Raw genomic sequence first — 121,896 nt, forward strand, 5'->3', positions numbered from 1 at the left:
CCACTAGTAGGACTGCAAGACGTTTTGTAGGGATGATTATGCGAAATATTATGAAGAGAATTATTAGTTAAGGACAATTAAAAGTAATAAGGAAATTAAGAAATGTAGATTAAGTGATAAGACTGAAAAATCTTCAGACGTGGTTGATGGAAGTCCAAAACATTGTATAAGATAAGAAAATATGTTATATGTGTTGAGAATTTTATCTATCTATCATCTATCTATCTATCTATCTATCTATCTATCTATCTATCTATCTATCATCTATCTATCATCATCATCTATCTATCTATCTATCTATCATCTATCTATCTATCTATCTATCTATCTATCTATCTATCTATCTATCTATCATCTAATCTATCTATCATCTATCATCTATCATCATCTATCATCTATCTATCTCTGATGGGGAGCAATATCTGTTGGAGTCAATGCAATGAATTCCCCTCTTGTGCTCAGCCTGTATTTGTAGAGATGAAACCTTATTTCAGGGGAGCACCATAAATCTCTGATGACCTCATTCAAAGGAAACTGACCTGGGGCATGCACTGGACTGCCTTTGGTGGCAGACTTTGGACTCTAAAATTCAGTGCCACCTGCCTCTTGTTCCCCGTTCTACAGCGTTCTTTTGGTTCCCCATGCAGAATGGCGCCCAGGACGATCACAGCGGCCGTGGTACCCTAAAGCCACCTCTGCTGCCCTGAAACTTCTCATGGTATGAAAATTAGGATGTGCGCATAGCAAAAGCGACGGTAAATTCAGCCAGTGAGGGCTGGCGGGATTGTAACCAGGACAGAGCTGCTAAGAAACAAGAGGGGGTCATTAGCATTGTTGGTCTGCAGAAATTCAACAAATATTTTTTGGGGTGGGGAAACAAACTCGCAAACCACCCAATGATAACTGAGCATAGTGAGTGGCCACATAATTCTGAACATCTGGGGGTGAGAGGGAATGGCGTCTCCTAAAAGAAGAAATAGTTGGCTTGAACATAGTTGCTCCACATAGTAATATAATGTTGCATGTCCCACTTGTATTAATACGAAGTGCATTCTGGGGAAGTAATTATAAAATACCAATCTCTCTATATTTTCATAAGCATAAATAAGGGGGTGCATGTACATTCTTTTTTTCTGTACCAGATTCTAATTTTCTTTCCTTGGAATCATCTGAAGATAAGACAGCAAAACTGTTGAGTCCTACTTCATCTATGTATGCTGCAAGTGAACCAGAATTACCAATCACAGGATATGAGGCATCACCTGGTTAATTGATTTAATAATATGAAATCATTGTTTACTATACATATATATATTTCTGGGACTGCAAGGTCACAATCCTGAGCATACCTGCTTGAAAGCAAGAATCAGTGAAATCCATGGAACTTGCTTGTGAATAAATGTGGTTATGATTAGTTCTCCAGGTAGCATCTCTATAGTAAACAGTGTGAGGGTTGTTGGAAGGGGAGGGAGCACAGAAACTAATATGCACTAGAGGACATGGTGTGCAGGTATGAACATTTGCAGAGTGACGTCTACAAAAACACTCTTAGAAGAACCCCAAACTGCAGCACCTCCAAGGCTGAACCATTGTCTTGTGGAAATGGTCCTGTAAAGAAATTTCAGCAAAAGAAGAATCTTATCAATCACAGAATCAACAGGCAGTTCAATTCCTACATTGTTAACACACCTCATACAATTTGTAGGTGTGCTGCAGCTGTTATTTTAATGTGTTGCTGGTTCTGATCAATCTGCATTTGTTGGCTTGCAATCAGTCTAAGGCAGGCATCCCCAACCTGTGGCCCTCCAGTTGTTTTGGCCTACAACTCCCATGATCCCTAGCTAACAGGACCAGTGGAAACTAATGTCCCCACTATGGAAGGATGTGTGGATCCAGAATTGGCCTCCACAGTCATTTATGGACTCATAGTTAAAACCGTGTTTATGGAAGATAATCTTACTCAGCTATGAGTGATCACCAAAGAAGAAGATATATGCATTGAAACAGGAATCCTATTTTTTCAGTGCAGATTCTGATAAAGAGCTCTCAACAATATGCACTTGCAGTACTAATATGAACTGCTGTGCCTCTGTCTCTGCAAAATGTTGAGTCTTATACTGAGTCGCCCATGCCATTGGTTCATCCAGCTGAGCAGTCCTCCAAGATTTTAGGCAGGAGACATTCCTAGCCCTTCTCAGAGACACCAGGGACTGAACCCAGACCTTCTGCACGCAAAGCAGATGTTCTACCACTGATCTATGGCACTCCCCTTAATGCCTTATTGCTTTCATGCTCCTCTAAGACAAGAATATCTAAACGCACTTGGAGGACTCTGACTGTTTCATTACATTGTGTGTGGGTAGCTGAATCTCTCTCATAAAGCCTCACCCTAAAGCAGTTTATAGAAGTTGTTACGGTACTTTGGGGATGCTAAGTATTTTAGATCTAGTCTTATGGCTTGCTTTTCTATAAAATGCAAAATATGGATTCCTTTTTTAAAAACCAACAAGCAAACCCAATTCCTTGAGACTTCTTAGGACTTTGATCCTGTGCACACATTCCTGGAACTTCCCCATGGAACTCAATGGGGCTTCTGAGCAGACGTTCACCAGCCAGACCATAAGAGAGTATAAACCTATTTCTTGTTAAGTCATTTTAATGTGTTATGGAAAACAGTTTTGTCACATTTTCAATTTTACATTTGACAGGGTGGTGTTGTTTTTTTAAAACAAACAAACAAACAAACAAACAAACAAACAAACAAACCCAAAACCTTTAAAGTGTGTACAGCCATACCTCAGGTTACAGACACTTCAGGTTGTGTTTTTTTCGGGTTACAGGCCCGCCGAAACCCGGAAGTACCGGAATAGGTTACTTCCGGGTTTTGGGGGTCACACATGTGCAGAAGCGCCAAATCACAACCCGTGCATGCGCAGTCGCACTGCTGTGGATTGCGAACGTGCATCCTGCATGGATCACGCTCGCAACCCGAGCGTCCACTGTATATTTATATACAATGAGACATTTTGTCTACCATATTTTTCACCCCATAGGACACACTTTTTCCCCTCCAAAAATGAAGGGGAAATGTGTGTGCGTCCTATGGGGTGAATGCAGGCTTTCGCTGAAGCCTGGAGAGTGAGAGGGGTCGGTGCGCACCGATGCATCTAGCTCTCCAGGCTTCAGGAAGCTATCCGCAAGCTTTGCAAGCCTGGTGGGAGGTCCCGTGGGCTCACAAGGGTTGCGGGTAGCAGCCTGCAGCCTGAAGCACGGGGCGCCCTCCAAAGGGCGCCCCCTGCTTCGGGCGGGTGTCCGCAAGCCTTGCGTGCCCAGCGGGAGGTTCCGCCTCCGGAGGGCGTCCCCTGCTTCGGGCAGGTGTCCGCAAGCCTTGCGCGCCCGGTGGGAGGTCCCGCCTCCAGAGGGCTCCCCGTGCTTCGGCCGGGTGTCCGCAAGCCTTGCGCGCCAGGCTTGGGGCGGCAGCAAGCAGCCTGAAGCAGGGGGTGCCCTCCGGAGGGCACCCCTTGCTTCGGGGGGTGTCCGCATGGCTTGGGCCTGCAGCCGCAGCTGGGGGGGAAATATAGGGCCGGTGCGCCCTATAGGACGAAAAATACGGTAATTTGTAATGGAGGCTAGTAATTTGTTTGTATATTATTTCTATCGTCTTGTGTCTTTATAAAAAAGCAACACAATAGGCTTCTTCAATAAACATCAAGTTTATAAATATAACACTTTAAACATAAGTTACATTCGGCAGGTTGATTTTGTTTTTCTTTCTAGAAAGAGAAATCTGTGTTATGTTCAATCAAAATAGAAATTTCCAGCTGCTATTTTCAGCTACTTTTGTGCCATTTCAGTTACAAATCCTGCACATTTCATTACTCACAAGAGAACTGATCCAACGCCCACTGAAGCAAATGGAAAGACTCCAATTTCATTTCAACTGGTGTTTGGTGGCCATAAGGGGAGGGGAAAACACTAGCAAATGAACATTTGAAAATGCATGCATATCCAAATAGTCCCAGGGGATGTGAGTACAGCCAATAAATAGTTGGTTGGGTGAAGATGTAAACATCCTGCTTTGTTTCTTCAAATTTACTGGCTCACAATTCTAAAGATTGTAACTCCTGCAGCATTGGAATAGACGTGGCCAGGAATGTCCCAGATCTTGAACAGTCAAGAATGGGAATCGGGCAGCAAAGCACACATCACCCCATGCAAACCTTACACCCAAATCCTGAACATGTTCAGTTGATTCAGGCTGCAATTCCATGCCCACTGACTTGATAGTAAGTGCCCCTGAACCCAGTGCTGGAGGAACTTACTTCTGAGTAAACAGGCATATGATTTTGTTGTAAGTAACCATGCTTAGTTGCATAACGTCTTGCTGATGATGCATGATAGAAGAAGAAGAGGAGGAGGATTTTGATATCCTGCCTTTCACTCCCTTTAAGGAGTCTCAAAGCGGCTAACAATCTCCTTTCCCTTCCTCCCCCACAACATACACTTGGAAACTGTAATTAATCCAGAATGTGGCAGCTAGACTGGTGACTGGGAGTGGCCACCGGGACCACATAACACTGGTCCTGAGAGATCTGCATTGGCTCCCAGTATGTTTCCAAGCACAATTCAAAGTGTTGGTGCTGACCTTTAAAGCCCTAAACAGCCTCGGCCCAGTATACCTGAAGGAGCGGCTCTTCAGAAAAACTGTGGCTCTTCAGTAGTTGTTTGATCCACAGCCAGAATGATCAATGACCAGGGATGATGAGAAATGTAGTTCAACATCTAGAGTGCTATAGATTCACCCATCGCTGCACAAGACATTTCAATGTGTTATTTAACCCAAATCCTAAATTCTGCCCCCCCCCAAAGTCCCCCAATTAAGCTCTCAGGCTGGACAATATCTGGATGGACCATGGAGATGGCAGAAAGGGAGATTCACACATGGGGAAAAACAGAAACAGTGAGAAGGTTGAGCAACCCTAAATCAGGCCAATTTGCTCCTCTGCAGTTATTCATCTCGCCTCTCCACCATGACCTCCTTGAGCCTCCCTCTTTATCTTGAGTCTCTTCCAAGGCAGGAGCCACAGGAACACCACTGACAAAGACTGTGCCAAGGGGCTCACTTAGCAAAGAGCCCTTCCTTCTTTCTGATACTACCTGTTTGCCTTTGCTGCTTGCTCACTCGCAGCCTCCTCTCTGCTTCTCATGGAAATTGGCCTCAGCGGAAAAGAACAAATGAATGGGTGGTAACAGTGGTGATAAAGAAGTGGGCCTACTGAGGGCATCCTGACCAAGAGGTCCATATAAAAAGCATCACAGTGTGGTACGCTGGTTTGACATCAACTGACAGGAAGTGCCTACAGAGGGTGTGAATACAGCACAAGATATTATGGGCTGTCCCGTGAATCTGCTGGATGAAATAGCGGAAGAACGTTGCCTCAGAACAGTGAGGAAAATTATCAGGGATGATTCTACACCCTGGCTGGCACTTTCTTGATCTCCTGCCCTCAGGCAGAAGATATAGAAGCATGATTAGTTGCACCAACAGGGTAAAGAACAGCTTCTATTTGTGGGCTGTTAGGCTGCTGAATGAAAAGATAACAACAGGGCAACTGACTTTTGGGTATCGTGGGTGTGCGTCAGTAAACGAGGGAATTAAGACTAAGAGAGCTGAGTGGGGGGTGCTCATGTAATCTCACTGTATACAAGTTGTATAAGTGACAATAAAGTATTTCAATTTCAATTAGAGTCAACGTTGCTCAGGGCTGCAAATCTGTGCCTTGTGCATCTGGTCATCAGATGACAACATTGGATCCTGTCTTTAGGTGAGATGAAAGTCTTTGTTTCTGAAATCATGGGGCAAAAAGTTCCTCTTTGGGTTGTGCTATTTCAGTGCCATCCCAAAACACATCATTCTACGGTTATAGAGTTTTTTTCAGCTGCATAATATATATAGAGAGAGAGAGAGAAAAAAAAGAAACAAGAAATTGTAAGGCAGAATGTTTATATCTGCAGCCAGCCCAAGTTTGTTTGCTTTTGTGTGTGTACAGAGGGGGCGTGTAGCAATTTCTTTATTCAATGAACACATATCTGGAGGGTGTATTTTACTTGGTCAGATTTCATCATATGCACGACAGAAGGCGAATACTTATTGGATTAAATGTGGTATAAATCCTATCCACTCCTTATCCCTGAATCACTCCTAGAAGTTAATGTTAAGCATTAAAAAACCACCTCTGCAGGGGGGAGGTAGAATACCCCTGCAGTGGTTGACATAATGCAGAAAAGATGAAGAGAGCTATGATGACCGTCTTCAGCCGGCATACATGCTGCTTAATCACCATATAGTTTTATTTAGGATTCCCATATGATGTCTTTGGCTCCTCAGCGAGGTGTGCATTTTCCACAGATAATCCAAGTATGTAAATACTATATGCCCAGATGCTAAGGGAGTGTGCACATATACTCATGATGGGAGCTGAGAAATGTGTGTAATAATAATAATAATACATTTTCTTGCGGTTTTGCAAGAGGCTTTGGGGATCCAAGCCGAATCTTTCACAGGCTGCCAACACAAACGTGTCCAGGTTGATATTCCTATTTGATTGTTAGAAATGTGTCTTGCAACTTTCTCATTAACAGATGTCTGGCTTTATATGCAAGCCAAAAGCTTTTAAAGCTGTGAATCAAAAGGTTTTTTTGTTTTGTTTTTAAGATCTAGCAAGTGCCTAAATAAGCGATCTTCAAGCATCTTCAGTTCTTATAGCTCTGATGAGATCTATGTTCTTCGTAGGGTACTAGCCTTTTTAATTCATTTTTCTTCTTTTCATTAAAATAGATCTGGCTTCTGTGCCTTTAGCAGCAGCCTGAAACACAAAATTAAGCAGGTGAAACCTTTTGCACCATTCTGTAGCTCCATAGCAGGAAAACTAGACTTGCCTTCTTTCTGTGCTAGGTTGCAAGTTACTGGATCATGACCTGTAGAAAACGGCTGACATTCTGTCTGACTGTCAGCACCAAGGCAATCCGTTCCAATGTTTGCTTTCTCAAGTAAAGCACAATGGCACTTACTCACAGGCAAGCATTCTTGGGATTGGTGCCTTGATATTAAAATATATAAAGTCTAGTTTTCACTACGCAGTATGGAAAAATAAGCTATTTTCATACTGAATGTCAGACAAGGTCATGTTTGATGCATCGGTAATGCATTTACCAGCATACCAAAGATGACAACTCCCGTTGTTCATTCTTTATCTGAAAATCTAACGATCCAAATCTGTAGGATGTCTCTTCCTTAAGCAACGCTTCTCTTCCTCTGAAGTCACAGTTGTTGTGAAGTATCAATGCCCCCAAAGAATTTCTGAATAAACGAGGCTGCCCTTGCTTGCAAAATGTGATATTACTTTGGACTCTACTGTGAGGATTCTCAATTTCCCTGTGTATACATTGTTATGCTATAACTCAGGGGCGGCCCAAGATGTTATGGTACCTGAAGCAAAATGTCTGGGTGCCACCCCCACAATGGGGTGTGAGGCTCTGAAAGGGCAAAAGCCTTTGCTAAGCTTCACTACCAGGCCGGGGTGGGGGCAAACTCCATAAGGCAGTAGCGTGAAGTTAGTGGACTAGGGGGATTAGGCTAGCTAGTCCTCTAAATGTTCCTGAGTATTAAAGTATCCTTCCCAAAGCCCTAGGAAGCTTCTGCCCAGCTTAGGGAGGGAGGTGTGATGCCTGTGCATTCAACGTCGCCTCCCAATCCCCCTTGCAAGCTGGCACTTCTGGCCTAACTGTTGTTAGAATTCCTGCTCCATGACTGCAGTTATGGGATTGTTGTCTATCACATGATGGCGTATGTTTTGACTCCACAGAGTGGGAAGTGACGGAGACAGGATGTTTGTGTTACTGTGTTCCTGAAAGTGGGACTGTTGTCCTTTGTCCTTTTTCTCTTTGCTGTCTGATGCTAGAGAGAGAGGGAGCCATGCTCCGTATGTGTTTCTATGTAAATAAAGTAGATTAGCCAAAATGCTGAGTTGCTGAGGTCTGTCACGCAAGTTGCGCAAACTCTGCGGATCCCTAAGTGTGCCAGTGTCGGTTGGCATCGGTCGCTGTGATGTTTGGGCTGAAGAAAGCTTTTGAAGCTCCCGAACGATCAACCAGGAGGGAGGGAACATGCCAGTTGGGTATGTGTCTCTACCAGGGTCCTACTTGAGTATAGGCTGAACTCCTGGCAACTGTTCCCCTATGAAAAATTCCCCCGCATGCCACTGCCACAAGGGCATCATGATGCCCCCCTCTTGTCAAAACCTGGTGAGAGGGAACTGTTTTGGAGACCTTTGCGTCTGGTCTTCCCTCACTCCTAGGGCAACACTGAGTAGCGGGCGGGCGCTTGGGTGATGTACAGCTGCCAAAGCCTCCCTTGCCTGGGTTGCTTCTCTGGTGGCAGCGGAAGTGGTGGGGTGGGAGGGCCCCCCAAGGGGGTGCCACCTCTTGCACTTCCGCCACCTGAGGCGGCTGCTTCACCCTGCCTCATTTGTCAGTCTATCACTACCTCTCTGTGCATCATACTGTGCATTGGTGTGGGGGTGATCTTTATAGGATTGGGATAAGGTGGGGGTGGGGGGAATGAATCTAGAAAAAATACTTAGTGGCAGGCACTACAGTGGTAACAGGTTACAGACGCTTCAGGTTACAGACTCAGCTAACCCAGATATAGTACCTAGGTTTAAGAACTTTGCTTCAGGATGAGAACAGAAATCGTGCGGCGGCAGCGTGAGGCCCCATTAGCTAAAGTGGTGCTTCAGGTTAAAAACAGTTTCAGGACGAATTAAGTTCTTAACCCGAGGTACCACTGTACTGAACAAGAGCTATAGGTTTCTGCTGTTGTGCTTTTAATAGCTATCTGATGCAGAGTCTTCTATTAGGTTATTCTTTCCTGTCACATAGGGTTGCCATATTTCAAAAAGTATAAACCAGGACACCCCGAAAGTTGTTGAGCTTTTCTAAAGGAAACCACTGAAACTGACTTGCCTAAGATCCAGGGAAAAGCGTCACCTTGTGGAAATTGCCCCCTGCCCAGGACATCAATTCCGCTTTTGAAATCCTGGTAATGTCAGGGGAAATCTGGACATATGGCAGCCCTACTGTCATATCTATCTATGACTCAGCTACACAAGTCAATTTATAACATTATAAACCTCTTCTATAAAATGTGACCCCAGATGGTGCTATACGGCAGAATCCAAAGTCAATGGCAGATTGCCTTGGAAGCTTTTTTCTTCTTCTTTTCCTATAGCGTTTTTAATAGCGTTTTTTGTAGCTGTATAGATCCAGCCTAAGTGGTAGCATTGTGGGACTTCTGAGTAGCATTGAATAAAATATGGGGGGGGCAGGTAAGCCCTTCCTGCATTATCAATCACATGACACGGTGCATGCACACTATTTGAATGGCAATGCACATCAACTTTGGGAGACCCTGGCCCCCTCAATTTTTTAATGGGGCGGGGAGAGAAGGTATCTCAGCCCCTAGGAGTTGACTCCAGTTGATTGCTTTGAAGTCACTTCATCACTAGATGGGGGAAAAAATCACCTTCCAATGCCCCTCCCTGTCTTGTATTTTGCCAGAACTAGGCTTGCCATGTGTCCTCTTTTCCCAGGACACATCCTCCTTTTTCCAGGGATAGAGTTGTCACAGCGATGCATAGTCAAAGGTAGAAGTCGACTAGCGCGTCCTGCTTTTTTGGTTCTTCAAAATATGGCAACCCTGTGTAGCATTTAGCATTTCAAAATCACGGGGCTGACTGTAAGCTAAGCTGGCATGCATTCGGGTTGCGCTTGGGTGAAGTAGCCCCCAATACCCATGCCGTGCACGTGCGGTCTGATCCTGCACCATCCGGGAAAACCCAGCGCAGTGCGTGGCTCTTCTGCTCGGATAGTCGACGCGCGCAGGATCGCCGCGTGAGCCTGCGCTTTTGCGCGCGCGTCGAGGCGCCCGCCGGCTGCGCTCCGGTTCCGACTTCGCCAAGTGGGCGCGCGCTTGTGCGGACGCCCCCGGCGGGTCCGGCGCGCCGAGGAATGCCCTCAGGGGAAAGCCGCGGTGTCTCTTTAAGGCGGGGAAGGTAGGGCGAGGCCCTTCTCCCCACACCGACGCCAGCCCGCCCGCCCGCCCGCTCGGCGAAAACGCCTCACAAATTGAGGAGCCAAGTGCCTCGAGGGAGCCCGGCGCCTGAAACCCTGAGGCGGAGAAGCCGGCGTCGAAAGCAGCCCCGCTCCCCTCAGCCGTCCACCGAGGAAGTGAGGAGGGAGGAGCAGCAGCAGCCGCGGCCCCGCCACCCGCTCCTGCCCCGCCGAGCTCCTCCGTTTCGCTCGCCCCCTTCGCCCATGTCCCGCTCAAGCAAGCAAGCGCCCCGGCGCGGAGCTCCCCGGGGACGCCTGGCTGCGAAGCGAGGAGCCGCCGACGGGGCGAGCCTCTTCAGGAGGCATTAAGCGGGAGGTGGAGCGGACGAGAGGGGGGCGACCGAGCCGGGCGCGGAGCTTGCGCGCCTCCTCCTCCTCCTCCTCCTCCTCGCGCTCTTTGTTTTTCCCGCCCTCGCAGCTGAGGAGGACGAGGGCCATGGCAGCGCCGGCGGGGCAGCAGCGCGCCTGGAGTTTAGTCGCCGCGCCCGTGTTCTTCTCCGTCAGCTTGTGGCTCCTGGGCTCGGCTCCCCAGGTAAGAGAAGCCGCGTCCCGTCTCCCTCTCCTCCTCTCCCTTCTTCCCTCTGTTTCTCCCCTCGGCTAGGTTGTTAGCGCGGGGAGCCCCCTGTCGGGCGAACGACAGGTGGACACGCACGTGTGGATGCGCGCGGGCGCGGAGCAGGGGTTGCCTGAGGCCAGCAGAGGCTCCTGCGCGCACGGGCGAGCTTTCCTCTTCAGGAAAGACGTCTCTGTGTGAGTAAGAGGGGCCAGGATGCGTTTCTTGCCTGTAACTGCCCTTGCTTGCTTGCTACTGATCAGTGCCTGATTTACGTATAAGCTAAACAGGCTATAGCTTAGGACCCCATTCTCTTGGGGCCCCAAAAAAATTTAAAGGAAAATAAACTTGGATGTACATTTCCAACATATAAGATAAAAAACAAATAGAATAAAACCTACATACGGTAACAGTGTTTTGTGCTGTGAAAGCTCCTATTTGTTATGTGCAAATGGCTTTAGATACCTGTTAGGTACATAAATTACCATATAGCATATATTCAACACAAAAAACAGTGACAAATTGTTGTTGACAAAGGACAGCTGGACATAGAAAGGGCCCTATTACCTTAGCTTATGTAAAGGTAAAGGGACATCTGACCATTAGGTCCAGTCGTGACCGACTCTGGAGTTGCGACGCTCATCTCGCTTTATTGGCCGAGGGAGCCGGCGTACATCTTCCAGGTCATGTGGCCAGCATGACTAAGCCGCTTCTGGTGAACCAGAGCAGCACATGGAAACGCCGTTTACCTTCCCGCCGGAGCGGTACCTATTTATCTACTTGCACTTTGACGTGCTTTCAAACTGCTAGGTTGGCAGGAGCAGGGACCAAGCAACGGGAGCTCACCCCGTCGCGGGAATTCAAACCACCAACCTTCTAATCGGCAAGTCCTAGGCTCTGTGGTTTAACCCACAGCACCACCCACGTCCCTAGCACTACCTGCGTTCCTGTGCCTGATTTACCTATAAGCTAAACAAGCTATAGCTTAGGACCCCTCTCTCTTGGGGGCTCCAAAATATTTAAAGGAAAAAAAAACTGGGTGTATATTTCCAACATCTAAGATAAAAAACAAATAAAATAAAACGTACATACAGCAACAGTGTTTTTTGTTGTGTCAGCTCCTATTTGTTATGTGCATATGGCTTTAGATACCTATGAGGTCCATAAATTCCATATAGCATATATTCAACACAAAGAACAGTGACAAATTGTTGTGGACAAAGGACAGCTGGACATATGAAGGGCCCCATTACCTTCCGTAGCTTAGGGCCTCATCAAACTGAAATCCGGCCCTGGGGTCCCTCTTAAAGTGAGGGATCTCTTTGGCCCCATACTGCTGTGCACTGTCAGGCATGAGTGTAGCCATGGAGGGAAGGTTTTATGGGGGGACGGACACAAAACTGAGTTACTTGCTACACAATTGGTCAGTTAGTTAAGTATTTTTATTTATTTACTTGATTTGGGGGGCAGCTGCCTCCCCAGCTATGCCCATGGTATCAGGAATTGTAATAATAGGCAGGGGTGCCAGCTTGAATAAAATGTTGGAGGGCCACGCAAGCTCCGCACTGCATAATCGATCACATAATGCAGTGCACACACACAGTTTCAATGGAAATACCCATCAACTTTTTTGGGAGGGTGAGCTCCTCAAATATATGTTTTTTTGGGGGGGGTGAAGGTCCATTGGCCCCTAGGAGTTGGCTCCTATGATACAGAGTGTCTTGGGAACCTGAAGTTTGGGACAGGACAAGATTTGCTGCATCTCTGGTGGCTTCAAAAACTGTGTGCTTTTGCTTCTCAGGATGACTCCAAGCTGAGACTGACAGGTGTCATTTGCTTTTAGGAGATGGTTCTTAAAGTTGTTTTAAAATAGCTGACCTTTTTGTTCCAGGACATGGCATTTCCAGGGAGCTTTGAACTATCAGAACATGACATGTGAACTTCAAGGAAGTGTCCTCTTCTTTGGACTTGCGGATCACCCCTTTGGTTTCTTGCAGAGATGCTAATAAGGGGTTAATTTCTGCTGTGTACAGTGTCTTCTTCTCAGGTGTTTACAGAGGAGTTTTAGAGACTCTGTCCAGTTCCTGCATCTTGGTTTCTGGGTGCAAATAAGTGATAGCAAAGTTGTTGGTTTTTAATTTTGAAAACTGGCTTTCTGTCTGCATGTGTTTAATGCCTGAATTCAGGATATGGTTATCCTCTTCAGTTAGAAGCAGAAGTTTCAAAAACTGCAGAATCTGGTGTAGCATTTCAGGGAAACTTGCCACTTTTTTTGCTGCAAATGAGTGTTGAGGATAGAGCTGTGTGTCTATCTCACTTGAGCGAATTTAGCAAAGCAGGTAAATTACCTTCTCTTTAGACCCAGCAAGGGCTGAAGTGGCTGGAAAGTGGAAGGGAAGAAACAGGACTCGTTTTGTGTCCAGCAGCTAACAGCAGAACTTGAAACTGATGTCAAAAACAGGAGGTGTTGCCAGATTAGCTGGTTTTCTTTGGAAACAATGAAACCTGAAAATTTCAAAAATAAACATTTTAAAAATATAAACACATTTCAATGCCACTTCACTTTTCCCAGTGTCATTGAAAATGTTTTATTATTCAATATGCCAAAAGTACCTATATCTTGGTGGGTTGCGCCAGGCTGGATTATGCCAGCATCCTCTGAATTTCAAATACAGTCTTTGCAAATGCCACTGTGTAAATGGAGATGGGCTGCTTTCTCTGCCTGTACCACAAGAATCATAAATTTGGCGTATCCCAGTCCCCAGAGTTCCAAAATAAAACCCCTAGTGTGAATTCTGCCAGATTCTATTTTTGTCCTTTGTTTTAAATATAGGTCACATTCTCTTCCTAGAAGTACACCAATAGATTGCTGACTCTGCCATCTTAAATACAGTAGGCCTGCAACTTATGTGGGGGCTATGTTCTGGGGATCATGTGTATAGCCAAAATTGAGTAAAGTCAAAACCCATTGGTTTCAATGGTGGGTGGGATTGTCAAAATCATTTTCTCCATAACCCCTTTCCCCTTTCTGCCCCCTTTTAATTCTTAAAAATATTTTTTGCCACTTGTGTAAAGCTGAAAGCACACACAGTTCTCAAAACTTTCTTGGATAGTTTGCCAGTTTGGCTGCAATAATAACAGCTAAAACCTAAAAATTCAGTATACTGAACAATTACATTTATCAGCAAGCCATGATTGCATTTTGGTGCACAGGTTATAAATGGAAATTGAATGTTGGAGGGGAGGTTAGTAGAGTTGTTAAGAATGCAGTGTTGCATGGCTAGTGACACGATTGATTTTCTAGCTTTGAGTCTGAATTGCTCCATATTACATGGAAGTAGGTTTCCAAGCTCTTTTACAAGGAATTCTGTCTTAATTTTGGACCCAAGATATGAGCCCCCTGGTACTGCATTGACTCTAGGTCTAAAGTCAATTTAGAGTCAGTTTATCCCACTGATGATAAACGTCAGCCAAGCTTACATTGTATCTGCTTCAGTGTTTTCCTGTTTTTTCTTAACAACAAATACAGTGTCAACAAAACTGGGGGGAAAACTAGCGAAAAGGCACAAACATTTGTAAAAACTATGAAACACTGACTTTGAATAACGAACAGTAAAAGAATGCACAGTAAAGCTATGCTGTTGATGCCTTAAATGAACCACCCCAGTTCTGCCACCAGAAAACCTTCCCTGTGCAGTAATTTACCAAGGAAGACTAGGTAAAAATATATACATTTCTAAGCTTTGATATATAAGGACACAAACAGATGTCCTGTCCCTCTGGGGGACACCCAAAGGGGCATGGGATACAGCAGATCTCCTTCTTTGCTGGTGAAGAGGTTCACCCTCACCTGCCTTTCTGTACCACCTGTGGAAAGGTATATCACTCTCAGTGCTCCAAGAGCAGAGAGAGAGAGAGAAGGGGGCACATTGGGGGAAGGCTTTGCATTTGCTGAATCCAAATCCCCCACTTCCTTGGACACAACCATGGAATACTGGGAAAGGCCTAGAGCTGGCATACTGGTTTTTCTTTCATGGGGAACCAGTGAGAGGAAAAAATATTAAAGAAAGGGATGGAGTGGCACGGGATGGTCAAAAGAAGGCAAAGAGCTGTCCCTTTCCCCTTCTATCTTTCTAGCACAAGCTCAGCAGGAGTCAATTAAAATAAACGTATAATTATTATTTTTTTAAAAAATAAAATATAGGTGTGGGACCAAACCCCCGCTCAACATGGATAAAGTGCTCTATTCCTGTTGTCTCTAGTTCAGGCAACCCCAAACTCAGCCCTCCAGATGTTTTGGGACTACAATTCCCATCATCCCTGACCACTGCTGTTAGCTAGGGATGATGGGAGTTGTAGTCCTAAAACATCTGGAGGGCCGAGTTTGGGGATGCCTGCCCTAGTTCCTCTGGGGTCATGATGCTTCTGCCATGGAATGTCCCATACCTACCCCACATTGGGTTGTTCTGTCCAGCTATAAAGTACTGGAGAGCAAGTTCAACAGTTACAAAGCAGGGCCTTCTCTGTATTGGCATCCCATATTGTTGTCATGTATCTTAAAGGTAAAGGACCCCTGACACTTAAGTCCAGTCGCGAACAACTCAGGGGTTGAGGTGCTCATCTGGCTTTACTGGCCAAGGGAGCTGGCATTTGTCTGCAGACAGTTTTTCTGAGTCATGTGGCCAGCATGACTAAGCCGCTTCTGGAGAAACCAGAGCAGCGCACGGAAACGCCGTTTACCTTCCTGGCGGAGCGGTACCTATTTATCTACTTGCACTTTGACGTGCTTTCGAACTGCTAGGTTGGCAGGAGCAGGGACCGAACAATGGGAGCTCACACTGTCACGGGGATTCGAACCGCCAACCTTCCAGTCCACAAGCCCAAGACTCAGTGGTTTAGACCACAGTGCCACCTGCGCCCCCCCTCATGTATCTTAGGGGGTACCAAATCATTATACACAGCAGTAGGGTCTCCTGAGAACTCACTCTCTCTTTTTCAATGATCAGCCAAGTAGAGGAAAAGCTCAACTACAGGTTTACTGAGGCAAACAGAAAAATCACTGTTCCGCAAGTAGGTACCGGTACTGTTGTTGAAAACATCTATATACAAATATATATATATGCGCAAGGCTGTTATCACTCTGTAGTCTGTGTAGCTTCCAAATGATGGCATAGGGGCAGGCAGGTAAGTGGAACAGCAATGTGGATGGGCAGGCAGCCCATGCAAACTGTTTAATAGAAGTAGGGGGCACTTCAGAGCGTGGTTTTACCAAACTGTTCTCTGAAGCAGCTCTCTCTCCTTTAAAAGGGGTTGGGGCAAGGTGTGAGGGGGGCGGGTGAGGTGTAAATGGCTACATTGGCTCCCAGTATGTTTCCGAGCACAATTCAAAGTGTTGGTGCTGACCTTTAAAGCCCTAAACGGCCTCGGTCCAGTATACCTGAAGGAGTGTCTCCACCCCCATCATTCTGCCCGGACGCTGAGGTCCAGCGCCGAGGACCTTCTGGCGGTTCCCTCATTGCGAGAAGCAAAGCTACAGGGAACCAGGCAGAGCGCCTTCTCGGTAGTGACGCCCGCCCTGTGGAATGCCCTTCCAGCAGATGTCAAAGCGATAAACAACTACCTGACATTCAGAAGACATCTTAAGGCAGCCCTGTTCAGGGAAGTTTTTAACATGTGACATCTTATTGTATTTTTTGTTTTTGTGGAAGCCGCCCAGAGTGGTTGGGGAGGCCCAGCCAGATGGGCGGGGTATAAATAATAAATTATTATTATTATTATTATTATAAATGAACAGGTATAAAGGGAGGAGGGGTTGGCCTGGGGTGGGGGAAGGCGGTGTCAGCAAAGGGGAAGGTGAGCAGGTGTGGCAGTCCCTAGTATTTAATATTGTATTAGTTGCATTTGAGGGAAATTTGTAATTGTTGCTGCCACTCCCCAATTACAATGCATACAGCCTGGTAAAAATGAAGTACAGTGGTACCTCGGGTTACAGGCGCTTCAGGTTACAGTCTCCGCTAACCCAGAAATAGTACCTCGGGTTAAGAACTTTGCTTCAGGATGAGAACAGAAATCGTGCTCCGACGGCGCAGCGGCAGCCGGAGGCCCCATTAGCTAAAGTGGTACCTCAGGTTAAGAACAGTTTCAGGTTAAGAACGGATTTCCAGAATGAATTAAGTTCTTAAGCCGAGGTACTACGGTTTACAAACTAAATCCATTCCGGAAGTCTGTTCTTAAACCAAAGCGTTCTTAAACCAAGGCGTGCTTTCCTATAGCAGCGGGGGACTCAATTTACACTCAACAGGAAGCGAAACATGTTCAGACAGCGTTATTAATCCAAAGTTGTTCATAAACTAAGCTGTTCTTAAACCAAGGTAACACTGTAGTGATCAGCGTGACAACTGTGTTTGTCCTGAGAGACAGCAAAGGGTTATGGAAATCTGAGATCGTGCTCATGTTGTAACAGCAGTTCACCCAGCCCCTGAGATCAACAAAGGCAAACTTCTTGTTGCTGTACCGCTAGCAGGTGCAGATGTGAGTCTTCTCTGTAGAGGTGCCCCAGCTGTGGAATTTACTCCGCCTGGAGGTACAATTGGTCCCTACACTATTGGGCTTCTGGCATTAGGTTAAGATGGTATCTGTTAACCCAGGCCTTTGATAAAGCTTAACTTTCAGCCGTGCCTTCCTCACAAGGTTGTTGTGTGATAAAACAGAAGGTGGCGGGGGGACATGTATGCTGCATTGAATTTCTTGGAAGAAAGACAAGATACAAGTGTTAGCCATATATATAGAAATCACTCAAGGTACCTCTCAAGTAATTAAGGAACAAAAGAAGAAAAGGCACACTAACCTGGGAACTTCCTCTCTGCCCAGAACATTGGAGGCTAGACACCACACCCCCTCTACAGTATTTATAGGAACTCAAACATTGAGATCCCGCTCTGTTCCAGTAACAAGAAGCCGAAAGCACCAGCCTGAAGATGACGAGTGAGACCTCGTCGAAACGTCGCCTAGACACCCCAACTTTTACACGGGAAGACACCCGAGGACACCAAAACCTGCATTCCTGTACCCGTGAAAATCTACGAAAGCATATATATATATATATATATATATATATATATATATATGCTTTCGTAGATTTTCACGGGTACAGGAATGCAGGTTTTGGTCAATCAACCACACCAGACCCAAACCCAGACCCTCTCCACAGATGAATTACTGACACCATCCAGTAGCCAATCCATGGTGGCACCTCCGGATGCTGCACCCCCCTGCAATCCCTACACAGATCTGGCTGACACAAGCCACAAAACCACAGCTCGCCCCTATACACGAAGCCAAGCCAAAGCACAACTAAGTGCAATACAGCCATCTTCTCAGGAAAACTCTTCACAAAGTTCAAGAGGTCAAGACACAAAGACTTTAGCAACTAATCCACACCTAATGACCCACCTAAGTGGTACTCAGGATATCACTCAAGAAATCACTCAAGGTATCTCTCAAGTAATTAAGGAACAAAAGAAGAAAAGGCACACTAGCCTGGGAACTTCCTCTCTGCCCAGAACATTGGAGGCTAGACACCACACCCCCTCTACAGTATTTATAGGAACTCAAACATTGAGATCCCGCTCTGTTCCAGTAACAAGAAGCCGAAAGCACCAGCCTGAAGATGACGAGTGAGACCTCGTCGAAACGTCGCCTAGACACCCCAACTTTTACACGGGAAGACACCCGAGGACACCAAAACCTGCATATATATATATATATATATATATATATATATATATATATATATATATATAATATATCTAGTGCAGTCATTCTGGGGGCAGGAGTTAGCCATATATATATATATATATATATATATAATATATCTAGTGCAGTCATTCTGGGGGCAGGAGAGCCCCATAATTTTTCTCTTGTTCTGTTTGTGGAGGCTCTGCACAATCTGGTTTTTAAATTGAAAGGGGAATTGTGATTCCTAAATAGGGGCTATTTGGATGTAAGGTTTACTTTTCCTAATAAAACGCACTGGACATCTAAAAGATGAAGTTAGTTTTATAATCCCAGGGAAGTGAAGGTTGCATGGTATTTATTATAAACTGTGCAGGCTGCAGTAAATATTATGGGCCGTGATTCTTAGTTATCCTCTTGTGAGGAGGAATTTCTTCTTCTTCCAGGGTATCAAGTACTCCTGTAGCCTCTCCTGTTTTGTTTTCAAATGAGTTTTTCATTTCTTGAAAGCAGAATGTTGAGCTGGGTTGTGTCATTGTGTTTCCCATGGGTATAATTTACACGTACTTGATGTCATTTTAGTATTCTCTACAAGGTAGTTCCCTCTGCTTAGTCATGGAATCTCCGCTGCCCAGATGTTGCTTCAGGGAAATGGATCATAGCTTAGCTGGGGGGGGGCTGGGGGCTGTAGAATATCCTGCAGATGCAATGGGGCACAAACAAATCTAATTTAATTAACTTTTCTTGTTTTCTCAAAACTGAAAGTGAAGCTAGTGTGAGAATCCGCCCCTCCTGGTTACTCTTATTTGTTTTCGAGTCATCTCCAGATTATCATTTTTTAAAAAAAACATAATTAAATCCGATCGCTTTGATATACTTCTTAATGTAAGGTTACACTTCTTGAGAACAGTGTCGGATTGCATGGGCGAAATGCCACATCTTAAGTAATAAGATGTGAAAAGGTAGTAAAACATGACCACTCTGCCTGGTTGCTAACTGCATCATCAAAATATGTTTAGAATTTTATTTTATTTTTTTAAAAAAATGTATTACTGTGCTGCTAGGACAGTTGGAAGCTTGTGAGCATGGAGAACACCAGGGAGGCTTCAGGATCTGAACCTTAAAATCTCAAATCGATAGTTGGCTGGTGGGTAAGGTAGAGGCAGTTCTCATTTGTATGGCCAAAAGCTTTAATTAGTGCGGCTAAAATGTCACATTTGTTCACTTTTAAAATCTGCTTTTGGTTTTTGCAGTGTGCAATTAAAAACACAAATACTTAACTTTCCTTCTGACAACGGGTGGTAGCCTTCCTTTGGGAAAATAGCAAATGCTTGGTCCAGCATGGAGTTTGAAAACTTCGGTGCATACTTCAGAAGGGAAAGGGTTTGCTCCAAGCTGTCTTAAGTGCTGAAGAAGAAACAGCTGGTGCACAGCTGGGTCATGCTACCTGATCGTCAAGAATACCTCTGTTTCAACCTATGTAAATATGAGACTTTTATTGTTGGAGAAGTTTGTCTGTGTTATGTGTGTGTGAGAGAGAGGGAGAGAGAGAGGGAGAGAGAGAGATGGTGTATTATTTTTTTTGTCTAGATTCTGGTAAAGGGACCCCTGCGCATTAGGTCCATTCGTGACCGACTCTGGGGTTGTGCGCTCATCTCGCTCTATAGGCCGAGGGAGCCGGCGTACAACATCCGGGTCATGTGGCCAGCATGACTAAGCTGCTTCTGGCAAACCAGAGCAGCGCACTGAAACACCGTTTACCTTCCCGCCGGAGTGGTAACTATTTATCTACTTGCACTTTGACATGCTTTCGAACTGCTAGGTTGGCAGGAGCAAGGACCGAGCAACGGGAGCTAACCCCATCGCGGGGATTCAAACCGCCGACCTTCTGATCGGCAAGTCCTAGGCTCTGTTGTTTAACCCACAGCGCCACTCGTGTCCCACACTTTTTGAGTTAGCGCTGTGTTAAAAAGCCATTCCGTCATTCGGTGTGCAGGCTTCTACAAATAACACTCATCGTAACAAGTGTGGCACTGCCACTCTGGTGAGTGTGATGAGTGGAAAGCCTTCCTGCAAACTTTGAAGTGGCAGAGGCAGGTGGAGGTCCTCCATGCAGCTTCAATGTTGGGAGGATAGCTGGTGAAAGTGGTTTCAAGCATGCTCTCCATCTCGATTTTCCACATACTGCTGAGCCCTAACTCCCTGTAAAGCCTGACACAATCGCCTCCTTTTTTTAATCACAAGAAGAGGAGAAAAAGAGATGAAGAAGGGGTCTGTAAGCCTCCCCTATGAACATGGGCTAAATCCTGAATGGCCTGCTCCTCCCTTTTCCACAAGAAATGTTGCCAGAGATTCCTTTGCTGTTGGGTGGAGATTATTGACGTCATACAGCTGGCAGGTGGAATGAGCACAGTTTTTGGCTTGAGTAAATAGGACCAGCCAAAAACTCCGAGTGCATGTAGGTACATACAATTGAGATTACAAGCATAGAAAACTAAGGAGGTTTTTTGTGTGTGTTTTTTTAGAGTGAGTAAGCAGGAACCTCAGGATTGAATAAAGTCAGGTAGACTGAATGGTCACTGAATGCCTTGTTTCCCTGTAGTCTTCTTCGGTGGCTCAAAGCGCATTGAGGATTGGGCTCAATGATAATCACTGGGAATATTGTTGACAGGATCAGCAGGACTGAGTCACAAAATGCTTGTCATCTTCAAGAACCACCCTCCGTCACTACAGAATTTTGAATGCCCGTATTAAAGTTAAAATACCTTTCTGTAACCTTTGATGCCAGGTGCACCTAGTTCACTTCCAAGGAGTAAGACACACATGTTCAGTGGTTTCATAGGTGAGGTGCCGCTACTATCCGTATTTGTTGCAGCAGTTTCTACAAGTAGGTAACTTTGTCTTTTAACATACAGTGGTACCTCTGGTTGCGAACGGGATCCGTTCCGGAGGCCCATTCACAACATGAAAAGAGAGCAACCTGCAGCGGCGTGCCTGTGCACGCGTGGGTTGCGATTCGCCACTTCTGTGCATGCGCGTGACGCCATTTTGTGCTTCTGTGCATGTGCGAGTGGCGAAAGCCAGAAGTAACCCTTCCCAGACAAAGTTGTGTATAGAGCCAGTGTGGTGTAGTGGTTAAGAGTGGTGGACTCGTAATCTGGTGAACCGGGTTTGCGTCTCCGCTCCTCCGCATGCAGCTGCTGGGTGACCTTGGGCTAGTCACACTTCTTTGAAGTCTCTCAGCCCCACTCACTTCACAGAGTGTTTGTTGTGGGGGAAGAAGGGAAAGGAGAATGTTGGCTGCTTTGAGACTCCTTCAGGTAGTGATAAAGTGGGATATCAAATCCAAACTCTTCTTCTTCTTATAGATCATGTGCCCAAACGTTATTTGTACATAAAGGTATGCATGTCATTGTTGCTTTACACAAAATGCTACGTTTGTGTTAGCAGTGATGCAAGCCCAAGCCTTGTCCCCATGTTTCTCTTTTATAAGGTGTACAAACTGGAGTACAAAGAACACATTCCTGGTCATTTGTGAGAGTCTCTTTCGTAACCAGTCTTTTATTCAGCAAGACATTTTTAAAATCTCTTCTATTTTTTCAAAGGTTTTAATTTTGGATTGTGTGTGATTATATGCAGTGTTCATACTTCACCTACTCATTAAGGACAAAGCTATAGTTGTGGGCAATTGCTTCAATAGGAAAATAATACACAGGCTGTGCAGAATATTACGTACTTTCACTAATAATGTACTTAACAGGGAATTTAGGGCATCATATCTTCCATGGGCATAATGGATGCAGTCCTGTTCTGAAGGATATTCCATTTTTGCCATCTTCCCCTCTTTAGCCAACCTTGACTATTGTGGTACTTGGGACAAGCTCCCTCTTCACCATTTCATTCAGGGAATTGTGCTGTTTGGCCAAAAGCAGAGCAAAGAGCCTATTGTGTCAGGATAAATGACAAAGCAAGCAACTATTGAGATAAGCGCAAGGATAGCTATCCAATTATGCACAGTTTATGTATTAAAAGTTTGCACACAAAAAATGGGTCATGTGTTTGGTTCCTAAGAATGAAGTCAACTCTGAGAATGCCTATCACACATGTGGCGCTTGAAAAAGCTCTTATTGATCCTTCAAAGGCTTGAAGCAGAGCTTAGTATGACAGATATGATGAATCACAAAGGAACTATTGGCTCAGAAGGAACATATGGAGCTTGTATTTGGACCTTGGAGGCTGGAGTAATGAAGAGCAAGTCACAGATGGAGACTATCTTGACAGCTCCCCAAGGAAAAACATGCAAAGAAGGTTTGGGGGTGATAGAGTACTGTCAATAGCCCTGTAAATGAATATTGATGTACATTCCTTTCCTGTATTTGTTGAGGGTGGAATGGAACTGAACCATGGTGCTGCCTGACGAGAAAAGCCATCAGCCAATCATGGGATGATGGGTAATTTGCTATTTTAACATTTTAAACTTGGAGCAGATGTTGGATTCTTGACAAAGACAGATGGAGCACCTTCAATTGATGTATCTGCTGTTTTACTCCCACCACTATTCTAATACACGGCAGTCTACAATCCTTACCCCTAACGCGGCATTGCAAAGTTACAGTACAATGAGTTTGCAATGTCAAGTACCAGGTGAGAAGAATCGACCCATTATTTAACTTGTCTGTTTGACAAATGTATCAAGCAAAGACCACACAGATGGAAACGTGTGATCTGGCATTGCCATGGTTAAGGAGATAAAAAAAATAAAGTGTGAACTTGCTTAAGAGTGATGTTGTAGCAAAACAGTTATGGTGTGATGCCCAAAGCTCCCAGTTCAAATCTTACTTTGGGCAAGTAGTGATTCTTTCATGCTCAATTCCCTGGGTGTGATATAGAAAAAAATAAAACTGGTCTTGCTTGCATAGTTGTTGTGAGGAATAGTCAGGTAAAGATAAAACATGCACAGATTACTTGAAGTTTGAAAAAGAAGTAGACCAAACAAGGAAAGGAACTATCAGAATAGTCTAGGCTTGATTTTTCTTAATGTTATCTAGGATTTCTGTAAGTGTTGCTTTGAATCCCCTTCTTTGGAGGAATAGATAACTGAATGGATGCCACTACAGATACTGATAAAAATTTAGTTTGTGCAGGATGTCTTTTTATAATTTTTGATTTAATAAATTTGCATATGAATAAAATAATGGTACCACAGGATAAATCATTTTTATTTATTGGATTATGTCTTGAGAGGCACCATCCTTAGAGAGAAGGGCAATGGAATGCGACCTGCAACCCACCTATTTTTTTTATAAGTCCACATATTAAAATTATTAACAGTTCCATAAAACTGTGCAGCCTGGTTCACCAAGGACATCTTTTCATGAAAAGGCTTTAACTAGGCTAACTAGTGTCACAGCCTTAACTTTCCCCGTTATAACTGAGACTTCCGTGTAACCCTCATGCTTTGATGCTTGCTGTGGGTTTAACCACAGAGCCAAGGACTTGCTGATCAGAAGGTCGGCGGTTCGAATCCCCGCGATGGGGTGAGCTCCCGTTGCCCGGTCCCTGCTCCTGCCAACCTAGCAGTTTGAAAGCACCTCAAAGTGCAAGTAGATAAATAGGTACCACTCCGGCGGTGAAGGTAAATAATAATAATAATAATAATAATAATAATAATAATAATAATAATAATTTATTATTTATACCCCGCCCATCTGGCTGGGCCTCCCCAGCCACTCTGGGCGGCTTCCATAAAAACCAAAAATACAATAAAATATCACACGTTAAAAACTTCCCTGAACAGGGCTGCCTTAAGATGTCTTCTGAATGTCAGGTAGTTGTTTATCGCTTTGACATCTGCTGGAAGGGCGTTCCACAGGGTGGGCGCCACTACCGAGAAGGCCCTCTGCCTGGTTCCCTGTAGCTTTGCTTCTTGCAATGAGGGAACCGCCAGAAGGCCCTCGGCGCTGGACCTCAGCGTCCGGGCAGAGTGATGGGGGTGGAGACGCTCCTTCAGGTATACTGGACCGAGGCCGTTTAGGGCTTTAAAGGTCAGCACCAACACTTTGAATTGTGCTCGGAAACATACTGGGAGCCAATGTAGGTCTTTCAAGACCGTTGTTATATGGTCTCGGCGGCCGTGGGAGATAACCAGAGCATGCACCACTCTGGCGAGACAGTCCGCAGGCAGATAGGGTCTCAGCCTACGTACCAGATGGAGCTGGTAAACAGCTGCCCTGGACACAGATTTGACCTGTGCCTCCATGGACAGCTGTGAGTCCAAAATGACTCCCAGGCTGTGCACCTGGTCCTTCAGGGGCACAGTTACCCCATTCAGGACCAGGGAATCCTCCACACCTGCCCGCCTCCTGTCCCCCAGAAGCAGTACTTCTGTCTTGTCAGGATTCAACCTCAATCTGTTAGCCGCCATCCATCCTCCAACTGCCTCCAGACACTCACACAGGACCTTCACTGCCCTCACAGGTTCTGATTTAAAAGAGAGGTAGAGCTGGGTATCATCTGCATACTGATGAACACCCAGCCCAAACCTCCTGATGATCTCTCTCAGCAGCTGCATGTAAATGTTGAAAAGCATGGGGGAGAGGACAGAACCCTGAGGCACCCCACAAGTGAGAGCCCAGGGGTCTGAACACTCATCCCACACCACCACTTTCTGAACACGGCCCAGGAGGAAGGAGCGGAACCACTGTAGGACAGTGCCCCCAGCTCCCAGCCCCTCAAGACGGTCCAGAAGGATGTTATGGTCGATGGTATCAAACGCCGCTGAGAGATCCAGCAGAACTAGGAAACAGCTCTCACCTTTGTCCCTAGCCCGCCGGAGATCATCAACCAGTGCGACCAAGGCAGTTTCAGTCCCATGATGAGGCCTGAATCCCGACTGGAAGGGATCCAAATGGTCCGCTTCTTCCAGGCGTGCCTGGAGTTGTTCGGCAACCGCTTGCTCAATCACCTTGTCCAAGAATGGAAGATTTGAGACTGGGCGATAGTTGGCCATTGTGGCCGCATCTAAAGATGTTTTTTTAAGAAGCGGTTTAATAACCGCCTCTTTCAGTGGGTCTGGGAAGGCTCCCTCATGGAGGGAAGCATTCACCACCCCACGAAGCCCATCGCCCAGTCCTTCCCGGCTAGCTTTTATAAGCCAGGATGGGCAAGGATCCAGGAGACAGGTGGTTGGTTTCACTCGTCCAAGCAGCCTGTCCACATCCTCGGAGGTAACAGATTGGAATTGATCCTACTCAACTTGACTAGACAGAACTCTAGCACTCTCCCGCCCCGGCCCTGCTCCCACGGTGGAGTCTACTTCTTCCCGAATCTGAGCGATTTTATCTGCAAAAAACTTTGCAAAATCATTGCAGGAGAATATGTGGCCCGTACTGGGCCCCAATGTTACAGGTGGTTCCGCTAAATTGTGAACCACCTGAAAAAGTCTCCTGCTGCTGTTTTCTGCAGATGCAATAGAGGCGGTGAAGAAATTCTTCTTCGCCGTCGCTATCGCCACTTGGTAGGCTCGACGTTGAGCTCTAACCTGTGTCCGGTCAGATTCGGAATGAGTTATCCGCCACCGGCGCTCTAGCCATCTCAACGATTGTTTCATTGCCCTCAGATCCGTGGAAAACCACAGGGCTCTCCGGGCTCCATGCAATCGGAGAGGGCGCTTCGGAGCCAAACAGTCAATAGCCCTGGTTAACTCCGCATTCCAGCGGGCCACCAGGGAATCAGCTGAAAGGCCATCAACATGGGATAAAGCATCCCCTACCACTCTCTGGAAACCATTTGGATCCATTAAGTGGCGGGGGCGGACCATCCGAATTGGTCCCACCTCCCTGCAGAGGGGATGGGTCGCAGAGAAGTCCAGTTTCCTTGCGCTGCTCTGGTTCACCAGAAGCGGCTTAGTCATGCTGGCCACATGACCCAGAAGCTGTACGCCGGCTCCCTCAGCCAATAAAGCGAGATGAGCGTTGCAACCCCAGAGTTGGCCACAATTGGACCTAATGGTTAGGGGTCCCTTTACCTTTACCTAACATCTTGAAAATCAAGAGAGGTGTGAATATATAGTTCTCATGTTCAGCAAGGAATCATTGCTTTGAATTGGAGCGAATTGGAGCCGCACCTTATAGAATCTTAAGTTGAAAAGGGACCTTGTGGGGGCCTTTAGTCCATCCCAAATGAGTGCAGTGCAAGATGAAACTAAAGGTTCCTGACATACAATACCCAGGAAAGAGCCCAATTGCTATGTGCTTCAGTGCTGCTGAATTATCTTAAAACCTGCTATTAATTCAGTTAAAATAGCAACACTTCAAGCTTTGCTTTCAGCTATTAGGAGCTTTAGGACCAGTTTTCTCTTACCCCCTGGGATAACTCCATAAAACCTTGTTGCTGCAGTTTGAGCCTTTTACTGGTGTATTTTATTCACTGGGGCTACAAACCTGTACCCACTAACCTGGGAACATGCTGCATTGAACTCCACAGGATATGCTTTTGAGTAGACATGTATAGGACTGTAGAGGAGGAACTGGAAAAATGCTTTTTTTAAAAAAAAAAAAAATCTAATGATTTAGAAATGTCCCCATGGAGGCCTGGTAGTGTGTTTGCATTTTGCAGCTATACAACAATTTGTTCTCAGCCAATGAAATGTTAATTTCAGTATTGCCTATTGGTCTGTTTGGTTTTTCTTTCTTCGAAAGCTAATATTAATTATTTGGCTCATCTATTTTGCCATTTGTCAGAATCCCTGTGTTGTAAAACATGTGCTGCTACTTCCAAAAGAGCAGTTGATTAAGTCTTTTTTAGCAAAAACAAAAGTGACTTGTCAACCCTTGAAGGCTAGCAAAGAAATTTATTATGGCATACACTTTCATGGAATCATAGAACTGTAGAGTTGGTGGGACCCCAAGAGTCATCTAGACCAACCCCCTGCAATCCAGGAATCTCAGCTAAAGCACCCAAGACAGATGGCTATTCAACCTCTGCAATGAAAGAGAGTCCACAACTTCCCAAGGGAGTCCATTACACTGCCAAACAGCTCTTGTTGTTCTAGCCAGCTGGACAGCTGCTTCAAGAAGCAACAGATCTATATAGCATGGCAGCTGCTGTTCCTTTAAAGAAACCAGCACATTGCTACATCTTCCATCTTCTATGCTAGAACAACAGCTTGGGGGTCTGGTTTAAAAAAATATTTGAAGTGTAAATAAAAAGTTATCCTTAAAATGTTTTTGTTTTTGTTTTGGTGCTCATCAATGCCTGTAGCTGTATATTTTGTATCAGATTATTTTGTTGTTCCATTCAGTTGCATTGTGCTTGGTGATTGGGTAAGAGTCTAAGGGAAGGTAGCATTTGCTGGAGTGAAAAATGGTCATTTATTTAGCAACAGCCTATTTATTATATGTTAAATGGTGGGAAAATGCTATGGTGCCCAGGTCGCTGGCAAATAATGAGAGACAGTTGTCCCCTCTCTTGGCTCCCACCTCCCAAAAACCCATATGCTCAAAGTCAGCTGATATTTCATATATAGTTCACCTTCATTGTGGTTCGAATCCATAGTGCATCTTTTAATAGGTGCATCCCAGTGTTAATTGATGTTATATGCCATGGAGACCAATGGGACAAATTTGTGATGACAGATAACACTTAGGACAACCTTGGGTCTACAGCTGTTTTCAGACTACAGTTTCCACCATCCCTGACCACTGGTCTTGCTAGCTAGGGATGATGGAAGTTGTAGTCCAAAAATAGCTGCAGACCCACGATTGGGAAACAGTGACTTGGGGCATTGCTAGAGCACTAAGACTAGATGCACCTATAACTTTGTTTCTGTGCCATTCTTTGCAACAAAATGAGAGTGGAGATGTCCCTAAAAACGTGTTCCTCCTTACTTTGTATGTAGATAGTCAGCCTTCCTCCTTGAGTAATTCTGTGTTTCTCTGTGATGCTGTCTGCAAATAGTGCAAACCTTCGAAATTCATGCACAGAACCTGACCTTTTATGGACATACTAATGTGTCCCGTGTGTATTTAATCTTTTGAAGAAGAAACTCTCATGTAGGCACTATTGGCAAAGGAATACAAGTGTGAGTCAGAAAGCTTAAAATGGAGAGTTATCTCTTTTTTCAGAAGGGAGGAGTGATAAATGAGCATTTGTTTCCTGACAGCTACAGATCTCCTGTTTCTTGACAAACTGCTTGTGATCCCCCACACTTGACTATTAGTTCAAATTAATTCCCTGCAACATTCCCCACCCAACACACATGTGCACACATCAAATATATAACAATTATATTATATTTGTAAATATTTATATTGTATAAATATGAACTAAGGGAAAGAATAAAACAAAAATTGTGTGCCGAACAGTGGCAAATAATTTCCTATGAAATATTTTCCTGTAATCAGTTCATCCTATGCTTGGACTTGAGAGTATTTCAAAGCCTCCTTTTCACTGAGGATGCAATGCTTTTATACTATTCAGTAAAAGATCTTCCTGTTTGATGGGAAGTTAATTTGTTGCTTTCGTTCATGCACCTGTAAATAATATTTCAATTTGGCCATTAGTATGAATCCTCGCTTTCCCTCAGGATTCTCTTAGTGCTGACGTGTTTTTGTTTCCATTATTATATGACATTTACTCCTTATTCTCTTGTTTTACTGATACTTCCATGTGATTCAGTAAAAAACCAAACAGGTGCTGGCACCATAGGGGATAACTCCAGACATCCTGCACAAACCATGTAATTCTGGGGGCTGGGAACCCACAAAGTCAACAGAAACAGCTAGCAGGCGGCAGCGGTGCTGCCTCTGAGAGAGCAGTTCACCTCCGCCTTCCACGGCCAGCAAGCAAGGCACTCATTTCCGTGGGGGCTCAGACATGGAAGCAGTGTCTGCCTTCGAGCCAAAGCCCCTCCCCATGGAAAAGGGTGTCTCCTTTGCTGTGGATAGGAAGAGGAAAAGGAGTAATCCCTGCTGGCCACCGAAACGTGGATGTCACACAGACACAGGCCTGCATGTAGTGTGTGTGATGTCATGCACACTATGTGCAGGCGTGTGCATGTGACCTCACACGTATGTGTTACAGCAATGGACACCCATAATCCTGAGGGTGAGATCACTGGCACTCTGCATAGATCCCAAGATTTTCCTTGTATCTTTGTGTGTGTGTGTGTGTGTGTTTTAAGAAATAATTCTGAGTTGCTTTGTGCTTTGATCTGTGATCTGGGTTCTGAACCACTCTATATAAAACAGAAGTATAGCTTTTCCCAGTGTAATAAAGGTAAAGGTAAAGGGACCCCTGACCATTAGGTCCAGTCGTGGCCGACTCTGGGGTTGCGGCGCTCATCTCGCTTTATTGGCCGATGGAGCCGGCGTACAGCTTCTGGGTCATGTGGCCAGCATGACTAAGCCACTTCTGGCAAACCAGACCAGCGCACGGAAACGCCGTTTACCTTCCCGCCCGAGCGGTACCTATTTATCTACTTGCATTTTGACGTGCTTTCGAACTGCTAGATTGGCAGGAGCAGGGACCGAGCAATGGGAGCTCACCTCGTCGTGGGGATTCGAACAGCCGACCTCCTGATCAGCAAGTCCTTGGCTCTGTGGTTTAACCCACAGCATCACTTGCATCCCTCCCAGTGTAATAGTAATATAAATTACAGAGCAATCTATCCCCCTGATCTGCCGTGCTGGGTGGCGTTTGGCTGGGGAAGACATGTTCCTTATCTTACCCCTGCCTGGCTCCACCAGGTTCTGCTCTTGATGAGAGCCCCTACTGTGGTTGAGAAGTGCCCCAATAGCAGGTAGAAACCTATCATCACCATCATCTTAAGTGGTGGTAGCCAATGGAACCTACCAAATGGGTCATTGGGGGGCAGGAAGCATGTGAGATGGCGTGTGATCTGCTGGATCCCCGTGGAGGCTGTGTCTTACAGGGAATCTAAAAATGGCTATGGCTCTTTTTTCTGTTTTGGAAGAAGTGGATGAAATTTGTAGGCACAGGAGCAGGCAATGCAAACACCTTTCACCTTTCACCCTGTCTCATCTGGAGAGATTAAGCTCTTTCCTCAAAACAGACTCTTACCCTGAGGAGCTGCCCCTCCCTGAAAGGAGGCCGCCCTAAAGGGGGCCTAATAATAGGCATCTCCCTCAACCTACATTCTAAACTTACCCTAGTTCAGGCCTTGCCTCCTTACACCCTTACCGGGCTGATTGCGGGGGAAAAGATCTCACTTCTAGTTACAAATGTCTACTTGCCACCTGGGGGTTATTCCCCCGAACTTGGCTCTAAATGGGGCTCGCTAGAAGAGCATCTGCTCTCATGCTATGTTAAGTTTCCTAATACTCCGGCCATAATAGGTGGCGATTTTAACGCCTGCACAGCAGCAAACTGGGACTCGCTGACCAAAGCCAAATGGTGGGTTACTCCAAACCTTGATAATTATGATCTGGAACATATCATGAGGAGAACTTCTAAAGACCACAGAGCAAATGAGGCTGGAGTACTCCTCTATCAAATGGCCATCCGTTTAAATCTGGTCCCCTTAAATGGCACATGTCTCCCTGACATTCCTGGGGATTTTACCCACCTGGGCGTTAAATCAAACAGCGTCCTCGATTACCTGTTGGTCTCCAGGGATCTACTTAAGTGCATTTCCACCTTTAAGATCGAGAATGTACAATCTAGTGATCATCTTCCCCTTGTAGCCAAGCTTTCCCTGAACTGGCAGTCGGAGGCTCACAGACATGCGACCCAGATGGTAACCAACGAATCTCTCCAAGTAAGAGGAATCAAATGGTCGGAGACCCAGGCTCAAAGGTATCAGGAATTCTTTCAAAAAGTAATCCTCGGGCCCCATCCCAACATAGGCTCTGCCTCAGACGAGCATAGCATAGTGCTGAAATGCTTCCACCATCATACGACTGATCTTACGTCCTTCTTCAAGTTACCACCCAAAATATTAAATCGAAATGAATATACTTACGGTGCCCCCTGGTATAATTCTCAGTGTAAACAAGCAAGACAGCGCCTCCGTGCTATATATAATGTATATAAGACCTCCGATGCAGCTACTCTGCCAGCTAGTTATGCACAAGCCAAGCTAGTCTACAAACGCACGCAGAAAATTGCCAAACGTGAGTGGCAACACAATCGCTGGCAGGCTTTGATTACTGCTTCAAAATCACACAGATCCAGGGAATTCTGGTCTTTGATCAACAGAAGGGTGAGGAAATACCCAAGGGTAGTCATCCCTGCACCAACATGGGAATTGTTCCTGAAGAAATGCTTCTCACAGGCAGATGCTCCCTCCGACCACCTGACGCATCTGTTTACCCACCTACCTATTTGGCCTCCCACCGATCCTGACGAAATAGCCAAGCTAATAGCTCAGCTGAAACCGGGTAAAGCCCCAGGGCCCGATCTGATCCCTGCTGAAGCCATTAAACTACACCCAAAATGGTGGGCTGGCATCTAGGCCAAAACCTTCGATGCAATCAACGCTTCTGGCCTCATCCCCAAAATATGGAAGGAGGCCATTATAGTACCAATTCATAAAAAAGGTTCTCCAATGGAGCCGGAAAACTACCATAACATAAGCCTCCTTTTGATCATAGGGAAAATTTATGCCAGCTTTTTGCTGACTAAACTATTGCGATGGGTAGATGAGACTAATCAGATTGGCCACGAACAAGCAGGGTTCAGAATTAAACGCTCTACAACCGATCATGCGATAGTTCTTTACCATCTGGCACGAAAGTACTCCTCTCCCCCCCGGGGCTACCTCTGTGCTGCCTTCTTAGACCTAAAGGCAGCCTTTGACAGCGTTCCTAGAAATATTCTATGGGAGAAACTTGCGAAACAGGGCATTGATAGAAGACTCCTATGGCTTATAAGTCAGCTCCACGAAGGTACCCTTGCTAGAGTGAGACTTACTCCTGCGTGCGACCTCACAAATTCGATACCAATAAACAAGGGAGTGCGCCAAGGATGTATATTGGCTCCCTGTCTATTCAACCTATTCATCAGCGACATGCGAGCACCCCTAGTTAACTCATCTCCAAGTACACACGCGCCTAGACTTGCGGACTACCGCTGCCCACTCCTTTTATATGCGGACGACGCGGTAATTCTATCTTATACACGTGTTGGACTAACCAGGGCTTTGAAGATCTTTGCCACGTATTGTCAACTCAACCAATTAACCATCAACCATGCTAAATCCAAGATTCTGATTTTCTCCAGAAGCCGGAGATTATACGAATGGAAGCTTGGTGGAGCAAAAATAGAGCAAGTCCTAAAATTTCAATACCTGGGAGTTATTTTTCAACACAATTTGGGGTGGAAAGCTCAAATTCAACACCTACTTAACAAGGCCAAAACTCTGTCATATGCGCTCCTCCGATTCTTTTTTTCGGATGGAGCTTTGCATGTTCCCTCGGCCCTAAAGGTGTTCAAGGCAAAAGTGGTTGCCGTGCTTGCTTATGCTGCCCCGCTTTGGGCCGTGATGACAGATCTTGCTCCTCTTGAGACACTGCAAAATCAATTCCTGCGTCGGCTCCTAATGCTCCCCCTGTGCGTAAGCAACGCAGCCATGCGACTAGAACTGAAGATCGCATCCTTAGAAACTTGCCTGTGGAAGCAAGTCTTCAATCATTGGTTATCATTGTGGCATAGATTACCAAACCACTACCTTGTCCAATGCTTATGGCGAGATGAATTCTCTAGCCTTTGGACTAGTAGAATTCATGCCAAACTCCTGAGTTATGGAATCTCTCCTTCAGATTCCCTAAAACTAGACCAAATTACTGCTCAAAGACTGATCCGCCAAAGACTGGATGACATCGATCTACAGCGAAATTATATGCTGGGGGGAGGTGTTTGTTCGCCCCAGAACATTGGTATCACTTTAACTTACTGCGTTCCATCATACCTCTCCTTCCTTTCGACTGTTGCCCATAGACTGGCCTTCACCAAAGCGAGGTTCAACGTTTTTCCCTCCAACATCCTGAGACATAGATTCTCAAAGGGCCAAGCCCCCGCCACGTGCGAATGTGATAAGGAGACACTGGAGTCGCTCCAGCACATCATGTTCACTTGCCCCCTGTTCAATGTGCCACGGGCAAATTTGTTGGGATCAATCATACAGAAACTAGAGGGTACCCCACCAAAATTCCACCTTGCTCAAATCTTGCAGGATAAGGATACTCATACGACCCTGAATGTGGCTAGGTTCTTGGTCGCTGTCCTTACCCAAAAGCGACGCCAAGGAGCACTACAAGCTAGCTAAGGCGTAGTATGCCATTCTATTTTATAGTATTTTATTGTTATTGTGGTGTTTTAGCGGCTGTTTTTTTTTCCCACGTGCACAAGCTGTTATTTATGTGTTGTTGTTTTTACCTGTATGGGCCTTTGGCCGTAATAAATATTGTTATTGTTACCCTGAGGAGAATTGAGAACAGGCACCCACACACCTGATGCTCATTGTTTGGGAGCACCCCAAACAATCACATAAAAGCAGAACGAGTCTCATTTAAAGAACAATAATGCCACAAGAAAAATAAATAAATAAAACTAATCTACAGACTGTTTTGGTCTAAGCATTTTGTCCTTAAGACAGCAGTTAGAACAGTTCTTGTGCAGCTATATCTTTTCATGAACCTCCCTGCTATGATGCTGATTGTCTATCATTTATGAAAATTTCACCCATTACTTTCCTAAAGGGTTTTATTAGAGAATCTGCAAATGTTTTTTTAATACATTAACAGCACCAGGCAGAGGGCCTTCTTGGTGGTGGTGCCCGCCCTGCGGAACGCCCTCCCACCAGATGTCAAGGAAATAAACAACTATCTGACTTTTAGAAGACATCTGAAGGCAGCCTTGTACAGGGAAGTTTTTAATGTTTGATGTTTTATAGTGTTTTTAATATTCTGTTGAAAGCCGCCCAAAGTGGCTGGGGAGGCCCGACCAGATGGGTGGGGTATTATTATTATTATTATTATTATTATTATTATTATTATTATGGCAGTCTAATGGCCACTAATATTTTTCCCCTGAAGCAAAAGCATCCAGGGCCTGTTGATTCTCTTAGCCTAGTTTTTAGCTGAAATAAAAAAAAAGAAAATTAAATTATTTACTTTTTATCAGGTTTATTTATAAAGTTTTGGAATAATACATCAGTAATCCACTCAGTGTGTTGGCTAATGCCTCTTTTTAATGGTGGAATCTACTTTTATATATGTTGTTATTTCAATTGATAAGAAAGCAACTTTCCTTCTTTGTTTCCCCAGTCAAATGTTCTTTAGCAAAATGTAATTGATCGTCTGAATTTTATAGGCTTCTAATAACTGACTGCTTTGGGGTTTTCTGCATATACTTAATTTGCTAACAGCACTGTTGTTTCCCCAAATTAAGACTTCATTCTCTATCTTTAATAGAAATTTTGCCCATGTCCTATACTGCTTTAATATAAATTTTGCCCATGTCCTATACTGTCCTATACTGCTCCTGCTGTTTTCTGAAGTGGCGAAGTGTTATTGATAGTGAAAGGATCCATTAATTCAGATTGCATTTCCCTATTACTTCCGGGTTTAATAAGAAAAACTCAACCTCCTTTCTCCCCATTAAATAATTCCACTGAAATCAGGTTATGGTCTGCATATGTCACTGTTTCAATTTTAACTTGATTTGCTTTTTACATTAAAGTAGGTGTTATCCAGAACACTTCTATTTTAGTGTATGTGTTAAAATATGTAGAATAAAATGTATAATCCTCCATTTGTGTTCACGGTGCCTCCAAATACTGTTCAACATTAACACCTCCATATATTTATGAAGTATTTCAGGTAATATTCTAGAGCAGTTATTTTTATCCTTACATTTATCCTTGGCAGGGTTCAATATCCCATTCATACCCCCAGCTAGGTTTTCTCCTTCTGCTATGTCATTCCTTTTTCTTTATAAATTCTCCTAGGACTTAATTTGTCCATCATTTGGAGCATAAATGTTTCCCATTGTTAATTTCCCAATAGGGCTATTTAACTTCAAGAAGACAAATCTTCCTTCTGTATCAACTGCTTGCTTTCCTACTACCTATTCTTGGTCTTGTTTACCAGTGCCTTAACTTTTTAGTTATGCATAAAAGATCTCTGTTCCTAAGAATTTTGTTGCTAATCAGTCCTATTCAATTCCAACTGCTCCTTTTTTAATCATGTTTTCTCCCATCTCTTTCTAACTTCTAAATTATTTTGCTATTTAAAAAAATCTCCAGTTGTTAACTATCATTTCTTCATCTCTAATTTCTTTATTTTGGTGTCATCTTATAAAAAATTTCAAATGTCCCCCGAAGAACCATTTTTTTCTCATTAGCCTATCTGACCCATGACTCGATACTTCCTTTCATAATATTGAACTACACTATAAGCCAATGTAATCCTAAAACATAACCTTCTCTAGCTACACAAAGGTAAAGGTAAAGGACTCCTGGATGGTTGAGTCCAGTTAAAATTGACCATGGGGTGTGGTGCCCATCTTTGCTTTAGGCTGAGGGAACCAGCATTTGTCTGCAGAAAGCTTTTCCGGGTCATGTGGCCAGCATGACTAAACCGCTTCTGGTGCAACGGAACACTGTGACAGAAACCAGAGTGCATGAAAACACTGTTTACCTTCCTGCCGGAGCAGTACCTATTTATCTACCTGCACTGGCATGCTTTCAAACTGCTAGGTTGGCAGGAGCTGGAACATAGCAATGGGAGCTCACCCCATCATGGGGATTCAAACTGTCAACCCTCCGATCGGCAAGCCCAAGAGGCTCAGTGGTTTAGACCACAGCGCAACCGGTATCCTGCTAGCTGCACAAATACTTAACTAGGTAAATGACAAGTAATGTGTAATCCAGTTCCTCCAATTGCATTAATTGAAAAAAAACACACAAACCCAAGCGAATCAAAACCACTCCAACCTCTTCATTAATGAAAGTACAGAATTGTATAGTAAATTCAGTAACAGACTGGAAAAGACTATACTGATAGGAAAAAACCAAACACTTAGGAAAAACTGATCGTTGAAAGGTTAGGTCATATGATAGTTCATCAGAAGGTTAATGCATTGGTAGAAGACCTCCTTAGCAGATTAGTTCTGTAGATAAATGATAATTTTCACATGACTATTAGTTCATTAAAAACTTAGAATATTATTTGTAGGCCTGGTGCCGTGATGCTTTTGTTGTAATTATGGGTATGTTTTAGGCATTCTACATGTCCCCAACATGTGGTTAAAATGTACCTTCTACTTCTTTACGTCTCCAACAAATACTTGACTCAGATTTATACGTTTTTGCTTATTTACTTGGTGTCCAAAAGCTGCAACAAAGTTCCTATTCCATCCTCCCCTATCTCTCAGCTCTGCCTGTTCCTTCATCCCCATAATTTTTTTGTTTTTGTTTTAGCAGCCAGCCAGTATATTCTAACTTGGTAGTGCTGCCTTGCTTTCCGTAACATTATCTGCTATGGCTGAGAAAGCTTTACTTTCTGTGTACAAGTAATCCCATTTATCTAGAGATAAGTGTGCTTAATGAAACTCTAAATTCAAGAAAGAGAAGGGGGCATTATTCATGCAGGAAGTTCACTTAAAATATAGGCTTTTATTATTGAGCTTCCAGGGCACTGCTGCATTCCGGGGTTACCATTAGTCTTTCGTAGCATCCTTGCTTTGGACGTTAGTATGTAGGGCTGGACATGTCCCAATCAGTTTAGAGTTGATGGAGCTGAAACTCATACAGAGGACCAAACAGAGGAACACAGAGTAGGTTTTTTTTTAATATAAGAAACCCAACATGGTAGTCTGCCAAAAAGCCGAATTCTAATTAGTTTCTCTGAGCTGCTTATGTTTTCCTATAGAAGACTGACCTTGCTTGTCATGTCTTACCTGGCTGTTGCTAAATTTTTGACCTGTACTTTCATTTCCAAAGTGGCATGTGAATGAATGTGATTTGAGAATGACTGTACCGGTCTGAGCTATTATCATTGCCTCATAAAACAAATGTTGCTTATATGTTTAAAATATAGAATTGTGTCCCATGCCAAGTTATTCATGCAAAACTGATTCCCACCCCCCACCCCCCAGTGTTTTGGAAGAAGGAAATGTTCAGCACCATGGACCACATTTGGTTATGCAAGTTAGCTACCTCTTATTTTGAATCACATTAAACCGTTTCTATAAACATGTGTAAACTTAGCTGATGCCTGGAACCGACTACAGGCCCCTCAGACAGTTTTTCAGTTTGGAATCAGGCAGAGAAATTTTTAATGATATTTGCGCAGAATGCAGAGTTTAAGATGTTAATTAGAATGATGTGTGTAGATGTATCTTGAAGCATTTGAATCAGAATTCATTGAAATAAAAAACAGTCTCTGCCTATGGACACGATCCAATCATTATTGGATTTTTCACAAAGCAGCAAGCAGTCAAGGCTAAAGTATCACTTGGATTATAATTTAGTCTTTTTTTTTAATAAAAAAACTAGCCATTGACTGTACCACATGAAAGCTTGTTACTGCTATCCTGATTCAAGTCTCCCATAACAGTCTTATATTAAATTTAAAAACAATGGAGTTTGGGAGACAGTACTCCATGACACCAAACTGTAGCTCAGTTTAAAAATAATCAGAACATTTGTGAAAGTACAATCGCCAGAAAAACCACATAAGTGTAATAATAGAAACTAAGAAATGAATTTGTATTGCAACAACAGGTGATTGGAAAATACAACTTCCAATATATCATCCTATGGACATCTTCATAGAACTTTAAAAGGCAGAGATAGAATTGGTGTAATAATTGCTGATATTTAGCCGACTATCCTTACAGTAGGCAAGAGAGCAGCAGAAGCAAGCGAATAGATATGAACATTTGTGGCTAAAGTGGGCTGGCAAGTTATGCATACTTTAATAAATCAGGGATGGCTAACCTGCGGTATTTCAGATGTTGGGACCCAGCATCCCCTGCCAGCATGGCCAATGGTCAACGATGATGGGGACTGTTGTCCAGGAACATATGGAGGACCACAGGTTATCCTATAGATATCCATAAGTACATATTGTACACCCATTTTCTTAGGGTCCACTGGTTTTGTTTTAATGGTGTCTGGAATATAACCTTCTTCAAAAACGGACACTAACCTGTTAATCCTATGAACTCTTATCTGGAAGTAAGCCCACTGAAGCTGAACACAGTGAGATTTACTTCTAAGTAAAAATCAGCCCTGAGTGCTCACTGGAAGGACAGATCCTGAAGCTGAGGCTCCAAGACTTTGGCCACCTCATGAGAAGAGAAGACTTCCTGGAAAAGACCCTGATGTTGGGAAAGATGGACAGCACAAGGAGAAGGGGACAACAGAGGACGAGATGGTTGGACAGTGTTCTCGAAGCTACCAGCATGAGTTTGACCAAACTGTGGGAGGCAGTGGAAGACAGGAGTGCCTGGCGTGCTCTGGTCCATGGGGTCATGAAGAGTCAGACTAAACAACAACAACAACAACAACAACAACAAATATGAACAGGATAGCATTACAGAACTCTCTACAGTGGTACCTCGTACAGTGGTATGTTCAGAAACCCAAGTGTGGCTTCTGATTGGCTGCAGGAAGCTCCTGCAGCCAATCGGAAGCCACGGAAGTAGCGTCAGACGTTCAGGTTCCAAATAACATTCACAAACCGAAACACTTCTGGGTTTGCGGTGTTTGGAAGCCAAAATATCAGAGTACCGAGGTGTTTGGAAGCCAACGTACAGCTGTAATTCCAATAGAAGCTTCATTGGGGAAAATTAAGACAAACAAAGGCTAAATTTGAATGGTCACAGAGGACCAAAAGATGAATTACCTCCTTGATCCTTAAAAGGGGATATTAATATCCATCAGAGACTGTAAGGGGAATATCAAGTACTCAAACGTATGTTGTTCTGAGTGCTGGCAACACTAAACTCCATTAGCCAGTCTGAAACATGCTCTACATCTGTGTGTGTCTGTTCTATTTTTTCTGCAGCCCCGTTCTACCCCATAGCAATTATTGCTGTGCTGTAAAATCAACACTTCAGAGCCATTAAAAAAAATATATCTTTTTTAAAAAAACAGACAGGTCCCCGTACTCAGATAGCAGATCTGATGGGACTCTCAATTTTGAAATATTATATAACACTATGACCTTTCTTTGATGTACACGGTGTGGATGACAGATGTATTTTGGCAATGGCACTCAGAATGCTTCAAGCTAATCTTGCTCTTCATGATAGGATTACAAGGCAGAAAGAGCCTACTGTAAGTTCCAACTTTTACAGAAGAGTGTAGCAGGGCAGCGGCGGGGGGAAGATAAGTCAAGTTTGGCTACAGGGGGCTATCCACTGGAATGCTAAACCTCTTTAACCGTACTGGTGACAGTTGATGCCAGACACTGAAACTGTAGCAGAGAGAGGGAATTTTAAGAGCAAGAATTCAATTTTTGCTGAGGTTTGCATTTGCAAGGGAGAATCCACAGGAAGGGAGTTGGTTTGTTCTCACATTTGCAGATTCTCCCCTGCAAACAATCAAAGCTGCCCCCCTCCCTTCAACTAGACTTAGTTTCCAGTCTAAAAATGGCCTGCAAAGACACTTTGCAAGAGGCATGATAAAGGGTGGAAATTATTATATTGGTCTCTCCTGTTTTAGGAGGTCATTCCATTACATTCAGCTTTTAGGCTTCAGAATATTCGATTGAAATGCATTCGTGGCTTCAAAAAAGAAACAGCATTTTGGCAGGTCAAAATTCTTGATGTTAAATAGGCGTTGAGTTGTGCCTTGAGAAAATGTGTCTTTATGAGTCAGACTCTTCGATATGTTCTGTTTGCTGGTTCACGGATGAAATTCTGCTGCTAATCTTTTACAATTCTGTAACTGCAAGGGGATGCCAGCACAGCCAGAACTTGCTGAGCGTCTTGTAATTTTATCAAGCGGCTACTGAGCCCTGAAGCCTGGGTAGAATGCAAATGAAATGTATACTGCGTGCTGTATGTTGCCGAACTGCACCAACAGAGGCAAATGTCCTACTCCCCCCCCCCCCCCGCAAAACCACCCTGCAGCACAAAAGCTGGTATCATAGTACCCTGAACATAAAATGTAAGTAAAAACAAAAAAAATCCTTCTAGTAGCTCCTTAAAGAAGCATGCAAACTTCTTCAGATACACTGAAACAGAAGTTACCAGACCCTTCTATATAGTGAGAAGGGTCTGGTAACTTCTGTTTCAGTGTATCTGAAGAAGTGTGCATGCACACGAAAGCTCATACCAAGAACTAACTTAGTTGGTCTTTAAGGTGCTACTGGAAGGAATTTTTTTGTTTTGACTATGGCAGACCAACACGGCTACCTATCTGTAACTGATAAAATGGAAGTATTGAGGTTGTGCTAATTTGCTGACCGTTTGTTTCCTCTGCATCGGGTTCAATCACCCCTGCTACCCATAGTCTCAGTGATGAGATGCTTTTGGTTAATTTGAGAGTTCTAGGTGAAATTTCAAAAATATCCATGCGTGCAGCATCTTAGCACCCCAGTTTGGTGCTGACTTTTGTTTCTGGCTGCAGATAGACAGATTTATTTAGTTACTGGAATTACGTCCTGTCGGTCTTCCATCACAGAATGCAAGGTAGTAAGCACAAGGTTTCTAGGTGCATCCCATGCAGATGCTGGCTAGACTTAAAACTCAGTAGGAGCTAAACCATTTGCCCCCAGACAATGCTTTGGTGTGGATATAGTGTTCTATTCCTCCCACCATTTGACTGCTCAATCACCCAGTGCAAAATATTGCTCCTGGTCAGCCCAGTCTCTTGTGCGGCAGGATTATTATTTTTTTTTTTGGAAATGAAAGATATAGTTTGGATACACGTACATATGCATATCTAAATGCAGAAGTGAAATAAGTTGTGTTAGTTTTATTTTATTTGCCTACCACCCATATCACAAGAGTTGTCTGGGTGGCTTACACGTAATTTAAAAATACAAAATAAAATCATTTTTATACAGTCAAACCAACCACAGTCATACTTCGGGTTACAGATGCTTCAGGTTGTGTTTTTTCATGTTACGGACATGCCAAAACCCAGAAGTACCGGAATGGGTTACTTCTGGGTTTCAGCAGTCACGCATGCGCAGAAGTGCCAAATCACAACCTGCGCGTGTGCGCATGCGGTGCTGCAGGTTGCAATCGCTGAGGGTTGCGAATGTGCTTCCTGCATGGATCACGTTCGCAACCCAAGCGTCCACTGTATAAATAAACAAAGACTAGTACAAATAAAGCAGTTAAAAACAAGAAAGAACCAGCAAAAGCAATAACGTATGCAAAGATCTAAAAGTACTAAATAGATATACTCATTACATTAAACAGCCTGGGAGAAAAAAAATGCCTTTAAAAACCATAGAGTAGGCACCAGGCGAGTATGTCTGGGAAGGGCATTTCACAAGCGGGGTGCCACCACCAAGAAGGCTGTCTTCTTAGTAACACTTCATTAGGCAGGGGAACCGCGACAAGGGCCTCTGAAGATCTCAAGGCCCAGGCAGGTATACATGGGAGAAGGTGAGCCTGTTCTTTGTGGTAACTTTGCAAGATAAGCCAGTCGAAAGGGCTGCTCCACGTTGGTAAGATTTCTTGATATGTTCATTCCCTTGTGTGCATGATGTGATGGAATTTAGTTTATGGACTGGCTTTGAATAATACCTTTTAAAACTGATTATTCAGCAATGTTCATTGTATAAGATGAAAGACCTGTCATCAGCTAATTCCTGGTTTGAATAGTAGTTGATTCTAAAAATAGCAGCCGCCCAGGGTACTTGACAGATGAGAAGAATTAAATTGCCATTTGTTTAAGCATTAGCACCCTATTTATTCAAGCCAATCGTGGTAGGATGGTTCCATATTAAGTAGTCAACGATATGGTATGCCTGTTACCAATGTAGCTTCTGCACACTTAAGCCAATAGAAGTTTGGGCTGCTTTCTTCAAATATCAAATGTGCTTTGACCACATTTAAATTGACAAGGCTTAACAAAAACATACCTTACTAATGTTTTAACATCTCACTTATGGAAGTATAGGCAGAGTAAATCTTGATTATTGACAGCTGTCACTGTGGCTTTTAGAATGTGAGATTAGGAGCACCTGTTGCTTGGCAACCTGTCCAAGTTTATTAGAAGCAGATATAGTCGGGCAGTGAATGGTTCCACTGGGTTTCTGCCATTGCTGGGACCCTGCTTTGGTTGCCATCCTTGTGTGAATAACAGATATCAAAGCAATATTTAGGCAGCAGGATTAATATGTAAATCTCATTCTGACTGCATGTAGGAACCCAGCCAGATGGGTGGGATATAAATAAGGATGAGAATAAGAATAAGAATTTATAATAGGAAATTTGCAATTTCCATAGTCTTGTAGGTGTCACTTCCGGGGGTGGCATTTGATGGTATTTTTTTTTCTTTCTTATTTATTTGTTTATTAGATTTATAGACTGCTATTCATAACAAGACCTCAGGGGAGTGCAGAAGATAAATCAATGGTATCCCATCGTTTTCCAGTATGCATATAAATATCACAGCCCTATGGGAAGAACAGGAAATTTTTGATATAGGAAATTTATTTTTGAGAATACTGCACAATACTTTTTATGTTTAAAGCTTCCTGATGTGTGTGCTTTTCTTCTTTTTGTTTATATTTCACTCCTCGACTTAATATGTTGCTTTTGTGTGTGCAAAATGGGCAAGAGCTTTCTTATGCAATGAAATAAAATAGACATCAGTTCCAAAATCCAGACACAGGGAGCTAGTCATATTTCTTCTCTAAAGCTTTTTGAGGAAACAATATAATAGCCCCCATGAGGTTAAGCTGGTTTTTTGTTTTTGTTTTTACCAAAGTGGAGAAAAATATGTATGTTCTAATTACCAATGGATTTTGAGCACACTCTCTGCCAGCCCTGAATGAATACCAACTGCCCAACTTGTTTGTTTGAATTCCCTTGGCATAAAGTTATTTGCTCTCCACTGTAGGGCAGTTCAGATCATTTGTAAAATAATAATGGGGGCGGGGGGGGGTCACTCTGTACAAAAGCAGAACAAGTCAGAGGGGGAGGAAGGAAATAAAGTGTGGTTGAATACCAGCTTGTTTCCTTCGAAGTCTCTTGAACAATCTTTGCTTGGTTTCATCCAGCTTGCCAGCCCATCCATTGTGCTACAATCACCATATGATACCATTTGTCTGGTCCTTGCAAAGGAGTTGCATCTGACAAATGAGTAACTGACAAATGAGATACAAAAGCGAATGTTCTGGGGGGCAGGAGGAGACCAGGCAAGACTTACACCTGTTTCAAACCACCTGGTCCAGCTTGGTCATGTGACCTAGGGCCCAATTTTTCGCTCTATAAGACGCACCAGACCATAAGACGCACCTTGTTTTTGGAGGAGGAAAACAAATTAAAAAAAATTTCTGAATCCCAGAAGCCAGAACAGCAAGAGGGATCGCTGCGCAGCGAAAGCAGCGATCCCTCTTGCTGTTCTGGCTTCTGGGATAGCTGCGCAGCCTGCATTCGCTCCATAAGACGCACACACATTTCCCCTTACTTTTTAGGAGGGGAAAAGTGAGTCTTATAGAGCAAAAAATACGGTACTTTGACTTACACTCACCTGACAGCTCAGCTGGCAAGCAACCCCTGCAACAGGCTTCTGATTAGAGTTGTTATTATTATTATTATTCTTTATTAAATATGTATAGCACCCTACGCCCACAGGTATCGGGGCAGTTCACAGGAATGGGAATGAGGCAACCTATTTTAGCATAAATTGCAGCAACTTGAGTTATAGTTAAGTTTGCATGCTTACAACTATTTGCATTTCACATGAGGCAGCTGATACCTATCAGGTTTGCAGCAGCCGTGGAGTGCAGATTTAACATTTTCTTCAATTATTGGGGTTTTAAGGAAAACCTGGGATTGTTTGTTTTTGCAACAGATTTTCTTGGGGGAGGTAAACCCTCCATGGGTGTCGATCCAGTTCTGACCCTGCTATGCCTTCTTTTTCAAGGCGTAGCAGAGACAACATTGGAATTCAGGCAAATTAAGCTAAACTAAAAGCAAACATGAATTGAAAGAGAGAACAATCTCCTCAGAATGAACAGGCTGCATGTAATCGAGTTGTCATGGAGTAGGCAGGTGGCGTACAAGATAGGGAGAAGATCGTGGGTTCCTTAGCTTGTCTCATTTAGATGTTTTGCTTTAATGGGCAAGATCGGTCACTTCTGAAGTGCAGTCATGTGGTAATCCTAGTAAAACAGTGTTTCTTGAGTAGCACTTAGAAGTCGTTGCCAACTTAAGCATTTTATTCTGCGTACTAAGCACCTTTGTAGTAGAGTACTTCAGTGTTGCTTTTAAATGGGCTAGAAGTGACATGAGATTGCAATATTCGTAAGCAGAGGTACCACTGTAGTCTACTTGTGATTTAAAAGGTGATACAGTGGTGCCTCATGTTAAGTACTTACGGTAATTTGTTCCAGAGGTCCGTACTTAACCTGAAACTGTTCTTAACCTGAAGCACCACTTTAGCTAATGGGGCTTCTTGCTGCCGCTGCGCCGCCGGAGCACGGTTTCTGTTCTCATCCTGAAGCAAAGTTCTTAACCTGAAGCACTATTTCTGGGTTAACGGAGTCTGTAACCTAAAGCGTATGTAACCTGAAGCATATGTAACCCGAGGTACCACTGTACTCAGAGATAGAGAATATTTGCCTCTCAGTGATTACGCACACCCCCCCCCCTCTATTCCCAGCCCAAATAGGACTAATTTAGCCAGCTAGCCCTGGTGATCATCTAATGTTTATTGGATGGATTTCCCCCCTAAATTGATTTTTGAATTCTGAATTTATTGTTATCCACGTTTTATACTGTATTTTATGCTGTTTTTTCTTGCATTAATTAAGTGTTTTAAATTTGTTGTTAGCCGCCCTGAGCCCGGTTTTCTGAACTGGGAAGGATGGGGTATAAATAAAATTTTAATATTATTTATTATTATTCAGCAGAGCTTTACTTGCTTAAGTTTAATGAGCAAAATGGTCACAAAGCCAGTGCATTCAGGACTGTCACAGTCCACAAAAATCCAGTTGCAGCACTTAAAACAAAACTTACAGTAACTTATATTAAGACGTAACCTTAACACTACAACATACAGAACAGAACCTCCTTCCTGTTTCTCTCACATAGAAATAAACTTTCTAGAACAGTCTTGAACTAATCAGAATAGGAAAGATCTCCACACATCAGATCAATACTTTCTGTACTAAGACATGAAAACTGAAAGCATGAAAAATATCAACCACTGCAAAAAATAAAAATAAAAAATGTCCCTGCTGTTCATTGGCAATGAAATGGTGTTTTAACTGGTCAATGTTGGAAGAAACATTTATTCCGGTGGGTGGGTCCCATTCCCAGTACACCCTCCCACACCATTCCAGAGGGTGGTGCTGGTGACAATAGGGAGAATAAACAAAAGATACTCCTGCAAGAGGGAGCCTTGGGTGGAATTCCATGTAGGGGATGTTCCCAATTGGAGCACAAGATACAGACTCTCTAATTTGGCAAAGCGTGTTCTCCTTCATGGAGAGCACGTGTTGTGGTGGGGGCTGACAAGACACCCCGCTGTTGCTGGGCGGGAAAGAACATTGGCCACTTTACAATTGGGTTCTACCTGTTGCTGGGGAGATTTATATGTTGCCATTTTGTGATTGACAGCCATAGCCTTTATATGCCCTGCGCGCAGCGTTGAGCTTCCTCTTTTCTCTGCGCGCATCGGATCACCTGCCCTCGCTCCCTATGTTCAGGGTTGTTCACTTGACCTTGTTCTGCCTGTCATGGTGTCATGTGTTTTTGGGGCAGGGGCCCAAATTTTGTCCATTTGGCTGATTGGCTGGAGCCATTTGTTTTTTGCCTACTGCGTAGCAAATCATCACAACTTGTAATGTTGTGGTTAGGCACTGGTTTTATTATGAATTGGTTGGTGGAGGGGGATGGATTGGCTGTGCCTGCCTCTCCAATGCTGCTGCTGCAAGGGAATTCCGTTAAAGGAATCCAGGGGCTCGCCATGCTCTTGTCCGAACCCCTGTCAAGGGGCTAGGGCCACGCAAGAGCCCCTGGAAACATTTGGGGAGAGGTGAGGGCATGGTTCCCAGCTCCATCTCTCTCCCCAAAATGTTTTCCCTTTCTGACTTCGCGTGCATGTGAATGTCAGTCTGTCCCCAAGCGGGGTCAGGTAGTCGCAACCAATGCCTAAGCAACCACTCACATTTTTGGTATTTTAATAAAGTTGTGGCCAAAATTATGCCAAAAACCTTAAACAAAAATTATGTGTCAATTGTGTTTTATTGGAGGGTATCTTGGCAACCTTGACACGCAAAACGTTCCTCATACCTTTGAAAATGAATCGTTCTGTTGTTGAGTTTAGGATTTCTAGCTAGACAACTATTGAGACAGAATCAGTTGCTTGTGAGAACTATTTATGTTGTTAGATACAACCTTTCTCTGTTACCCACACTTTTGAAATCACGGGGAGTGACTTCTGCAATGTGCTTTGCGTGGGGCTGCTGTTGAAGATGACTTGAAAGCACCAACTAGGATTATAAAGAATGCCGCCAAGTACCTCTTGGTGAATGATGAGAGATGGGACTGTATTCAAGCTCTTCGTGGGCAATTAGCTTCTGGTTTCAATTCAATGTACTGGCGCTTATCCCTTTTTTATTTTTTAAAGGCATTTGGCTGCTGAGTGGACATTTGCGGCTCTGTATTGTTTACAGTGATCTTATTTTGTTGCTATTTTAATAGTTTATTTTCTGTCAGAAGCTACCTCAGGGAGTTGGGGGTATAAATGTTTTAAGTAAGTGAGTTCCAGAGCCCTTCCTTCTCCAGTTACATTATATAAGATTCAAAGATTATTGCTGTATCTTCTATGCACGGTTGCGTGTGTTTTCTCTTTCTCTTTTAGGATAGAGAAATTAGGAACAAACCATTCTCTTCCCTGAAATTGGGTCATTGTGTTGCTTGTTCTTCCTGCACACAAGAATGTTTTTCTCCAATGTCAGTGTAATCTTAGCTACATTTACTTGGAAGCAAGGCCTTCTGAAGTTAGTGGATTGCTGCACATGTATAATGTCTCCGAAGTGATTACCTTACTGTAGGCCAGAGGTCTGAGCCCACGGCTCCCTTGACCAACTACCTTCTTTCTGTGCCATCCCTGTGGGGCTCAGGATCCCAGTTATTTCAGCTGCAGGGCTGGCAGCCGTTCACCCCTTTTTGAACACCCTCCCTCGTGGAGGGTTCCCTCAGCCTCCTCTCCTCTCCTCTCCCCTCTCCTTTAAAGCCCTAAACGGCCTCGGTCCAGTATACCTGAAGAAGCGTCTCCACCCCCATTGTTCTGCTCGGACACTGAGGTCTAGTGCCGAGAGCCTTCTGGCGGTTCCCTCACTGCGAGAAGCCAAGTTACAGGGAAGCAGGCAGAGGGCCTTCTCAGTGGTGGCACTCACCCTGTGGATCACCCTCCTATCAGATGTCAAAGAGAAGAACAACTACCAGACTTTTAGAAGACATCTGAAGGCAGCCCTCTTTAGGGAAGCTTTTAATGTTTAACAGACTCCTGTATTTTAATACTTTTTGGAAGTCGCCAAGAGTGGCTGGGGAAACCCAGCCAGATGGGCGGGGTATAAATAATAAATTATTCTTATTCTTATTATTGGGAGTCCTCTGAGCAGCCACGGCTGCCACCCCTGGTCTCTGAATTGCCCCCTGCCCCCAAAGACAGGTGCCTCCTCACCCCACCCCACAGGGACCTGGGCAGATAATTCCCCCAGCTTTAGTGGCCCAACAGAGACTGGCCAAAGGTGAACATGAGACCAGCACCTTACTTTGGGAAGGCAGCACTGGCAGCAGCAGTACTGCTGCAACAAACAGCTATGCAAGCCGTTGTGAGACAGAGATGCAGTGCCGGATTTAAGTATAAGCTAAACAAGCTCTAGCTTAGGGCCCCACTCTCTTGGGGGCCCCCAAAAAAATAAAGGGGGAAAAAACACTGGATGTACATTTCCAAAATATAAGGTAAAAAACAAATAAAATAAAACCTGCATACAGCAACAGTGTTTTGTGTTGTTTAGGTTCCTATGATGTAAGTCGTGGGCCCCGCCTGCTAGCCTGCTCCCTCAAATATCACTGGTTTGCTCCTTTCTATATATAGGGTGCCTACATTCTGCTCTTTATAATTATTACTAGTTTGCATCATATACCTATTATTAGGTATATCATATACCTATTATTAATTCATGTTATAGCAAATTTCAAGAGACTAGATTATGAGTATAAATTGTGTTTCTAAAGGAACTTTTGTTCTTGCTAAATGCCAATGTGTTTGCATTATTAAGTTTGTTATGAATAAAAACATCATTTTAAGTTAGAGATTAATAATTATTCCATCAGGGCATGAAAGAGATGGAGACCAGGTATCAGGGTCGCTGGGACGCAGTCATGATTGCTGACTATTGTTGGACTCTGAAGAGAGACTTCCCTGCCACTGAGCATTCCAGGAGTTTCAAGAAACGGAAGTTCAAGCCCTGAAGTTTGAAAAATGGTGAAGCAACATGCAATTTACGTGTACTTACCTTTTTCAATGCCCACTATTCAGTTTACAGTAAACCTGACCTGATGGAGAGAAATGGATGACATTTCCTGATTCAGCAGTGCAAAAATACCCTAAATCAGTTGTAGAAATCTAGACAACATTCAAAAAGTAAAAAATGGTTGCCCAGTGTAATCATTCATGGCACCCCAGGGTGCCATGATGCACTGCCTGAAAACCACTGCTGTAGGCCAAAGTATTTAGACTTTCTTGTTGGGGAGAGATCTTTATTTTGAATGTTTACATTTTATTAGGAAACCTTACATAGTTTCTTGTTTCCTCTGCTCGGGAACTAATACAAACAAAAGTACTACAGTGTAATAAAGGTTACTTCCAGATTCTGAATTAATTAGGACTGAAGTACTCTTGTGAGTGTCATTATACAAACTAAAAATTAAATGCAAGACAGAAGGTAGCTAATTTGAAAAGGGAAAGTAATTCTGTTGCAGGAAATACAGCCAGACCAGAACTTTGCTGAAACAAACAAAACTTGTGGAAACAAAACCCAAATGTGATTTTTCAAATATGCTATCTGAAACTATGTTAAAAACCTCAAAAATCTGTTACAGAATCTAATCCCGCTGCTGACATAATTACATTTCTTCAGGAAAGTAGCTAAAAGGAATTATAGTAGTTATTCACATAATATGACCCTATAATTTGACTTGTCAGTCACCAGATGGCACACACAGAATAGAGGTGCAGTGTAGTGTTGCATTTCTTTACTTCTGCCTACATTTTACTTGCTGGGAGTAGCTGATAGTTTAACAAAGCCAGAGACATAACAAGAAATATAGTATGTTTCATAGAAAATCCTTTCCTTCCTTTTTTAAAGGACCACAAATACAGGTATTTTTATTGCGTCCTAACACATGCAGATGTGATTAGATTAGATTAAAGATACCTCTTTTAGAAAGCAGGCAAGAAAAATAATTGAATAATAATTATTATTTTATGGATATTTTTTTCGAATGCAGGATTTAAAAGGAATGAGCAGTATTTCTGACAAGAGATTAGACAGAGGTCCCATTGTCAGATAATGCTAAACCAGACTATGCCTTTGTGCAAACATGCAGATTGCCAAAGAGGAGCTACTACTATGCCGTAAGATCCACTGTCCTGCAATATCACATATGAGCTTTAACTACTGATGAAGCCCAGGATGGCGAAACAAGGCCAATATTCTGGAAATCCTTGTCTTAGACTCTGTGAAAGGATTTTGTGGAACTGTAACAACCTTTCATGTGGATGGTTTGGACTTTATGAACAGACAGGTTGAATAGACACCATTACATGGATGGACCTTATACATGAACTGACTATAGAATGTTCTGATCCACTGGGTCTTCTGCTTTGTTCATTTGTTGAACTTTATGAGTTATTTATGTTGAAATTTACAATTTGATACTATGAATAGTATACCTTATTTATCTAAGAACACAGCCGGTTACGTCTCATGTATAAAGAGGAGACAATGGCTGCTTTGCTCTTCTCCTAGTTGTTTTGCTACGGAACTCTGCCCCCCAAAAGTTGTGGTTTGGCTTAACATGATATCTGAAACCAGGTTCATGGTTTGGGTCTTTGGGAACAAACTATGAGCAATAAATCATGGGAAAAGCATTGGCTTTCCTAAAGAGAACAATCCACAAGGTTGGGTTCAGATGGCATGCTCTGCCAAGTCTTGGCTAAGGTCAGCACAGAGCACAGCAAAACAACGAAGGAGGGATTATGGCTTACCATGAACAGGCAGGCGGCTCCTATGTCATTTCTGCCCTAGCAACAGTCAGATGAACAAACCATAATCTCTTTCTTGGAGTTAAATTCAAACTCTGAGGTTTGGGACACTAAGGTAGAGCAAAACAAACCACGATGCAACATTAAGGCAGACATCATGGTTTGTTGCTCCCGCTGACTCTGTAAAGTGAGAGTGATTTCTTTGTGCACATAATGAACCAGTAACTATGGTTTTCCATGATGTAAGAACTGGGCCACAATAGCATAAGCAGCTGTGTATGGAGTCAGCAAATGCATAATTTATGTGAATATTTGGGTAGTGATAAGGTCTGTTTTGGCAGCTGTTATTGAATATCCTTTGTTAGTTATTAGGACAGAAATATCAGTTGGAAATAGATATTTGCAGATTCCCACTAGCACCTGGAAATGAGCTAGGTTTTCCTCCAAAATACCTTCCTTCTCTGATTCATTCATTCTCATTCTCTCTCTCTCTCTCTCTCTCTCTCTGAAATTAAAGTTGAAAAATCCTAATATGCACTGGTGGAAAAAGTTCATCATTATCCCTGCATTTGTTAATTCATTGCCAAATAGATACAGAAATAAAAATATTTTTGTTAATATTAATTATTTCATTATAAGCCTAAATTACTAACTTTATCTAATGCTGCTAATATCCACCAATCACTATTTCTAAATTTCTCTGTTTCTCCGATATCAGAAATAGATAAATTTAAAAAGTCTATCTCTGTCTCACATTCTTACTCAGTTTTAACTGTAAACAATATTCCTCATTGTGGATATTTTTATACCTTTTGGCCTACTCTAAGCTACTAAATAGCAGGCCTAGGTTTCATAGACTAACAATAGCAGCACTGTCAGTCAGTGTTTAATGTGTGAATTAGAGCCAAATGAGTAATGCTGTGATTGCAGCAGCTATTAATTCCAGGATCAGCTTGGTCCTCTGCTCTGGTTAACTCCTTGTGTTTTTATTCACAGCCACTAACTGAATATAAATTTCAGATCAAATAAGGTCCTAAACTCTATTTACAGTATAGCTGATATATTGGTGATTCTCATGTTTCCAAAGACTCCTACAGAATTATTATTATTATTATTATTATTATTATTATTATTATTATTTGAATTAATATACTGCCGTATGCGCAGAGATCTCAGGGCTGTTACCAAAACAAAAACAAAATATAAAACCACAAAATATATAATCATAATAAAACGCACCAACCCAATAATCCCCCTCAACAAAAACACCCACCACATTTTAAAAGGGCATAGGATGTCAATCAAATCAACCAAAGGCCTGGTTAAAAAGGAACGTTTTTGCCTGGCACCTGAGGGTGTATAATGAAGGTGGCAGGCGAACTTCCCTGGGGAGACCATTCCACAGATGGGGAGCCACTGCAGAGAAGGCCCCGTTCTTGTGTTGCCACCCTCCGGAGCTCTCGAGGAGGAGTCACACAAAGAAGGGCCTTAGAAGATGATCTCAGGGTCTGGGTAGGTTCAGATGGAAAGAATACCTTGAGGTATTGTGGTCCTGAGCTGTTTAAGACTTTATAGGCCAAAACCCAGAATTGGGCCCAGAAACTAATTGGTAGGCAGTGCAGTCGGATCAGGATTGGTGTAATATGCTGTCTTGCTCCGTTGAGCAACCTGGCCGCTGAACTCTTCACTAGCTGAAGTTTCCAAGCCATCTTCAGAGGCAGCCCTACTTATAATGCATTGCACTAATCTAACCTTGAAGTTACTAGATCATAGACAACAGTAGTTAAGCTATTCCTGTCCAGATGGGTGTAAGCTGGGCCACCAGCCAAAGCTGATGGAAGGCCACCTCAGCCTCGAGGGACAGCAAAGGATCCAGGAGTACCCCCAAGCTACGAACCACTTTCCTTCAGAGGAAGTGTAACCCCATCAAGAGCAGGCGATCTCCCACCCATCTGGTCTAGGGAACCACCCACTAATAGTGCCTCTGTCTTATCTAGATTGAGTTTCAGTTTATTGGCTCTCATCCAGTCCATTACCGAAGCAAGACACTGGCCCAGCACTTCCACTGCCTCACCTGCAGATGTAAAGAAGAAATAGAGCTGAGTGTCATCAGCATATTGCTGACAACGTACTCTGAACCTCCGGATAACCTCACTCAGCAGTTTCATGTAGATGTTAAATAACATGGGGGATAGGATTGAGCCCTGCTGAACCCCACATTGAGGGTTCCATGGGGCTGAAAAGCATTCCTCAAGTAACACCCTCTGGGAATGACCGTCCAAGTAGAACTGTTGGACCTGTTCCATATCTGCTATTGGATCCCCGGAGCACAGATTCACACAAAGTGGCACTCAGAACCACTGCAAAGCGGTGCCAGCCACCCCTAGTTTGGACAGTTGTTCCAGAAGGATACCATGGTTGATGGTATTGAAAGTCACTGAGAGGTTGAGAAGAATGAACAAGGACATGTTTCCTTTGTTTTTCTCTTGACAGAGGTCATCATACAGGGCAACCAAAGCAGTTTCTGTGGCAAAACCAGGCATAAACCCTGATTGAAATGGATCCAGAAAATCAGTTTCTTCCAAAAGCGCCTGGATCTGGTCTGCGACATTCGCTCCAGAACCTTGCTCAGGAAAGGGAGATTAGCAACTGGCCGGTAGTTAGTTAGGTTTTCTGAATCCAGGGAAGGTTTTTTAAGGAGTGGTTTTACCACTGTCTCCTTCATAGCATGATCTTGCTATTATGAATGTGGCAGATCATAATCTGCATATATTAAAACCTGATCCCTCCAGAATTCTTCTGAGTTCTTCTGTTCTGGCATTCTTCATAATTTTGGAAGTACCTTGAGCTAATTTTAGAACATGTTCACTTGTGGAAATACTGGCTGTCAAGCAGACAGGCAGTAGGAAAGAATATTTAAGAGCCAATGAGTGGGGGTTGGAAGTAGAAATAAATATGTATCTCAGGTAAAATAGTGTGGAGCCTTCAAATAAATGGTTCACATGCAAATCCTTGCTTATTGGTTTGATTATTCATGTTGACCATAGTGCAACTGCTTTGGCAGATAGGCTTCCTTGCTCAGACTGTCTTGATGCAGCAGACACAGAACCAACAAACTAATCTCTGCTTATAAACAATATATTTTAATATAGTCTATACCATGATGTGGGTTTTATGGAAAATTCTGAAGTGGAAAAATTTCCAAATAAAATTTCCTTTGCCTATCAGGGCAATTTGCATAGAATTACATGCACCAGAAAATACTCAGTTTGCACTGGGAAATTTTCTGATGCCCCAGAGACTAATTTAATTTAACATGTTTCTTCTATTTGTCTTTAGTAAACAAAGCTGAAAACTTTGAACTTGCCAAGCTTGCCTAGTGCTTTATATTCAGTTGGCATCTATTCCTTGGCATCGTCCAGCTAAACAGTTCTAATAGAAAAAGCACATTTGTCAGCACAGTGAAACTTCCTCTCCCTCTCTTCGCCCTCACTCCTCAAATGTGTTGTAGGATTTTCCCCAATCCTCCAGAGCAGATTGGTCAGGGGCACAGGGAGAGGAGAGGGGCGAGAATTCCCATTGTGTAGCCGACAGTGCTTGCACTGTTTAACTGGACACCACCCATCATTATAAATGAGTTTATGAAATAAAAAATTTTCCACAGGAGCACAGTCCCATGGGAAATGCTGTTATTTCCATTGAAAAGCTTCAGCGCAGGACTTTTTGACAACACAGCATAGTCTAGGACAGGGATGTCCAACCAGTAGATCGTGATCTACCAGTAGATCTACCAGTAGATCCCCAGCTGATCCTGGTAGATTGCGGGATCCTTATTGTGTACAAAAAGTTACGGGGGGGAGCTAAAAAACTCTGTGCAATCCTCCCCCCAAAAAAACATCGAAAACTCTGGGCAATCCACCCACCCCACGCACACCCCTCCTCCCACCAATGACAATGGGAAGATCACTGCCAGGTTTGTTTGTTTTTTATACTGGGAGTAGATCACAGTCTCTTGGGAGTTGGACATGCCTAGTCCAGGAGATGGAATTCTGTAGTCTTCTTGCAGTCATTGACTTGCTGATCTTAAGTAATTTCACCTTTATTTGGTTCTGTTTTCTTTTGCTCACCTTCCTTGTTAAGAATGCACGTTTTCTGTGTAACCAAAGCCCGGAGAACTTGCATTCTTGACAGGCCAAGTTATTGTATCAAAGTGAAGTTTCTATTTAGGATGAGGCACCTGAGACCTTCCGCAAAGAACAACCACTGTGATTTATTGCCTTTAGATGTTCAACTCTCTCGGACGCTGCGACACTGCATTCGAAAACATCAATTCTTTTATCTGGGATGAGGCAGTGCCCAGCAGTTCTTCACTTGTTTGTATCTTTATGTGGGATAGCAAGTACCGTATTATGACAAATACTGATTATTGCTTTCCTTTGAGGTCCTATGTGAAGTAAGTAAACCAGAGGAAATGCTAGATGCAGAACAAGAATATGGACTGATGCGAAGTCATACCTTCTGAATTAGCAAGAGGCAGGATCAAAATTAGAGACCAGGTGGGAGATAGATCTGGGTCTTAACTAAACCTCAGCTAGGAAAGGGATTGGAAGGGAGTGAAGTGAATGCATTATACATAGGGCTGCCTCTGAAGACAGTTCGGAAACTTCAGCAGCTAGGTTGCTCACAGGAACAAGACTGTCTGAGCATATTGCACTGATCCCGGTCCAACTGCACTGGCTACCAGTTAGTTTCTGGGCCCAATTCAAAGTGCTGGTTTTGACCTATAAAGCCTTAAAAGACTCAGGACCGCAATACCTCAAGGACTGCCTCTTCCCGTATGAACCTACCCAGACCCTGAGATCAATTTCTGAGGTCCTTCTCTGTGTGCCTCTTCCTCGAGAGGTCTTGAGGGTGGCAACACGAGAACGGGGCCTTTTCTGCAGTGGCTCCCTGCCTGTGGAATGCTCTCCCCAGGGAAGTTCACCTAGTGCCTTCATTATACACCTTTAGGCACCAGGCAAAAACATTCCCTTTTAACCAGGCCTTTGCTGGACCTGATCTACATCCTATATCCTTTTTTAAAATGCTGGCTCTTTTTAGGGGGGTTCTGTTGGGTTGTTGTTTTTATTTTTATTTTATGTATGTGATCCTTTATGTGAACCACCCTGAGACTTTCGGGTACAGGGCGATATGGAAATTAAATAAATAAATAAATAAAGTAATAATAAAAGTGAAAGTGTGGCTCCTTTCCCTATTCCATTTTCCAAACCTAACATCTACATCCCTTTAGGAAAGTCTCTTCTTATGAACTCTATAGTCAGTAAGTCCCATAGAATTTGAGCCAGATTTCTTTTATAAAGTATATTCAGATACCTTATTTTGTCTTGATCCTACAGGCTATAGGGTGGTAGTCTAGAGTAGATCTCTTCAATGTCTGTTTTTCTTTCTTCTGTGGAAGCTGTTGAATAATTTCCCAGTTTTTGTACATGTTCATGTTCGTTTCAGTGTCCCCCCTTTCCCCCTGCCTTCAGTTCTCCAAAGAAGGATTTTCTATAAACTACAGGCTTGCAAGGAAGTCCCTCTCTTGGGAGGAAGTATTCAGCACTGATCCTGCATCCTGTTACCCCAGGCAAAGTGACTTCTCATCAGACTAGGTTATTTTCCTGTTCTAGGGAGGATGAAGATTGACAGATAAGAAATGAAAATCTCCACAATTCTCTTTTTTTTAAAAAAAAACCACTCTAAAGTTTGGACGTGTGTGTGTGTGTGCGCGCGCGCATTCTCTCTCTCTGTCTCTCTCCAGCATGTTCCTTGTTTAGAGTCCATTCTGCAGAATAGTTGGCTGTCATAACACAATCTCTTCATTTACAATATGCCTCCCATTGTTAGACTCTCTCTCTGGCTATTGTAAACCACCTCTGACGAGTGAGTGTTCTGCTTAAGAGCCAAACTCCACTCCAATTTCCATCCACACTCTCAAACAAGAACAGCTATTCCCATGCACCTCTCCTCAGTTTCTGTGTCTTGTGTCCCCCCCCCCTTTAATGACTTTGAGAAGTAAAAGGAGCTAAGTATTATATACAAATGCTGCTTTCTTTTACTCCATCTGGAAAACTACTCTTACGGAACCTAGAACTGGTAGACTGGCTGTAACCCTATTCATACATTTACTTACTTCCAGAAATATATGGGCACTGATGTGAAATTTGAAGAACTAAGTGAGGGGCAAAGTAGGCCTGAAGGAATGCTCTTGTATTAAGCAGGTGTGCATGTGTTTAAATATGTATTCCTCATAGTAAATAATTACTAATCCATCATGCCTGGTAAACCCCTCCACTCCCCGGACTTAACCTGCCTGGTAACGTTACGAACTTTTGACAATGCCCAGGGTTTTGTAATCATGTTGGATTTGATCCAGACTAAGACATCACCTTGCCAACAAAGGTCCGTATAGTAAAAGCTATGGTTTTCCCAGTAGTGGTGTATGGAAGTGAGAGCTGGACCATAAAGAAGGCTGATCGCCGAAGAATTGATGCTTTTGAATTATGGTGCCGGAGGAGACTCTTGAGAGTCCCATGGACTGCAAGAAGATCAAACCACTCCATTCTGAAGGAAATCAGCCCTGAGTGCTCACTGGAAGGACAGATCCTGAAGCTGAGGCTCCAGTACTTTGGCCACCTCATGAGAAGAGAAGACACCCTGGAAAAGACCCTGATGTTGGGAAAGATGGAGGGCACAAGGATAAGGGGACGACAGAAGACGAGATGGTTGGACAGTGTTCTCGAAGCTACCAGCATGAGTTTGACCAAACTGCGGGAGGCAGTGGAAGACAGGAGTGCCTGGTGTGCTCTGGTCCATGGGGTCACGAAGAGTCGGACACGATTAAACGACTAAACAACAACATGTTTAGTTTAGCTTAGTTTCCACTGGAATCAATGAGCCATGTTAGTCATGATTTTACTTAAATCCTAGTGAAATCAGTGGGGCTTAAGTTCAGCTAACTGATGCCTAATCAAAAGTAAATCCTGTTGAGTTTGCTGGGGCTTATTCCCAGGAAAATGGGGGTTAGGATTGTAGTCTCGGTCCAAATGCAAACCATCCTAGTTCCTATAATGGTTTTCATGTGATTGTTTTCAAAGCAAAGTAAACCAAATAAAAGCATACCATACTTTTCTGTGTATAATATGCCCCCATGTATAAGACGCCCCCTCTTTTTTTAGGCTCCAGCTTGAGAAAATGGGGGGAGATTGCCTAGAGATGTTGAGCTTTTTTGCAGGGGGTGATGAAAATCACTCACCCGCAGGAACGCAACAGCTAATCACATGCACATTGGTGAAGCCACCAATCATCTGCATGGTCGCCGAAAGCGAGCACCAATCGCCCGTCCAATTGCTGCAGCAGCCAATAGCCAGTAGACCCTCAAAAACGCCACAGACAATATCCTGCTAACGGCAGCCACCAATCGCCCATCCCACCTCTCCACTATTAGTGTATAAGACAACCCCAAGTTTTGAGCATAATATTTTTGTTATGTACTGAGTTGAATAGGATCCAAAATGCAGCAGTCTGATTGGTCCTTGAACAATAGGATTTGGAACGCAGCAGACTGATTGGTCCACAGGAGCCACCCAATCCAATTCCAGGTGGAAGTGAATCCGCAACCTGATTGGCCTACAGGAGAATCCCGGAAATAGCCAATCACATGGGGCCCATTGTGTAAATAATGTATATAAAGCAGACATTCTGAGGGAACTTCCATTCCTCCTCACCACTATGAGCTGAATAAAGAGCATGAAATCCACTCTCGACTCTGAGTATATTTCAATTTTAATAAAATAACCTATGGTAATTCCAAAAAGACCAGAAATCGCAACACCAATGTCACAACTGAAGCTGTACATTAAATAGAAATTGGTGAACCACTCGGACCCCAGAGCAGGTTCACACAGGCTAACCCATTAGGGGTCTAGGTGGAAGCCTCTGCCCAGAAGCCAAGTGTGGGGCAGGCAGGCCATAGACCCTCAGTAGATTGACATCTTGGGGAGGCCATAATCCTTTGCACGACCCTCTCAAAATTTCAGCCCTCCGGTATGAGGCCAGACTGGAAATATACCCACTAAGCCAAAGTCCACCTACATCTGGAATTGATGTAGGTTGTGGCCATTTTTCTAACCCCAGATCATTGTCCTCTTGAGTTTGTTCCTTACACATTTCTATAGCCTTTGCATGGTGAAAGGTGGCTCTGTGACTGGGACCACAATGAGTCTATTTGTTTGTTTGTTTGTTCATCCCTCTCTCAGGCAGGTATACACACACAGTGGAAAGAAATCCCTGATCTGGGCCTTGTGTAGAGTAGAAAAGAATTTGCTCTCTACCACAATACAGTAATGAGTTTCAGAGCTTTACTGCAAACAGTCTTACAATAGTTACCCATAAAAATTACAAGATACAGAGTAACACATTGCTCTTCAAAAAGCAAGTGATGCAGTCCTGCCTTCTTTTTAGTCCTTAATACAGCACAATAAACTTTCCTCTCTGTGGTCCGAAAGAGATCCCAAGCAACTTGTTGTTCATCATTGTGGAGCTTAGCTACTATCACTTTTGCCAAATCCAGTAACCTTGCTGGCCATGTGTCAAGGGGACTATTGCTCCCATTTGAACCTACCTGAGTCATGGGGTCATCAACAGAAGCTGTTCTCCGATTCCCGTCATAGGTTTAAGCTGTGGCAAGTGACTAAGATTGCTTCTGATAATGTTCTTAATGATTCTTATGCTATTAACTTTGGCCGCACACTGCTGCAATCGAGCAACACCATTTGTGACTGATGGGGGGAGACGATATGCAGCCAGTGTCAGAATGTTTACTTTTTAATTTGTGTGTTTTAATTTTGTAAGCTATCAGTATCCTAGGAATTTGAGTGAAGATCAAACTTTAACTATAAATAGCTATTTTTCTTTTTCTAACCCCCTCTCCATTCCCTGAATAATCTATGTTGTCCTTTCTTATCCTGTGTCTTAAGTATTGGGGTTGCAACTTACCTTTTGATCCTCTGCTACTTTCTTATTCCAGTTGATCTGGAAGTGGCAGGGTTTGTGCAAATCTTAACTTTATTTATTAAATATTTATAGACTGCCCTTTTCATAAAAATATAAAAGATTACAGTATTTTCTTGTTAGTGCACTGTGATAAATGAAGCTACAACCAAGTTTTTAACTTCTAAATATGAAGACCATCGCCTTAACTCTGGAGAATCTGATCAAATTTACAATCCACCTTTGCTCCTAATCAAATTAGGAAATACAAAAAAATGCTGATCTCTGTAAATATGATAAAACATTATTTATAACTCCGTGCCAAGAAAATGTACCATTTTTGTTTAACTTTAGGATAGCTTTCATTCCTGATAAATTTGTATTTTTAAAAAATAAGTGAGAAGCTGCTAAGACAAATACAGTATGTAACTATTTTTACATTCAAAGCTAGCTCTGTTTTCTACACTGGAGCTCTGACTGAGTGACAGTTCTGCATTGTCGCTGAAGTGAAGCCAGTTCTAGCTCCTTGATTTAAACATTCTAGAATTTTTTTTGGGGGGGGACTTAACATCTGGATCCAAATCTTTGCAGCTTGAGTGTAAGCTTTCTCATCTTCTGATAAATTGAATGCAAATACTTTTACTACATACCACTGGTGTTAAAACACCAGTGGTATGTAGTAAAAGTATTTGCATTCAATTTATAAGTTTGAGCAGAACATTAAAAACTTCCCTAAACAGGGCTGCCTTCAGTTCTACAGTTGTCAGTTACTTAAGGCAAATGCAATTAAACCACAGACTTTAGTCAGTCTGAGCGGAAATGACAACCATACCAACCTGTTGTGTTTGAAATTAAGCCTAATAACAGTTAGCTAGATATGTGGGTGGCACTGTGGGTTAAACCACAGAGCCTAGGACTTGCTGATCAGAAGGTCGGCGGTTTGAATCCCTGTGACAGGGTGAGCTCCCATTGCTCGGTCCCTGTTCCTGCCAACCTAGCAGTTCAAAAGCATGTCAAAGTGCAAGTAGATAAATAGGTACCGCTCTAGCGGGAAGGTAAACGGCGTTTCTGTGTGCTGCTCTGGTTCGGCAGAAGCGGATTAGTCATGCTGGCCACATGATCCGGAAGCTGTACGCGTGTGATGTCGTTTAGCGCTTCTGTGCATGCACAAGTGGTGAAACCCAGAAGTAACCCTTTCCAGTACTTGCAGGTCACCGCGGGACATAACCTGAAAGAGCGTAACATGAAGCAAATGTAACATGAGGTATGACTGTACAGTAGTACCTCCGGTTACATAACCCTCTGGTTATGTAAACTTCGGGATGCGAAAGCAGCTAACCCGGAAGTATTTTACCGGGTTTTGCCATGCATGCATGCACAGAAGTGGTCCTCAGGTTGTGGAAACCTCGGGATCCAACCAGACCTGTGGAACAGATCCTGTCCACAACTGGAGGTACCACTGTACTGCATTGCCAAGGATGGCTCATGTGACCTTTCACCCTCTTCAAAATCAGCTGTTTTGTTTCTGCTATGTTGTCAGGATGAGACAAAAATCTTTTGTGGGGGGAGAGAATGATTTTGGCTTTTGTTTTGGTTTCCCCAGAAAGTTCTGTTCTGATCTGAGCAGGAAACAGACTGGTGGTCGCAGCTAATGTATTTTGAGTACCAAAGGAGCAATAAATAAATAAATAAATAAATTCCCTCTTAACAAGAATTACATTTCTGCAATCTGTGACATAAAGGAATTTGTGTGCTTTGTTCCATTGACTGTGTATCAGAATAGCCTCAACCCTGTCTTCCTTTTTCAGCACAAAGTAACTATTGTAGTTGTCATTGTAACCACTTTTCTTCCATTGGAAGCTGCAGAAATTCAGTTATTAAATAACTAAGTTGCTCATATGCCACATACCCATTTCATTGTTGCAAAATTATCTTTATATCACAAAATGTCAAAATCACTCAGTTCAGTTTGAAGTCAAGCTTACCGTAAGGACAATTTAAATGTCAAAATGGAAGGAAATGCAAAATCGAGCAACTCAGTCAGATGTGCGGCTTACAAATTAATAAAATTCTTGCTTTTGTTCAGGCCATCAGGAGCTAGAATGGTAAGCCTTGAATCATTGTGTTCTGATTATTATTTTTCTTCATATAAATTGAAAAGTGGGATGTCTGTTCTTGAAATAAGATTGATAGAGTTTTCAAAATGTGGAACTCCAAATTGCAAGAATGTCTAATAAAACATTCCGTAATGTTTCTAGGTCAATGTCATTGCCTGTTGATGTAAAGATGTTTGTGTGTCAGTCTGGGTCCTTTTCATTTTTAATAGTGTGCATCTAGACTTTTTTTTTGCAAGATCTGCACCTTGTAACAACCTGTCTCTCCAGGTAGGAGACTTGCATGTAGGCCTTTGGAAGATTCGTGTTTTTGTCATGCCCAACCGATCGAGGGGATATAAATTTAATTCTAGCCAGTTCAGTATACAAAGAGTCCAGTGTACTTTCAAATGTACACCTGTTCCTCATTCCTCTTGCCAAATCTCCGTAAATCTATGATCTAATTATTTATAACTTTGAAAGTGCTTTCTTCTGTGGTCAGGTGAAAAATCTGTATAAACAGACTGCACCCACAGTTGTTGCCACGTAAAGAAAACCAGGAATATAAGTTGGCCAGGCCACATGCCTTTTCCCTTCTAATGAGAAAAGAGGCTATGAAAATCGTTCACAAGAAAACACGTGTTGGATTTTCCTGTACTGGAAGGAGAATGATGCACCAAACTCCATGAACCGCCCTGAGACCCCCTGGTATAGGGTAGTATATAAATTCTATTAATAATAATAATAATAATAATAATAATAATAATAATAATAATAATAATAATAAAGGTAGTTTCTGGAATTTTACTTTTTTTGGAATATCTCCAGTAATTAATTCTGGATTACTTATTTGCCTGCAACTTTTGAAGGAGACAAGGGCAGTGTATATGGTGTTTTCCACATTTTATATTCACAAAACCTATTGTGAAATTAGTTTAAAAAGGTAAAGGGACCCCTGACCATAAAGTCCAGTCGTTACCGACTCTGGGGTTGCAGTGCTCATCTTGCTTTACTGGCCGAGGGAGCCGGCGTTTGTCTGCAGACAGCTTCGGGGTCATGTGGCCAGCATGACTAAGCCACTTCTGGCAAACCAGAGCAGCGCACGGAAACACCGTTTACCTTCCCGCTGGAGTGGTACCTATTTATCTACTTGCACTTTGACGTGCTTTCAAACTGCTAGGTTGGCAGGAGCAGGGACCGAGCAACGGGAGCTCACCCCGTCGCAGGGATTCGAACCACTGGCAAGTCCTCGGCTCTGTGGTTTAACCCACAGCGTCACCCTAAACTGAGATTAATGACTAATCAATAGAACTTCATTACCGACTGGGGATTTGAAGGCAGGTTTCTTCAGTCCAAACGCAGTGCTTCAAACACTGAATTTTCTTGTAATTGAAAATTAAGCATGTCGCCACTAGCATGGCCACACACTCATCCTAAGACTAAGGATGTAGATAGCAATACTTATTGACATGTGTCCATTGCTAGTCCTACCCAGAGTAGAACCATTGGAATTAATGAACCTAAGTTTGCCATGTTCATGAATGCTCATAGGGTATACTCTAAGTAAGAAAGTCATGGGATGCGTCCTTTTGCCTATGTTACTCCACTGTCTCTCTAATAAAGGATTTGTATTTTAGGGGGGCGACTGCGTGCTTGCTGTGGTCTAGGAAGTTTTGTTTGACTGCACATATACCAAATGAAAATTGTATAACAGCTTGTTTGGAAATGCCTTTCCACCTGTGCTCCAGGCCTACTACTCAAATGACTAATTAAGCAGCCACACTCCTGGAATGCTTGTAAGTCGCATGCAGATGTAATTAAACTTGTAGTGCAGGTGCACACCTGTTGCTGAAAGAAACCATTAGTGCATGCCCTTGGTGGATCAGTTTCACATACAAAGGCAATGCTAGGTTCTTAGGTGAACTGGCCAATCCCTGCCTATATTGAACAAGCGAAAGAAATAGAAATGAGCAAAATGGATTTGTTTTTTAAAAAGCACTCAAGTTTGAACAGTATTTACTGCCCAAGTATCAAAGTTGCTAGAATCATTGACCTGTTAAATCTTCGTTTGTGCATTCTAGAGGACTTGGACCCATAGACAAACGCTGCATGTTCATCTCATTGTTTCCTCTGCTTTCTGTTACTCTCACTTTATAAACCATTCTCAGTCCTTCCGAACAGCTGATAGCCAACACTAAATGTTGCATAAAGCAGTGCTCCACAGTCCTGTTAAACGTCTTAATGAGTTCTTACAAAAATAAAAATTCATGCAGGTGGTTTGTGGTTAAATCCTTTACAATAAAGTGTATGTAGCACAGTAAGGAAATGAGGCGAGCTAGCAAGGCCTCTTTGCATCTAAGTGATATTGTCTGAAATCAATCAGTTTTTTGCCTAGTGCCAGGGAATAGCTAGCTACCAATTTGATGGCCACTTTCAAAACAAACGAAGAACAGATAAACAACTCTGTGTCATGGTAAATATTTTCTGAAGCAGCTTGACAGGAAAGAAAGATAGATATTTTATTGAATCCCGCCCCCGCCCCCGCCCCCCAGCTTTCATTACAACACCACATGTTTTTAAATCGTGCATTCTCTTCAAAGCATGCCTTTCTTGCTGTAATGCATACTTTTCCAGTTTGCAAATGCTGGGCTTTGTTAGCATTGCAGAAGTTAAGATGCTGCTTGAAATATTTTAAGCGAACTAAGCACAGCAGCACACATTGGCTGCATGAATCAGCAGTGTTATTTTTTTATTTTTTAAAACCCAGTTATAATTAAAGATACATACTGCAATATGATTACTTAAGTATGCTGTGAGAGAGCCCTGCCCCCAGATAATAATAATAATAATAATAATAATAATAATAATAATAATAATAATAATGGGCTGGATCCAATCATCCCATTCCACTAGTGGAGTCTACTGTGCAAGGTTTCCTGCTTGCATATGAGACTTCCTTCCCTCCTTCCCCTTGCGGCGTAGCTTGTGGGGGGCACAGGGACAGTTGCCCCAGGCACAGAATTGTTCAGGGCACAATATTTCAGCATCTGGTGCTGTCACCATACAGCTGTGCACTTCTGTTGCTGGGATCTGTTGAGGACGGCTTCTCCATGTGAGCAAGGAAGTGAGCTCTCCAGACAACAGAATGACTCTTCTTTTCTTATCTCTCTGGTTGCTGGGTGACGTGGACACCATTAGGCAGTTGAAGTCACATGAGTACTCCATTGGTTTCCTTCCCTCTAATCTGCCATCCTCCATGTGGACACAGGCACTGGCAGCCCATGCTATGTCACTGCCTCCTCAGTTGGCTTAGGGGGCCTGGAGAATCCCAGAACAGTGCATGCAGGGAGAAAAGGGCAGGTGGTCCCATTGGACAAGCAGAAATTCTTGCATTGATGGAACAGTTTCCTCAGTGTTGCACTGAATTCTACTTGGGGTAGATACAACTCGCCTTTTAAAAATAACTACCTAGATAGCCCAGGCCTGCTCTGAATATCCCGTTCTTGCAGTTCTTAGTTAAAAGGGCATCTAAAGCCTTGAGGGACATGGGTGGCACTGTGGGTTAAACCACAGAGCCTAGGACTTGCCAATCAGAAGGTCGGCGGTTCGAATCCCCGCAATGGGGTGAGCTCCTGTTGCTCTGTCGCTGCTCCTGCCGACCTAGCAGTTTGAAAGCACACCAGTGCAAGTAGATAAATAGGTACCACTCCGGCAGGAAGGTAAATGGCATTTCTGTGTGCTGCTCTGGTTCACCAGAAGCAGTTTAGTCATGCTGGACAGTTTAGCTGTACGCCGGCTCCCGCGGCCAATAAAGCGAGATGAGCGCTCGCTGCAACCCCAGAGTCGGCCACGACTGGACCTAATGGTCAGGGGTCCCTTTAACTTTACCTAAAGCCTTGAAAGCATTCTGTCATGTACGTCCGCTCCTCCCTAACCCAATCTGTGCACAATAGCTTAAAAGCCTGCAATAAACTAACAGGTGTATTGAAGCCACAGGGGTTACATAGGCACAAGTTTGGGTCAAAACACAATGGCAAATCCTAAATCACAGAGTTTAGAGATGAACAGCAACTAAATCTGGAGCTTGTTTTCCTCCAATGTAAACCGGGGCTAAGCAGAATTAAAAGCTCATTTTGGAAGGGGAGTCCATTTGGAGAGCAGAGTTCATAGAGCCGGGCGGTGGGGGGGGGGGAGGTTTCCTTAGCACTTTATGTGTTATAACAGCACAACCAGGGCATTTTTAAATCTCACAATTCTCTTTTTCTCTTGGTGGTGGTTCTTACTATTTTGATTACTTTTTGACCTCTCATATCAGACCAACTTCAGCCCTGAAACTAACAAACCAGCATTGCCCAGTCAGGAGATTTGGGTGTGGGGACCACGGAAAGAACAGCTATGCCAAATCAAATGCTTTCAAACAAACATTCAGACTAGCACCTAATGAAATTGCCATTTAAAAAAAATATATGCCGTTTTATGTTGGTGCATAAGCAAATGTTGAAGAAAAACTGTCGAATGAAAATATTTCATTGCCTGCTGACATATTAATACGATACTTTTTTTAGAAGGGTGGTTTTATTCAAAAACGAACTTGGCAATCACCTATTATGTCTGGGAAGCTGCATAAAATTGCTGACAGATAAAATTAGGACTGAGTTATAGCTAAAATGAACTTCGCCGCTCAGCCATTTCAAAGCCAACCAGTTGAACATCGGCTTGCAGATTGTTAGACTGAGAAATAGTGGGTGAGCATAGCCCTGTGCCATTGCTGAAGGAAGTTGTCTTCTGCATACATTTGGCATTCCCCTAGAAGAGACAGAAGCATCTTCCTTTTGTTGACATTAACACCATTTTGCTTTCCAACCTCTGTTCTTGCCATTAGAGACTAGAATGAAATTATTATTCACAAGGACACAACTTAATTGAAAAATAATAACCAGTATAGGATGTTATTGTGTATCTGCTTTGACATTTGACCAGAGATGTATTTGTGGATCTCACAGTCATTGTATGTCATGATATTTTTCTTGGCATCCGTCTGTCTTGGGAGACAATGGAAAAGTGCGCCTTCGTGGGCAAAGTCTAATCGCTAGAGTGTTACAGCACATATTGTGGCTGTAGAAACTGATACAGGAGAGACATGTTTTATTGCAGGTGGGACAGATGAGGGTGATACGAGATGGCATGGCTGGAGAGGAGCTAAGGAAGGGTGAAAGGCGTGCAGAAAAGAACATGGAGAACTGAATTGGGGTTAGAGAGGGAGTTCAGATTCAAAAAGGCCACCTTATTTGTGGTGTGAGTGGCTTGCTTAGATAAAAGAATGATAAAAGTCCCTGTTCTCTCCCCAGCTCCTTTCTTCCCAGGCACACCTCACATCTTTTAATCCAAAAGCAACAAACCCCCAAGTTAAAAAATACACAAGTTAGAAAGAAGTTTAAAATGATTTTTAAACAAGTGGGACAATTGTTATTTTTGCATAGCTCTCTCTCTCACACACACATCATGATACACCAGGTCAAAAATTATGAAATCAATATAGCAATATGAGCTTCAAACCAGTTTTGGATGATATATTGATGTATCTCCCAGCCCTGTCCTTCACTTAGGGTTCTAGGTTTTAAGGTTTAAGGTTTTACTATGTTTTCATATACACTGGAAGCCGCCCAGAGTGGCTGGGACAACCCAGTCAGATGGGCGGGGTACACATAAATTATTATTATTATTATTATTATCAATTTGTGAGTATGTGTTAGTGACTTGATTACCTTAGGAACTGGGCAATCAGAAGGGTGACTGATCAGTAATAGACCATGTGCCTTGCATCGAAAAGGTCCCAGGTTTGATCTCTTATATCTCCAGGTAGGAGATGTCTGAAATCCCTAGAGATCGGCTGCTAGTCATTGTTGACAACACCAAGCCAAATAGACCACCAATGGTCTGACTTATACTAAGAGAGCTTCCTTTTGTTGTTGTTGAGTCGTTTAGTCATGTCCGACTCTTTGTGACCCCATGGACCAGAGCACGCCAGGCACTTCTGTCTTCCACTGCCTCCCGCAGTTTGGTCAAAGTCATGCTGTGGTAGCTTCAAGAACACTATCCAACCATCTCGTCATCTGTCCCCTTCTCCTTGTGCCCTCCATCTTTCCTAACATCAGGGTCTTTTCCAGGGAGTCTTCTTTTCTCTTGAGGTGGCCAAAGTATTGGAGCCTCAGCTTCACGATGTCTCCCTCCAGTGAGCACTCAGGGCTGATTTCCTTCAGAATGGAGAGTTTTGATCTTCTTGCAGTCCATGGGACTCTCAAGAGTCTCCTCCAGCACCATAATTCAAAAGCATCAATTCTTCGGCGATCAGCCTTCTTTATGGTCCATCTCTCACTTCCATACATCACTCCTGGGAAAACCATAGCTTTTACTATACAGACCTTTGTTGGCAAGGTCATGTCTCTACCTACCTTCCTGAGCTTCCTACCTTCCTGAGCTTCCTACCTTCCTATATTTGGGCAGATTATTTCATGCAAGTGTACCTAGTGAAAACATTTGCTCGGTTACATGTGCGCATTTGGTTTAATTTAGAAAACTGTGGATGAAATTACGGTTTATGCATATACAAGTTTGAGAAGAAAGTGGGAGTTCCTGACACCAGAAGTTTAGCTTTTAGAAAATTACTCTTGCCAGACAAGAGGGCTGGCCTAATCTTCTGTGTGCCTGTCATCCTGTCAAGTTGAGAATGTAGCAAGTACAGATTTCATATTTTGGGGGTGGGGTGGGGGGTGGCCGAGTATGAAATAAAAATTTCATAATGTAGCTGGGGATTTGTAGTTAATGCAGTGCAGCATATTGCACAGCTGTGAACCTCTTTTTTGGTGTGTGCCAGCCTTCATCTGCTAGTGAGAAAGTTCTCCTAAGCCAAAACAGGCCATATGAGCCTACAGGGCTGAGCAGCTAGCAGGGAAGCAGCAGATGATGAAACAATTCTTTTTATTTAAACCAGGGTAGTGGGTGGGGTGGGGGGGTGGAGGACTCCCAAAAGCCAGCCTTGTGATTTATTTCCTTACTTACCAGATGTACTGTGCTCTTCTACATCACAGAGGCAATATTCTCTGATGTAATAACGAGATAAAGTGTGTCGATGGGTTGTGCATAGAAACGAGGAGAACTGAGGGCAAGTTGAAAAATAGCTGCAGTATCGGTTTCTAGCCATGCATGTCTACTCAGAAGTCAGCCCCATTGAACTCAATAGGGCTTGCTCTCAGTTAAGTAGGCACAGAATAGCAGCTTGATGTCCATATGTGTATCTGTGTGTGAAGAAAGGTTTCAACGTTGCCACCTCATTTGCATTGGTAGGATAACACTCTGATCACAGTGCAGCCCCCCAAATTCTTTTTGTATGGAAAGCTGTTTTTTTCTTAGCTTTTGCAGTTCTTTTCCAGGCAATCATTGCTGTCAGTGCTGTTGGGAAGGTTAGTGACTTAGGGACTGGGTGTGTAGAGGAGAGAGGTTCAAGTTACTTTGGCAGCCTGTGGATTATTAGCAGGAAACAGCAATGAGGACTCTCATTTTCTTTCTTTCTTTCTGTTTTGCTACTCATGCAGAAATTACAAGCGTGTATGCTGTTTCTGTGACATACACACAAACAAACAATTTGCGCAACACACAGCACCCTTGTGAAGTACTCCCCACTCCCCATTGCCAGAAGATAGATGTTTGCATGTTGTTTGTAATTCACAGGAGGAATTTGTGTGTGTGTGTGAATCCTGTTGGCTAGACCCCAATGGGAGTTGGAAAGAGATTGTATGTGAAGATTGTTAACAGGGAAGATGCGAGGGTCAGGTCTGGTAGATGGACTACATAATAAATTTAGGAGTCTGCCAAATACACTGTTGACAGCTGCCCAGTTTTTTGCAATTCTTCAGCACGCTATCATCAAATCAGTAAAACCATTTAACTGAAGGGGGAAAGAGCAAGAATATCATATCCTTTTCATTTTATTTTAGGATGGGAGTTGAGCCCCCCCCCCGCCTTATTTTTACAGGCAATACTGGCTATAAACATTTTGGAACAATTAGAATTTATTTGCCATTGGTTTGAACACAACAAACTGTGAGGCGATTAATAGCTGTGCATCAAGAAATATGGAAAATGTTCCCTGGTTGTTTATCCCTCTGCCACTTTTGTGCACTGTGCAGTTTTCAGAGTGGATGATAAATGCTGCTGTTGGCCTCTGTCTGTCTCGGGTGACAGTGGAAGAGTGCACCTTCAGGGGTGAAGTCAAACCATTGGAGAGTCACAGCGCCTGCTGTGGTTGTAGAGACAAATACAGGAGATACATGTTTTGTTGCTGTTGGGGCAGATGAAGGCATCCTGTTGAGCTGATGCAGATGTACCATAGCATTTCTTCTTTCTGCACTCTTCTCAGTGGTTATTCCTTCTCTGGTCACTGCTGTGGATACACAACTTGACTGATTGTCTCCTGGCACTATTGTTGTCTGCAAGGGATTCCCACACTGTGGGGTTAATGTCACCAGCCTTCGTGTCACATTTCCAGACATCTTTGTAATGCAGAAGCAGAGTTGGTCTGCCAGTGAGCTTGTTGTCTGATCAATAGAAGTGGGAGAACCACCCCCTTTCTGCTTATCCTTGATACAGCTGCTCACATAATCTGCTCATTTCATCTTTCTATGTGTTTATAAATACAGTACTGGTGTTTCATTTTGTTTTTCAAAACACAAACTGGGGAATTGAACAGTGTATTTCAATAGTTGTGCTTGATTTAGCACTTACTGTACTTAAGTGACTCTCCCCTCTCCCCCCCATTTTCCAATTTGAATGCCCTACTCTTTGGTTATGAGGGACGCAGGTGGCGCTGTGGGTTAAACTACAGAGCCTAGGACTTGCCGATCAGAAGGTTGGTGGTTCAAATCCCCGCAACGGGGTGAACTCCCATTGCTCGGTCCCAGCTCCTGCCAACCCAGCAGTTCAAAAGCACATCAAAGTGCAAGTAGATGAATAGGTACTGCTTCGGTGGGAATGTAAATGGCATTTCCGTGCGCTGCTCTGGTTCGCCAGAAGTAGAAGAAGAAGAAGAAGAAGAAGAGAAGAAGAGTTTGGATTTGATATCCCGCTTTATCACTACCCTAAGGAGTCTCAAAGCAGCTAACAATCTCCTTTCCCCTCCTCCCCCACAACAAACACTCTGTGAGGTGAGTGAGCCTGAGAGACTTCAGAGAAGTGTGACTAGCCCAAGGTCACCCAGCAGCTGCATGTGGAGGAGCGGGAAATCGAACCCGGTTCACCAGATTACGAGTCCACCACTCTTAACCACTACACCACACTGGCTCTCTTAAGAAGTGGCTTAGTCATGCTGGCCACATAACACGGAAGCTGTACACCGGCTCCCTCAGCCAATAAAGTGAGATGAGCGCCGCAACCCCAGAGTCGGCCACGACTGGCCCTAATGGTCAGGGGTCCCTTTACCTTTACTCTTTGGTTAATGTAATGGTTCTAGTTATGATTTTGGATAGCAGCCACCCACTGGTGATGGACTCTACCTTAGAGGAGGGAAGTCAACTGCTACAGTTCTCATGGCTGGGTGTGAGATTTCACTTCTTCTGGAACCTCATTGTTCATAGCAAAATTTATTCCCCCCCCAAAAAAAAAATTTCTGGGCCACTCAGTTCCATGGAACACTGAGGCATTGCCTTTATGCAGAACACATATGGAAAAGTGTTAAAGATGAGCTCCCATTATTCTACTGTGACATCCTTTTGTTTCTCATGAAGCAGAGTCCACATGGCTCTGTTTATCATCCCTGTACATTAAGATACTCTATGGAATAATATTCAATGTGGTGAACAAATGCTTCCTCTCCTTGTCTTTTTCCTGAGTTGGGCCTTGCCCTAATATCTGTTCTCACGTTAGATGTGGGTTTTCTTTCAGATTAGAAAATGACTAGAAAGATCAGACAAGATTTTGAACTATGGCTCACTGAAGATTATCAGCCCAGTCTCAAAGCAAAACAACAACAGTTCAATGCAAACTTATTAAAACAGAATGATGTTAGGCTGAGTGTGGTTTCTGAGTCTGTTGAATAATGACTTTTTTATTGAAAATGTTATGACGAGGCCAGCCACACTTAGCATTTATAGTGGAGGGGAAAGCCAAGCTTTTGTCCATGTGATCTGTACAGCAGAAATTGTATATGTACATAATCATGCAATTTGTATCCAAGAGTACACAATGTTAAAAAGGGCAAAGACTTTCTTAAAATATCCAAAAGCCATATTAACACCCAAATTAATGGAATATAACAACTTTCAGTATTTAATTTGTTATCATAAGGAAATAATTACATATAATGGAAAGACGTTTAATGCTATTATACAATTATGATCCAGACAGGCCTCATCTCACCAAAACAGAGATATGAAAAAGGTTATAATCGTCAAGCTAAACACCAGTTATTAATGGAATGCAAATTTAGAAAGAACACCCCCCCCCCACTTTTCAATGTTAGATGTTTTTCTTCATAATTCTTGCCAGACTTATACAGATAGGATAAATCTCAGAGATTTTGTATCCATCTGCCATTAAGTCCCCAAAAATGCAACTCTGGTTTCAAGAAGAGAGAGACATACTCTTAAGTCTTTAAAGCTAGATCAGAACAAAGCAGAGGCCAAACTGTTCACATTCCTAGTTCCTTAGCTTGCGTTACAGGGGTTTAAGTATACTCATGCTTCCATATGTCTGTATTTAAAATATTTGAATAGACATTTGTAGGATTGCGCTGGTGGGTACATATTTTCTTATAAGAGACCGTCTTTCAAAAACACACAGAACATTTTACAGAGGGCAGTAGCACAGAGCATCTAATGGTGCTGTGATGAAAAATGATGCTTTAAGAAGTTGCCTTGGTCCTGATCCAAAGTTCGCTTTCAACAGACAGAAATACCCTTTCTGCCTTTTGAGTGGTGGGGTGGCATTTGCAGATTCCTATTGGAGCTTCCAGTGCCATCAGCTGCCAGCATTCCAGAGCATCATCCAACCCTCCGGAGAGCAGTGTGGGAGGTGATGCTGGGGACCTCAACTTGTAGCCAAATAACTACCGATATAGCAGCTCCTCTCCCCCATGCTTTTTAACATCTACATGAAGTCGCTGGAAGAGATCATCAGGGGGGTTGGACTGGGTGTCCATCAATATGAAGATGACACCCAGCTCTACCTCTCTTAAGGCGGTGAAGGTCCTGTGTGAGTGCCTGGAGGCAGTTGGAGGATGGATGGCGGCTAACAGATTGAGGTTGAATCCTGACAAGAAAGAAGTACTGTTCTTGGGGGACAGGGGGCGGGCTGGTGTGGAGGACTCCCAGGTCCTGAATGGAGCAACTGTGCCCCTGAAGGACCAGGTGCGCAGCCTGGGACTCATTTTGGACTCAAAGCTGTCCATGGAGGCGCAGGTCAATTCTGTGTCCAGGGCAGCTGTTTATCAGCTCCATCTGGTACGCAGGCTGAGACCCTACCTGCCTGCAGACTATCTCGCCAGAGTAGTGCATGCTCTGGTTATTTCTCGCTTGGACTACTGCAATGCGCTCTATGTGGGGCTACCTTTGAAGGTGACCCAGAAACTACAACTAATCCAGAATGCGGCAGATAGACTGGTGACTGGAGGAGGCCGCCAAAACCACATAACATCGGTCTTGAAAGATCTACATTGGCTCCCAGTACGCTTCCAAGCACAATTCAAAGTGTTGGTGCTGACCTTGAAAGCCTTAAACGGCCTCGGCCCAGTATACCTGAATAATAATAATAATAATAATTTATTATTTATACCCCGCCCATCTGGCTGAGTTTTCCCCAGCCACTCTGGGCGGCTCCCAATCAGTGTTAAAAACCGTACAGCATTACATATTAAAAACTTCCCTGAACAGGGCTGCCTTAAGATGTCTTCTGAACGTCAGGTAATTCTTTTTCTCTTTGACATCTGATGGGAGGGCGTTCCACAGGGCGGGCGCCGCTACCGAGAAGGCCCTCTGTCTGGTTCCCTGTAGCCTCACTTCTCGCAATGAGGGAACCGCCAGAAGGCCCTCGGCGCTGGATCTCAGAGTCCGGGCTGAACGATGGGGGTGGAGACGCTCCTTCAGGTATACTGGCTACAGGAAACCAAGCAGAGGGCCTTCTTGGTAGTGGCGCCCACCCTGTAGAACGCCCTCCCATCAGATGTCAAAGAGATAAACAACTACCTAATATTTAGAAGACATCTGAAGGCAGTTCAGGGAATAATAATAATAATAATAATAATAATAATAATAATAATAATAATTTATTATTTGTACCCCGCCCATCTGGCTGGGTTTCCCCAGCCTCTCTGGGCGGCTTCCAACAGAGATGAAAAATACACTAAAATGTCACATATTAAAAACTTCCCTGAACAGGGCTGCCTTCAGATGTCTTCTGAATGTCAGGTAGTTGTTTATCGCTTTGACATCTGATGGGAGGGCATTCCACAGGGCGGGCGCCACTACCGAGAAGGCCCTCTGCCTGGTTCCCTGTAACTTGGCCTCTCGCAGTGAGGGAACCGCCAGAAGGCCCTCGGAGCTGGACCTCAGTGTCCAGGCAGAACGATGGGGGAGGAGACGCTCCTTCAGATATACTGGACCGAGGCCATTTAGGGCTTTAAAGGTCAGCACCAACACTTTGAATTGTGCTCGGAAACGTACTGGGAGCCAATGTAGGTCTTTCAAGACCGGTGTTATATGGTCTCGGCGGCCGCTGCCAGTCACCAGTCTAGCTGCCGCATTCTGGATTAGTTGTAGTTTCCGGGTCAGTTTCCATTGTCCCTAACAATTGGCCATGCTGCCTGGGGCTAATGGGAACTGGAGGTTCAATCCCCGCATGGGACAGCTGCATATTCCCGCATTGTAGGGGGTTGGACTTGATGACCCCCATGGCCCCTTCCAACTTTACAGTTCTGTGATTCCATGAAATATCTGAATGGCCACAGGTCTCCAATCCCTGCTCTAAATATATGCTATCCTCCAAGTATATGGATTGCCTCTACATTCTAATCTTAATGGGGAAGTCCTGAACAAAATGTCTAAAATGAGATTTCCAGAATGTGTGAAATTAACACAGGTAAATGGAATTTATATTGTTACAAAAGTTGGGTGCCACACTCGTTCTCTGCTGAGCAATAGCAAGTTCCCAGGGGGTTCCAGGCACTCACCCAGCGTCTGTGTTCCTTTGGAGAACTGAGACATGGTAGAGATGGTCATAGCCTTAAGAAACATGGTTTATTCACCTATTCGCACCTTCAGTCTGCATGGAGGGATTCCAGAGCTTACAGCACGGTCATTTCAAGATGGGCTTGTCCCCCACAGCAGTGCAGCGAGCCTTCATCCATCCTGCCCAAGATGGACCCTAGGATTCTTTCTGCCTCCTTCCTCCTCCTTCTACCCAACACAGCTGCTAACAGGTGGCTTTTCCTGACACCTCACACCCAGTTATCCATGCAAACTTCCAAATCCCCAATCTCTGTTCACACCTCAGGTCAACAGGGGAGGACAGTTCTTTTGCTATGCCAACAGCCCTCAGTGAGGTCGGGTTTTTTGCACAGGCTAGCCCAGGAATTCCTCTGCAACTTGCATTTCTCCCTTCACATCCCAACTAATCAAAATCCTTCCATTTATTAATTTTTAGAATTTAGGGGGGTACCCCCCAAAAAAAACTTTAACAATATGTTTGGTCTGATTTGTTCAATGTAATTAACAAAGCAGTTGTTTACACGCTCAAAGTCCTTGGGTTACTTCAGAGGGCGAGGCTGCTATTTGCAAATAAACAATCCCAGCTGAGAAAACAGGATGTCACCCTGTCCAGTTCACTTCTCTACTATCTCAGAATACTTTCTAGTCACTGCTTGCTTGCTGTTAGTTGTGAAATCCACCCATCTCTGAATAAGTGAGGTGCTGGACTCAGTACTGATTATGATGAATTACCCAAATGAGAAAGAGGGGGGTTCTTTTCAGCTCACCACTAGTATCTCTGGATCATTTTATTAATTCTTAATACACTGGAATCTTAATAACAATAACAACAATAATAATTTAATAATATAGTCTTAGGCCTTTTAAATACAGATGACAACACAAATAAGGATTTGTGTAGGGTTTGAAATCTCAGGTTAAACAGCCATTCTTTTTTATTATCTACCATGCTGAAATACATTTAAACATCTCAGTTGTAAAAATTATCAGAAAAGATAATTATTTGAGCATATACCATGAAGTTACTGAATATTTATAGCTGAACTATTTCAGTTATCAGCAGAGGAAAAATAACCTTTTCAGACAAAGCCAGCAACCTGATAATTTAGAAGCAGTGGAGAAAACTAACACTCAATAGACATTATTCCTGTTACTCACTTAGAAAACAGTTCTGCTTTATTTTTGTTGTTGTTTAGTCGTTTAGTCGTGTCCGACTCTTCGTGACCCCATGGACCAGAGCACACCAGGCACTTCTGTCTTCCACTGCCTCCTGCAGTTTAGTCAAACTCATGCTGGTAGCTTCGAGAACACTATCCAACCATCTTGTCCTCTGTTGTCCCCTTCTCCTTGTGCCCTCCATCTTTCCCAACATCAGGGTCTTTTCCAGGGAGTCTTCTCTTCTCATGAGGTGGCCAAAGTATTGGAGCCTCAGCTTCAGGATCTGTCCTTCCAGTGAGCACTCAGGGCTGATTTCCTTCAGAATGGAGAGGTTTCATCTTCTTGCAGTCCATGGGACTCTCAAGAGTTTCCTCCAACAACATAATTCTGCTTTATACTCCAATGAAAAGCTATCCTGATGGTTCTGGTTCTTGGATCAAAAAGCTTTCTACTTAACATTCTACTTAATGTGTTTACAAATCCACCTGTGTAACAAAAAGGATGGAAATTGAAATTTAAGGCACTTTGGCTTAACTATAGCTTCATATAAGTAGTAAACATGTTTTACTGTCTGCAGCACAGAAGTAGCAAATCATGGGTAGGCAAACTAAGGCCCGGGGGCCAGATCTGGCCCAATTGCCTTCTAAATCCAGCCTGTGGATGGTCCGGGGATCAGAGTGTTTTTACATGAGTAGAATGTGTGGGTTATTTGTGGGGCATAGGAATTCGTTCATTCCCCCCAAAAAAAATATAGTCCAGCCCCCCACAAGGTCTGAGGGACAGTGGACCAGCCCCCTGCTGAAAAGTTTGCTGACCCCTGTAGTAAATGCATTTTAGAGTCACAGATTTTCTTAACTGTGATGTGCTTAACATCCACTGTGATATTAGGGTTAATATCAGGGTTAATATTACGTGAAAGGGATATTTTCCCACAACAATTACTGCATTTCACAGGAAAAAGTATGGAAAGCCATCTAATTAATTCTTACTCCTGTCCCCTTTTTGGAAGGTGGTGGTGACTTATTTTGTTCCCATGTGTCATTTTTGGCTGGGCTGCATTTATTATGCTTTGTGACCTCAAAAGCCAGAAATGGCCCAGGCCTCAACAGACCTCTGAGAGGACCTGATGAGCTCCCACATCAGTAAGATTCCATTGCCCCTGCAACTCTTTAGACCAGTTGTCACCATAGCTGTCAACTTTTCCCTTTTCTTGCGAGGAATCCTATTCAGAATAAGGGAATTTATCTTAAAAAAGGGAAATGTTGACAGCTATGGTTGTCACAGGATAGGATACCAGTGACCCTGAGAGGAACATTCAGTTGTTTCTGCCATTGGTCCTAGACCAGCCAGGATGCCAATGTCATGATAGACCCAGTGGCATCTAGTAATTCAATTGACCCTGCTTTTGCTTCCAAGCATATCATTCCAATCAAGATAAGACTTTGCTTGTAACCATAGGGCTATAGGTCCCTATGACCCAATCCATTGATACACACACCACACAAATGCTGAGAACTGCTTCTTCACTCACACATGCTATTTCAGCCTGTATTGCCAGTGTTGAGCATGTTTCTTTTGGGAGGCAGGAATTGTAGTGACTGAATGCTGGGAAAGCTATCTGGCTCAGCTCCCACTGCTGTGTATTAATAACAGAAGGCAGCAGAGATGACTGTACCTGTCATCTCCATGTAGTTGCCAGTTCTATCTGGGTTAAAGAGAACACCACCTTCTAATGCTGTATACAAGTCAAAAGTAATCAATCATTCATTCAGAAAGTACATTTCGCACCATATACAGAAATAATGTGCACTGAAGGATAACCAAAAAAATTGTTTTAAGAGCTCTTGGTCCTTCATACATCTTCTGAAAATGGCAGAATGTAGCTCTTGGTAATGGAGGAAGCTGAAAGCATTTTCTTGCTTTCCCCATGAAAATCCTTGTATGTCTGTTAAACAAAACCCAAGCTGCATGAGACTCATCCTTAAAACAGTAAGAAGTATACTGTAAAATAGCAGGAAGTTTGTCTTCTACAAAGTATGGTATGTCTATATGCTTTCACTCTTCCTTTGTCTGAACACATGGGAACCCTATTTAAGATACTTTTTGTAACTGGTTTACAACCCTAGTAACAAATAGTCAAACTCTCCACTTCAACAGCATATAAGGGACATAAGCTGTAGAATTGTTGCAACACCTCTGGCACTAAGTAGCGTTGCCTCTTAGCACAATTTTTTGCACCAAAGCCAGCAGCCATGATGAACAACAATTTTCTAATATTCCAAGTCACTGCTGCTTTGAACAAAATGAGGCCTTTGTGATTGCTCAAAAAAACCCCACAACTATCCTCTTTAGTGATTGCAGGTCATGCTGTGATGCTGGTTTTCCCGAGTTGGAAGACTGAAATTCTTAAAAATGACATATGACTGCCGAGTAATTTCTCTCCCCATGCCCCCATCCCAATATATTCAACCACCTGTATATTTAGACTTTATATTGTAAGTTTTTGTATCTTGTCTAATATGCTGCTCTTGAAATGTTAATTAAAATGAACTGTAAGCTGACTAAATGGATGCCAGTTGACTTAATGGAAGTGCAAGGTTCTTTCGAGAAGAATGATAGAAATACAGAAACTAATAGCAGTGTACTGGAAGAAGCAAAGATCACCAGTGTCGAAGCAATGATTCTTCAACATCAACTTTGTTGCACTGGTCATGTTGTGTGGATGCCTGATTATCGTCTTCCAAAGCAACTACTCTATTCCAAACTTAAAAATGCAAAGCATGCTGCTGGTGGTCAACAAAAAAAGGTTTAAAGACTGTCTCAAGGCAAATTTTAAAAAATGTAGTATAAACACTGACAACTGGGAAACAGTGGACTGTGAGCGCTCCAATTGGAGAACAGCCTTTACCAAAGGTGTTGTGGGCTTTGAAGACACTCAAACTCAGGACGCAAGGGAGAAACGTGCTAAGAGGAAGGCACACTTGGCAAATCCACACCGTGATCAACTCCTGCCCAGAAACCTATGTCCCCACTGTGGAAGGACATGTGGATCCAGAATTGGCCTCCACAGTCACTTAGGGACCCGTTGTTAAAACCGTGTTTATGGAAGACAATCTTACTCAGCCTCGAGGCATCGCCAAAGAAGAATAAGAAGCCCTGCAGCAGCACCTAGGCTTGTCACTCAGTGTGGCAGAACTTGTCACACTGCCCTAATCCTCCTTTCTGGGTTATAAGACTATTGCATGGTTATAGATTTTTTTTTAAAAAAAAACACACACCCAGAAATAGTACAGTGGTACCTCGGGTTAAGTACTTAATTCGTTCCGGAGGTCCGTTCTTAACCTGAAACTTTCTTAACCTGAAGCACCACTTTAGCTAATGGGGCCTCCTGCTGCTGCTGCACCACTGGAGCACGATTTCTGTTCTCATCCTGAAGTAAAGTTCTTAACCTGAACACTATTTCTGGGTTAGCGGAGTCTGTAACCTGAAGCATATGCAACCTGAAGTGTATGTAACCCGAAGTACCACTGTACAAGAATGCCCATGCATGTGAATGCAGTAGATACAGTTCAAGTAAAACAAACTATTTGGTCCTCTTGCATTTTAAGAACATATTCATATTCTCTCTATCTCTCCCCCCCCCCCCAATTAAAATCAGTAGGGCTTAAAAGTCCTTAACTGTATATATAATTTTTTGAAAGAAATCTTACATGGAGGTTGCATTTAAAAACAGTTACGGAACTAAAGATTCGAAAGGCACATACTGGCATTAAATAGAAGTTCACTGATTTTGTCCCTTAGCTTTTAATTTTATTATTATTTATTAAATTTGTTGGTCACTTTATCTCATCCAGGGCAACCCGAAGCGACTTACAGTCAAAGAAACAGATAGTGAACCCCACATGGATACATTAAAACCAAGAGGATAAATGTTTTTAAAAGCATCTCACACCAAGCTTAAATATCTTTAGCAAGGAAGGAAGGAACAAAGGAAGCTGGTTTATACCAAGTCAGACCACTGATCTCTCTAACTCTGTGTTGTTTACACTGGCTAGCTGTGGTTCCTCAGAGTTCCTCAGGTAAGGGACATCCCCATCTCTACCTGGGATAGAACATCAGACCTTTTCAGTGCCAAAAGTCTCAGGCTCTTTGAGCTGCATCTCTTCTCCCAGCAATGATGAAAGCCTCTGTCCCGTGCCATCATCATATAGAATAAGATAATATAGAAAAAATAAATTCCGTGTTTACTGCACAATGATCTGAGAACAGTTAAAAAGTTTGAGCTGCAAGAGTGTGACCCAGCTTGTTTCATTAATAACACATGTGACAAAGATCAGAGCATATCCAAATTGGAGAGATAAAAAGAAAAAAATTCCAGCATCATAAAAAAAAACTATATTCATATACCATGTAGTATTTTTAAAAAACAGAATAGAGATGCATCAGTTATTAAAACCAGTTTTACCATTGGCAGGAAACATTAAAAATCCCATCCCAATCAAACGCATCTGGGGGAGAGGGGGGGCATAAAAATCAAGCATGGGAAAAAAACCCCTCAAACTTAAGACTTCTCACGGAAAGATGGGCCTGATGAAATTATTTAAATGATGCACATTTCCTTTTGATATGGAACTAGCAGGGAACAGCTGATATTAGATACGATGAGAAGTTCTCCACCCGCAACACTGGGTGGAAGGAAACATTGATTTTAATTTAGCTTGCCACAAAGTGAAAATAAGGCTTTTAAAAAGCCCCCAAACAACCCTGGGTTTACTTGAACATGCAATGGCCAGGATCCAAAGAACTCTACAAGGAGTTACATGTGCCTAGGGGACTGTGGTTTTGTGTTTCTCAAAAACCAGCCTCCGTGTGTGTGTGTGTCAACAGTCCTACTAAGCATGCGTGTGGTGGGTGTTGTCTGTAAGGTAAAAGGTAAAGGGCCCCTGGATGGTTAAGTCCAGTCAAGGATGACTATGGGGTTGCGGCGCTCATCTCGCTTTCCAGGCCAAGGGAGCCGACGTTTGTCCACAGTCAGCTTTCTGGAAACCAGAGTGCATGGAAACACCATTTACCTTCCCGCCAGAGCGGTACCTGTTTATCTACTTGCACTGGCATGCTTTCAAACTGCTAGGTTGGCAGGAGCTGGGACACGAGCAACAGGAGCTCACCCCTTCGCGGGCATTCGAACCGCTGACCTTCTGATCAGCAAGCCCAAGAGGCTGCCACCCGTTGTCAGTACGGCCTGCCAAACCCCTGTAAATCAGAAATGTCTGCACCCACATTATGTGTTGGGCAGTACCCAGAATGAACCTGCCACTCAGCTCTTTGATTCTGGGGAATGGGAGTATTTAAAAGCATACTTTGCCCTGCTCCAGTATACTTACAGACGATCTTTCTAAGGTGTAGCACAGGAGGTAGGCACCTAGATATACCTGTAGTTGATGGAATGGAAACCATCCAGACAACAAAGCTTGATATAAAGTTTCCTATTCTGAAGCACCACCAACTGAGATTTGCACGTGTGTGTTCATCACTTGATGTCCCATCACTTGATAACATGTTGTTGAATGTTTGAATTCTTTCTAGTGGTCTTCTGACCTTTATTCTATGAAGGGGTGTTTACGCCAGTTCCTATATGGACAGAGAACTTTGGATAAAGAATCAGATTGATGTAAGGAGGGGAAGATAAAAGAAACATGGGGGTATGGAACTGAGATCCTTAATATTATTGTTATCTATTAAATTTATATGCTGCCCTTCATCTAAAGATTTCAGGGCGGTTCACAAGATAAAAATATAGGGTAAAGGTAAAGGGACCCCTGACCATTGGGTCCAGTCATGGCCGACTCTGGGGTTACGGCGCTCACCTTGCTCTATTGGCTGATGGAGCCGGCATACAGCTTCTGGGTCATGTGGCCAGCATGATTAAGCCGCTTCTGGCAAACCAGAGCAGCGCACGGAAACACCGTTTACCTTCCTGCCAGAGAGGTAACTATTTATCTACTTGCACTTTGACGTGCTTTCGAACTGCTAGGTTGGCAGGAGCAGGGACCAGACAACGGGAGTTCACTCCGTCATGGGGATTCGAACCGCCGACCTTCTGATTGGCAAGTCCTAGGCTCCGTGGTTTAACCCACAGCGCCACCCGCGTCCCTTAAAATATAGGATAGAAGACCCAAAAAATAGTTAAAGCAAAAATAAAACAATAACCCCCACCCCATCATCATATATGATGTTTGGACTAGCCTTCTGCAGCCTACTGTCCTCAATATGTTTTGGACTATAATTCCCATCACCCCTGACTTTTAGCAAGGACTGATGTAATTATCATAGAATCATAGAATTGTAGAGTTGGAAGGGACTAAAAGGGTCATCTTTTGCCCAAGGTGGGGCTCGAACCATGAGATTAAGGGTCTCATGCTCTACCGACTGAGCTATCCCAAACATCTGGAGGGCACCAGGCTGGGGATGGCTGGTCTAGATCCTGGCTTTTAACGGGGAACCAGAATGATTTGGAAACATTGTGTAAAGACTCATTTTAATCAGGAATTACTAAAAATGGGAATACTGTGGTACCTCGGGTTAAGTACTTAATTCGTTCCGGAGTTCTGTACTTAACCTGAATCTGTTCTTAACCTGAAGCACCACTTTAGCTAATGGGGCCTCCTGCAGCTGCTGTGCCACCACAGCACGATTTCTGTTCTCATCCTGAAGCAAAGTTCTTAACCTGAAGCACTATTTCTGGGTTAGCGGAGTCTGTAACCTGAAGCATATGTAACCTGAAGCGTATGTAACCCGAGGTACCACTGTATGTGAATTATTACTTATCATTATAAAAAATATTTTTAGGCAAGCTTTATAGGTAAAAAACATCTCAAGGCAGTTTAATTTTTTTAAAGTGTAAAATATATAAATAAAATTAGCTAAAATAGTAGCATTACAATTCCATGTGCAAAATTCCACTGAACTTAAAACTGTTAGGCTTATTCTTTCTTAGCATCTCTCAACCCTCTGAAGATCTTTTGCCCGAACGGTTTTCTAAATTCATCTTTCCTTTTGCTTTTGGGGGACATTTGGTGGCAAACCCTGACTCAACCCACCCGTCCCTCAGTTTTTCACAACACCTTTCAAGCTCCAAGTGTGTAAATTTTGTAAAACGCAATTTGCTCAAGCTTATAAAGGATACCCCATCCTTCCTTTTTGTCTTCGCCATGCCTTGGTGGCCCACCAGCAAGGTTGTTCTAATCAACAGGGTTTTAAAGCAGATGTAAAGCTTTGATTTGTTTGCTCCTATATGAGTTCATCTTTCTTTCCCACAGTCTGTTGCCCATATTTTTTTTCAGCCAAGGTTGCTTGGCAGCAGAAGTATTGGCGTGTTGTTTTTTTTGTTACGTTCTTTTTTTCTTTTCCCCCATTCTCCCTTTTTTGCCACTCCATTTGCTGGGGCCATGTTGGCTTTCTCTGTTGTTAGAACACTCTGGGTCAAGTGTAGGCGTGTGCTTGCTTTACAAATAACATCCCCATCACTGCTAATGTCTGCCTCAGATGTTAAGTTGCTGGTGGCTTTGTCCGAGGGGGCAACTTCACGCTGTAATCTTGAATGCAAATCACTTTTTGTTGCTTTTGTTCCTTGAGAAAGGAGAGGCTGAAATGGAGCTCAAATAATTTATTTCAATGAATACATTAACCAGGCTTATCTATTGTGGCTGCTTGAGGACTGAAAATAATTAGCACAAAGCCACATTTCCTTCACAGGCCATGGAAAAGAGTCAGAGTCTTGCTGCAAACCCTGAATTCAGTTTCTGTAGAAAGAAAGGTTCGGGGGGGGGGGGGCAAGAGAGATTTAACATATTTCAAGGGCAACTAGAATTTCTGGTGGGAACATTTTCAAGCAGAATGAAAAACATTCCCTTGTGAAATATATTGCTATTTGAACTGGGAATTTCTTGGGCTTGTTGTAACACATCTCAGACTGTCCCATTAGTGCAACTCCTTTTTCTTTTAAATAGGGCAGTCAGGTATGGGCACTCTCTTTGTATCCTTGGAGATGTACAGCAAAAAAGTACTTTTGTCTTTAAAAGCATGAACTCAACAAGATAATTCAAAAACATTATCCGGAAGTCGTTAGCAACTTTTCAGGAGTGCTGTAATAAATGATCCGAAACACCCGGGAGAGAAAGAATTGTAGCTAATGCGTTGCAGTATATTGATAATTATTTCATATGCAGTGGTACCTCGGGTTACAGATGCTTCAGGTTACAGACGGTTCAGGCTACAGACTCCGCTAACCCAGAAATAGTACCTCGGGTTAAGAACTTTGCTTCAGGATGAGAACAGAAATCGCATGGCGGCTGCGTGGCTGCAGCTGGAGGCCCCATTTACTAAAGTGGTACCTCAGGTTAAGAACAGTTTCAGGTTAAGAATGGACCTTCAGAACGAATTAAGTTCTTAACCCAAGGTACCACTCTGCCTGTTTTATATCTCTTTGCTTTACATGTGAAACCTTATTAGTGTTATTATTTTTAGCATCTTTTGCAGTCCTGAGCTCATCCAGAGCTTTGGCCCACTTGACCATCTCCCTACAAATGTTGACTATTCATGCATGAATTTCCCCTTTCTTTCATTTCTTATTCACACACCTTCTTTAAATCTCAGTTTATCTGTAACCTCCTTCTGCAGCCACACTGGTTTTTGTCGATCCTTCCTACTCTTCTTTCTTGTTGGATTTGTCTGCATTTGTGCCTTCAAATATTTCACCATTAAGAAACTCCTATGCATCTTCAACTCCCTTTTCTTTGAGTATTTCTCACCATGGAATCTCATCCACTAGTTCCTTAAGCTTGAAACCAGCCTTCTTAAAGTCCAGAGGGGATCACCTACACTACCCTCAGCTTTCCCTTGCCTCTGTATCATGAAACCCAAGAGGACATGATCACTTTCTCCCAAACTTCCCAGTACTTCCTCTTCATTGACCAGTTCCTTCCTGTTGGTGAGGTCCAGGTCCCAAGAGAGATGATCCCTTTGTTGTTGTTTCTTCCACATTCTTGGAAATGAAATGTCAGTTAATTGTTAATTAACTGAGTTCCGTAGATTACATGAACTCAGTTTAACAGTCCATCCTCCACCCAACTATCTCGGACAAAGAGCCAGGATGTGACTCTTCCATTGGGTTTTAACAACACAGGGTGATAACAGAGTTCTGTACTCTGATGTTCATCCCACCATCTGGCAAATAAGGTATCTGGCCTTTTATGGATTCATTTAATCTATTTTTATTTAAATTTGAATCTTCAGTACACTTCTGGTTCTTGCCATAGTGCACAGTGTATATGCAGAGTTCCCTTTTGCTTTAATCTTGCTGGGTGGCTAATTTTCACGAGATCGCTTTTAGCTCTCGTATTTCGTGAAAGTAAATAGTATTCCCCTCTTTCTCTTTTACGCATGACTTTATAACTTCAATCATATTCTCCTCTTTGAAAGGGACTCCTTCAAAAGCATCTAAACATAGGCTGGATGTGACTGCTTACAATTTTTGTCTCTTTTCAGCACCCCTTATATTTTTCTCTCCTTCCCCACTCCCTTTTTATATGAAAATAAACCCACCCTTGCTTGAAGCAACATAGCAGTGCTAATCAGCAAGTGTTTTTGGCAGCGAGCAGCAATGCGGACACATCTGGAAGCCCTAACAGGAAGTCATTGCTTGTCCAAGTAACTTTGCAGAGCAAGAGGCCTGGGATGCACTAACAGGGCATTTTTGTGATGGTACAGAAATGTTTGCTCTCTCAGTCAGTCAAGAGAAGTCAGGACCTTATCATAAGCAATTAGCACTCATTAAGTGTCATTTCACACTGAAACATTTTTAATTCCTCTCCTGCTGGGACTGCACCGTATCCTGAGCCAGTTAATCATAAACACAGATTCCTTGTGTTTAATTATAAGCATCGTGACTGCTGCCTATCCCTGGGCTCAATAAATTGAGCTCATGCTAATCTCTGGCTGCTGATAATTGAACCAAAGGAATCAGAAACGGAATATAAAGCAGCCAGAGATTTATGCCTCTTTTGAAGAGCTTCTGTGTTGAGGAGAACAGGAATAAAGACCTTGTGGACCTCCAGATGTTGTTGGACTACAACTCCCATGTGTCCAGCCGGCATATTCAGAGATGATGTGAGTTGTAGTCCAAAAACGTATCAAGTTAGCCACCCTAATTTGCAGCAGCAAAAAAAGAAAAAAGGTTCAGGGCACAGGTGGCATTTTTAAATTGAAAAATTGTCCACTTGATCTGTTCTCAAGAAAATAATTTCTGCCCCTTATTTCTTATTTTAGGGCCCTCGTATTTACTGGACCACCTCTCCTTGGATGCCCCACAGAGGACCTTAAGGTCCATGAATAATAATAGTTTAGCTGTCCTGGGCCCTAAGGAAGTCAGATCACCACCAGGGCCAGGGTCTTCTCAGTGATGGCTCCGACTTGGTGGAATGCTCTGTCCCAGGAGACTAGGGCCCTTCAGGATTTAACCTCCTTCCGCCGGGCCTGAAAGACAGAGCTATTCCGCCTGGCCTTTAATTTGAAATCAGCCTGATCTTTTATTTCCCTTCTCTCCCCTCCCCCTCCCCCTCCCCTTTTATGAAGATCACCCGCTCTAAGACCCCACAGCCAATTCTCCCCTGGCCTCCTCGCTGGCCCAAGGAGGACTAATTCAGCCAGCTAGTCCTGGTGAATATCTAATGCTTATTAGATGGATTTCCCCTAAATTGATTTCTGAACTTTGAATTTTATTGTTATTCATGTTTCTATGCTGTATTTTATGCTGCTTCTATGTTGTATTACAATTAAGTGTTTTAAATTTGTTGTTAGCCACCCTGAGCCCGGTTTTCTGAACCGGGAAGGGCAGGGTATTAATAATAATAATAATAATAATAATAATAATAATAATAATAATAATAATGCCTCTATCTTGAGTGGTGTACATCTGCATAGAGAGTAGCTTCACAAATAATACACTAAGCTGCAAACAGATTTGCATTTATTAAAAATATGTGAGTAACACTGAGCTTACAAGCATGTTCGCCTCTCATAATGAGTAGGTTTCCCCCTGGGTATGGCTCTTTGCTCTTTAGAACTCTCCACAGCTGCAAGCTTGTTGTGGCACTTTACCATTCCTTTTGAGATATTTTTTTCAATTCCCACCTGATTCATGTTGTACTCAGTGTTGCTATGGCACAGTGAGTCTTATGTAATACAGTTGGGTGTGTACCTCACTGTTAACCACATAATGCAAAGTCCATGCACCTGTTTTTTCTATAAAAAAAAATTCCCCATGCTCATAAAACCATATATGTCTTATACTACAGCAATAATATAATTTTTAACATTTAATTTTACAGCACAAGCGTTCAGGGCACTCAGAAGGGCTGGACACCTCCCTCTCCTTTTCACAGCCATGAACTCAAGGAATTCTCTCCAACATATTACAAAGTATAAAACTAAGGCTATTCTGTGCTGAGAGACCTCAAATTTTCCATCCACCCTTTTCGGTATTATTTATTTTCTCCACCCCTCTCCTTTCCTCCTCAGTTGATTTCTCTCCAGCCATCTCAACGGAAGGCGCAGTAACTATGAAACACATCACTGCTCATTCTTCATGTGAAAAGATCGCATCCTTATACCCTAAAATGCCATATATCTGCCTGTGAGTGGTAGACTGGTCCTGGTTAAGACAAAGTCATGTGGTATATAGACAGATGGGTTAAACCCATAGCTTTCCTAATAAAGTGTAAGCTTTCTGAATATTTCCAAGGTAGCTTTGCAGTCTACAAACCAACCAGGGAAGTATAAAAGCAGCAGTAAGAAGTATGAGACAAAAAACTTTCTTGGGCCAATTGCTGTAGCTGGGATATAAGTTGTCAAGCTACAAATTGCTGTTCTTTAAGTTCACCAGATGTGAGCTAACATTACTGTATACTATGCAGGCTGCTAGTAATACATGGTTTTCCCCTCATATATCCATTCAACCCTAGGTGGGCTTATTGGTGGTGAAGGGAAGTAGCGATAATGCCACAAGTTGTGACAGATGGCTCTCAGCCACCCATTGTTAACTACCCACAGAGCCCCAACCCAGCTGCCATCTAGATTTTGTTTGATTGCAACCCTCATTATCCCTGGCCATTGGCCATGCTGGTTGGGGCTGATGGAAATGTAGTCCAAAGCACAGGTGAGGCTGATCTGGGACATAGCATTATGATGGCTGGCATTTGCAGAGTTTGTATAAATACTAGCCATGACTATACAGGTTATAGTTTTGCTCAGGCCTTGTTCCCTTGGGGGGTGGGGATGGGTCACTGAGAGTGGGCCCACGATACCATTCATTTTAACTCTACGTGTAGGCAAGTCATGCAATATCTTAATCCATTTTATGAAATCAAAATTTATTTCAAGCTACCTCTCTATACTGTTTATGAATTGCGTCAAAAGGCTTTTCAGCATCTAATGATAACATTAGAAATTGGTCTTTATTTTTGCTTAAGTCCACCACTAATCATATTATTATTATTATTATTATTATTATTATTATTATTATTATTGATTTTCCTGGTTTACAAAAGTATGTGCAATATCTCTCTTTCTCTCTCTTTCTCGCTCTCTTTTTTACAGATCAGTTTCATTTGTTGAGACATGAGGAAGAAAAGGGGGAAAGAGGTGGAGGGGGAAAGGTGGGTGGGGGAGGGGTCGGGTGGCAATGTTTCTATTATACTTAATATATATGGGGTTTTGTTTCAGCGTCGCTTGTGCAGGTTCTCTGCTATTCACTTGTGTTCCTTTGGTGGTGAGAGAGGTTGGGGTTGGCCAAGGGTGTGGTTGTTTGTTTGTGATTGGCTGTGGTGATCTTTGTTTTCATGAAATCCACCACTAATCTCATATAAACTGCTGCTTGCCTCATTTTTATAAAACCAGTCTGGTCATTCTCAATAACGGACATTATCACTTGGTGGATTCTAATTGCTAAAGTCGCTGTTAAATTCTTTGTATCAACATAAATCAGTGATACAGACCAATAATTTGCACACTGAGTGTGATCTTTATCTGGTTTGAGTGCAACTGTAATATAAGCTTGGTTGAATGTCATTCATAAATTACCTTTATCAAGTATCTCTTTGTACAATTGGTGCTGATAAATCCAGTGCTTTTTTTCTGGGGAAAAGCAGGGGTACGCATACCCCTAAACATTTTATGAATCTTTGTACTTTTGTCCATTTACTGTATTTATTTCCCCCGATTTGAACTATAAAATGATGACTTTGAGTCAAAATGAGAGTACCCCTAAACATTTTTTAATATATGCTTTTGTGTGTCATCTAGATATGTTGTTTATTTTGTTCTATATCGTCTATATTGTCTTAAACTACATATTTTGGCTTAGCATATAATTCCAAAGAGAACTTGAAAAATTGATCATTTGAGATTTTATAGACTTCATCTTTTCCCACCCTAATAATTGGAATCGTTGCTTTTCCTTTCTTGTTATTTGGGGTTTATTAGTCCTGTTGCACTGTGCAATGTGTCCATGGTTGGCTGTATAAAAAAAGCTGATCAAATATTTCATTTCCTTATTCATCAGCATATTCCTACACTGTTCTTGTAGACAGTTCAGAAATTGCTATTCCTTTCTATGATGTTGCCAGCAAAGATAAAGCATTATTTTTCTAAACGATAGTATTTTATGTTTCTAGGTTGGTGGCGACCAAAGCCAGGGAGCCATCTTTCTGCGTGAGTTTACCTTGATTCGGAGAGAGAGTCTTAATGAAGATTTCCTTTCAGATTTGCTGAATACGAACCACAGAATTGAAGATACGGTAGGACCGACCTATATTTTAAATAATATGGTGCATGTGAAAAATGGCATTATTCTAAATGGCAGGAGAGAGAACTCAGACATATTAGGAAGAACAGGTATAATAGGCACTAGAGCCATGGTTGGAACTGTTGGTGGCAAACTCTCCTCCCGTAGCAGTGCTCTTCTAGCTCCTTCCTATCCCAGAACTCATAAGGCAGCGGTTCTCAATCTGTGGGTCCCCAGATGATGTTGGACTACAACTCCCATCATCCCTGAGCTCTAGCCCTACTAGCTAGGGGTGATGGGAGTTGTAGTTCAACAACATCTGGGGACCCACAGGTTGAGAAAGGCTGTCATAAGGAAAGAGAAACTTGCACTGTAACAGGTATGAGGGAGAAGAGAATCAGTTGGTTGAGAAGTGGTCTACAGAGGCCAAGTATGCCAAACTGGAGGGAGATCTACTGCAGCTCTGGCTGCTCTGCCAGGCTGCTCTGAATTCAAGAGAGAAGAGCGGAATGGTGAGCTGGAACGAGTAGCTCAGTCAATATAGGCTGGGAGCAAACCAGAAGGAGTATTTCCCTCCCATAACCCTTCGGAGGTCTGGCTTTAAGTTGTGACTGTAAGACAAAAGAAGTTCTGGAGCATAGCCTAGTGAAGTAACAAGACTGCACAGAAGTTGAAATTTACCTGCAACAATTGCTCTATAACAGCCTTTCTCAACCTGTGGGTCCCCATCACCCCTAGCTAGCAAGGCCAGAGCTCAGGAATGATGGGAGTTGTAGTCCAACAACATCTGGGGACCCACAGGTTGAGAACCACTGCCCTATAGCATGGGTAGGCAAACTAAGGTCCAAGTGCCTTCTCAATCCAGCCCGCAGATGGTACAGGAATAAGTATGTTTTTTAATGAGTAGAATGTGTTCTTTTATTTAAAATGCATCTCTGGGTTATTTGTGGGGCATAGGAATTCGTTCATTCCCCCCCCCCCCAAAAAAAAAATATAGTCTGGCCTCCCACAAGGTCTGAGGGACAGTGGACCAGCCCCCTGCTGAAAAAGTTTGCTGACCTGCTCTATAGTGTCGGCCAGACTTCACCAACTTACTGTCCTATGCGTTTTGTTGCACTATAAATCCCAGTATCCCTGAACAATGACTATGCTGGCTGGGTCTGATAAGGAGCTGGAGGACAACATCTGTAGGGCATCAGAGAAGGCTGGTGAACTCTTTCTGAATAGTCATTATTTCGATGGGACTTGCGTGAGCCTAGTTTTCTCTAGATTTTGCCTGCTTTGTGCTAATACACTGAATTTATTTCAATGTTTCTGGTGTCGAAATCCTATCCCTGAAATTAAACAGAGGCATATATTTTTTTAGTTAGCATTTGTTCTTCTTTCCTCCTGTCTTTGTCTAAATTATGCAAACCAGAACTCCTCCTGCTGATTCAGTCTATCTTTTTATTTGTGGACAGCAATCCAAGTGATGGAAGTTATTGTGTATCATTTTGTGTTTGTTAAGATTGTGGTGCTTTTAGCATATACACTTTTACAAGGTTCCGTGTTGTATTCGGAGAAGACTCTCTGATTGTATGTAGTTGTTTCATCTTGGTTATATAAATTTATTTTTAAAAAAGCAGATACAAAGATACTGCTTTGTGCTGCAATTCAGCTGCACTTGTGATTGTGGAGTGGATATGACTGGTGAGAACACGGTTGACTGGCACATTAGAGAGATGAGGATTGCTAAAATAAATCTTGCTTAGGTCAAAGAACATACTTAACAAAGAGGATGGATGCATTAAGAGGATGGATGCAATAAACAATCCCCTGGTAATCCATCTGCTTTTCGGCAAACCATCTCTAGGATTCTCACAATCCCACCCAAAGAGTTCACACATCAGGCAAAATCAACACTTTGTTTTTGCCGTGTATAAATCTGTTGGTGAGACTCATAGTAGAATCAAGCAATGCTTTACTGCCAAGACAAAAAGATTCTTTGTGAAGATGATGCGATTAACCCTCACTGTGATTAATGATGTGTGGCTTGAATCTCTGTGCATCGAATGCGATGCTCCATAGACCAGCAGGCAACCTTTTGTTAGTTTTGTGTCTGTTTTGCTGGCTTGGCCTGTGGTTGTATTGAAATACATTGGTCTTGTGCCGGACTACAAGTATTTGTACACGGTTAACAAGCGATCTGTGTTAATTATACAGGAAGTTCCAACCAGAAACTATTTATTCTCAGTAAGTTCATTTTATTGCTCAATATAACACAAGCAAAATAAATAAACAATGCTTTTAAAAACAACAACAACACACACCCTGATAGCTGTGCTACAGCTTAAATTTTCATTGAGAAATTATATATATTTTTTGGTTGGCAGATGCCAGAAAATCAGATCAGTTGAATGTGAATGAACAGAATATGAACAGGATATTTTAAAACTCTGTGGTCCAAAGGAAAGCAGAGCAATATGTTTGGCACCAGCTTGGCTGCAGGAGTTGAAGAAAAGAGATGTTCAAGGTGCTATCCACCCATCTTAGGGACCCTGCTCTGCATTTCCTTCTCCCGAGGAAATCCCATAAGGCAGTGGAGGTTTAGGATCAGAGATTTCATTCTCCTATATGGGCTAAATTACCAGGCTGATGAGTTCCATTTGCCCCTCAGTTCCCTTTACAGCACATGAAGAAACTGCCTTCTTGACCATTGGACCCACTATTGATCTCATCCGATCAATCCACTGGAGCCTTTCACAGGGTGTAGCTGCTGTCACATGTTGGCAGCTTCTAGGAGCCACAGATGAGTGCTGAGTGCAGGGTCGGGACCAAAGGTGGCCCCTCCAGGTACTACCCCTCCTCTACCACCCAATACACCGCAATAGTGGTGTAGAACTATTAGAATAAATAGAGGTTGCTGATTCTACCACTCAAGGGTATCTCCTGGTTCACACTTCTCCCCTTTGTTATTGAAGACTGACATAAAAATCTCTGGGAACTTTATCAGCTCAGAACACAGAAGGTGGAGAGATCATGTCTGAATGATTCTCACTTTAAGTGGAGGACTAGAATTTCAGGCAGATGCCTGGCCTAGATCCCTCATGGTTTTCATGGTCAGGAGGTTTTTGATGTGGGAAAATATTTCCTCCTAGAATACTCTTCCCTGCATCCTGAATCTGATACTTTATTGGAAGGTTTAGCACTGTGTCTTCAGATTACCTCTTAGATCACAGGTTCCCAGTGTGTGGTCCATGTTCGCCTCTAGACAGTTCCATCCTTATTTCAGACATCATGATATATCGGTAAATCACAGTGTTTAGCTGGTGATATATTGCGATGTTGAAAACCATATCAATGGCCCAGCCCTGTCAATGGGCTATCAGTGGTTTGCGGGCTTTATTCAGATCGCCTGCAGCAGTGACTTTAGCATCTAGCACAGCTCATTAAATTGGTGAACAACAGACAGAAAAATGGTCTGCCTAGATACTCTGCAGTTATCTATTTGTCTGGGGTGGTGGTGGTGGAATTTGGGAACCACGGTCTGAGATTATAGCACAGAAGCATAAGGCTAAAAGGCCAGACTTTTTGGCTTCATGAGAAGAGTATTGTTACATTGTTATCTGCAGGATAATCAGATAATTCAAACAAACTTTTATTTAAAGTAACAATGCATCAATAAGAAATTAAAGATTTATTCAAAATAATTAAAAAGCTAGCTGTGATTTTCTCCCAGAGAACCAGTTGCAAAAACATAGTAGTTGTTGCTAGATATCAGTCTAAGGCAGCGGTTCTCAACCTGTGGGTCCCCAGATGTTGTTGGACTACAACTCCCATCATCCCTGAGCTCTGGCCTTGCTAGCTAGGGGTGATGGGAGTTGTAGTTCAACAACATCTGGGGACCCACAGGTTGAGAAAGGCTGGTCTAATGTGTATTCATCACCATCACTGACAACCCAAGCAGTATTTGGGCGGCCTGGGAATCAAGTCCCCAAATTCTGTTGTTCTGGAGTCTTAAGGATGGATCTGTGAGTTACGATCCTGTAGCCCCATAGGCCCCCATTATGCAAACACTGCACAAACATGATATAAAAATAGCAGTACAGCGCTTCCAGCTTTAACCTCAGAAATGTGATGTTTCTGCTGGCCAGGGGAAGAATTCTGCCCCTGCCCCCAAATCTTTATCATATTCCATCTTTTGCTAAATTCATAACTAAAAATGAACTAGAGAATGTAGTCCAGAAATGTATCCCATGTTTTCTCCAGGGTATCCCTATTTACTGTCACATACCCTCAGTTTTGAACATTCACTAGAAACATAGAATTAAAAAATAAATTTGAAAAGCAACGGTTATATGTAGAAGAAGAAGAAGAAGAAGAAGAGGAGGAGGAGGAGGAGGAGGAGGAGGAGGAGGAGGAGGAGGAGTTTGGATTTGATATCCCGCCTTTCACTCCCTTTAAGGAGTCTCAAAGCGGCTAACATTCTCCTTTCCCTTCCTCCCCCACAACAAACACTCTGTGAGGTGAGTGGGGCTGAGAGACTTCAAAGAAGTGTGACTGGCCCAAGGTCACCCAGCAGCTGCATGTGGAGGAGCGGAGATGCTCTTAACCGCTACACCACACAGGCTCTGATTATGTAAAATAACAATGTATAGACTCTCAAGGATTTAATGTTTCCTTAGTGGTTTTCAAAATGGACTTTTAGGAATATTACGTCCTTTTTTAATTGGTTCGTTTACTTCTTAAACTTATGATTGGACATCAGGTGGTTAGATGTTAGCAGAAGCATATTTAACTCTCTGCTGACAGGTTGGGTCAAACACAAGGGTGGTGCAATGGAAACCGAATGTTGCAGTGAAGGCATGATGTTTTCATCTTCTTGCAAGTAGTGTGATGCTTAATCAAATCTGCCAAATATTTTATTTGTATGCCCTTCTTGACCCAAACACTGGATTCGTAAAAGCAGTTTCTCTGTCAGTGTAGGGTTAAAGATCTTGTTTGTACTAACAGAAGAAGTAATCAATGCATTTATTTATTTACAAAATGTTATGTATAATAAACCTATACTGTTCTTGTTTTGATACCATTGATAATGACCGAAACAGCAGTGGTCGGGCACTTGTCCATTTGGTATTTTTGTCTTAGATTTGGAATTCTGTGTGTAATATATGTGTGTCTAATATATAAGAAACTAAGTATTTTGAATAGCGCGTATAAACAAACTGCATTAGTTTTACAAATGTTTAGTATACATTTCCCCCTGCCCTTGTTCCTTTTGGTGTATACTGATGACCACATGCCACTAGTACTGTTTATTAGGATCATTTATTTATAAAATATTTATATACTGCCCTATCATGAAACATCAGGTGGTCGTAAAACAGCAAAACATAAAACACTATTAAAAACAGTTTGGCTTACCTATCACATCATGGTTATTTTCTCCATGCATGGATAGAATAACCACTGTAATTTGAGCTGGAAATTGCAGGAGTGTGGATGCAACGATGGCTTTCTTCCAGATTTGTTTCCCAATAGGAATCACCCCCTTTATTTGTATCTTTTTAAAAAACAAGCTTAGCTCTTTTTAGCTGCACTGCACTGAATTACAATATTTACATTTCTCTAAGTGGTCCCACAGTTCAAAGAAGAATTCCTGCTGCTGTTGCTGGAGCCTCAAGTGCTCATTATAAACAAAACTCTGAACTGAGGAAAGCAACAGTTGTTTGCAGGTAAAAAGACAAGATCTGTTACTTGGTCTTGAAGGAGGAAAAGTATATATTTTGCAACAAAAGAAGGGCCAGGGAACCTGGGAAAGAGTTCCAAGGTAAGTGCTACATCAGCAACTACCTGGCTTAGACTGAACCTCCATAGGAGATGGAGACTCCTCTTCCTGGCTCTCAGAAAGACCCTGGTCTGGGCAGGATGTCACATGGATTTCTTCTTCCAAGTATTATTATATAAACAATAGCCTTGAGGAGCTAGCTGTCAGCAGCTTGGGTGAATTCGATTGGAATAATCACAGCTTCAGGAGTTTGAAGGGCTTATTCATGCAGGAACTTATTACAGGATTGGTGGAGATAGGAGAGAAATAGCGCACACATTGTTTGGAGAAAACAGCAAACAAAAGCATGGCTCAGCTTTTAGGCATGGAGTTAACTTAGAGAACTACAAACAAAAGCAGTCTAGATTGCTATACAAACAGTGCCTTCTGTTTAAAACAGAAGTGGTTTAAAACAGCACATGCATTGACTAGAATATTTAGAGAAGAAAATGTTTTTGCTTTCCTCCAACAGTAGCTAGGTAGTCTATTGGCAACCCTGATGTTCCTGCTTGACTTGCCATAACCTCATTCCCTCTGGTCCGTAAGCCCTTGGGTAATTTCAGTGAATCTGGTATCCATTTTGGAGTTTTCAGTGCTGCAGCTCTAATGGTGGGGAATGGTGCATTTCTGCAAGAATGGTGTGTTTCTTGGGTTTGGTGGCTGTGCTGTTTGTTGGCAGGTTCTGCTTCTCCTGTTTCTTTGAGGAAATCTCACATTCAGGGTTCTGAGCATGGCTGGGCTAAGGGAGCGTTACAGTTTTAGTTTACTATGGATAATGAAAAATGGGGTAGAATTCTAGCACACATATTTGCACAGTATCAAACAGGTTCCCACTCATTAGGTCAATGAAAAGGTACATAGTCAGTAGCAATTAAGACAACATTTATGTTACCATTGTTATTTATCTGTATAAGCATGGACTTGCATATATACAGAGCCAAACGTCTAGGAAAACATCCTAGATATACTTTTTTTTTGAGGGGGGGGGTCTAAAACAAAAATAGTAGGAAGTAACCAAAGAAGAATGGTATACAGCTAAGTTACTTATCTGTGGGACCTAGGGCAGTATCTGGGCAAAAACGAAGCAGCCCATTTTTGTGTCAGTTACTGCTTACAAGTTCTATGATGAGAAAAGCCACCTAAAGTGTTATAGGAGAAAGCAAGGAAAGGTGAATGGGAACTGGAGAGGAAGTTCATTATGTGTTCTCCATATTTCTCTAAGTTAGTCCTCTGGCAAAGAGAACCAGGTTGTAGATACATGTGTATAAAGTTGGTAAGGTAAGGAAGCTCATTGAGAAAACAAGATGAAAAGGATTAGGTCCAAGTGCCATTGATAGTACCATTCAGAGAAGGAAGATCCTCTAGCTTTCTTGATTCCTGGAATGGCTTCGAGAAATATGCTTTTGCTTGTGGAACAAAAAAGTAACGTCCTGCCAACGTTACCTCTCTGACTATGCCTGCTCTAGCATTTTCTGATATCTTATGTCAGGCATAGGCAAACATTTTGGGACTACAATTCTCATCATCCCTGACCACTGGTCCTGTTAGCTAGGGATGATGGGAGTTGTAGTCAGAAAACATCTGGAGGGCCGAGTTTGCCTATGCCTGTCTTATGTTAACGTATGGTTTCTAGACCCAGAGACGGTGCTTATACCACTGAATGCTCTGAGACTCGGCTTCTTTGTTATTTTCCATGCCAACCCTCTAGCTCACCTTTCTCTCCACCTCAGCAGGACATGTGTCTCATTCTCATTTAGAGCTCTTTTGGCCAAAGCAAATGCAGAAGGGTGGACTTCTCCACCAGTAAAGGAAAAGGGTAGGAAATCCATTCATTGTATCCTCTTAGTGCCTGGGAGCACAGCCTCCGGAGAAGATGTTCTGTTGACCTTGCCATCAGATTTAAGTACAGGACTCTGCTTCTTTAAAACTTTCATTCTTTAAAACAGCCCATGAACCAAACACTCAGGAGAAAGAAGGTTCAAAGATGTCCCTGGACCAGAATCCCAATATTTCACAATGGTGTTTAAGCTGCTAGCTTTTAAAACTGGTCATGCTCAATATTTTCACAGAGATTCAGATGTATTGAAAATAATGGCCCATAGAGAGTTTTGGATGGTTTCTTATTAGCAAAGAGCACTCACTACTGGAAGAGATGTGCCATTGCATTTAATTAGATGAGCTTGTACAGATATTCAAAGCATATGCTACTAGAGTCAATGTTATAATGATTTTATGCAACACATCCTTCTCTTTGTTCCATAAAAAAGAAGTCTCTTTGGTGTATGCGACAGAAATGGAAAGATTGCAAAGGACACAATCCCTGTTCTTCCATGCAAATTCATTTGTTGGAATGAATAGAAGCAGTATATTTGTCCTGTCACTATGCAACAGGATGTTCTCCTGTACAGATCCTGTACTTGCTTAAACTTATACATTGGTACCTTGGTTCTCAAATGCCTTGGTACTCAAACAACTTGGAACCCAAACACTACAAACCCAGAAGTAAATGTTCTGGTTTGCAAACTTTTTTCAGAAGCCAAACTTGCTCCGTTTTGAGTGTTACGCTGAGGTCTGTCTGCTTTTGCTATTTATGTTGCATTTTTGTTTTTGTGACTTTTTTGTTTTGTTTTTGTGACTGTGTGGAACCCAGTCCAACTACTGATTGATTGATTGATTGATGATTGATTGTGTGACTGCAATACATAGCTTATTGCTTTCATTTTATGCATCAATGGTCTCATTAGATAGTAAAATTCATGTTATATTCCTGTTTTAGGGGTTGTTTTTAAACGTCTGGAACAGATTAATCCATTTTGCATGACTTTCTATGGGAAAGTGCACCTTCGTTTTGGAATGCTTTGGTTTTGGAACGGACTTCCACAACGGATTATGTTTGAGTACCAAGGTGCCACTGTACATCAAGGAAATATTTTCAATGAGTTTTTGATAATACTTGTCTTGATGAAGTTCAAAAGGGGATTGTAACCTGATATGGTTGTATGTAAACTATGTACATCTCAGCCTGGATAGCTCAGTTGGGTAGAGCATAGTGCTGATACCGCCAAGATTTTAGGTTGGGCTAGACAATCCTATTCTACGATTCTATTTATGGAATGGATTTCACCTCTTGCTGGTCAGTGAATAGTGGGATTATCAAGGATCCTCAGTGCAACAAACTGAGTTACAAAAGAATGCAGTTAGCAATCTTAATTTAAATCAGGATTCCATCAGGTCTGCTTCAAGGCAGGACACTTCTGTGATAAAAAATCCTGGATTAGTTTGTTTTTTTAAAAAGTTTTATTTCTTTTACTGGAGGTCTGATGCTGAGCTGTTTTAAAAGAGTGATCTTAATGAAATCCCATTTTGTTCCTGCTTCAATTTGTTGTTGAAATTGTACAAGAAATAATGTTCAAGCATAAGAGTGGCAGGAGTGATAGATTTGTGAGCATGTCAATTTGAATTTTATCTGAATACTCATCTTTCACACAGTACATGGGTTGTATTTTTTTAACAGCTCCTTAAAGCAGTCAATTAACAAAACAAAACAAAACAAAAACCCCTTGGAGTAAAATAAGTATGGAGGGAGAAGACAGCTATGTGCATTTCAAGTTACTACATGTTAGCCAGTTAAATACGTTTGTCTCCAGACTACCCTTTCCCTGAAAAAAATGTACTAATTTGAAAAGCTGAAGTACACCAGTCCTCCTGTTTGATTTCTGTCTTAATTTATTTAATGCAAAGTTTCTGAACATAATGAAACCACTACCATCCCATAATTTCTAGCTCTGAAAGTCAAATTAAACTTCAGTTTCATAGATATCGTCAACATACATGATCATGCAAGTAGAAGCCTGTGGAAAATTTAATAGGGGGGAAAATATTTTATCTATTTTATGCTAATTCAACCTATTTTATCTTAATTCCTTTCCACTAATGTTTTAGGTAGTGATTATCCAGCCAAGGATCATTATCTTAACCAACGTTAGCGTCAGAATTAAGCAGAATTAAGCTATATGGAGCTTCCTTCTCCTCCTTGCTGTCCCTGCCTTCTCTGAGCTCTCAAACAGCCACTATGAGCTGCCCAAGGGAGGAGGCCAGCAGTTGCGGCCATGGAGAGGCCAGAGGATGCTCCCTCAATGCTATACCAGCTCATCCTCCTCCCCAAGCTCACTGGCAGGGGGAATAGGGACATTCTGGGATCAAATCAAAAGTTGGGATGGCATTTGTAATTCCAGGACTGTCCCTGGAAAATCTGGACACTTGGAGGGTATGAAACAACACAGCGGGCTTGCCAGGGAAAATTGAAACAGAAATACTTTATTGTCACTTGTACAACTTGTATACAGTGAGATTACACGAGCACACCCCCCCCTCAGCTCTCTTAGTCTTAATTCCCCTCGTTTACTGACACACAAAGACCAAACCCAAGAGTCAGTTGCCCTGTTCTTATCTTTTCATTCAGCAGCCTAACAGCCCACAGATAGAAGCTGTTCTTTACCCTGTTGGTGCAACTAATCATGCTTCTATATCTTCTGCCTGAGGGCAGGAGATCAAGAAAGTGCCGGCCAGGGTGTGAATCATCCCTGAGAATTTTCCTCACTCTCCTGAGGCAACGTTATTCCGCTATTTCATCCAGCGGATTCATGGGGCAGCCCATAATATCTTGTGCTGTATTCACCACCCTCTGTGGTTTGTTTTTTTTTTAAAAAAAATTATTAAAGGTTTTCTTAATACAATAGAAAAAGCAAACAAAATAACATATAATTTTTTCAATATCCACATTTTCTTCACTTCTTTGGACTTCCTCACATCTCTCGTTCCTGCGTTCTAAGTTTTTCGAACTTTACCCAGCAAATTATCACCTTGTTTCAATTCTTATATTATAATTTCCAATATTGTGTCCCTAATTTTAGATAATTTTACCCAAACCTTAAAAGCTTAATTTTAGCATAATATTTATCCAAAATTTGTCTTTTCTTATATTTTCATTTATCTTCATATTCCTTTTAACTATCTTAATGGTGCCATATTATTAATAATCTTACATCTTTCTTAACACTCATACAATTTACAATATTTTTGTAAATAGTCCTTAAATTTCTTCCAGTCCTCCTCCACAGCCTCTTCTCCCAGGTCTCGGATTCTGCCAGTCATTTCTGCTAACTCCATATAGTCTATCAGTTGCATCTGCCATTCTTCCAGTGTGGGCAAATCTTGGGTTTTCCAGTGCTTGGCGAGAAGTATCCTTGCTGCTGTTGTTGCATACATAAAAAATGTCCGATCCTTCTTTAACACCCTCTGGCCGACGATGCCTAAAAGAAAGGCCTCTGGTTTCTTAGGGAAGATATACTTAAATACCTTTTTCAACTCATTATATATCATTTCCCAGAAAGCCTTAACTCTAGGGCAGGTCCACCAGAGGTGAAAGAACGTTCCTTCAGTTTCTTTACATTTCCAACATTTATTATCAGACAAATGGTATATTTTTGCAAGCTTGACTGGGGTCATGTACCACCTATATATCATTTTCATAATATTTTCTTTCAAGGCATTACATGCCGTGAATTTCAACCCGGTGGTCCACAACCTTTCCCAGTCAGCAAACATGATATTGTACCCAATGTCCTGTGCCCATTTTATCATAGCCGATTTAACCGTTTCATCTTGTGTATTCCATTTTAGCAGCAAATTATACATTCTTGAAAGTACCTTAGTCTTAGGTTCTAACAATTCCGTTTCCAACTTTGATTTTTCCACCTGGAATCCTATCTTTTTATCCATCTTGAAAACCTCTTTGATCTGAGCATAATGTAACCAATCTCGCACTTTATCTTTTAGTTTCTCCAAACTCTGCAACCTCCAATTATCTCCATCTTTTTCTATTATTTCCCATTTGGCCTCCATATTGAGTCTTTTCCGGGCCTTAGCTTCCATTGGTGATAACCACCTTGGGGTCTTATTTTCCAATAAGTCTTTATATTTTATCCAGACATTGAACACTGCTTTCCTGACAATATGGTTCTTGAAAGCCTGTATTCACCACCCTCTGTAGGCACTTCCTATCAGTTGATGTCAAACCAACATACCACACCGTGATGCAGTATGAAAGGACACTTTCTATTGTGGACTGGTAGAAGGAGATCATCAAATGTTGATTGATATCATTCTTCCACAATACTCTGAGGAGATGGAGTAAAATAAATTATGTGGTATTGCCAGCTTGGGCTGTTCGATGATGGGGCAGAATAAATACATTGGTAGCGGATCGAGTCTGAAGGTGTTAGAGGAGACATTCCCCTGCTTTCTGGGATAGAGATTTTCCTCATCAGAGTTGTTTTCCAGTTTCCATAGGAGAGTCAGTCAACAAAGGGATTTTAGGCTGGGAAGGTTTCTGTGGGTATTTCAAACATTTGAGGGTGTTGTGTCCAAGGTGCTGATCATTTTGTATATATAATTTGTACATCAAACCTTAGCATTTGCAATGGGTGGTGGTGGGGGGGGGGAATGGAAGTCAAAAAGAAAAGGCAAATGTGTCCTTTGCTGTCTTGGTACTGTAGTGTATATATATATATATATATATATATATATATATATATATGTCCTTAGAAGTATTAACTCTAGTTTTTGAACAGGATAAAGTGAGTGCTTGCTTTTTACAGTGCAGAGTTGTTCCTCCTAAAATGTTCTTTTACATAATTACCTGGCAAGAGATTACTTTCTTAATACTGACAACTTGACAACATGTTTCAGTTACTGAAAATTACAGCATAGATGTGAAAAGGGAGCTTTTGAACTTCTGGGTTTACCTAATTATAGGTGTAGTGCTCTGACACGACTCCACAATTTATAGTGGCTACTCCTTCCTAATTACTTCTTAGGCTGTCTAATTCTCAAATTAGTTCTAATGTGTCATCCTTGTTTAACTTTCTGTGTTACTGCCACTGATCATCATGCTTCAGATATCTCAGGGGAGAGTACTTGCCTTAGGTAGATGAGATTGAATGTCCTTATAGACCACACAAGACACAAGGGAGAGATCAAACTTACATGAACAGAAGCCCCAAAATAATATAAAATCTGAACTTGTCTTCTGGGCATGAAGACTTATGATGTACACATTTATGACTTTAGAATGCAGCTGAAAGTTTTTTTTATGTGAGCAATTTAAAACAAACACATATAAAAAGAAGAGTCCAAATTTCAAGAAATTACACACACACACACACACACACACACACTTAATTTGACAGGTAAACAGTAGTTGCAGCAGTTATTTGTATGTTGAAGGATAACAGATCTCTTCCATGTGACCAGTCAATCAAGTTGTGTACAATGGCGTTGCATGGAGGGCGTCCACAAGAGCAGTTGCCCAGGTGCAAAATTGTTAGGGCATGCAAAATTTCAACACCCGGTGGTGACTCAAACCAGCTGTGTGCTTCCATTGCTGGGCTTCATTGCAAGTAGCTTCTCCATTTGAACCAGGAAGTAACCTCTCCAGACAACGGAACAACTCTTCTGATCTCTGCGGCTCTAAACAATACGCCAGCTCAAGAGTTTGTTCAGCAGTGTCAGCTTTTGTAGCTGGAGTCAGTCAGGGCCCTGCCCTCCCAGGCCAGGGAGCAGATCTCCCAGGACTCTCAGCCAAGATAGTTATGGCTAAATCCCCAAGGCACAAAACTGATTCCAGTGGACTCTCCTTGGGTACCCACATGTTACTGGGCTACATCTGGATATTATGATTGGTAATGCTACCAGGAAGGAAATGATCTTATTATGCATATATTGTACAGCTGAATTGCTAAAAGCCTCAGTATGCCCATACCTTGGTTTAACAAAATACTTGCAGATAGTTTTCTAATGTTTTGCCCCTCATAATGTTAAAACTAAATTATGATGATGATGATGATGATGATGATTTATTTATTATTTATACCCTGTCCATCTGGCTGGGCCTCCCCAGCCACTCTGGGTGGCTCCCAACAGAATATTAAAAACACAGTAAAATATTAAACATTAAAAACTTCCCTAAACAGGGCTGCCTTCTGATGTCTTTTAAAAGTAGTATAGTTGCTTATTTCCTTGACATCTGATGGGAGGGCATTCCACAGGGCAGGCGCCACCACTGAGAAGGCCCTCTGCCTGGTTCCCTGTAACCTCACTTCTCGCTAGGAGGGAAATGCCAGAAGGCCCTTGGTGCTGGATCTCCGGGCTGAACGATGGGGGTGGGGACGTCCCTTCAGGTATACAGGACAGAGGCCATTTAGGACTTTAAAGGTCAGCACCAACACTTTGAATTGTGCTCAGAAACGTACTGGGAGCCAATGCAGGTCTCTCAGGACCGGTGTTATATGGTCCCGGCAGCCACTACCAGTCACCAGTCTAGCTGCTGCATTCTGGATTAATTGCAGTTTCCGGGCCACCTTCAAAGGTAGTCCCACATAGAGCGCATAGCAGTAGTCCAAGCGGGAGATAACTAGAGCATGCACCACTCTGGCGAGACAGTACGTGGGCAGGGAGGGTCTCAATCTGTGTACTAGATGGAGCTGGTAGGCAGCTGCCCCAGACACAGAATTGATCTGCACTTCCATGGACAGCTGTGAGTCCAAAATGGCTCCCAGGCTGCGCACCTGGTTCTTCAGGGGCACAGTTACCCCATTCAGGACCAGGGAGTCCTCCACACCAACCTGCCCCCTGTCCCCCAAGAACAGTACTTCTGTCATGTCAGGATTCAACCTCAATCCGTTAGCCGCCATCAATCCTCCAACCGTCTCCAAGAATTCTTTATCTACCATATCTACAAACAGAATCTGAAAATGGAGAACAACAGGATTATGGGAAGTGTGTCTCTAACTCCCGAATAACTCCTCCCACCCAGAATTTGAAGAGGATTACAGCCAACTCCCTTGAGCACCTCAGGGGATACTCGTCTTTCATAACAACCACACACATGCATACAACATAGCAGCCTATAATCAAAGCCAAGATCAGTTAAATGGTTGTTGGTTGAGGGAACAATTTAATAACCGTCACTTCTTTAGCTTCTGTTCAATCTGTTTAGCACCAGCGCTTGAAACTCCTTTATTTGTATGACACCAAAGCTTGTTAAAGTAGCTGCAGAAAGGAGATGAACTGCTGTGCACTGCTGGAGCCAGGATAAAAGCTTTGTGTGTGGACAGAACCACTTTAGGCTTCACTTGAGAGCTGTCCTAATGAAATGCTCCTCTACAGTTAGACACAGAAAACTTGTGTGTCAAGCAGAAATCTGTCTCTGAACTCTCTCTAAATAGACACTTAGCTACTGTGCAATCAGATTGAACATCGAACAAAGCAAAAACTTGCTACGATTGGGACAGCCACCTTTTCCATGTAAAGATAGCAGGTTGTGATTCATTCCCACTATGCAAGCAAAGTAGCAAAGCACTTTGGGTCTTACACAACTCAACACCCCTTCACAAAGTTGGCAAATATCATTTGCGTTTGTCAACAGAAACTTGGAGTTTTAGCTTCATCCTGGCAAACCACACTGCTGAACTTTTTGCAAACCACCATTCTGCCGCTACCCAACTAAATTATCCTTGTTAGGAAGACACTGAGAACAAGGATAGAGAACAGAAAACATGCTGCAAATCTAGTATCGTATTACAAAAATGTATTCTTCCATGGTTAAGTGTATCACTGCCAATCATTTATACTTTTAACAGATGCGTATATTTCTGCAACTGTGGCTTCACAGCCATAAGATGTTGAGTCTCGACTGTATACATGTCCTTCACACCTGTTATTTCTGGCTTATTAAATCATTTGTATCAACTGCTGTTCATGTGTGTGAGAGAGAATTTTGGGGGCTACCTTTTATAAATAATAGGGGTTCTTTTTGTGCTTGTGTGACCAGCTTGTTTTCCATTTAAATCCACCATGCTCTAATAAACCAACACCAACTTTCAACAGGTCTAAATATCCTATAGCTATGCTAGGATTTATTAGCGAAAAACTTAGGCGTTACAGCTAAGAAGACACATGTCAGGTTTTTAGGGTTAACAGCGAGAAATAGATGGCTATGACAGTTGAACCCCTGGAGGAAATATATGACGTCTGGCAGCCAAAATCTAGAGTTGATATAATTAATCCAGGCATGCGGCAAAAACACCAGCAGATTTGCTTCACTTTACCATTGTTATGTACCAATAGGAATGTGCACTTTTTTTAATAAAGGCATGTATTCGCCTCCCCTTTCTCCTTTCCTTCTCTTCCCCTTTTCTGCCCTATGTTCCACACTAAATGCTGAATGTCACCCAAGAGCTCTTCCTCTCATCATATCTGTCTCCTGCCACAGCTTGGAGTTGACTTCTGATTCTTCCATAACTGGCAGGTTTTTCCTCATCGCTGTGGATGTACACATGCGCATAAGAAATGCCTCAGATGAATTCTCTGTCTATCAACAGTTTGCTTGATTTGTGGCTGCCTCAGCATGTTTTAAATAGAGCTGAAAGCTCTGGATGTTTAGACACTGAGTGTCGCAACAATGATATGTTACTGTGGGGAATTATATTTGTGGTGTTGCGGTCCAGATTGTTATTGTGCATTCACTCATGCTATCTTGCTTTCAGCTGGATGCTCCCTTGATTGCTAATCAAGATTCCCATGTTTGCTTTATATTCTTAAAAATCTGTATTTAGCTGCTGTGCCAGATTTTTTTGCATTGCAAGAGGCATAAGAATTGATGACTGTTACCAGAAGGATTAAGATTTCTGAATAATCTAATGCTTTTATTTCAGCACTGGAAAGAATGTATTGCTTCTGCCACCAGTACTGATGTTTTTTTTCTGAGCCTACATCGCGCTCCAACACCAGATGTAATTTTGAACTCCGTATGCGTTAGCCAATTCAATATTCAACATACGAGTTTGCCCCTGAGATACAAAATATCCAAGATAATATTAATATTAGATTATCACATGCTTGTGCATGTGGGTTTGTTCACATGACCACAATAATTATTAGTTCTTATGGGAAACAGGAATGTATGCAGGGTCTCAGTACGTGGTAAACAGATGTTGCACATCAGTCAGAATGAACAGAATTCAGAACTATGGATGCAGCTTGTAGATTTTTTTCAGGGGTGAGTTAAAACTGGAACTTGGTGTCAGTCTGAACTTGCCAGTTTGAACATATTATACTTGGATTTGTAAGGTGTACCAGTTCCCAGTTTGTTTCCAGCAGGCCCAATTCACAGTGCTGATTTAAAACTTCAAGGACCTCAACATCAGGTTACCTGATGCCTTCTCTCCTGTGTGCCTACCCAAACCCCAAAAGCCTCTTTGGACAGCCTGCTCCAAGTGTTCTTCACTGAATAAAGTTAGGCAGGTAGTCATTAGGAAGAGAAGCTTTTCAGCAATGGCACTCCACTTATGGAAGATCATTCCCAGGGACATCTTCGTGGTATTTTCAGTGCCAAGTGAATCTTTTCATTTACTCCAAGGGCTGGATTATATTCTTGCCTCTAAACACAGTGAAATTTATGCATGCTTTCATTAGCCAACCTTCTATTTTGGGAATTAATTACTACATAAATAAAAATTAAAAACAGAAGCAAACATCTTCAAGGCAATTGGAAACAGAAATATGTGTTGTAGCGTGTCTTTATCATTGTTTTGGCAGCCTACCCAAATAGAATTGAAACACTGTGTGGCCATTTCCCCCCATAGTTGTTTTGCACAAGGTAACTCTAGAAAGCTTTTCTTTTCTTTGTTTTTGATTCATAGTAAGAGACTTTATGCTATAACTAGAAGTAATTTAAATTATCCTCTGAAGTGGATATCAGGCCTTCTCCAAAAACTAAACAGCTACCACTTGTGAATCTAGTAGATTAGGAAATGGAGGAAGCACTGACAATGAGGACTTGCAACGATTGCTTTAAGTCTAGCACTATATTGTGTTAAGCAACTGTTCACACACAGTTATACCATAGCAAATGTTGGTTTTTGTGTAATAGCTTCATTTGCACAATCATAAGTCTGTCATATTTCACAGTGCACATTTTACAGACTGATCCATTGTGCAATGCAAACAATTTACTTTTCATTGTGATCAGTGGCGTAGCGTGGGGGGTGCAGGGGGGCCGGCCGCACCGGGCATAACATCTGGGGGTTAGGGTTAGGGGGCGCAAATTACTTGCCTTGCCCCGGGTGCTGACAACCCACGCTATGCCACTGATTGTGATTTTTAGTCCTATGATATTCCTAGAACATAAGTGCACATACTCTGCTCAGCTCAAAACGTTATTCGTCGTTTCTCGTTTTTGCTTGTTTTATGGCATCTTGCATTTTTACTTATGAGAAATCACTTTGAGATTTATTTGTGTGGGGTTTTTTTTATAAAAAAAGAATAAATTTAATAAGCAACAACAACAACATTAGGCAAGGCAGCCAGCATTGTACCCTTCTGATTACATAGTGTCCTGCCTATGGACTATAGCTCCCCAAATGACTGTACATTGTCCATGTTGACTACAGCTGAGGGGATCTGTAGTCTGAGCAACATCTGGAAGACACCAGATTGGCTACCACTGCATGGGGTTTGAATCCAGAAATAAACCTAGGAGTGGTGCTTTTCTGTAAACCTCTGTAGAAAAGATAGCAAAAGACTTTGCACAAAATAGACTTAGCGCAAATATGCATCTTTGAAATATTCTATGTGGCCTTGGCCTTGCAGTGGGCCTTGTACCTAAAGAAGCATGCTGATATATATCGGTTTTGTTTTCTCCCACAGAGATCTTGTACTAAATGAGAAAAAAGCCTTTCTTGGAAAAGGCCTTCCATTTGAGGAAGAGCATCTCTGGTTCCAACCATAGTTGTTTGTTGCTTAGAGCTGTGCCTTGTACTCTAGATGAAGGGCATCGTCTTGATCAAGCAGCACAGGGTTTTCACATGCAGTGAGTGAATAAGATGAAAATATGTGCATGGGATGTATGTGGGGAGGAGAGTAAGTGTGCACTGCTTCAAACTTATAATTAGCAAAATAATATTAAGATAGCATTGTAGGCATTCTAATGCAGTAAGTGCCATAATGTACCTTTTTATCCCTTTTAGTATGTAGCATTGCAACTCACATTATCCTCCATTAGAGGGTCCCACAACACAGCTAACGCCATTTATAACATTCTGTTTGGAAATCATGTTTCTGCTTTTGATTTTTGATTCTAGCATCCAGTTCAAAGACTTTGACTGTATGCATAATTGCTTGGTCATTGCTTTAGTAGAAATAAGAATCCCCCCCCCCTTTTATTGCTGGGTATTCAGTGTGAATATTGAGCACCCTCTTTGATTATTGAACCCACAGCCCTTCGTCTCCAGAAGGAAGTATTCTCCTTCCTGGTCACAGTGCATAATGGGCTCATTCACATGTAACATGATAAGGAAGGGGGGCATGTCTTCTTTACCTTCTTCTTCGCTACAATATATCAATTTATTTCCAATTGTCAATGTCAAAAGGGACTAAAATCTATAAAATTCATAGAAAATCAACGTGCCAATTTGCTCAATTTCTCTAGGACTCCATCACACCTCCCCTGTCCTCCATAATCCCTCAAGCAAGGTGTCAAGACCCTAATCCTGTCAAATCACTCTGCCCGACCTTTCCTCCGGGCAATGCCAAGTGATAGACTTTACATACTTGGACTATTGTCTTCCCATCACCGGTACTCAGGAAGCACTTATCCGCGCATATCTTCAACTCTGCATATTTCCCCCTCCCTCCTCCATATGTTAATCTGTGTAACCCAACCTCTCCTTAAAATATCCATGATGTAACCCGTGTAACCCAACCTCTCTTTAATGTATTCATGACGCAACTATGATGTATTTTGCAATGTATTCTGGGACATGGAGGGAAGTTTCAAAAACTCATGTCACCCCTTTCTCGCTGTTCAATCTCACCTTGAACCTGTTGTGCAATAAACTTGGATCTTCTGCAGCTTGTTCCTGTCTCCGGCTGAGCTCATTTTCCTCCGCAGGGACCCACGGACTTAGTCCGACGAGCTGGATGGCAGAGCAGCCTCGCACACAGATTTTACCGTAACAAACACTAAGCCAAACCATGGCTTATTGTGAACAAGCTAACTTGTGAGCTTCCGGATAAGAGATTGTGGCTGCTTTGATTCTCCCTGGTTGTTCTGCGGCCGTTCTGCAGTGAGCTACACTACACTACGGCAAAGTTCAGCATGTTATCCCAACCTGATAATGTACTTTATCTCTCCCAAACAAACTATAAACCACAAGACAAATCTTAGTAACAGCTCCTAGCTTGTCTGCAGAGAAATCAGCCCTGAGCCTTAGTTCAGACAACTGAGCAAGATGCACAAGAATCCTATGTTCCGGTAGCTCATGCACACGTTTTCTGCAAGAACTATAGCTTTCTCACTTATACACTTTTTTACTTTCCTGTCAATACTAAATCCTTCCACTTTCATATTCATTGACAAGGTTTTTCCATCGTGTCTGTATATGTCACTTCAGGGATTATCATTCATTTTACCAGAGCTCAGGCTTTCAGTTTTCAGGCAGTGGGAGCTATAAGTCATATTCTTCTGTAACTGGGATGTAAAATGATATATCCTTTAATAATAATAATAATAATATGATATAATAATATTTTATTCTTTCTTCCATGTAGAAAGTTACATTTGTTACTCAAAAGTTATATTCCAATTCAACAAAACTAGCGATTTCCTGCTCATCCAACAGCGATGTTTATAACCCAAATTACACACAATGTAAAATGGTATGTTCAAAACAGGCAGTGGTATATGGCAACATAAAGCTTGGGTTTTCTATGTTTATTGAATCCTGCCAGTGATCTTTTGCTCCCAGCGTGTTATAAGACTATTTTGGGTATCCCACAGGCAGTGAAAAGATGTTTGTTTTGAAAACAGCCAAAAGTTTCTCATCACTTTCAGTATTTACTTGCATTTTTTCTTCCAAACTTCCAGGCTTATTACCATTCTTTAGATTGTAAAGCAGAAAACCTCAAACTATTTGTATTTTTCTGTGTGAATCAGCTGCATGACACTAGGGGATGCTGTTGGGCATAGTTTTGTTGAAATTTGCTATTACTGCAAGCCATGCTACTAGATATAAGAAGTGATAACAGAAATGTAATAATAACTTATGTTTTATATGTGCGTTTACATTCAAACTTGAGTAGGTGTCGCCAAAAGTAAAAACAGATGATGTGTCCAGGAGATGTAATTCTCAAAATCCCAACTGGTTTGCAGTCAGAAAGTTAATGTTATCACTTGTCATCTAGTACTGCATGAGCTCTATAAAAGATACTAGGATGATCCAAAAACCAAGCACACCCAAAAGATAGCGCTTACATAAAGCAGAAGTAAGAAACAGGGTACAAAAAACTGATTCTGCAGAAGTTTGCTCTGAATATCAGGACCAGAAATAATGTAAAGGCAAGCAATAGGGTGGCTAGGACAATACAAATGTTAAAATTTGGCAGTTCACTCACAAAATGAGTGAAGCACATGCACCAGGTCATTGATTAATAAAAGAATACCCACTGGAGCCTTATTTCTGCAATGAAAATAGGGACGTCCTATTCCATCACCATCACAATTTTATTTAAACCCCACCCATCTGGCTGGGCTGCCCCAGCCACTCTGGGCAGCTTCCAACATATATAAAAACATAACACATTAAACATAAAAAACTTCCCTTGACAGGGCTGCCTTCAAATGTCTTCTAAAGGTTGTATAGTACTTATATCCTAGATTTGGTAGTAGCATAACTCCATATTCACCAACATTTCTCTGACAAAAATAGGGACATCCTACTGAACATTCCAGGGTTGGCAACCTAAGACCCATGGGCCACAAGAGTCCCACGGGGGTTGTTTAACCAGCCCACGAGCCGCCCACGAACCGAGCCGCCCTCTCAGCAAGTCCCCACGCGCTGTGCTAAACTGGAGCAGCACAGGGACTCACTTTTGCAGCACCAGAAATTGCGTCTGTGCAGACGCCGGAAATCGCAGGTGTGCACGCTCATGCATTTGTGCGATCCAGCCCACAGAGGGATCTCTGCTGAAGTGAACTGACCCAGGCAAGGTGAACCTGGATGACCCCTGGTCTGGAGCCTTGGTGGTGTAATAGTTACCGTATGTTCCAGCGTATTAGGTGACTGGGCGTATAAGATGACCCCCCAACTTTTGCTGTTAAATTATAGAGTTTGGCCGCCCGCCGCCAGGGGCAGAGTGTGCACCCCTCTGCTGCCTCTGCCGTCGCAGCAGCAGAAGCCCAAAGTAAGGTGTTTGGTGGGTGGAACGAAACCGAAACCCGCCACCCAGAGGGAGGGAAGTCCGGCCCAGCTCCCTCCCTCACCTGTGGGGATGCCCAGCTCCTTGGAGCCCTGGCCGAAGCCACACACCACCTTGCCATGGCAGGCTCTTCATGGCGCCCACAAGCTGAGTGAAGCACCACGCAGCCACTGCGGAGGCTGGATCCGGCTCCTACGATGGCAGCAGCAGGCGGGCGGGTGAGCGCCATGCTCGGAAGGACTTTCCGCGGTGAGGAGAGAGCAGTGGCCAACGAACACGCGCTGTACTGGTACGGAAGAGGTGGGGCCTTGAGCTGTGTCACAGGAGGCTGTGTCCCCTTTCGTGGGGAGGGAGGAGGGGCAACGGCCGAAGGGGCACCTCTGCTCACCGGCTCCCTCTCCTCCTTCCCAACAGGTGGCTCCGCGTATACCTGGCGTATAAGACGACCCCCGACTTTTGGGGTGGTTTTCCTGGGTTAAAAAGTCGTCTGATACGGTGGAACATACGGTAATCTGGGAAAGAATTACCGTCTCTTTTTGCTCTAGAAGACTCACTTTTTGCCTCCTAAAAAGTAAGGGGAAATGTGTGTGCATCTTATGGAGCGAATGCAGGCTGCGCAGCTATCCCAGAAGCCAGAACAGCAAGAGGGATTGCTGCTTTCTCTGCACAGCGCTCCCTTTTGCTGTTCTGGCTTCTGAGATTCAGAATATTTTTTTTCATGTTTTCCTCCTCCAAAAACTAGGTGCGTCTTGTGGTCTGGTGCGTCTTATAAAGCGAAAAATACGGTACATATATGCTCTCTATACACAACAGTCTTAAGAGTTTCCAGAAATTACGAACAAAAGTAAATAAGAAGCTCTTTTATTTTAGCACATCATAACTATGATTTCAAGTGGGTCTGCCTTGATTATGACTAATGTTGAAGACCACTCAGAGATTTTTGAAAGCAACAAATGCTTTAGAAGTATCAATGTCTCAAATTAGCCATATATGGTTAAATACATGTTTGATAAAGATTGGCTTTTTAGAATTTATCATAGTCTATTACGACCCTGGAGGTACGTGGTAGTATTTTCGACACTGGAAACATAATGAGCTGCCTATAAATGTAGTGAAAGCCAGGGCACTCACAATTTCAGCAGCCAATGTTTTAGAAAATGAGATTTTTTCTGTTGAATTTTGTTAGCTTGTCAGTTTCCACAACCCTACTAATAACTGAAAGTTATACTGAAAGTTATTACACTGTCTACTGAGAATAACTACGACAGAGTAACCTGAATAACTAGAAAAGTGAGACAATAAGTAGCAACTCAACGAGCTGAATATTTGCTCCTATCTACTCTGTGCGTGACACAGAGCACTCTAACCAAGCTGATAAAGTAGACTTAAGCATGCAATTTATCTTTGGACACACGGGGTGGTATTCAACTAAGTTTTACCCAGAACGGACTCATTAAAATTAATGGACCTAACTTAGCAATATAAATTAATTTCAGTGGGTCTATTCTAAGTAAAGTGTGGCTGAATACCACCCATGACCGGTTCTTTCAGAGCTAACCAATATTCTAAAAGATAAACATGTGCTTAAGAATGTTTTATATTGTGTGTGCAATGGACATCTATTTCCCAGCTGGGCAAGCTGCTTCAGTATATCAAGTTTGTGTGCGAGTGCATCTTTCAAATGTCTCTTGGTGCTAGGTAAACAATGTAAATACATTGTGCTCAAATAGTTATACAGTGGTATATCAGTTTACATATACTTCAGGTTACATATGCTTCAGGTTACAGACTCCGCTAACCCAGAAATAGTGCTTCAGGTTAAGAACTTTGCTTCAGGATGAGAACACAAATCGTGCTCCGGCGGCATGGCGGCAGCAGGAGGCCCCATTAGCTAAAGTTAAGAACAGTTTCAGGTTAAGAACAGACCCCCGGAACGAATTAAGTACTTAACCCGAGGTACCACTATAGTAGCAACATGTTTGCACAAATATTGGTTTAGTTTATGGAAAAATTATGGAATTAGATGGTCATGTGACACACAGAAAATACACAGATAAAATGTTGTTAAATGGAATCATTTATATGCACCAACACTGGAAGTTGTTCCATTTGGGTGAACAATGCAGTGCCCCACCAACCTCAATTTGCCCTCAGCCAACACCTGCCAACCTTTTTACTTAAAACCAGTTCATTGGGTTGCCCTCTGTCTGCTTTCCCCTCCTTAGTTGCCCTTTAAAAAACTTAGCAGGAAGGAGAATGTCAAGAGTCCAGGTTCCCAGCTTGATAACACAGTAAGCGTAGCTAATTACAAAGGAGGATTTATTGCAAAAACAAACAGATAGTTCCAGACAGCTCTAACAAACCCTCCGGCATCATTACTCAAGATGATCCTTCTGAAGACTTCTTCCAGCGTCTCCAGCAGATATTGAACTTACAACCCTTACATCTCGTTTTGCTTCCTATCTAGAAGCCCTCCCATTCTCCGACCCCACGGACTTATTGAATCAGCTCCAACCTTTTCTTGTTCTGAGAGGCTGCTTCTGAGTTTGTTCACTCCTGATTGTGCTTCTGGCAAGCTATGGCTGTGTTCTAGCCTGCTCTCAGCTACTGCCTTATCAGCCAGGCCTTCAAGGTCAGGAAGAGCCAAAGTCTACTGCTGCCAGCTCTCACCTGCCTGACTCACATCAAAGCCTCCCTGTTCCTGGCTGCTTTCTGCAGTTGGCTGCAAACCTTCGTTCGGAGCTGGCTCATTCCTGACAGAAGATAAGACAGAACCAGTATTAGTTGGTACTGCCTGTCATTGTCTCTAGCTCCCCCTGCTGCTCTTCTCCCAACAAGGTGTAAAGGTAAAGGTAAAGACCGCTCCAGAAGGGTTTCAACAAAGTCATTGGACATATAGCAACAGCTATCAACCATCATGGCTAAATGGTAGCTTGGGGACTGTGCCACTAAGTGTCAGTTGCTGTGGGAGCAACACAACAGTGAGAAGAAGGCTAATTTGTTTGTTTGTTCTAACCTGCCTCTCATCCATGGAACTCAAGGAAATGTACGTAAGAGTTTGCAAGGTCTTGTTCATACAGAAAAATGGCAATGCCATCTGGTTTCTCATCAACCTCAACACTCTCAGTTGGCACCTCACTAAAACTTATTCTGCCAGCCCTATTATTGCAAGTTCTTTAAAAGTAGAAGTTGGAGATGCTGTCACAGTGATGGAAATATGCAGAGCTGAGCCATCAAATCCATTCTGATAGAGCACCCCTAATTGTGCTTTTAATTATGTGCTCTCTAGAGCAGAGCAGCAAAGTTAAGGCAACATACGGTAGTTGATCAAATTTAGATAAAATGGCAAACAGCCATAGAAATAGAAGTGGATTGTACTCAAATTGATCAAAACTCAGTAGGAAAGAGTGATGCAGAATAATTCCAGAACCTCCACATCTTTTGATCATCTCTTCTTTCACCATTTGGGTTTACTGGATTTGCATTTGAAATTGCAGTAATTAAGTATGCAAAATTAGGCATGCAGTTTCATGCTTAAATACTTTGATAATCTGTCTGTGGAAACATTCTCATTGGGATTCTGAGGTTTTGTGCAATTAGGATTGAAGCTTTCCTTGTGTGCTTTACCACATCTTTTCAAAGTTGATGATTTAAACTCAATAGAAATGCTCCATCAGATCAAATCCAGAAGATTATTTTTGAAACCACAAGGCCTAGAAAGAGTTTATTTGAAATGGAAAGGCTGAGCTGTGCAGATATATCAAATGTGCCAAATTCATAGCTTGACACATCTGACACTGGCCATCTTCTTTTGTGTAAATATGTATTAAGTTACCCCTCACAAAGGCTTGGGTTGCCAGCAAACTTGCAATAAAAAGAGGGAAGCTCGTAACACGCCATAGTGGGGTTTTTTAAACTCTGATCGGAATGATATCTTTAAAAGAAAACTAATTTCAACATAGCAGAATGAAAAATGATGAGTTAAAAGGAAAAGAAAATATCACATTTCAGTTGAAAAAGAAAAGGCAATATTTCTCTTTTAAAGGGTGAGAAGAATCCTGCCTTATATGGTTTTGTATGCTTGGGAGTTATTCCCTCCTGCCTCCAAACTTTATTTTATTGATTTTTGCACAATACAGAAACAGAAACATTAAATTGTTGTCCACTATCACAACTTGCATTGCGTATTTGCCGCAACTGAAACAAGACAGAAGTGCCCTTATTTCTGATTTAGAAACATCAGTTATTTAGGTAACCTCTCCAAAGATCTGTTTGAGTAGTGGGGCAATGGGGAATCTCTTCCATGTTCATTAACACAAGAAATAAATGGACGCCACACCATGTGGAAGTTGTCTCTTTTGGAAGTTTCTTGTGTAACTCTTCTGTGACAGGAAAGTCTTTCTGATAAGGCCACATTCCACACAGCATTAAACCATAGATCAACATGTATTTCTGACTTATTTTTCCACTGCTGGGCTATCACCAGGTGTCCCGCAGTCCGATGAAAACCAATTAATTCTTTGTGATCCGCAAGGTCTTCTGTGAGGAGTGCTAATGCTGGATTAGGCTGCAGAGATGGTTTAGTCATAATAGAAATAACCTTGGAAACGTTGATCCAGAATTTTTGTACAATTATACATTCACATCATACATGCATGTAATATCTACGCTTCCTACATGCTTTCCAGTAGAAAGGGGACAGTCTGTGGTTTATTTTAGCTAGTCTTATTGGTGTCCAATACCATCAGAAGATAGTTTTTAGGGAGCCTTCTTGAAGGTGATCAGATACTGTCTTTAAAGGGCATGTCCCACCTGTGAGCCTCTATCTTTTTTTCCTACCTCTGTCTCCCACAGCTGCCATAAACTTTCTGAATTTTCCATACTATGTTCCAATACTATAGATTAGGGAAGCTGTCCCTTTCAATTCATAGTTTGATTAAAGCATAGAGACTCGAATGCAGTGAGGGATGGTTAGACCTCCCCCTTTGGACTCCAGGTAGCATATGAAAGCGTAGCATTGTGATGCTCTGAACCAAGACTTGTGTGCATCCCCAAGCTTAGCCATAATGCTTAGATTGGCTTCTCACTGGGGCGAAGATCACAAACTCTATACAGCCCTTTTGACTCCCTATCGGCTCGTTCTTGTCTGCCTAACCAAAGGTAGGGTGGTCTAGAATGAGAGTTGTAGAACTTTATGCCAATTGTTCCTGCTTTTAAAAAAAGGATTCTCCACTTTCTCTGTGTCCCTGCAAGTATGACACAACTGTTGACAGCAAGGAGGAAGCAAAGTTAGCTGTACCCAAGGATAATCAGTTTGGCCTCTGGTCAGTAGGATCAATGATTTTCTTTGAATTACAACATAAAGGTAAAGGGACCCCTGACCATTAGGTCCAGTCATGACCGACTCTAGGGTTGCGGCGCTCATTTCACTTTATTGGCCGAGGGAGCCAATGTACAGCTTCTGGGTCATGTGGCCAGCATGACTAAACCGCTTCTGGCAAACCAGAGAAGTACACGGAAACGCCGTTTACCTTCCCGCCAGAGCGGTACCTATTTATCTACTTGCACTTTGACGTGCTTTCAAACTGCTAGGTTGGCAGGAGCAGGGACCGAGCAACGGGAGCTCACCCCATCACGGGGATTCGAACCACCGACCTTCTGATCTGCTAGTCCTAGGCTCTGTGGTTTAACCCACAGTGCCACCCGCGTCCCTGAAATGCAACATAGGGCAGTCCTAAATTGGGCATTCCTAAGACTCCCTTGGACTTGTATGGGATTTTATGACTGCCCTTTGATATTTTTCTTTGATAATTGTGTCTATTTTGCCTTTTGTGTGTGTGTGTGGGGGGGGACATCCTAGGACTGGTAGTACCTGGAAAAGAGATGAGAATCTAGGCAACATCAAATTTTTATTACTGCAATGTGTCCAAGACGCTTCCAGTTTTTTTTTTTTAGATTATGCTTGGAAGTTATGTAGAAGAAGAAAAACACCTCTCAGTTCTGTTGGAATCTGACTTCACTTCTAAACACTTTATATGCCAGGAACACTGATGTTTCCTACAGCAAATGCATGAAGTGTGTCTGACATTTCCGTGGTTTATAAGCAGCTTTTTACATGCATTTGGATAGGGACCCTTTAATATACATTGAAGATGTTCGTTTTTCATCCACACTGGCGTATGTTTTTGGTGTAATTGTAACTGCCACGAGGTATGGAGTTACTCTTGCAGATATGGGATAATTCTGTCAGTGCTTGTCATAATTCTTTCCAATAGCTGAGTACATATTAATGTTGTCTTTGGAATGGGCCATACCTCCCAGACTTTCAGGTGAGTTAAAACTTGGAATTCCTGAAGTTTGGGTTTAGCGTGCACAAAACATGATGTGTCCCACCATAGCATTCTATCAAGGAGTGTCTAGATCAGTGTTGTTACACACACTCAGTACTTTTCTGGTCATGCACATTAAAGAGAAGTGTGAGAATGATTAGGTGCAATTAACTGACCGGCTTTGGGGAGCTTTTCAAGAGCTGTCCTGCTATCCACATGGAAACAAGACAAACATCTTAAATTCTGCCCACCTTCTTCCCTTTGTGAACTTTGGGAAGTTAGGCATTTTGTTGCCTGAGGCAAAGAACAAGATGGTCCCTCCTTATTTCTCATACAGAAGCTGAGAAGACTGCCAGTCATTTCGGAACTGGTGATGGGATGGCATCTCTGCTACACCATACAGTATTTGCTACAAAAATATGTCTCATAGCTAAAACCTATGTATTCCATCCATAAAAAGAATTAAAACAAGCGGTATTAATAATTGATACATAGAGGATTGTTTTTTTGTCATCAACGGTCTTCTTGGTAGTGGCGCCCGCTCTGTGGAACGCCCTGCCATCAGATGTCAAGGAGATAAGTAACTATACAACCTTTAGAAGACATCTGAAGGTAGCCTTGTATAGGGAAGCTTTTTAAAAAATGTTTTATTATGTTTCTATATATGCTGAAGGGACGCAGGTGGCACTGTGGGTTAAAGCCTCAGCGCCTAGGACTTGCCGATCGAAAGGTCGGCGGTTCGAATCCCTGCGGCGGGGTGCGCTCCCGCTGCTCGGTCCCAGCGCCTGCCAACCTAGCAGTTCGAAAGCACCTCCGGGTGCAAGTAGATAAATAGGGACCGCTTACCGGCGGGAAGGTAAACGGCGTTTCCGTGTGCAGCTCTGGCTCGCCAGATGCAGCTTTGTCACGCTGGCCACGTGACCCGGAAGTGTCTCCGGACAGCGCTGGCCCCTGGCCTCTTGAGTGAGATGGGCGCACAACCCCAGAGTCTGTCAAGACTGGCCCGTACGGGCAGGGGTACCTTTACCTTTACCTTTATATATGCTGAAAGCCACCCAGAGTGGCTGTGGCAATCCAGTCAGATGGACAGGGCACAAATAATAAAATTATTCTCATTAGTATCTATGCATACCCACTCACCCCATTTCTTAAAATGGTATATATCAGTTGCTACTAATTAATTTTGGTCTTGGTCTTTCGCAAGGCAGAGGCTCTACACGTTTATATTGTTAGGTGCTGTTTTGCCTAACCTGTTAGGGTCTTTTACTGAAGGACAGGGCTGCATCATTAGGCCTAGCTGCCCTTTGCCAAGGCAGAACCTCTGGCATTGTTTAGCTGCCCGTCTGTTTGCCTTCATGTTGCCTTTGGAAGTCTATGCTATCTCTGTGGCTTTTGTGGTTGTTTCCATCAAGCAGTGTGGTCCCTTTCCAGAGGCACTAGTGTGCCAGACTAGCCCATTTGAATTTGTGCCAGCCCACTTACTTGGGAGGTGAAGCCAAATATTTTATATTTAAAACCGTAATGCTGTGCTTGTCCACCTCACTCCTGTCTCCTGAAATCATTAGTTGTGGTTTTACTTCACTGTTAAAACACTCTTCAAGTCCGTTCTCTCTCTCTCTCTCTCTCTCTCTCTCTCTCTCTGCCCCCTCCCCAGCTATTTTCAGCAATTGTATATTTAGTAAGTTGTGTGTAGGTAAAGAGATTGTACCGCTGCATTTAGTTTTCTTTCTTTTTTCTCTATTCCCTGTGTCTCAAGGAGAAAAGCTATGTTTCTTATTAAATATGAAACACTGTGTTTAAATAACATTAGGCATCTGAATTTAACCAAGCAAAACCAAAGCACTCCCAGTAGATGTTGATGTTCTGCCTTTAGCAGTCGCAAATGCATCACAGGTACAGTGTGAAAGGACAGCTTTCTTGCACTGAATTTCTAAGTCGCACCATGTTTAATATAATGTATTTTATTAGTTAAATATTATGATAAGGGTCAGGGCTCCCCCCCCACAAAGCTGGAATTCACTAGAACTCAGTTCCGGCACCTCTCAGAAGGGTGCCATTGGCATTAAAGGCAACAAGGGAGGTGTTCATGGTGAGTTCCGGCACCTCTCTTTCTACGAAAACAGCACTGATGATGGTAATTTATAAATGCTGTATCACTAGCCCGCTGGTGTTTTTCTTAAAGTAGTATCTCCTCAGTCAGTTGGTAGGAAGGCTGGCTTGGACCCTTGCTGCCAGTTTGAGAGGGCGGTGTGAGCTTCATGGCAAAACCAGTATATGGGCAACATTTCAGATTAAACTGAGGGATGGGAGGGTTCTCAGCAAATTTTAAAAGCCTAGCAAAGATTAAACTGCATCTGCTGCAATTACTTTTTCTATATCACAGGAACACATGTACAATCCCCATCTGTCTTTTTTCAAAGAATTGAAAGGATATGTTCCTTTGGCATACGTGCTTTCAAAAGCACGTCAAAGTGCAAGTAGATAAATAGGTACCGCTCCGGCGGGAAGGTAAACGGCATTTCCGTGTGCTGCTCTGGTTCGCCAGAAGCGGCTTAGTCATGCTGGCCACATGACCCAGAAGCTGTACATTGGCTCCCTCGGCCAATAAAGCGAGATGAGCGCCGCACCCCTAGAGTCAGCCACGACTGGACCTAATGGTCAGGGGTCCCTTTACCTTTAACTGCTTCTCTTGTCGGTAGAGGAGAGTAAACATTAGCAGAAAGTCCAATTCCCTTTCTCAGCCCTGCTTACATGAAATACCCACTTTACTATATCGCTAGCCTCTACTATAGATATCTAGACGTCAGTCCTTCAGGTAAATAATTAGGTGAGTGTTTTTTATTCTTCCTTTGGAAGGTGTAGAATTGCCAATCTTAAAAACTGAGGTCATTTGTTTTTTCATAAGAAAGGTAAGGAATAGAAAGTGGGAGGTGAGATTCATTTTCCTTCCCTGTTTAATCCTTGATTTCTGCTCAGCCTGCCAATGCGCTGTCAATTAAAGTCAATTATGGCATGGTGTTATACGACTGGAAACTGTCCAAGACAGGAGAGGCACTGAGACAGCTTTAAGATACTAGCAAGCTGTCATAGCTCCACTCTGCTGGGTTAGTAATGCCCTGAACTGTGTGTGTGAAACCTTGAATGTTGCTTCGTTAGAACAGCAATGGAGA

General features: G+C 42.7%; 1 long non-coding RNA gene across 1 annotated transcript; it reads left to right on the top strand.

The window, feature by feature from the left end:
- The first annotated feature begins 10,405 nt into the window (after nucleotides 1–10,405).
- LOC310835228 lies at nucleotides 10,406–115,034 on the top strand. The gene is made up of 3 exons (XR_014559434.1): nucleotides 10,406–10,702; nucleotides 90,165–90,287; nucleotides 114,865–115,034. It is a non-coding gene; the product is annotated as an uncharacterized lncRNA (long non-coding RNA).
- Nucleotides 115,035–121,896: the final 6,862 nt, after the last annotated feature.

This window comes from Podarcis gaigeae (assembly GCF_964106915.1).
Source record: "Podarcis gaigeae genome assembly, chromosome: 17".
NCBI lineage: Eukaryota > Metazoa > Chordata > Lepidosauria > Squamata > Lacertidae > Podarcis > Podarcis gaigeae.